Source organism: Anopheles ziemanni, chromosome 2 (genome assembly GCF_943734765.1).
Source record: "Anopheles ziemanni chromosome 2, idAnoZiCoDA_A2_x.2, whole genome shotgun sequence".
NCBI lineage: Eukaryota > Metazoa > Arthropoda > Insecta > Diptera > Culicidae > Anopheles > Anopheles ziemanni.
In genome coordinates, this window is record NC_080705.1 from 90,822,958 (window position 1) to 90,962,395 (window position 139,438).

Consider the following 139,438-nt stretch of genomic DNA (forward strand, 5'->3'; position numbering starts at 1 on the left):
TGTTATATTTTATTATATGCGCCATATAGATGTCCTTTTAGCCTTAGCAATATTTCGGTTCATGCGGTTTTTCTTCGCAACTACGAGCACAAAAGTAACCATTCCAAGCGTATCCTTCAGGGCATTCCTCCACCTCTACATCAACGCAGCTGGGCTCCGTGGTAGTCGGCTCGCATTCGTGGTACTCCGGCACTTCATGATAGTTGCAGGGCGGTTCGGTCGTTGTTGGTACACATTTTCGGCACTTGGGCTCTGGCGGACAAGGCTCCTCCTTGACACAACTAGGCTTGGGAGTGGTAGTCGCACATTTCTTGCACGATGGAACTCCACAATTCCTCGGACATGCTCCAAGGGTAGCTGAAACCAAGGAAGGAACTGTTATTTTCCGACGAGCTGCACACTTTATATTAGAATACTACCTGTTGTAATCGCAGCAATAAGCAGGAAACAGAAGACGTATTTCATCTTGAGGGAAGTATCGTCCTTGGCAGATTGAACTCTATGATTGAGTTAGGGATCGCCGATCGTCGTTTATATACAGCATCCTCTTGTCCATGATTCATTGTTAACCACCATAGAACATTCATTCACTGCGATACACGTGATTGTATCTTGACATCATTAAAGAACACTTGAGGTCACCAAGATATACAATAACGCTCGCAGTATATGTCGGCATCTTTAATCCTCCTTCATTGTTTACATGTAAATTTAGCTACAAGATTTAACTCAACAATGCGTTCATCTTAATTTGTAACACACTTTAATAGACACCTCCACGAGTCTCCGCGCTTCGCTTGATCGGAAATCAGGTTGTTTAGAAACTTCGTGGCTATGGTTAACTGTTGAAGACGTAGGCTTCATTGATCCGTACGTGCTTCTGATGCGTTTATGTTGCATAAAGAGTATATGAGGTATATAAGTCTTACTGGATTCTACCCAGATTCAGTCCTTGCTTCGATAACATACCGATAGTCAATCAACCCTCTCAAACTCATTCAACATGAAATACTTCTTCGGAATTCTTCTGCTGGTGGTCGCCGTGGCTCAGCTTTCCTCAGGTTAGCAGTTGGTAGCTGTTTTATGGGTTGTGTTCTTGATTAACCATAACCTTTTCTCTCCATTACATATACAGGAGCGTGCTATCCAATGACCTCGCCTTGCTCGTCCTGCGCAAGGCCAGTTCTGCTGCGCCATGTTCAATACTCCGCTCCAGTGAGATGCAGCTCGTGCGTTAGCTGTCCTATGGGCTACAAGTACGATGGATGCAAGGGATGCGTTCCAGATTGCGCTTGCAATGTTGAGCTCGTCGCTCGTTACTGATAACCATGCAGAAGTTGATTCAAGAAAGCAAAAAATGAATAAATGACAATTTGCTAATCATGGAAATTCTTATTTTTATCAGTTTTTAAGAATGACTCCTATTCCGATTAATATGATATTATTATTTACCTATTTTCCTTTTATCCCGGTTGATTGTATATATTTCAAATGCTTTTTCTTTGCACGAAAAAGGTTCAATACCACTTGTAAAACTATATGTACAATCGAGGCAGAGGTTGAAAACAAAAAGAAATGCATTGAACAGTGAGTTCTGTGCATAAATGATCACAATTTCTTTCAATTCATTTTGGTTTTTGATGAGAAAATCCCGGTAGTATAAAACAAAAATGAAATAGGAATGATTCCATATGGGTAAAGTTGTGTACGCCTTTAGATAAAATCATCAGTATTTTATAACATGGCTCATCATCTAGGCTAATAAAAATCTAGAGCATAACGGTAACAAGTAGTAAAATAGAAAAAGGTTGGTTATAAACAGTTATGCCATCGACAAATTTGAATCGACATGACGATATATCATCAAAAATAATCGCTCTGCTAAGCTTTTTTTCAAAACGATTTATAGGCATACGACGTAGGTAAAATACACGTGAATAAGTGTATCGATGGAATATAAAAATATAGACGACTTGCCTTGCAAGACATTAAACAATGACCTCTATGTTATTGACAATATACAACTTAGTGTTACAAAATTTCTAGCAAAAAAGGTCGTTTGTAAAAAACATTTATCTTAACGCTGAACGTGACCACACACATAGTAATCAGAATATGTTTTGCACACGTCAATCGATAGAACATAATGCGGACCGATCTGATGGAACGAAATCTTCTTTCTTGGTATAAATACAGTCGAGAAACATATCCAACTTCATTCAACAACGTTCCAAGCTTGATCAAAGATCACATCAATCGATCCTCTGCACAACCATGAAGTCGATCATTGCTTTCGCTCTTCTCGCAGTGTGTCTCGCCCAAATTGCACACTGTAAGTACCACAGAAGAATCCTTTCGAAATATTGTCAAGCTCTATTTAAATGTTTCTCTTTAGCGGCCTATTCGCCTTGCGCCAAGAAGTTCTTCTACACCAGCGACTACCCGGTGCGCCATGAGGGATACCCTGTCGACGTGGTGAACCACGTAGGATATTATCCATATCCTTATGCTGGGCATCAAAGCTGCAAGTGCTCAAAGTGCTATCCCTCTCTCTATACTCAACAGTACAGGGATTGCAAATCATACTTCTGAATGAGTGAACGCTCGATGTGAAAGTGCAATTACAATAAAATGGAAAAATCTCAAATAATACGATTTGTGTTGTAATAATGACCGTTTTGGGTCATAACTGCCTATCAAGAGATCAGGGTCCGTTCTCAAGTTGGGTCCGAACCAAAATTGTGCCTTGCGAATACTTTGGCGAAATTCATTTAAAAGAATCTTTCAATCCTTATAGATTTGACACTCAAAACAGTAATGAATCTTTCTATGATGCATCTTAGTGAATCTTAACAATTTTCCATCCGGAGTATCCACTTGACTGTTGGTGTACATGGGAGTTTATGTAAAGAACATGTTAACTTTTTATGATTAAAATTAAATGGACCAAGTTTTGGAGCATGATCAATATGTCACTAACTGAAAAGAATTCCTAAATTAACTACATAAATTTATCGATTTGAGTTATCAAACATTTCTAACAAACGTATTTGTATCAGACGAGAAATTTTAAATCAGAAACGTTCTTACCATTGACTTTTTTTTCAGGGAGCACCCTCTATTATTCTAAATAACATTTACAAGTGCAAATTAGCTGATCGTTACGAACGTTGTACAAGTTCGTAGTTATACCGTGGAAGCTGGTTTTGTATGCTGTTTCATTTCAAAAGTAATTGTTGTGTGTTAAAATTAATTATATGTATATCAAATGACGAAAAATGTTTCTGTTTCGTGGCAATTCGATTCTTGACTTCACCAAATCAAAATAATGAAATATGATCAATTGAACAAGTTTTTATAATGCAAATGCATACGAGCTGCTGCTTGATGATTTTATTTCATTTCATTGTTCGATATTTCCACGGTTCCAACACCTTCAGCGTTTCAATAACGAGCGACGAGCTCAACATTGCAAGCGCAATCTGGAACGCATCCCTTGCATCCATCGTACTTGTAGCCCATAGGACAGCTAACGCACGAGCTGCATCTCACCGGAGCGGAGTATTGAACATGGCGCAGCAAAACTGGCCTCGCGCAGGACGAGCAAGGCGAGGTCATTGGATAGCACGCTCCTGTGAACGAAATGAAGGGAAAATGGGTTACGGTTAATCAAGAACTCAAACCATAAAACAGCTACCAACTGCTAACCTGAGGAAAGCTGAGCCACGGCGACCACCAGCAGAAGAATTCCGAAGAAGTATTTCATGTTGAATGAGCTTGAGAGGGTTGATTGACTATCGGTATGTTATCGAAGCAAGGACTGAATCTGGGTAGAATCCAGTAAGACTTATATACCTCATATACTCTTTATGCAACATAAACGCATCAGAAGCACGTACGGATCAATGAAGCCTACGTCTTCAACAATTATCCATAGCCACGAAGTTTCTAAACAACCTGATTTCCGATCAAGCGAAGCGCGGAGACACGTGGAGGTGTCTATTAAAGTGTGTTACAAATTAAGATGAACGCATTGTTGAGTTAAATCTTGTAGCTAAATTTACATGTAAACAATGAAGGAGGATTAAAGATGCCGACATATACTGCGAGCGTTATTGTATATCTTGGTGACCTCAAGTGTTCTTTAATGATGTCAAGATACAATCACGTGTATCGCAGTGAATGAATGTTCTATGGTGGTTAACAATGAATCATGGACAGGAGGATGCTGTATATAAACGACGATCGGCGATCCCTAACTCAATCATAGAGTTCAATCTGCCAAGGACGATACTTCCTTCAAGATGAAATACGTCTTCTGTTTCCTGCTTATTGCTGCGATTACAACAGGTAGTATTCTAATATAAAGTGTGCAGTTTGTCGGAAAATAACAGTTCCTTTCATGGTTTCAGCTACCCTTGGAGCATGTCCGAGGAATTGTGGAGTTCCATCGTGCAAGAAATGTGCGACTACTACTCCCAAGCCTAGCTGTGTCAAGGAGGAGCCTTGTCCGCCCGAGCCCAAGTGCCGGAAGTGTGTACCAACAACGACCGAACCGCCCTGCAACTATCATGAAGTTCCGGAGTACCACGAATGCGAGCCGACTACCACGGAGCCCAGCTGCGTTGATGTAGAGGTGGAGGAATGCCCTGAAGGATACGCTTGGAATGGTTACTTCTGTGCTCGTAGTTGTGAAGAAAAACCGCATGAACCGAAATATTGCTAAGGCTAAAAGGACATCTATATGGCGCATATAATAAAATATAACAAGAATGGTTTACAGAACATCAAACAGAGACGTTTTGTTTCCTATTCTGTAATTTGTGACAAAATCATATTTGAATCACAAGGTTTTGGTACGGTTTGAATCTTGGGTTTGATTAGAATGCGTTGAAAAAATCCACGTGCTGTCTCCACGTGTTGTCGAATGAAATCATGATGTTTGAAAACTCGCATGATACTCTATGATAATCTAAAAGATGTAAACATAATCGATCGAAACGTGCTTCTAAAGCATTTTCGCAAGAGTTGGAAGGTAGTATAAAAGCATGATCGGCTTCTTCCAGAATCATTCTCAGGTGTAGTTTCACTCTGATATCAAAACCACCCCAAATTTAGTGAAAATGAAATCCCTCTTCGTTTCTTTACTGCTGATTATTACCGTAGCCCATCTTTCCTCTGGTAAGCAATATGTCGTTTGAGGCGTCGAATATATGTAAAAACATATGTCCTTCTTTGCAGGAGCTTGTTGTCCTAAGATGATGTCTTGCTCGTCCTGCTTGAAGCCGGTCCTGGTGTATCGAGTCCGATATGCGACTCCTATTCGTTGTACCTCGTGTGTTAGCTGTCCGATCGGTTTCAAGTACGATTCATGCAAAGGATGCGTTCCAGACTGTGGTTGCAAATTTAAATGCATTCATCATTATTAACTATGGAAGCAGCATCAAGTGTCTTGAATAAATGATTGATTCATGAAATTAACGATTTAAGGCATCTGTACCATTTCATTTTATTAGTCTCAAATTTGTTTTCCGCTCGTCGATAATTTACTCATTCAGAAGTATGATTTGCAATCCCTGTACTGTTGAGTGTAGAGAGAAGGATAGCACTTTGAGCACTTGCAGCTTTGATGCCCAGCATAAGGATACGGATAATATCCTACGTGGTTCACCACGTCGACAGGATATCCCTCATGGCGCACCGGGTAGTCGCTGGTGTAGAAGAACTTCTTGGCGCAAGGCGAATAGGTCGCTAAAGAGAAACATTTAAATAGAGCTTGACAATATTTCGAAAGGATTCTTCTGTGGTACTTACAGTGTGCAATCTGGGCGAGACACACTACGAGAAGAGCGAAAGCAATGATCGACTTCATGGTTGTGCAGAGGATCGATTGATGTGGTTTGATGTTTTATCAAGCTTGGGTCGTTGTTGACTGATGTTGGACTGATGTTTCTCGACTGTATTTATACCAAGAAAGAAGATTTCGTTCCATCAGATCGGTCCGCATTATGTTCTACCGATTCACGTTTGCAAAACATATTCTGATTACTATGTGTGGTCACGTTCAGTGCTAAGATAAATGTTTTTTACAAACGATCTGTCTTGCTAGTAAATTTGTAATACTAAGTTGTACATTAACAATAACATAGAGGTCATTGTTTCATGTCTTGCAAGACAAGTCGTCTATGTTTTTCTATTCTATCGATACACTTATTCACGTGTATTTTACCTACGTCGTGTGCCTATAAATCGTTTTGAAAAAAAGCTTAGAAGAGCGAATATTTTTGAGAATTTATCGTCATGTCGATTCAAATTTGTCGATGGCATAACTGTTTATAATCAACCTTTTTCTATTTTATTACTAGTTACCGTTATGCTCTAGATTTTTATTAGCCTAGAAGATGAGCCATGTTATAGAATACTGCTGATTTTATCTAAAGGCGTATACAACTTTACCCATATGGAATCATTCCTATTTCAGTTTTGTTTTATACTACCGGGATTTTCTCATCAAAAACCAAAATGAGTTGAAAGAAATTGTGATCGTTTATGCACAGAACTCACTGTTCAATGCATTTCTTTTTGTTTAGAACCTCTGCCTCGATTGTACATATAATTTTACAAATAGTGATGTTGAACCTTTTTCGTGCAAAGAAAAAGCATTTGAAATATATACAATCAACTGGGATAAAAGGAAAATAGGTAAATGATAATATCATATTAATCGGAATTGGAGTCATTCTTCAAAATTGATAAAAACAAGGATTTCCATGATTAGCAAATTGTCATTTATTCATTTTTTGCTTTCTTGAATCAACTTCTGCATGGTTATCAGTAACGAGCGACGAGCTCAACATTGCAAGCGCAATCTGGAACGCATCCCTTGCATCCATCGTACTTGTAGCCCATAGGACAGCTAACGCACGAGCTGCATCTCACTGGAGCGGAGTATTGAACATGGCGCAGCAGAACTGGCCTCGCGCAGGACGAGCAAGGCGAGGTCATTGGATAGCACGCTCCTGTGAACGAAATGAAGGGAAAATGGGTTACGGTTAATCAAGAACTCAAACCATAAAATAATTACAAACTAACCTGAGGAAAGCTGAGCCACGGCGACCACCAGCAGAAGAATTCCGAAGAAGTATTTCATGTTGAATGAGTTTGAGAGGGTTGATTGACTATCGGTATGTTATCGAAGCAAGGACTGAATCTGGGTAGAATCCAGTAAGACTTATATACCTCCTATACTCTTTGTGCAACAAGTTCTTGCATAATGGCATCGAAAGCACGTATCGATCGATTATGTTTGCAGACATTAGCCCACAAGAAATCCATGTACGCAATCCAATGAGCCTCATGTCATAATCATTCTTTCTGGTTTGACACGTGCTCTTGCCGTACACGCGAAGCACTGAAAACTACAAATCAGTAATCCTCTGAAACAAATGTGTCTGATAATAGACTTTTTAGCTAAGGTTTAAAATGGTTATTAATAATAATAATTAATGGAAATATTAGGGATACTTTTGTTACCTATGAAACTTTTCAGCTTCGAATAAACTAAAAATTTAAACAATAAGACTAAAAAAAAAAATTGTTGCCCCAAGTTTTGCCTCCAATTTTTCCAACAAATCAAAATTTACAAAATTTTGTTTATTTTAAACAATTTAATTTTTTATTTCAATTAACTTACGGAATGACATAAACTGAAATTTTATTATTTAGAGATTGGAGTATTTTTAAACTAGATTGACTGTGTGACGAAAAACACTATATTTTCATTAGGTTGACTTCATAAACTTCATTTTATTGATACCATCTACGTTAGGCGCAACAGCATGGCAGATCAACTTTAATCTGAGTCGCGTAGTCTTGCAGGCAGACCGCTCCGTTCCATGTGAATCCTTGCGGGCACTGAAACTCCTTACGAGGCAGCACACAAGGACAAGATGGCTTAAGGTCACAGGACACCGTTTTACATTTTGTCTGGCACACGACGCACGGACAAGTACCTCCCTCGTTGCTAGAAGCACCACTCAACATAACGATGAGAAGGATCACTCCAAAACCGATGGCGAGCTTCATTACAATTTTCCTGCTGTTTACTCTTGATTGGATTACTCGAAGGTTTAGTTCTTACTGCGGTATCCAGCGGTGTTCCACCTATATAACTACTGACGAGGGTGAATTGGAAAACTTCCCGCCGGTCTTTGAAATGAAACGAACAGTTGGTCGAAGACGTGCCTCACGCATAAATAAGTTAGTAATATTCTTATCTATAACGCCCAAATGGTTAAAGTGTGCAACGTTTCAGATACATTCGGCCAAGCTACATGTTTTCGAAGGCCTTAACAAAGGGAATTACAAGAAATACATTATTATGAAGGATTTTTCTTTATTGTTTTAGCTTGATTCGTCTTTAATGTCCACCACATCCACACTCAGGAACACATTTTTCGCCGTCCCATTTGTGTCCCGGAGCACAAGTGTGCTCACGTGGTTTCCTGCAAGAATCGTCCCCTTCACTGCAACTTCCACCTTCAGTATAATGGAAAGCTGTAGAGGAAATCAAAGTTAACAAAAATTTTTAACTACAAAACGGCTGTGTTTCTCACCCATAGTCATCTGCGCCAGTGCAGCCAACACCACAACTACCAACCAGATCAGCTTCATTTTATTGATGGTATCTGCTTTGCGTTCAACAGTAAATTGTGCAACCTGTAGATGGTCTGTTGCCTTATATATGATGCTACATAAAGGATAATCATTCGTTGGGCATTTGCACCACGTCACGTAGATTGTCTCTAAAAACGTGTCTGAGATTCAATTTAAAAAAAAAACCTATAAGATATACAAAGTACGAGTAACCAGAGGCATGTGGCTATGCATTGAGCAATGTTGATGATAACACCAGAATGTATAGACCAGTCATATGTTTGCTGGAAGGTATTTTTATTTACAGATCATCTTTTTGTTTTTTTTTTGTCATATTGTATGTAAAAAGCGTTTTAATTCTCAAAGCGAGACACAATGCGCTTCGTATCAACTGCAAGTTTAATTTGAATTGAACGAGCATGCAGCGCCATCTATTAACATAATTTCTAATCTCCTTATGTGCTTTAAATTAAACTGTTAAAAGGAAAATCTGTCTATGTTCTAGATCTATAGCCTTTATGATCTCCTATACTCGTTAATTAAACTATCATCGTTCTGTTTCTCATGTAAACTAAGTCTTTCCTGTTCCTTTCCCACTCTGTGTATAAATATGTCCTTTATACATTTATTCCAAAACTTCAATTCCAAAGCTACTAATGAATTTCAAACCCTGATTTTGAGGCTGAATCAACAAACAAAACAAACGCTTATAATCTTCGTCAGTTAGCATAGCAACAATCTGCTTGAGGAAAGGAATATCTTGATAGAACTTTTTTTACACCTGATTACTGCAACGCAAATCGTGACCGGCCGATCAGGTGCGTGGCGCATGTTAAAGGACACACCTCTCATGCTCGCCAACAGACCAGCTGTAGTTCAGACGGAGTACTGATAGTGGCGGTATGTCCTTACTGAATCATGGCGGTGTTTCGTGTCGCACTGATGGTTGCTAGCATGACCTCCAAAATTGATTAGCAATGTCGAAAGCGCTCCCTGATAACGGACATTAAAGTCAGTGAAGTGTTGCATTTGTGCCCAAGAGCATCACTTTACGGCCACCATATCAGCGCTAGGTGATACGGAGTAAGCATGGAAGAGGGTGGGCGGCGCTACTGCCGTAGCTACGTTCCATGTGACGTCATCGTTACGTCACAGGGGCTCGTTTCATCCGGCCAATGCAAGCAATCTGCCTCGCAAGTCTGACGAAATTCGCGGGAAAACACGCGGAATGAGCCAGACATCGTTTGGTTTTTCGTTCTTTCTTTCTCTCCACCGAATCACACTCGATCGCCCATTGGTGTAGCGAGGATCGAACGATGCTGTCACGCCGCGTACATTCTCCGCCGGTCGGCAGAGCACGCTGTCGGCGCGATCGTTAGAAGCAAACGAGGGACTTCTTTTCCCTTATGTGGCGCGTCTTTGGAGAGCAACGAGCTCCTCGGAGGGATTGTTCCAAGCATACAGCAGCGTTTGCGTCCCATGCTGTGCGATTAAAGTTCAGCCGTTGGGCGTGTGGTGCTTCGGAAAAGATTACGCGAATGCACTTCGATCGACCATCGAATGTCAAGGGTGTCTGGCCGGCCGGCATATGATCTGAGGGCTACCTTTAGACATCTGCTGATCCATTACACATTTTCGTTCGAATTTACGATGCCAAAAAGGTACTCCAAATTGGATCATGAAATCTATGAAAAATATCAAACACTTTGTTCCCATTACTACTGACTTTCTGATAATGTTAAGATTCTTATGGTCCAACAGAAATTATATGTTAATATCTTTAATTAAATGGGGTTAAATTGTACGTGATTCTAGTCACACGCCGCTGCAACTACGCAATGGGCTGTGCTGTGGTTAGAACGCATACAAGATTGTCAACAGCTCAAAGTTCAACGTGAAAGATGACGAAAACCTTAAGGCGATGCACTTCCCATCATTTCCAAATATACAATTTCTTATCAACCCTCGCGACTCTACCCTTTTGAGTGATGAAACCACCAAATAGGACAATAGGTGTTTCACTTTGGAGTAATCATCGCTGCCGCGAACTTTATCGCACGATCAACGGTCAACGGGGTGAGACTTTCAAGGTAAAATATTGCACCAAATATGCTGCTTGCTGACAACAGGCCCACTTTCGCGTTCGTAAATTAAGCAAAAACGCGACAACATCGACAAAGGCACACTTCCGCAAGCGTGTTGTGGAAAGTTGAGGTCAGGTGTGCGATACCACCGACACACCGGCGACGATGCAACTTGACCGAATTTTGACGAAATCGGAGTCCGTGGACATAGGGTTTAGTGTGACCGAAGGCCGTTGCCCCACAGAGTTATCAGGACGGATGAGTAATGGGTAGGCTTTGGTTGTGATACTGACACAAGAAGAAAATACCAGTAAAAACGCTATCTTACAATGTTTAGAGAAATGAGAATGTTTCCCCAAAAATATGACTGTAATGATTCACAAATTGCGTGAGTTTAAAAAACATATGTTCAGCTGATACAAAGCTCTAGTTGGGTCACTGTCGATTGGTTTCCAAACTACCAAAAATTATAATTTAAATCAAAACGAATCCTTGAAGAAATCTAAACAAATCTTTGCAAATAAGGACATCTCACCTGTTGCATGCGATAACATGGTTCTTGTTTTTGCTTCTTCTCTAACTAATTCACTACTGCATTAACTATAATTAGCGTTCTTGTTCCCTGCCAAAATTATGCTATGAAAAATATTAAAAAAAAAAATCACGAGTCCTTTCTTAAGAAAAGAGAGAGAGAGAGAGAGAGAGAGAGAGAGAGAGAGAGAAAGAGAGCGAGAACATTGCATACATGAGAGAAACAATGAAGAAAAGTGAGAGAGCATGCCTGGTACGTTTTTGCTATCAGACGCAAAGACTGGCGCAAGAAGAAACCGAGGAGGATGGGTCGCGCCACGCGGACGTTCGAAGAACACGCGATAGTCGATTTTTAGGAAGAAACGGCACCGAAGTGCGTGCGGAAGTGCAGAGGCCAGACGCGCGCGGTTGCCATCCGCCGTATAACGACTTGCGCTCGGTGCTGGGGAATACTCAGTCGTACGATACAGCCCGAGCGATTAGGTTCGAATTGCGGTCGAAAATCCTGAAACGGAACCGGACGGAAATAAAAGGTTAATACCGTGGTGACTAAAACCGTCCACCGGTCTTTCAAGTGCTTGGTGGCGTGTTGTAAAATTGTAATTGTTTGACTCACTTTTGCGTGTGCGCGCGGAGGGGTATCGTGCGGGGTGAAGTAGCACGCGGCACTTCTGCGTAACAAGCGAGCGAGAAAGAGAGCCAGAGAGCTAGGTCGGCGCTAGTAGTAAAAAAGGAACAAGTGTGTACGATACTCGTACAAAACAACAACAACTCGGCCAGTGACAGATATCATATGCGCGTTACGGTGCTCGGTTCACCAACCAAACACCGCAAGCAAGAGTAGGCGCGGAGTGTTTGTTGTGCTTTTTCGCGGAACCCGCGAGCGCAAGAGGTGGAAAATTCTCTTCAAGCAAACGTTCGCGATTTTGCAATAGCGCCCGTCTCAGTGCCGATCGATCGCTTGACGAGTGAGAAGGTTGCCTTCCAGGACACGCGAAACCCCAGTGCACTTATGAGTGAACCAACAACGAAAACAACCCATCAACATCGTTTTCATCCAGCGTCCGAGCGAGCGTTGAACAGTGGAGAAAATTGGTAGTGACAAGAGTGGCAATCCGTTTTCCCAGTGGAGAAAAAAAAAACAAACCCCATTGACACAGAACACCTAACGCATATCAGTAGTGATAAGTAGTGAACGCAAACGGTGTCCAGAATGCCCTCGGAACAGCAGGTTTTCAATCCGCATCCGGATGTCGCCAGCAAGGCGTACATCAACAGCGTGCAGCAGTACCGAGACTTCTACCAGCAGTCGCTGGACAATCCCGCCCAGTTCTGGGCGAACGTGGCCAAGCAGTTCCACTGGGAGACGCCGTACGATCCGAAGAACTTCTTCTCGTACAACTTCGACATCTCCGAGGGGCCCATCTTCGTCAAGTGGATGGAGGGTGCATCGACGAACATTTGCTACAATCTGCTCGATCGAAACGTGAAGAATGGCCTCGGCGATACAGTGGCCTACTACTGGTAAGCATGGCGGCATTCCCCGAATTTTCATTCTTTCCCGTAGGTCCTTGCTTTAGCAGCAGCCTTCTATCGGGAATATTATGTAACGCAAAATAACTTCCGTAGTCCTGCAAACACGATTTACATCGAGAGCGAGAAGGCCAACGAGTAAGGGGATTTTTTATGAAAGAGAGCGCATACGCAAGGAGCATCCTGCTTTGTTTCGCCTGGCACCTCTGATGGAGAAGCCTGGTGGCAGGATGCGCCGTTTGGAACGGTGCACAGTACCAGCTGAGAGCGCGGAACTTTATGGAAGGTCGCAGAAGGGCTTCGGCGGGAATTGCGGTAGGCCAAACGCAGTTCAGGGCGAGGGCTTACGTCAATTTGATTCATTGATTTTTTCCTTCGTTCCTCCTGGCTCTGTTTTTAGGGGGTAATCTATACAAACACACACACTGCGGCTTACGTAGTTTCTAAGCTCATTCAGCAGCTTTTTTTGGACGCAATAGGTGGTCCAAACAAATCGTCCGAGTCATGCAATACTCCGAGGGGTACTTGCGTAGGTTTCGGATTTGGGGTTTCCACCCTCCTCGCAGCTACCATCCGCCAATACCTGCGCAATCTTTGCTTCCGTTGTAAGGAACCTGAGGGTAGTCTTCGGTTGTGGACCCACTTACAGGAAAATTCAACCACCAGCTATCGGTGCTGCACCTTTTATGTGTGTGTAAGCAAATGAATAATTGAAGGTGCGAGGTGTTAATTCAGGTCGATTTAATTCGCTCTCCTCCACACCACCGCTCCCGGTGGGGGTTAAGTCTCCATTGCCGCGGTCCACCGAACTCCAGCGGAGGTTGGCATTCGCAACCCCCAGGACGCACAACGAAAGGTTCAACCAAGAGTCTTACTTTCAGCGGCTGGTGACCGTTGAAGTTTCTGTCGACCAAACAGCGGACAGCTAGTTGTGTTCACGACCGATGGTCCGATTATTCTGGAACAGTAACAAGCGGTTGTGTATCATATGGCAATGGATCAAATTTCGGCACGAGACCAAAGAAAAGGAAATCAGAAGAGAATGTATCCAGAGCTGCAGGGGGAATTGTTGAAGGTCGTGGTTTAAAATAGAACGTACCCCACAATTTTTCGCCATGAGTTTCGCAAGGCGTGGAGGTCGTTCGACACAGGGGGAACACCTGCATCTTACGGGACATACAACAATCGAATGTAGTGCTTCACTTCCGGCTGCATGTGAAGTCGAAGCTTGGAAAAAAAGGAATGTCCGTAAAGCCGCGATTCCACGGGGCGGCCAATGCCGAGCGTGCAAATGTTAAACGGAATCATTCTAGCGAGAACATGTGCGAAACATATCAACAGGTTGACGGTACAAGGTTGCTTAACATTGACCCTTACCGGCGGCACGACTGGCAGTGGCTGATTTATTCATTTCGATAATCAACTAATAGGAAGGTTCCTTTTATAAGGGATCACCGGCAACTCTAGTTAATTGGAATGCAATGTGCGCACGGTCAATCGCTCCCTGGTCCCAGCCTGAAACGCAGCTATGAGAATATCCAACGGTTGTAGAGGAAATATTTTCACGTTAATCGATATTTTCAATTGCGTCTTGCTCAAACGTGAGGGTAAAATCTGCAAATGTCTTATCAGCGTTAGCAGTTAGTACCATCTGCCATTCGAAATTCTCCATCCCATCCTCAGTTCGCTCAACCCCTAGCGCCTTATTGTTCGGTCATTAATGGGGTGTTTTTCGCCCCGTCGCAAGCAACCGATCGACATTGAAGTGTGTATTTGTTTACATTTCGTCATCGAATGGCTTTCGCGTGTTCCGGACTTTTGCGAAGATAAAAAAAATGAATTCGTGCCTCTGCTGAAGGAAAAAAATCGATCGTTTTACGTCATCAATCGCTGGTGCGAAGTGCTTCGGGATGGTTGGTAAATATATCGTGTGTCGCAAATCTGTTTAGAATACACCGGATGATTGAATTAGGCAAGAAACGGGTTTTTTTTTCTGTTGGAAACTTATTGTTTCAGCATTGTCACTTCAGCAGCACCTGGCCGTTTCCAGTCGGCTGAGAGCATTACTTGAGAGAACTTTGGAAGAAAAAAAACTCAAGGCCAAGACCGCATTGAAGCATCTTTCCGTGCCTGAGTAGCATTTCGTAGTGGCTCCGAAGTGGCCTATCATACGCCACCCCCTCCTAGGAAGCGACGCCACTGTCCGCTGTGAACTTAGAGGCACAAAGTCTCAGAACACGAAAAACAAGTGACCGACCACACGTGACGGGAAATGTTGCTGCAATGATAATGGCCGTTCTTTGATGGCGCCGGGCACTCAAACCAAGATGCATATGCCACATCTTCCGGTTAATGGAGTGGCAAGTAACTAACTTGGAACCCTTAGTTTTCAGTCTTACTTTATTTTATACTGCATTTAGTATGAAAAGGAACATAAAAGTACCGAAGGAAAATAGCATAAGGTTATTTTGAGCAACGCAACGTTTCGTTTAAGTGGTTTATTCTTTGCTAATTACTATTCAGGAAGAATTACACTAGCGCTGTTAAACATTTTGCTTCGTTTACGATGTATAAAACGTGTTTTTGTTATTTGTGAGAGAAGGAAGGTATCTAAACACAAACGCTAAAAAAATCATCCTCCAGCCGGCGGAATTAGCACGCGGGTGGACAAAATGGTTTGTTTTAATGGAGACTTCGTCAAATCCAAAGCGTGTCCAACGTGCCTACCTTGGCTTCGCATGAGCGATGAAACGTGATTACGTGATACTGGCCAATTTGTGCGATGTTTGTATCATTTTCTTTCTTTTTTTTGCGGGACTTCTCTATGTTATCTGTCTATTATCTTTTAATTGTAAAATCATACGACATGAAATCAGGGCTTCCGCAGCCAATTGGCTTCCACACTGAGTGCAAGAGAACTTACAAAACCTTTGTATTTCAGATCGAACACAAGATTAGAGTTAAAAGCGATGGCGTTTCGAAGATAATTTCAAAACACTGTTCAAGAATTTAAAATGTACCACGAGCGGGTCGCGAATTATTTATTTTTTTTTTTACGTCATAAATTTGTCCCTGTTTGGTTGCGTCAGTGTGTTGTATCATTCATGAATTTTATATCAACCTGTAAAACTTTCGCGTTGACGTCAAACCCTGCCAAACAACCCCGACAGTTCTTCAGAAATGACAGAAAATTACATCACGAGATGGAGCTCCATCAGCAAACCTCAAAGACAGCTCTGATTGATTGTTTGACGTTTAAAGTCTAACTAACTTTTAAACAACGGTCGAGTGAAAGTTATCACACTCCGACACTCCACGGCCAAGGTTAAAACCGTGGCATAAAAACCGGGTGACTTTCGGGACGCGTCCTGTTCCGTCAGCCCGATGGATTATAGAAACCACAAGGAGCGAGATAAGGATAAGGTGGGGTGTAAGGACCGGTTCAACCAGGTTCAAGGAAGCCACAACACCCGATCGGGATTTACGCGGTGGTTGATTAACCTTTTTTTTTATTCCTTTCTTCTACGTCACCCAGGGAAGGCAATCACCCGGACGACTACAGTCGGCTGACCTACCGAAAGCTACTGGAGGAGGTATGCCGCTTTTCGAACGTGCTGAAGGCGCACGGTGTGCAGAAGGGCGACCGGGTTTCGATCTACATGCCGATGACCATGGAACTCCCGGTTGCAATGCTGGCGTGTGCAAGAATCGGAGCCGTCCATTCGATTGTGGTAAGAATGGACACAACACCACTCGGTTAATGTATTCTGAACTGAGCTCGACGAAAGAATACCACCGTGTGTTTGTGTGGCCACTGCTTTCGTCATCCAACTGCCAACATACTAAATGGTCGTACCAATTTTTTTCTTTTCTTTGCTCCCTCACTTGTAGTTCGCCGGTTTTTCGTCCGATTCGCTGGCGGAACGTATGCACGACTGTCAGGCGAAGGTGCTGATCACCGCCGATGGGGCCTGGCGTGGTGAGAAAATTTTGCATTTAAAAGAAATCTGTGATACGGCGATGGACAAGGCGGAGGAGCTGGGCCACCACGTGGAGACCTGCATCGTGGTGTCACATATCAACCGCGTCACACCGGGCAACGTCGGTTGGGATGGTTCGTTCGATGTACGTAGAACGCTGGATCTTTTGTTTTTTCATTCGCATATCTTACTGACCTCGGATTTGTTCCTTCGCTTCTTTACAGACTCCTTGGAGGGATGGCCGCGATTTCTGGTGGCACCAGGAGATGGAGGAAGCCGAACCGTCCTGCTATCCGGAGTGGATGGCGGCCGAGGACCCCCTGTTCATGCTGTACACCAGTGGTTCGACGGGAAAACCGAAGGGAGTGCTGCACACGACCGCCGGCTACCTGCTGTACGCCGCCACCACGTTCAAGATCGTGTTCGACTACAAGCCGCACGATATCTACTGGTGCACGGCCGATATCGGTTGGATCACCGGCCATACGTACGTTTTGTACGGACCGCTAGCGAACGGTGCCACGTCGGTAATGTTCGAGGGCACCCCGTTCTTCCCGGAGAACGATCGCTACTGGGAGATCATCGATAAGTACAAGGTATCGCAGTTCTACACCGCACCGACGGCCATCCGTTCGTTGATGAAGTTTGGCGATGAACCCGTACTGAAGCATGATCTTTCAACACTGAGGTAGGCAACTGATCATGACAATTGACGTAAGAATATGTTTTGAATTTGAATATGCTTTGTCCTCTGTTAGGGTACTCGGTAGCGTAGGAGAACCCATCAACCCCGAAGCATGGCTCTGGTATTACCGTGTGATCGGTAAAGAGCGTTGTTCGATTGTGGATACCTTCTGGCAGACGGAGACTGGTGGCCATGTGATCACTCCGCTTCCGGGAGCAACACCAATGAAACCAGGCTCAGCAGTATGTACAATGACGTTGGGTTGTGCCAAAATCGAAACGCATATAGCTCATAACATTTTCGCATATAACTCATCTTTTCGGTACAGTCATTCCCCTTCTTCGGCGTGAAACCAACACTGCTCGATGAAAGCGGCACCGAGATTAAAGGCGAGGGCGAAGGCTACTTGGTGTTCTCCCAGCCATGGCCAGGAATGATGCGTACGTTGTTTAACAACCATCCTCGCTACGAATCTACCTATTTCTCGAAGTTTAACGGCTACTACTGCACAGGCGATGGTGAGTTGTTGGCCATCCATGTAGGAGAATATTGTACTAATCGTTTACGCCTTTCAATACACAGGTGCTCGCCGTGATGCCGATGGATATTACTGGGTGACCGGACGTGTGGACGATATGTTGAACGTATCGGGCCATCTGATGTCCACCTCGGAGGTGGAATCGGTTCTCACCGAACACTCGCGCGTTTCGGAGGCGGCCGTCGTCTCCCGGCCACACCCGGTCAAGGGTGAATGTTTGTACTGCTTCATCACGCCAAACCAAAACGAAACATTCGACAAGACGCTGATCAACGAGCTGAAGGTGCTGGTCCGGGAGCGTATCGGGCCATTCGCGCAACCGGATGTCATCCAGCACGCCCCAGGTCTGCCGAAGACACGCTCGGGAAAAATCATGCGACGAGTGTTGCGCAAGGTTGCAATCAATGACCGGGATGTGGGCGATACATCGACGCTGGCGGATGAAAACATTATCGAGCAACTGTTTGCCAACCGACCCGTCAACTAAAGACTTTCGCCAAGGCAAGCTTGACCCAAGCAAATTGCTGCAAATGTCTATAGGTTGATTTCCATTTCCACTGATACGCACGGTAGAAGATCGTGCGCGCCGCGCTTGAGGTACAATTGAGTAATGATTATATTTCAGCGGCCCGTCTCATTAAGGATACCATCTAAATGAAACCATTAAAAAAAATACCCTACACTAATGCTGGACATCGGGGAACAGACGCAGGCGCTATTGTTTGCTTCAGTACGCTGGACATTCATTGTTGTAAGAACGATCGATTTGCTAGGACACCACCGGTACGCGAACAACATCATGGCTTGCCAGGGAATGGTATCCAAAAGTGGATACTGGATCCAGGTACTAGATTTAGTAAGGCCACAGGAAGAAGGGCACAGGCAATGCGTTCGCTAAAATGAGAAGAAGCAGGGCAGCTTATATGAATATTACCACTCCCGGGAAAAAAGTTAATCTGAATGGATGAATGATACTATAAGTAGATGTTATTGCATTCTAAGAAATTTAAGGCTAATTGTTTTAGTATTAAACAATACAATGCTAGTGCAGGAGCAAGGGAATGCGGGATGCGTTCTTCGTCCTCCCGAGTGTTTGAAATCTCAAGGGCTTAAGAGAAATCTACAAACTGATTCCATGCGTGTGATGCAAGTGATAGGGCCGTGTGTGGAAGGAATCAGGTCAACCTTGGACTCACAGACACACCAGGGACTTCGCATGGCGAAAGGACAAATGTTTAGTGAAATTGAACGATCGAAAACACACTCACATCGCACATACCCACATACATTATCAGAGGGTTCTGCTGTAGCGTTTGCTTTATCCTCTCCATCTCTCCTTCTCTCTCGGTGAGAAACATCCTTTTATTTTATCACAGTGATAACGCACGCACAGTCCCTACAAACACAAACTACTAGTGAATGCAGTGAAACACCGATATTTTACGTTTTATTTGTTACTACACTTTAATCCTCTCTTTATAAGTTTTATCACAAATAAACTCTCACAAAGCTTAAAACTAGGCACCATAATACACCAATCGTTATCCATTACTCATTTCACACTCCACCAAACTAAGCCGCAGATCGATGACACCAGTCCACAAAACAAGAGAACTTCTCACTTAAGTTGCCGAAAAGATCGAACGCAACATGCTGGGGATTCCCACTTTTAGCGCCTAGCTCTCAGTAAAAACCGCCCAAATTGAAAACATATCATTTTCTGCCGATGTTGGGAGCATATTTGTAGGAATAATCAATTCGATATGCTATACTTATTATCGATTAGCGTTTATCAAATGTTACAATCCTAGTGCAAATGTTTCGGGGGTTTGCAAACCTCACACTCTGTGTTGTTATTTGGCCGAGGTGGGAAGCGAAAATGAGGGGTTTTCTAGCGCGGGAAACCTTCGGACCGATGGTTTCCAATTTGCACATTCTGTTAGCCCTTGCCTTTGTGGCAATTTGCTATCATTTTCCTATCATTACCCGAACGAAACATATCATGTAGCGTGCCTGCAGAAAAAAAAACAAGCGAATCGGTGGAAGAGTGCGTGCGCCAAACACACGCACATTCCCACTGTCCCCCGGTTGCGGTTACTATTTTTAATCGTTTATATTTGACAAAGTTTTGCGGCAGGATCGTGGATGTTGGAGTGACACATATGTTTAAAGCATCATTTCCGGCGCCTCCCGGTCCTCCATCATTTTAACCGTTTGTAAAACTGTGTCGGTACGCATGTATCTATTCACTGTTGTTCGTTTCGTGAGTCTATACACAACTTGGAAAAGTAGAGCTTAATCCAAGTAAAGCATGATTGGAAAAGTAAAACGTAAAAACCATGTACTGATGAAATGATACTGGAAAACATAAACTAAACTACTGAAATATATACATCCATATGCAATGAAAATGGTTACTTCATATTGTTTGTTATTGGGACTTTAAAATGTAATCTATTGGACCAACAAATTATAGGAATCATAGACCGTGAGGTGGTTCCACTTGCTCAAATCGACCAAAAGTTTCTTATTTAAATTTGAATATGTTGAATGCACGTGGTCGCTTTGTTCGTTATCAAAATGATGTTGTCCTAATGGTGTACAATGGGAACGCATTTCATTATATGGTTTAAGTTGTATTTTCACGTAAAAAATCTTTTGTCCTTCTTGTTTTCTCTATAACTTCATTAAATTTAAACGAGACGAAAATATTAACGAATAAATACCAAGTTTCGAATGCAGGGCTGCCTTTCAGGTTGTCAAATCCCACAAATTTTAATACAGACTCAACCTACTTGCAATGCCTTGGTTTCAACCATAGGTTATTTAGTACGGTTATCTCAAAAGGGATTTGGCGGCATTTTACTTAAGAAAGTCTGTTGTAATCAATAAGGATCATCAGTTGTATTACTTATATGTTGTATTAACTTGGGAACAGACCTTCTTTACCATTCAAAATTATACATCTCAACGACTGTTCGTGAAGTTTAAACGACGGTAACTGTACTGTCAAATTTGTTTGGACGATGAGACCAGAGTTTAGATAAACTATGGTTTCACTCGGTGTTGTTATTTGTAATCGCGAAGAACAGAAACAGTATCAATTTATGTTTTGAAGCGTAAACACTGAAGTACTTGGTAGAATTGTTCAAATTAGATCGTGAATTACGCATATAGTACTAAACATTTTGTAAAACCCACATTCATCATAAGCATGAATCTCGACGAGTGCTTCGAACATGTTTTGGCACTGGTTGAAAGTGCCGGGCAAGTAAGTTTTTACAAAACATTAAAATGTACAGATTACAAGTCACGCTTAGGGAATAGTTTTCCCTCCGACGGTTAAGCAACACGTATCGATTTTCACTTAAACGTGTCTTCCATTGTAGGTGATTGCCGCCAGAAACTCCCAGCGGAAAACGGTGGTGCAAAAATCAAGCAACATCGATTTATTGACGGAAACCGACCAGCAAGTGGAGCGCATGTTGATGGACGGTATCTCCTCCAAATACCCTGATCATAGGTAAAGAAAACGTGGTGTCTTATCATTGCGTTAGCATTCACCTTACGTTCCCCCAATACTACCAGGTTTATTGGGGAGGAAGAGACAAGCGAGGGCAAGAAAGCCGAGCTAACCGAAGCCCCAACCTGGATCATAGATCCCGTGGACGGCACGATGAACTTTGTGCACAGTTTCCCCCATTCTTGCATTTCCATCGCGTTGCTTGTCGACCGTGTGGCCGAGATTGCCATAATTTATAATCCCATCCTTAACCAGAAGTTTACGGCACGCCGTGGTAAGGGTGCGTTTTTGAACGGAAACCGGATTAGCGTGTCGGGAGAAACGTCCCTCGAGGGTGCCCTTGTTACGACGGAGTTCGGAACGAGCCGGGACGAAGAAAAAACTAAGGTCGTGTTGGAAAACATCGGCAAATTGGTGCGAAAAGTTCATGGGTAAGTTTGCTCTGCCGTGGTCTGGGTCCACTTTTGAGCCTTATTATGATCACCTTTGTTCGTTTAGAATGCGTAGCCTCGGTTCAGCCGCTCTCAACATGGCCATGGTGGCGCTAGGTGGAGCCGATTTCAATTACGAATTTGGAATTCACGCCTGGGACATTGCGGCTGGCGACTTGCTGGTCCGTGAGGCAGGTGGAGTGTGCCTCGATCCGGCCGGTGGTCCGTTGGATTTAATGTCCCGTCGGGTGCTGTGTGCTAGTTCGCAAGCACTAGCCGACCAGGTGGTCCTCGAGCTGACGCAGTTCTATCCAGAACCAAGGGATTAAAACATAACTAAGGCTATCGGAGAACGCTGTTTGAATCGTCGATGGAGCAGACGGTTTAATGTACTTACCCCATATATGTACCCCTGACAAATTATTGGCTCTAAAGTCCAAGAGTTTGTCAAAAACTATATACCGAAAGTAATAAACGTTGTTGAATGTTGTGTTATTATCATAAAGTAAAAACCACAGCTGCGTTTAACTTTCTTATGTCTAAAACATATCCGTTTTTTTGTTTATTTTACCAGACAGCATACCCTGTATGAAGTGTATCAATCGTGCTTCGTACTGTTACTCAAAGAATGGCCATCGATAATTCCTTCCCCACTGCTTTCTTTCGTTTCCGCTGTTTTCAGAAAGTTGGTTTGGTGTTATCCAACCAAAATTAATTCCTAAGGCGAATAGACAAACGAAAAACGAAAACTAACAAAAACAAAAGTCGCCTACAATCGCCCTTACCATTCATTTCCAAAGCACAGAGGCCGGTAGAATTTCGTTTTATACTCGCACACACAGTCGAATTGGCTAGTTAAGGTATCTCTAAATCGCTAATCAAAGGCAGCAACAAGTGGCATAACAAAATATATTAATTTATGTATTCAAGAGCTAATATAGAGTCTATGTCGTAGTCTCATTTCGTTTTCCCACGGGGAGTCTCTTTAGCTGCGGGTGCGTATATATTAGCTTCCCAAGACCTAGCGCCAGTCCACTTCCTGCATTCCAGAGAGTACCGGAAGAAATAACAATATCGATAAATAGAGCTGGAACATTCCGTTCCGTCCGTGCGATGCAATATAAAATATATATAGATGTATAAAAAAATCTATCTCTTTAAAATATCCTTTACAACCTAGGCTACTCAATAACACGCATTGAATGCGGTATGTTTGTGTAATCGTTTTCCTGCTAAATTAAAATAAAACTCGCCTGCTAAGACATGCTCGCCTGCTAAGACGAGGCTGCCCGTGGCTAAACGGTAAAAATCGATATGCTCGAAAAACGGATGCGTTAATCGTCGGAGCCGTGGAGCTCTGGTTTCATCACATAAACGCGCCTTGTTACAGGTTGTTTTCCAACTTCGGCCTTCGGCTAGCACAATTAAAATTATCAATATACCCCGCGCGGAATGGCGAAAACTTTGCACCCCATTTTTTTTCCCCCGTTTTCCCACCGGTCGTCTGCGGTAAAGGCCAGATTCTCGGCTCTCGAACGATAGAAGAAGTAGAGATGCGCTTAAAATTAATCATCGTAAAAGTTACAGCACCAGTTTGTTCACTTAAGTTTAAAAGTCTCAATTTGCCTAGTATCTCAAAATCCGCCTCCCGCCCCCTACTCTGGTTTTGCTTCATTGCTAAGGTATTTGTAATTAATGATTGTAAGATTTCTCTACATCGGCCCCCTCATGGAGGAAGGGCCGACACATTGCTCTAGGTTGGTTGATGTATATATATCTATATATATATATAAGTTGTATTGGGATTTGACTAACTTCTAATGCAAATAACACGACACGATCCTGGTGTTCTACAACTACTTTTGCTGGTTCATCTAAGGTCCATCTAAAGTGGGTCGCTCCTAGCGCTAGCTCATAACCACATCGAGATGATAAGACGAAAAAACACGTGGATACGTTAGAAAAAGCAGCACAGTGTTCAGCATCAAGAGATGTACTCAATTCTTGGCTACATTAAGTCTTCACGGTTCTGGTGTGTATGTTATTATTTGTCGCGTTTGTGGTGGCGCTTGACATTGACTTATCAAAGACCAAATCACAGGCACACAGCCTCCTCCTGCTCTACCGAATTGAACCGGGTCTGCTTCCCGTACCACACGAAACAGATATTGCTCTTCTCGTTACTGATAAGCCGAATGGCGCTGGGAATGGCCGTTATCTAGCCGGAACCGTCGGCTTATGTGGGGTTAGTGGTGAAACAACTCGCATGGATAGTCATGATATGTCAATAGTGTATAGCTGATGTGTATGATTTAATAGTCAATATGTTCCGTTCCGCTCACTTGCGGCCACGGCCGATTGCTTCCGTTCGATACTAACGATATATCTAAGATGTAATATGCCTCTTTAAGGCTATCCACACACACACACACACACCGTCGGGTTAAAATTTCACTCGTTTCCACTGGGATTGTACCACGTCCGGATTGGTTAAGCGCGTTCACTAACAAGCGGTATCTGCGGGGTTACGCATCGAATGAATTTGGCAAATTCCGGGACTCTACTGCAAATCCTCCTCGCACTTCGGCACGTCGAATATTTCCGCAAACAGTGGCGGCAACCGGATGGTGCTCCAGTTCTTGCGGAACCACTCCAGGTGGGCCGAATGCTTCTCGCCGAGCATACGCAGCTCGTGCACCTTAGCCTCGAGGGCGGGCATAATCTGCAGCGCACCGATGCCGATGCTGTTGGCCCGCGATCGCGTGATTTGTACTCGTAGTGCCTCCGCGATGCACTCGCGCGTCTTCAGGATCACCTTCGTCTCGACCAGGCCGGGCCGGTCGGAGAGCAGGATGAGGGCCGAGTAGAGCCCGATCTCGGTGTCGCTCAGGCAGCAGCTGTTGAGGCCGCTGGTAAAGTTGAACAGCGCGTTGGTGTATTCCGGCTGGATTGGTAAGAGAAAGTAGTATGATCATCTTCATTAATCCTTTTTTTTTAAGGTGTAAACTGATTATTTATACTCATTGGTTAATGCAAGAACTGATTTGTAATTGTAAATTAATCAGGATTTTTCAAAAATACCTTATCAAAATTTAACTGTTATCGATATGAGATATTTTAAACTATTTATTGATTATGTTAAATGATATTACTTTAGCAAAACAAGTGTTCAAAACTGTTACCAAAGGAGATAAAACAGGGAACATTTTAAGCCTACTTGGTTCTCTACGGTACAAAATAATACATCACAGTAGGCTAATCTTCCACACAGTTACTCACATCATAGATCACTTCCAGCTGCTGGCGTGTGATGTAGACACCGTCGTCGAACGTCAGCGTGGACTCGTTGGTGGAGCGGGCCACGTGCGCCAGCCAGACCTCGAAGAAGCCCAGCTTGATCAGTATCAGCTGGTCGTCCTGCAGGAACTCGCCGAACCCGGGCACCCGCTTGGCGAACTCGACGATCCGCTGCACGGCCGGCGTCATCCGCATCGCGTACTGCTGCCACAGCCAGGTGCGCTGGTCCTCGAGGGTCTCGAGGGGCTGCAGCAGGAACTGCTGCGGAAGGAAGAGTACAAGGAAGCGGAGAATCGCGAAGTGAGCGGTAGTACTTTCTTCTTCTCAAACCTAAAAAAAACCACTGACGGCGACTTACGTTGTGCTTTTCGCTGTAGTTCAGCAGCGATATTCGGCTGAGCTCCTTCACCAGGTCGCTCGTGTAGGTGCAGTGGCCTCGGTGCGCTTGCGCAATGCACTGGATGATGTCGTACACGGACAGTTCTGGCGGGGTGAAAGTCAGCGAGTCGGGCAGGATCGTCGGTCCGGCCGGGTTCGTGGGGTTGCCGGCGGTGGTCGTGCTGATCTCGGTGCAGTTTGTCATGGACATGGCATTTGGTGTACTGTGGTGGTTATGGTTGATAGTTGCGTTGCTGTTGTTGTTGTTGGTGCTGCTGGTGGAAGAGGAGGTGGTGGTGGTGGCGATGTTGACTCCGATCGCCGTTCCACTCGCGCCCGTCGCACTCCCATGCAGCTGCAGCGCCACCGAAGGCGACGTGGTCGAGTTGACGCACACGTTCATGCTTTCCTCGTTGCAGCTTCCGGCTTCACGGGACTTTTTCGGCACTCGTCCATACCGTACGGCTGTGAAAAGGATAGAAACAATGCATTTAAAAAGAGTTTGATTTAAGAAAATTGTTCTTCGAATCGAAAGGATCAAAAGAAACAGTATTTTTTCTTATTTCTTCCTTATGTAATATATGAAAAACGCTGCCCTTTTTCCCAAGCAACAGTACCTTAACGTTAACAAATCGTCGGGACGTATCGTAACACCCGCACCGGAAGGGTGCATAAACATAAGTGCATATGCACTCCGGTCCGTGCCCAATCGATTATGCACCTCTCCGATGGCTTGCAGTGTTTTTCCTCTCTCGGTTCGGAGGGAAACGCGACGGAGGGAAACTCAATTTCACTTCTTTCGGCCCTCTAGAAGGTGTTTAGCGAGCGGGGTTTTTTTTTCGTAGAAAAGGCTCGCGATAGGAAAGTAAGCAAATGTCAAAATGCTGTAGAAAATGCAGATAACTGCAAGGAACTGGCGCGGTGTGTTGGAGATGCAAAAAGGCCATTTCCGCATCTATTCGACCGTTCGTTGCTTCGAGTGGCTGGAAACGGTGGATCCATCGATCGTGTGTTTGAACTTTTCCTTTTCGGTGTAGGAAAAAAGGGAGGACTAGCTAGGAGAGAGGGTTTATTTGGAAAAAAGGAGTGTGCATATATGAAGTGGTTGCGCTTTCGGAGTGAATAATGCAAACTCAAACGGACGGACGAGTTCGCAAATCGGAACGCAGATGCTGGGCCACGCCTAGGTTTTCTATAAAAAATAAAAGGTTTGGTGATTGCAAATTTAAGACTCCAACGCTTTTTGCAGTGCTTTTCAAACGAGTTTAGACAACTCTCAAGTTCATATTGTACAAAACTTCAACAATAAATGAATTGGGATCTATCAGAATATGATATATGAAGTTAAATAGTCGCGCATCAAATAGAAACGGCTTTGTTTTGTTATATAAATGCTGACAATTATTAATGCGGTTTCTACGTCTTCAAAACCACACGGAAAAATACGAAACAATGATTCATGAATCCTTTCCTTCGCAAAACAAAGTGGAACGATACTGTGGAGACGTGTTTTGCCAAACTCGTTGGGGAACTTTTAAAGTTCAGTTGACCTTTTGACAGTTCGATGCCCTGCTGGGTATGCCCTAGGAAAAGCTTGGGCCCTACAGGGCGCCATAAGGAAAGGGTTTTTGGCGAGGCACTATTGGGGGGTTGTTTTTTCTTTGTTTTACCCCATTCTGTCGTCCCACAACGTCCAACGGGGAAATGTGTCACAACAGTGCAGGTGAGTTCAAAGAACTCCCCAGCAAAAAGAAAAAGGGAGCGGAAGAATAGTGTGGTACAGGGGAATGACATAAATTGCGGAAAGAAATGGCAAACATACGTCGCGGTGCTAACGAACTTCGGTGCAACTCGCGGGAGTTGGTTGAGCATAACCACCACCCGTGAGGCTTTATGAAAATTATGCTGCGATAAATTGTCCACCCGTCCCCCATTCCCCTGCCCCCCGCCAACCGACGGGGTTCTTTATCACGTGCTTACTTTTTTCGTGTTTAGCTTTTCTTTTCGCTTTCTTGTTGGCCCAACATACACGGATACATTACGCGTTTGGAAATGTGAGCTAGTCGTTCTTTTGGTCACCCCGAGCACGTGGTTAAGGAAAACGCAACAAACGAGAGCTAGCGACGGTTGCACACGTCCAGCTCCTGGTTACGTTAGGGAAATGACGATTTTCCTTTATACTTGCTCTGCTTGCCATTTTGTTGATTGATTGTTATGCTCACGCGATCCGGTTATCGTTACAAAACACCTGGGTAGTAGATTGTGTTCCATTTTAAGTTACAAATCCACGCTCTTTTGTTTTGCAATTAATTGGCCATACTATCAGTTTCATTAACGATTTAAATTTAATTTTCCCCAATTGTTTTTAGTTTAAAAATAGTTTTCCCCATTGTTCAAAAATGGGTACTTTAATTTATTAAGTCTAAGAATAATTCATAATTCATTATGCTTAATAAAATCACTAAACATTCGGAAAAGAGGATTTGGAACAACGATACACATTTTAAAATGTCACATATTCAAATGATTGTTTTCATAGATGGAACGGAATCGTTATTACTCGTTAAACTTTGCTGCACATCACACTGCATCTTGAGCACATAACAAATCTTTGATACAATTTTAGGCACTAAACAGTTATTGTTTAAGTTTTTATTCAACTAGTACAACACTTCACTTTCACTGTTAAAATTTAGCAAACATCGATTGCACTGGAAAACTCCCGAAAATAAACTCAACCTTGCGCAACCATCGGGCTGCAACTGTTCAATGCAAATTGCACGCTTGCCTCGCCACGACTGAAGCGCCGATCGTGGGCCGGCTGGCATCGGTCCGGGCTGGATTTTTCCACGCCACGCCACGCTTTTCCCCGACCGATCCCGACGATCGCGTTGTTGACGACCGCACGCCTCCGGATCGGTGGTCCGACACGCCAAAAAACCTGCCCGCGTTCCAGCGCGGGGGGAACCATAAGAACATGCACCAGCCTTCCGTTCCCAACTCCCCACCTCCCCCCTCCTCGCCAACCGTTTTCACCATTTCGCTATCAAAACTGCAAGTGCGCAAGTGGGAATGTGGTGAAACAGAAAACCCACCGAAACCGGTGAGCAAAAATACAATCCGGAAAAGCGCACGTTTCCCTTTCCAATGTGCAAACCGCGCTATCACGACACTATCACTTTCCTTCCGCCTTTCGTCGGCTTTATGCGCACACACACAAACACACACATGCAACTAAATGCAGTTGCATTTACACCGCCCCGGTAGGAAGGGAGGAGAAGGCTTGATGCACTTGAATGCACCATTCCCCTTCCACGCGACGGTTGCTTGGGGGGGGCGGGGGGACCGAGGTAAAGACCGTGCGGAATCATGTCCTACAGTTGCGGAAGACACTTCCGGAAGCGATTATGTGCGGCACCGAAAACGGAACTGCAACGGTTTCCATCTCTCTCTCTCTCTCGCTTGCTTTCTTCGCTCATTACTCTTTCCCCTTGGCTACTATGTTTGTGTATGTGGTTGCATGTTTTCTCTGTGATGCAGCTGATGCAGCTTCCGAAGGGCCACGCCGGTTTCACCTACCCCCTTGGCTTGGAAAAGCTCCTCCCGAGTGTATGAACGACTTCTTGGGCGAGTGAATGGTAACTGTTTGGCGGTGGAATCGCAATCGCACGACAATGCATTCGAACGAAGGTGCCGGCTGCACCCTCGGGGAGGGAGCAGGGGGAGGAAGGTGCGAGGGAAAAACTTTCTCTCTCCCCGATTACGGAAATTCGAACTCGGGCAAAATATGACCGGTAAACAAAACAGGCATTGCAAGGGGGAGTGCGAAAGAGCGAAGATAAACAGAACAACTAGCTTGCATCGGTGCAATTGCAAGGGACATAAAGGAAAGAAAAGGTAAGCGGATTTTCTCCCCCTTCATCCATTGCACTTCCCCGCCATCCATTTTGTCCTCCCGGCTTTGAAGCGCCGAGTGCAGTTTTTCCCTTTGGAGCAGCACCCCAAAAGCCACGCTGCCGCCGCCGGGAAGGGAAGAAAATCCCACAAGAGTTCGCGCTCACACACAGACACACACACGCGCGTGTACCTCTTCCACGAGCCTGTATGACGACACCTCGTTGGTCACGGGTGGAAAAGTGTGCAATTGCACTTCGTGTGGCAGTGAAATCTTTCGCTCTCGCAATGAGCTGCGAGATCCGGATGATGCAGCAGCTGCACAGCAAAAGTGCATCACTGCCGGGGTTTTGGACCGCCATCTCCTTCTTGCAGACACTTTCATTCACGAGGGCCCTGTTGCTTTTACCACTCCAACCGACAACGGTAACGGTAAATTAACAAAAAGAAAGAAAAAATACTTCTTGAACCCGTGGCCCTTAAAGCCCTCCGTTCGATGCTTCCTGTTTCTGTCTCGCTTCTTTTTTCTCTTTCTCCTGAGCGGGTGGATGCAATGGAAAAGCTCCGGTGCATAAGGGCATTTTGCACGCCACTCCCAGGAACCGGTCCACGCCACCTCCCCCCGGGAAGGGGGGGGGGGGGGGTGTGGAAGTGTAAACTCTCGTTTAACCGTTTGTAATGAGTTGTTTGATATTTGTTTGGGTGGTGTTTTGCACCATTCCGTTTTCGCCCACCCCCGGGTATCGTTCGCCGTCTCCAGTGGAGGGTGGCAAAGATGATGAAAAAAAAACAAACTACCCCCCCCTCACCCCATCGCAGTGTTGGATAGTTAGTCACGTGTAGTGAGCTTTGCGTATCACCTGGCTAAGGGTAAAGGGTTTATTTGTATGTTGCACATTTTATCAATCTGCATAATGACAAACGTTTTCAACTTTTACGCTCTACGGCCCTCCGGTGGGGACATTCATTACCAAGATGTGTCACGCAAATAGGCAAGAGAAAGCCATCATGTCCTGGTTGGCTGGCACAGGAGAACTATTGTATTTCTGTCCGTTACTTAGATTGGATATGGGGAATTGGACATTATTTTCGATTCATTTTTATGTTCCGTGACATTAAATAAAATATTTTAATTTACGAAACGAACGTTAGAAGATTAAAAGGAAATTATTTTCATTTAAAAATAAAAAAGATTTTTCATGGAGATTAAGTTGTAAAATATTCCTTTGTGTTTCGATGTTTGTATATTTTTGTTTTACATGAAACAGTTTTGAAAGGAATGAAGGAGATGCCTTGAAGAAAAATCTTAAAAATTTTGGTAAGAAAAATTACTTAGAAAAACACTATGTTTGTTACACAATTGATCTGGCTTTTGATTTGTTCCGAAAAAGAAAAAAAATAGATTAATTCCATAAAAATGGATTCATAAAACACTGACATAAGGCATGGGAAAAAAACAAAAATCCTACGAGCCATAATAACCTTAGAACCTCCAAACAGAACTGGTCCAAATCGTGCTCGACATGCAAACCAATAAGAGGTACATAGTTGCTTTTCGTTTATCTGGCAGGAAACCCGGAACCCGGAAATCGGTATGATTCACAAAGGGCTCAAAAAACCGAGCCCCTTCATTATGGAGCTCCAGGTCGAAGCACCAAACGCGAAAAGTTCGCGAAAAAGGTAACGGGCTGATGAAAAACGTATAACAAACTCGACCTGGTGCAGCTTGCAGTTAAGTTGCATCGTAATGATACTCCGCCTTGTTGTGGGTTTTCTTCTTGTGGCTCCACAAGACGTGCCTCCTCCCACCGCACGGAAGCAGAAGGAAATGGGAAAAACGTAACGGCACTCGACGGCAGTCCTAAGCCGCCGTCCGTCTCGAAAAGATTATCTTAAGCTTCCCCCCCGAGAGGAGAGAGGGCATTCGCCTTTTGGGGCAGAAAAAGTGCCGCTGCATGCGATGCCTACCGTCCGGATGCAGCATTGCACCGAACCGAACTGCAGTTTTGCATTCCCTCACTCCTTTCCTTTCAGGTTCCAGGTTCGCCCATAACCACCTTCGACATCTTTGGCGGCTTAGGGTTAGTAAGCATGGCATAAGAAGCAGCTCGACTGGACAAGAGGGAAACTTTTCCTTCGATCGGTTGTCAGCCGTCGGTGGGTGGGTGGGTTGAGGAAAGAAAAGCCTCCTTCGCAAGGGGCGTGAAAATGGAAAGTTCCCTAACTCGAGGGAGGATTTGTAAACAGGCTCCAGCCGATGGCGCACCAATGGTTTCCGGTTTTTCGGGTTGTCTTTTGCCGGATTGTGAGCGTTCCACCGCTCAGTCTACAACGTTGCATAATAAAATGCCCGGTTTTATTCGAGCCGCCAGCTGTGGATTTAATCACCGACCGCTCGGGAGAACGTGACTGAGACGGAGCTGGAACTAATGAAACACTGGCGGGGAAGAACACTTACAGTCCCGGCTCATGCCCACCGAGAGACACTTCTTGAAGCGGCAGTACTGGCACCGGTTCCGATTGAGCCGGATCACCAGACACTTGCCGTCGCGCAGACACCGGTACTCGATCTGCTTCTGGATGCTGCGCCGGAAGAAGCCCTTGCAGCCCTCGCACGAGGTGACGCCGTAATGGTAGCCGGACGCCTTGTCGCCGCACACCTTGCAGGCGACGAACGTTTTGGTGGTGCTGGTCGTCGTCGAGCTGGCGTCCGAACCGGCGCACTGTTGATCTGCAAAAAAAGGTGGATAAGTTGAATCTGTTGAACTATCGATTATAACTTCAACAATCTAGTAGTCTGTAGTTATCTAGTAGACTGTGATGAAGATGCAGCAAGGATTATTTTTAATCGGTCTGTTGGTCTCGTCTGTAGTCTGTTAGTCTAGTTAGTCTAGTCTATGGTCTGTTCTGTACGTGGAATAAAAGAGGAGTGTAATAAGCGACCTATATAACCAATAGAATCTGAAGTTTGTATACTTGAATTTACGCTTAAGCTGGCTGTAGACGTCACATATTAATCTGTGCAGATCTTTGACGTCTACAGATTTCCTTTGTTCTCTCGTACCCATCGTCTGTCAAACATCCCTCCAGATATCCCGAATATCTCGAGGGATGTTGGAAATAGCTAAGGAAAGGCTGTAGACGTCAATCATCTGTGCAGATTAATATGTAACGTCTACGGCTTGCTTAACGCATGTTATTTTGAAATAGCTCATCAATTGTTGTCTCTAAAGCATGTGGTATTGACATAGCTCATCGACTGTTTTCTCTAACTCATCTCATTTCGTCCCAAGTAACATTTCCAAGACCTATTAGACTTCAACAAGTTTTATCAATGTTTTAACATGGGTGTACCAAGTCCAATTGGTTTTATAGAGGTTTCTCAGCAAGCAAAATAGTTTTAATAATTTTGACATCCTTAAAACCTTTTAAGGATAGCTATAAAACCGCTCATTAAGTCTAAAATATTAGTAGACTTGAAGAGTCTGTAAATACGCTGTTAAGTCCTTCTTAAAACCTTCTCTTAAAACCAATCAGTGATTTTAGGTCTAGAAAAGGTTTTAAGGGATGGTTTTGACAACGTTCTGTAGAGTGGGCCCTCTTACACTTAAAACGGGTTTATGAAGGTTTTATCACAGCCTTTAAGACAAAGTGTCTTTGTATTTTTTTAATACACTTTGATATTCAAGGGAATGCTCCCACTTCAAGCTTTGATGTAAATTCAAATCGAATTACGTTACGCTTCGGTCGAACCATCCAAGCCCTAGGCAACATCCGAAGGACTTGCCCGAGTCCTTTCGGTGTCCTGCAGTACCTTTCCGACGACTACGAATTCAGAAAACTTGTTTGTTTAGAATGCAATTGCATATTCATCCGCAAACCCCGCGGACAGATGAAAATTTCATGCCGGCGAACGCCATTTTCACTCCCTAACGCATCTCGGAACTACGCTTCGCCGAGGAGAGGATGCACGGCACGGTTTGAATAAATTGCCTCCAGAAATTCGGTGCGTAACGCCGCTGGCTCGGCTGCGGGAGCGAGGGTATGTGTCCATCTAACGAGCAGCGAGGGATAGGTTAGTGATGCATACGGTTTGTGCATCTTCATCATAGGTCAATGTTACGTGAACGCGCTTTGCATATGCAGAGTGGAGCGCGCCTTTTCTGCGGTCACGATCGTCTCGATCAGGCCAGCAGCAATGCCAATGCGGACGAGTTCCAGCGCTTCCGATTCTAAAAATGGTTGACATAAAGTGGATCCAAGAGAGGAATTTTTCTTAAACGGAATCGTGTACGATTTGAATAAATCTTTCCGCGCGATAGGATTTAAAAACCATTTGCATTACCTCTTTTAAATAACTTTCCGTGGTTCGATGGCACATTCTTTGTTGCAAATTGTTTACTAAAATTTTATTTTTCAACTGTGTACTAACTCCATTGTAAAATAGTTCCAAAGCAGGTCAAACCACGAAAAGTTGTTTATGATTGCCTTGTTGCATCATGCACAATGACAAAGTTATGCAACGCCAACAAACAAACAGTGCAGCGCGAGAGAAGAAAGAAAGAAAGGAAGGGAAAAAAACAAACGATCACAGCAAGCAGTGCGATTGCTTCCTTCAACTTCCTCGGAGCTTTTACCTTTTCCCAACGGTAGATTTGAAATTGAACGTAGCATGAATAACGCCATCGGCGGAACGTGCGTTCGGTGCGCGCATAGTCCGTGCGCTGTTTATGTGACCGTTGACCACCCGTTTCCTTGTGTTCCTTTTTTCTCTCCCACTCTACCTCAGCCCCCTCCCCCATAGCCCCACCGATTACAATTGCAAATATTTCGATTTAAAAAACCATTGATCCACACACGATACGCGATGGAGGATGGCCGTTAGCGAGGTGATACTATGCTGCCACCAAACGGGTGAAGGGGGGGAAGGTTTACGCGCGTTCCTAACTTCTTGTTGTTCCCTTCCTGATTCACACACACACACACACACACACACATGCCCATACTTTGCGGTGATGATTTTAGCCCCAACGGTCGGCGGGGCGCAAGCAAAGAATTGGCGAATTCGAGCACCATAAACGGGCCGAAAACGGTGGAACGGAAGGGTGGACTCAAGACGCTGCGCCCCCGATAAGGGGGGATGGTGGAGGAAAGTTCGTTGAACTTGATCTGCCCGTTTTTTGTTTTGCTACACGTTCGCGAACCATTTACGTGCATCGGCTTTAGGGCTTGGGTGGGAACGGGTGGGGTGGTGAGGGTTCGCGTGCGGCCTGATTCTTTCTTCTTTCGCGTTCTTTTCGCGAGGACGGAAAAAGGTGGAGGGGGGAAAATCGTCGAAGGGAAAAAGTTCTCTATGCCACTGCACGCTGCTGGCTCGGCGCGACGTCTTTCGTGTTTCTTTGCAGCGAATCCAGCTTTCCTGCACGCCGCTTTCCGTCCGAATCGGGTCCATTTTATACTGCGTACCGACGCGTCCAAAGCACTCGATGCTGCTCCTCATCGATCGTTCTCGTACGACATACACCGACACACACACACACACATTTAACAGCGATGGAAATCTCTTTCTTCCTTCTGGAGCTTGGCTTTGGGGGGAAAAAGGAGTGGCGGGGTTGGCCAAGGAAAATGCTCGTGTAACTGTACCGTACAACCGAAGGCTCCACCGAAACACTCGACAAATTTGCTCCGTTGCCTCATTGGGGGGGGAGCTTAAGCCGTGGTTCGAATTCGATTCGAAAGGAGACCGAAACTCCTTAACCTGCATCGGTGCATCGGATGCAGCGTTGTTGCATTGCTGGGCCTGGGGTTGTGTAACACGCAAGCAAGTTGCACTTGCCTGTGGACTCGTTAGTGTTGAAGTTCGGAAGACAGATGAAAGCTACCAACAGAGTGTTTTTCTTTTGCCTCAAAATCTTCAATTATTTCTGAGGGAAATAAAATTGGAAAAATGTTCCTCAAAAGTTTTGCTCGCTTAAATATATATAATGTATTCGTAGATAATTTAAAAGAAGTCAATCCCAAACCATCTTCAGCATAATTCGGCACACGTCTGCCCCTTCGACAGGCGACCTCTCCACGAGGAAACGGAGGCACCGGAATGAGGTGTTAGATTACACTTATTAATAAACTCATAAATTTATAACGGTACCTCGTTCTCCTAAATGTAGCAATCGGCGGGCAGCTCCGAGCTAAAAAGGAAGAAAATCGATTTGAAAAATAAAAAAACAACTCGAAATCGAGCGATCTTCTTCCATCCACGTCCAGAAATGGCCGGTTGTGCAAAGAAAACATGGACGAGCTCCTAGATATTCATCATCATCATCATCCGCACGATCTCCTCCACCAGAAGAAGAAGCAGAACTTTGCGCCCTCCACCCTTCGACACGCGAGAAGACGCTCCAAATCCCCCACCGCCACACGATCCGCCCGAAAAGGCTAATGACGGAGCGTCGCGCGGAAGAACGCAATCGTTGTGCGGATGAGCAGAGACGGCATGAAATGGGCATGAAATAAAATCAAACACAGCACACAGCCCCCGGGGGCCCTGAAAGCTCCCTCGGGCCACGTTAGATTTGGCACAACTCTAACGGCTCGCCCAACAATCGGGAGGAAGATGTGCGACCCCTCGGGGTGTATGTTTACGCCACACACGGGCGAAGGTGAAACATTGTTTGCTGAAGTAGTCCTGTCCTCCATCCAGCCAGCTTTCGCCAACGCGCGCGCGCCAAAGATCCGTCTAAGATAACGCACCGCTTGTCTTTTAATTGCACTCGTTGAAGTCGTCGCTTCGATGGCGTCTATCGAGAATCAAATCGATTGTTATTGCTTCCTTCGCTAACGAAACATACAAAAGCTGAACGCCAACAGGCTCGTCGTGTTCGAGCAACCCGCAATCCTCCCAGGATCGCGGGATGATGAATCGGTCTCCTTCGCATTCGTTCACGGAACGATGGTTGTGTCTTTGCAAAATAATGAAAGAAAGGAAACCCGAGGCAACAACATCAGCACCCGCGGATCTAACCAATCTTCCACGCGCTCCATGTCCCCCCCTAAGGGTTTAAAAACATAGGCTTCTTGAGGGGAATAGAGCGTATCTATTCCTCCTTCCTTCCTGCCAAGACCACACTCACGCTTGGAATTGGGCTCACCGAAAGCTCACTGACTCCCAGGTCCTCCAGGGGTCCTATCCCGTTACGTTAGATCGCGATCGCGAGCACATCGATCAGCGAAGCCCCCGCGTTGGTGTGCGACCATACGTGTGTGTGTGTGTGTGTGTGTATTTTTGTAACTGATGGATCCAATCGCGCGATATCATCGTGTTCCAATCAGCACAAGTCATAATTAATGAGCTATGCTCATGTACGAATTCTGTGCCAGTGGAAAGCGGAGGATCCCATCGGCAGTTCCTCCCGCCCTTGGAGTCCCGTCCCGTCCCGTCGTTTGCAGTAGTCTGCTTTGGTCTTCTATTCCTCGTTCGCTTCCATTTTTCTACTGCGCCCCCCCTTTCTTGTCACTATCTTGGGCTGTTGGCCCTGAATCGGGTAGCTGCTCCCAGCTACAGCTTCGAAAAGCACTTCGAATTATTGCCATTTGAGCAACCCAGATTACCTAATGGCGTACGCCTGGTAACGCTGCGAACCTTAAAACACACGCTCGACACGATCGAAAGAAGAAAACCAAACCCCCCGGGAGAGAGCAAGAGTGTCAGGAAACCGTTTGAAACCCCCCTGATGAACTCCGGGGCAATCCGGTTGGGAGGAAGTGGTCAACAACTCTAGGCATCGAAGAACACCAAACTCAGGAGTAAAACGACTGCACAATTTCGTGACTCTGACCGCCAAATTTCGTATGCACCACACCGATGCTGCACGTGAATTAGCATCGGTTAGTAGCGAATGTCGAGGGCAACATTACCTCAGCCTGGCCCTCGGAACATGGAACATTCCCCCCCGCCCCATTCTGGTGACGAATGCACCCCAAATTGAGTGTGCAAATCTGGGATCCGAATTTCATTACGAGGTTCCTCCCGGCCGGATGGGGGGTTTGTATACTGGGCTTGTGTAGTCCCACTCCTACCACTCCTATCCGGTCGTGGTCAAAGTACCATAAACCATTCTTGCGGGATAAATTTCGGGAGCAGCATACGCGATTGGGTATGTGCATAAATTTTCCCGACGCTCGATTCTCCGAGTTCCGAATTTCAATTCCGAGCCGGTGGTCGAAATTGGTCGCTCCCACTATTCCCAAATTCTTGAACTTTTCCGTTCGATTCCGTGGTGCAACGGGGGAGGAAGGTGGTGGAAAGAGAATGTGGATCAAGAGGCGAGAAAGAGGCGAAGTTCAACCGTTCGGTTTTGCGACGTGCCCTTACGACGTCCGATCGGCTTCCGGTGGTCAGGATTTAAAGTTCAACGGATTCATCTTGAGTACGTTTTGGTGCTAGGAGATTAACCTGGTTCTTGTCTGCTTATGGAAATATTACAACATTTTCCGGCTTTTTATTCCAAAGTCCCATCAAAACACTAACAAGTACCATGTTTTATCTGACAAGTTGCGCACTGTAATGGCAAAAACGCGTCATTGATGGCATTTCGCTTGACGATTTGACAGCTCTCAAACCTTGATTTTGGTCTTCGCCGCCTACTGGACGCAAATCGACAGCGAGACGAAAAATGCTAGATATTGAAATTGGCTTTGTGGAACGGTAATGTTACCATGCCAAAGATGATGCGTTGTTGCCATTATACAACGCAACTTGTCAGATGAAACCTGGTACTTGTTAGTGTTTTGATGGGACTTTGGAATAAAAAGCCGGGAAATGCTGTATAGTTGAGGCAAACAATTCATCAAGCACTAACGATAGGAGAAGAAATGAGCAATTAATGCCCGTTACCTAATTCCTATTTTCTATCTTTGTTCAATGAAAGATTAGAAATCTCCTTCGGAAAATAGCGGATATAAACCTCATGTAGCCTAAGAGCATTCTTTATCGCTAGATATCTTCTGAAAAGACCTTACCTCCTCGTCCTCCCGTGCAGGACCTTGCCACACCAGCGTCGTAATTCGTGGACGTTACACTCGCCTTCTCCAGGTTCGCCTGAGCCGTGGAAGAGATCAGCATGGAACAACTCGCGGAACCGACGGAGGAATTGCTTCCATTCACCAATCGCTGACTTGTGGACACCATAGTCGCCCCGGGCCGCGGACTTGGCGGAGTGTCCCGGGCGGTCGACTCACTCGACTCGTGATCACTGAATCCGCTCTGCGTGTTCGAGTCTTCGGGCGTATCGAAAAAGTGCAAATTAAACTCGGACCCCGTATCGAAGCTGACCTCCGCGAGGTCCTCGTCGATCTTGGCCAGACTCGGGCTCAGCCCGGTAGTACCGGACGCATCGAGCGCGTAGATATCCATCCCGGCCGCTCACTGTCGACCCCGGGAACCACCAACCGCCAAACGCCGTCCCGAGGGCTCGCGGGACTGCGCGGTTGCCAAATAATAAACTAACGGCGTAACTAGTAAACTTGGGGCACTTGGAATCATGGCACTTGGGTTTGCTTATGAGGGGGGGGGGCCTTCCTTGATCTTCCTACCACAATATCAACAACAACAACAGAAACCTAAAGCATGGCATGGTGAAATCACTCGAACGGCACACACGGCACACAGGACCATAGACCAACGGCGGAAAAGCGTCCTCCTACTACCAAACACGGAAACGCGACACCGCGAAGCACCCGTACTCGGCCAGAGAGAACTACGCTGCCTCGACGTCGTCGGCGCACCGCCTATCCATTCTGGCGAGAATCTTAACGCAAACTGAAACGGTGGAAGGAAAGTAAACACCGCTTAATCCAGTCGCGAGCCCCGCGGACCCGCCTGGGTTGCCGGGTTGGCCGCCGCTACGTTTACTACCGTTCGTTCGTTTCTTCGCGCGCACGGACTTGAACCTTTCCCTCCACGGGGCAAACACATACGCGCGCGCGCGCGCGGGGAAGGCGTCTTAGACGGGGGTACCTTGCGAGGTTAAGAACGTAAAAAAACAGGCAACCACCGAAGCACCGGTCGAAAGAACGAGAGACGAATAAAAAAGGTGAATCGAGGGAAAGAAAGAAAGACTTCAGCCCGGACGCGTGTGTGTGTGGTTGGGTCTTGTGGTGGACCTAACAACCGAGCCAACCGACTCTGGCCACCGTCACATCCAACGGGAATCTGCACAGCGCACGGAAGCGGCGCGATCTTGGGCCTGTCCAGAATGGATGCAAAGTTCTTCTCGGGAACGTTCCCATCATCTTGAGAGAAATGTCCCTCCCCTCTCCCTCCCTCCCTCCCACGTCTCCAGAAAGTCCTGTTACGAAAATGTGCATAAATATGCAAAATTTGGATAGCAAGGAAGAAAGATCGAGGCAGCTACCGCACGGTAAACAGTTTCTTGAATACTAGATCTGTGGATCGTTTATGGTCAATATCTAGGAAATTTTTACAAAAAATTTTAAAACTTCATTTTAATTTTGTTTTTAATCTAGGGTACTTCAATTACCAAAAATATTATTAAGAATTGCTTGTTGGGACAAAATTACTTGGGCTGAAAACGTAACGTAAATAAACGCTTTTCTAAAAGTAGTACAAAAGCAACACAAAATGAAACACCTAGCCCTTCATACGAACAGGAATAAGAATAGCAAACCTGAGCAGAAAAGGCCCGTAAGGTCAATTGTCGAATGTTGCGGATTTGGTCGGGAAAGTAGATCAGTTACGGTACCGCCGGTTTGCCGTGGCGCGGAGTTCTCACGAGCCGTGTTGAACTGTGCCGGTCGGCGGCGTTCAAGTTCAATGTTGCACCGCGGGGAGGAGGATGCAATCGGATGCACATCGCAAAAACCGAGCCGCCGGAGAGCCACCAGCATCCGAAAAGCTTCGCAACTGCACGCACTAAGAACGAATCGTAAAGAAGGGAAGATAAACGGAACGGAACGAAACGAAATGAAGGAGCGTTTGCATGGGGGGCATGTGCATTGTGTTCCGTCCTTTTTCTTTCTGCTTAAAGTTCTTCGGAGGAACGGGATCGGGTTGGACAGGTTGGTGGAGACGGTGGAAGGTGCATTCACTTCTGCATTGCTTCTCCTGGTTGGTTTCCCGCTCGCACAGCTGTGATCGCGGTCATCGAACGTGCGGATTTGCGCGGATAAGAAGAAGCTTAAGGAAGGCTAGGTTTAAGGGGAGGGACGAACGGAACCCCCACCCCCCCCGGGGTTGGTGGAGCGAATTCCGCGAATGTGTATCGCCCCCGGGGTGAGCATAAAATAAAATCCTGGAAAAACGATTTCGGAGCCCGACTTCGGAGGCCGAAGGCGTAGGGGGCATCTTGGGGGTGGTGTCTTGGGTGTTTTTTTTTCGCGATCTCTGCCTGCCAGCTTGCGTAACGCCTCAGGTCGGTGGTGCTTAAAGTCCAACGCGGGGTGATGCTGATAAAAGCGTGTACGCGCGTTACGACCGCAAAACAGAGGGCTTTCTTCTTAATCTTCTCGCGATCTGCTGGATGCTGGGGAGATCACTCCGCAGGAGTGGAAGGAGAGCGAGAGGGAGGAAAAGCAGATAAACGAGAATGACGACGATGACAAAACGACCCGTTGGGATGATGGGGCCAAAACTAGGAATGGGCACGGAATGGAACAACATAAACGCCGATGCTTACAAATGGGTACGCAAACAGACGGAGGAGAGGAGAAAAAGAAAGCAACAAAAACATAACGCATTCGATGCGAGCATTAAAAAAAAGGCCCAGGGAAGAACATGCTCATGTTTGGTGCGATAGAAAGAGATTGGGAAAAATAGGGAACGACAGAACAAGAGGGAAACAACAACAACAACAGCATCAACAGCAAACACAACGGAGGGACCTGGTACACCCTGTGCAGCCCCCTCCCGGAGAGGTCACTGACCAGGTTGGTGCGTGTGTGTGTGTTTGAGAATGATTTGGTTTTTCTCCTCCACCGAATGGTTTGGTTGTGTGTTGTTTTGGTGTGTTTTGTTGTTGTTATGCTTCCTCGATGGAAAAAGTGCATCCTTTTTTTTGCGTGCAATTAAGCTTCAACTTCTCTTGTGCAGAGAATGTCAGAATTCGGTTGGCAAAAACGGTAAGGTCATTTATGATGTGATTTTAATTCGTCATCGTACTTCTCAAATGGCTAATAAAAAATTTGCTTTCCACGCACGAATTGCTTAAACTATTTGAAAATAGGCCACTTTTATGCCTATCACGACGAACATCTTGTTCCCTTGTTTTTCATATCCCTCCCGAGCGTGAAGAATATCGTTGAACCTGCAAATGGTCTTGTCATGCCAAATATCTAAGCTTACATTTTTTCTAGCTTAAGGTTCTCTGTGACGGAACTGTTTTTCTACCTTTTCCTTCACCCATTTGCAGAACGATCATTCCAATGATCAGCCTCCCGAAAGACGTCAATTTTACCGAGTCGAAGCCAAATTTCGCCATTAATTTCCTCCCCCCGTCATCATGCCCCCACCCCAAGGCGTTCCGCTAGTTTCGAACCCGAGGGGGCAGAAAAAGCTCGCAAACATTGTTACATAATCATTTTCATCTTTCGCATAAATAGAATCAACAAACGAGCTCCGTTGCCTGCTTCGTTCGATTGTTGTAGACTACTTTGTTTTCCTCCTTTGTTGCCAATAATGAAAAGAGCTTTTCATAAAAGGGTTGAACGTGTAGAAAATCGTTCTTGGATGATCTTTACTTCCTTTCCGTTCGGTCTTTTACCCGCTCCCCACCACCACCAAAAGGCAATTCTTCAGCTTTCGTTCAAATTATTCTCCTTCATTGACCGGCGGCACGCGCAAGGAAAATGGGAGAAGGAATTTTCCAAGATATTAATCACTTAATTTTATTTATTCCCTCTCCATCGCTTGCGCTATCTTTTTTCCCCCTTTTTTTCTTCTCCATTTGATACACTTATTCGGTGTTAATTATCGTGAGATGATCGTTTAAAAACGGTGGCTCTTTAATGTTCCTCGTAACATGCCCTATTTGTAGAGCTTTTCCGTAAACAAGCTTAGTCATATAAAATTAGACACGGTAAGGTACGCGCTGCGTATGCTGATAAGAATGCACATATCAAATTGCGTGCGAAACTCGTGGGAAAACCGACCGTCGGCCATTGACCCCGCGCAATCGCACCAACCACCCCCCAGCACCCTTTCTGTTAAGAACGTCTTAGAACGTTGCGTTCCGTCCTATGCGTGAGTACACGCGAACGCGAAGGTTTAGGTGCGGGGTGTACGGGGACGTGGCTGGGGTAAGGTGCCAAAGGTGGCGTAGGGCTGTATAACGATCGCCTTCTTCTGCTCCGTGTGCCCGTGCGTAATGAGGCTTAACGCGCCGAGGGTGAATGAACTGCGTGTTCTTCGAAGACGTCGTCGTCGTCGTCGTCGTCGTCGTCGCTGTCCTCCTTCTTTCCACCCGCGTCTGTGCTCTTGGTGCTTTCTTTCTGAACCTCTTTCTTTCGGGGGGGCCTGTGTTATCTTCGTTACCCCTTTGGGGGATTGTTCTGCTTTTTGCCTCCCTTTCTTTTGGGTCGTTTTTTGGCGGACGAGGTTTTTCGCCGTTTTCCCCCCGGGCGCCGTTCTGCGGCCCTTTGCGCTTCGTTTCGATACGTGCTGTTTCCCGCTTTTTGTTCGTTTTGTTTTGTTTTGCTCGATCTTTCTTTATTTATTGTTCTCCACCGTTTAATCGCTTCTTTGCACCTTTCTCCACGCGCTGCAGGCGAGTTTGGTTGTGGAGTGTTTTTTTTCTCGATCACGATCACCCGTTTGGGGGAAGAGTGTGCAGAAGGCGGGTGTATTTAAAATTTGAAAAAGGGCATTTTCGACATCTTGATAACGCACTCGTTGGTCGATCTTCGGAAATCGAGAACGCGATTAAGCAATGACACGGAGTGGGTGGAGAATGATGGAGGGATTGGAGTATTTGATGTGTTGAAGATCAAGACACTGAATTGTTTTTATTTTCATTTTGCCTACACACAAAGCAAAGCAGAAAAAGAAAAACAGCCCCGGTAAAGCGGTAAAGAGAACACGGTGACGACGACAAAATGAGGCGCAGAATGAGGGCACCAGCAGCAAACGACGCTTAAGTGGTGGATAAGGTGTCTTTAATTATGCAATGCTGATTCTATTATGGGGTGAATTTATGTTTATCTCCTGCTAGCCTCTTTTTCGTTTTCTTTGGCACGATTCAAAGCACGTAAATAAACGGTATATTAGTGTGCTGGGTGTGTAAATGTTTTTCGTCCTGTAGTTGAGCCACCGTCAAGTTTTAACTATTTGTCTACTATTTAACGATAAGCCTCCGAATTTTTGCATTATATATTTGCATCAGAGGGTGGAAAACGACGCAATATCAACAAAATATAATTCTTTTGAAAGAATTTAAGAAAGAGTAAAAGTAAATTTAGCACCTCTCGTACCAAAAATGAAAATGTCCCAGTTTTAGTATACGCTTACCATCATTTTTGAGATCATCCAGACTCGACAGCGACGACTCGGTGGTGGTGTGCACACACATCGGAGACGGAACCGTGTCCTCCGGTGAACCGAGGCTGCATGTTGAGGACACTTCGCCGATTCGCACGATGCCGGAGCTGCTGCACTCGCCGGCAGTAGGCCCAACACCCGAGTTAAAGGCGCCTCCACCGGAACCGGTTACATGCGGCGTCGTTGTCGACGAAGCAACTGGCGAGCTGCGGCGGTGGGCGAGAGGACAGGCATAGGGCAATTAGTGCGGTGTGCTAATTTGGACCTGAAAGGAATGGCCGGAAAAGTTCACCGGCCAACAAAGCCTACAACCGCCGAGTGTCAAAAGTGAGAACAGAACGGAGGTCCCTGTTTCGCCGATCCTTTTTCCTGCTGCATCGAAGTAAACCTGTCGTGCTCTTGGACTTTTTCTCTCCAAGAGCATTTTCTTCGCCGTCTCTCTTTTCCTTCCGCTTTTTCACGCCTTCCTTTCCCTATCCCATGCCTTTTCTCCCTCTAACACACACTCTCGCACCCCACTCGCTCTCGGGCGGCTGGGAACAGAAACAAAGAAATCGTTGACCTATTTTCCGCTGATCAAAACCAGTGCAAACGGGAAATGACTTTTAACTCGTGGAAAATGGGGTCAGCAGTGGCGTGCAGGCGTGGGGTGGTGCACCAGCCCGGGGGCAGCTAAAATTATCAGCCAACGTACTTCCGTACCTTTCCGAGCTGTTTGAGTTGCTGGAGTATGGCGAAGGCTCCATGTAGATCGACCCGGCGCGAACGTGCGGCTGCGGCGTTAGTAGAATCCAAAATCAACCCTTAGAACGATCGTGACACCCGGCACAGCTCTCACATTTTCACACACTATCGAACCGCTGGTCACGGGATGCACTTCCGGGTCTCGCGGGTCAGAGTTGCTCCCACGCGAGGCTTTACTGGCCAACGTGGACGCCTACGAAACTTTACTACACTATTATCTAATCACATCGAAATCTGGAATCATACACCGTGCCAGGGAAGTTCACTGGCATCTCTCCCGCAACGCTTCGGTGATTCAGAGAAGCCTTACGAATGCAAGTTACTTGCAGTAAGCTCCGGGTGCAACAGAACACGACAGTTCGCGAGCATCGCCTCTGCTCGGCCAGGACTGCTTACTGAGCTGGCCATCACTTGACATCCTTTTCCGCGACGCCACAGCACCGCGAAACACACACACTAACGTAGCACCAAGAGTCCCCCCCTTTCCCCACTACACACACACATACTCACGTAGAGGTGCGTGCGAAAAAGGCTTACCGGCGAGCTAAAGACCCAGACTGCACCTTCTGCACGCGAGCGCCCCGTGTGAACTGTGAACTTGTTGTGCTATGCTATTCCCTTTCCGCATCGAAGTGAACATAGCGTGCATCCTAGCAGGCCGGGTACGAATTTCCCGTTCTCCTATGCTTTACGTGGTGCATCTCACCAGCCGGCTGGCCCGGTCCAGGCGATTGGGCTGCTTCACCTCTTTCGCCCAGCGAGGCCCAAAAGGAAGTGCATCGAAATGGCACGATGCTCGATCTCAATCTCTCTCTGCACACCAACATGCAACCCCCCAATCCCCGTGTGCGTGTTTTGTTTTGCTTCCATTCGTACACCGACAGCAGATGTTCGTCCTTATTTGATGTCTCTCCACCTCAGTGCTCTATCTCGTAACATTGTATCCTGGTTGGATCGGTTGCTCCTTCAGCATATAAGGCTCGCTCACGAGGGCATGCAGTGAAAGCGGTGAGAAATCGACGCGAAAATGAAACGGAAACAGAACACGACAGAGAAGGAAGGATCAACAGCGCGGCGTGAGTTGACTGCAGTTCGGTGCACCTAGCAGGAAGTGCACAGCGAATGTTACTGCAGGTCATGGACACACTGCCTTACTTTGCACACACACACACACATTGGTGCCTGTATTGGGATAGAAGAGAGCGAGAAAAGTAGAGATAGAGTGAGATGAGAAAGAAAATTGGGACTATTTGGGAAAGAAAAATACAATCACAATTATTTTGGACTTACATGAAGACCCGCACTGTGAAAATAGAAATAAAATAAAAATATTTCGGACTCCAAGCATTTAAAAACAACCCAAACCGAAAGTTCGTTAATAAGATTGATTGTATTATTCGAATACATAAACTATGCTAAATAACTACAACAGACAGTTACGGTTTTAGTTTGAGAGGTTTAACGCGTCGACAAAAAGGTAGGATTTAAAATAAACAGGACATTATGGTTTGAAAATATTTTGCTAGTTTCAACGAACACTTTGTTGCAAATAAGTGATTATCGGTTTTGTCAATTGTTTAATGTAATACTTTTCCACGGAGTCTACCACTAGTTTCGTATATAAAAAAAGATAATTAACATTGAAAACGAAACGACACAAACAGTTAAAAAACACAAATTGATCGATGGATACCAGTGGGTTTAGTACTTAAGTGTTGGTCGCATATTGCATGCACGGAAAGTGGTCAGTATAGAAATAAATAATTTTCGGAAGCTGGTTCTGCGTTCGCTTCCGGTAAGGCACTGCTCAGAAATCCGCATACAACGACAGATAAGGCACCATTATTGGCAATCGAGAAGGCATTGTACTAGCGTTTCATCTTGTCCAAGATCGGGATGATCATATCGAACGTCGGACGTTTTCCAGGATCTTCGTTCATGCAAATTTTGATAAGCTTCGATAGATGAGGCGACGTGCCCGGCGGGATCGTGACCCGAAGACCCTCCAGTGCAATACGCATGCCCGCCTCCATCGGTGTGAGGTCGGCGAACGGGACCTCGCGCGTTGCCAGCTCCCAGATGCAAATGGCGAAGCTCCACATGTCGCAGGCTTCCCAGTTGCGATCGCTTCGCTTCTTCAGCAACGTCTCCGGGCTCATCCATGCAGGTTGATACACTCGTCCACGCTCCTGGAAGGAGAACTTAGCGTCTGCCATGTTGATGCGGGCCGTCAAATCGTCGTCAATCTGCAAATGGTAAGAAGTTATTACTAATCGCAGCGAAGGAAAAGTCGCATTCTAGCTCACCATCACGTGGAAACTGCTCAAGTGATACTCCGGGATAATCCGTTCCAGTGAGTGTAAGTACGCCATACCGCGGGCAATGTCCAGTGCGAAGCGAACGGCCTGGGCCGTATCGACCACAATTCCCGCCGTCCCGTGCAGTAGATCGTACAGTGAACCTCGTGGCATATATTGGCTGATGACGATTAGATTCGAAGGAGCATTGCATGCACCCAGCACGGGTAGAATGTTCGGATGGGAAAAGATGCGTAGTTTCGGAAACTCTTCGTTAAAATCACGTGCCACACGCGCGGTACACTCGCGAATGTTCAGTATCTTCGCGATGATTTCGTTGTTCTGCCAACGGCCTCGCCAGGTTTCGCCACCGGGTGTTATTGCTACCTTGTTGTGCAGCGTCAGCTCCTGGATGTTGATACCTTTGAAGCGTGACAGGGTGGCATCACGCGAACGTGTCTTCATTCCGGACCAGCTCTGATCCTTGAAGCTGATCTTCTTAAGCTCCTGTCCACTTTCCACCGCAAGATTGTGTAAGCTGTCGGATGAAATGAAATTGAAAAAGAATTAGATTCGCATATTCATGCTGAATAAGGCTACTTTTTTTGATCGTTACCGCGTTGCTAGTACCGCCTTAGCCTTATCCAGCGGCGTATCTCCATCCTTGTTGGCCAACGAAATCAAGGCACCATTATTGACCAGTTCCTCGGCGATGGCCTGATATCCCCAAAAGCACGCATAATGCAACGGCGTGTTTCCATGTTCGTTCGCTGCATTTACATCCGAGCGGTGACGAACGAGCTAAGGATACAATTACACCAGGTAACTTTTCAACTACTTATTAACGTTATTTAGTTTCGCTCACCATCTGCACGATGTCCACATGTCCGTGGGCAGCCGCCAAATGCAGCGGTATATCGTCTCCCATGTTCGTAGCGTTGACACGTGCACCACGATGCAGCAACATTTCAACCAGCTTCGTGTGCCCTTCTTTGGCACACCAATGCAACGGACTGAAGCCATGATCATCACTGGAAAAAAATGGAAAAGTTGGTCAGTTTGGAGCTAACGAATTAAAGATAGAAATAGATTTTTTTTATTTCATTTTTTGGTGGTTTAAATCGATCGATGCACTTTTGAGGTGTGTACATTCATTTCCCTGGATGAACATAAACAGTTTGTGCAGCAGATGTTCATTTCATTCATACATCCAATGTAAACATTGCATGACGTCACGTTCGGTGCAGCATCGGAACAGTAGTTATTTAACATGTGTTTTTAATTCCATGTTTTTGGCCTTGTTTTTGCACAATACACCGCTCAAACTTCGACCAGTTCAAGTTGAAATGAGATTTTGTATCGATTTTCTTCTTCTGGGAATTTCTTCCGTTTATGGTCGTGCAAACGAATGACAGCTGGTCCAAGTATGGGGTCTTTTCTTTTCTCGATGCTTACCCAAGATTCATATCATGTTCCGTGTCGTCCAGCCACAGGCGAACCTGGATGGAGTTTCCCTCTCGGCACCAGTGGAATATATCCTCCATCGTTTGCGGTCGTTGAATCAGGAAAACCTTGGTTCAAAAGGGTACGCGATATCGTTGGGCGATCCACTCCCACACAACAGTGCTTAGCTGAGGGCAGTCTTATTTTCCGATATATTCTACTGAGAACTGCACAAACCCACTGAACTACAACGTTGTTTCAATCTTTGCACTGCCCGAAAGGATTAGGAAGTTTTAAATGAAAGCAAATTTTGTTTTATTGGCACATAATTTACGATTTAAATCTCACTTGTGTGGAGAAACCTATCGCGCGATCGTTTTATTTTTGACAAATGACTCAAGTGTAGAATGAACACCGTTTTTCAAAGACGTAGAGTTCATTCTTGGAATTCATTCGCAAGGGATTTTGCAATAATTTTCGAAAACACTCGCTTGGATGACAAATGCGTAATGTAAATGAAGAAAGTATTTTTTTTTACAAAGTTGTTTTTATTACAAAGACCTTTCATTTAAGGGGCTAATCGTGGAAATCGGTTGAAAGAATAAAAAATTATTAACAAATTTGCAAATTTTTGCTCTCCAGACATGACGTCATCGATGGAAACTGTCAAAACAACAGCCTTCGTCGGGATTCCTCAAAAAGCCTTCACGTCATTCGTGAAAAAGATGTCGGAGCAAGTAGAACTGGCGGGTTTACCTCCCGGGTGGGATTGCAAATATGATTCCAGAACGGGACGCTAGTAAGTATATTTAGTGTTTTTTGAGGAATGCGCATGTGACTTGAACGAAATATCTAACGTGCTTGGGTGGGCAAACGTTTTCGGGACGTAAATATGAGGGCAAAAGTCGTGAAAATTCCGTATCCTTTAATCCTTGTGCGTGAGCGTGTGCGTGTGTGTTAGTGTGTGGGGCGTATTGCATAACCTAGCGCGTATATCCTTGCCTTATCTGTGCCATTTCCGCCAGCTTCTACGTGAATCTCTTCACCAAAACAACGCAATGGGAAGATCCACGCGCCAGGATTCGCCAGTTGCAAACTGGAGCACCCACGCACCTGTCCAACGACAGCATTGCCATGCAGGTGAGTGGAGAATGTGTGTCACATCGCTCAACAATCCTTGACGAAGCCGAAGTAATGCTCGAGGCGTAGAAGGACACTTGTTTGTGTGTTCCACCCCTCGTGCTCAAGTGCACCGGGCGCGGTGTGTCGTTTGGTTAATGAGGCAAACGGCCTGAACACTTGTTTGTTGTAGATATCATGTTACAACTTTCATCGTCCTTCTTTCCAGTCGGTTTATCCTTCTTCTCTATGTAATCGATCCTTGAACTTATTCTAAGCCTTTCTCTCTGTTTCTTTCTACCGCTATGTTCGATACCTGTGTATGTGCAAACCTGTGTACCCGTATCTTCATGTAAAAATTGTAAACCCACAACCTCTTATCATCGCTCGGAAATGGGAAAATTGGTCAAACCACTCGTATTGGCGGTGTTGCAAAAACAAACTGTTGTCGTGTAGCCTGTGCATGGTTCTCCCTATCATGTCTACCCTACAAGTAACTCGTTCTATCCAGCCCAGGCCGCTTTCCAGAATCCACCCTCCGGTGTACCTAGCCTTAATGCTAGCCCCAACCTAGCCCAAAGATTGCAACAACAACACCAGCAGCAGCAACAACAGATCGTAAGTACTGTGCGTTTCCATACATCCTTTCACATCCTTTCGAGCAACCCCTCTTGCCGCTACCAATATACCAACGTACACTTTAAAAATAATCCAACGCACACTTTGTCCCATCGTCTACCCACCGCGCGGTCGGCGGATGTGGGTTTTAGCGGGTTAATTAAATTAACTCTTACCCTGTGTATTTGATTTCCGCGCAGGAAATGGCTCCGATAGTGCGATCCAGCCCCCGGATGGGACTCGGGCGTCAGGGCATGGTGGAAACGACGTTCTCAACGAACGTGCCCGCAGCGGAGACGGATCTGACGGTGGCTAAAATAAACTCCATGTTTCCCACCGTCCCGGAAGTTCACATCCGGATGCTGCTGAAAAAGTGAGTATCCTTCCTCGGGCGAATGATAGGCGTTTTCTGTTGATACACACATCGCTTAATGAAAGACTCAACTGGCCTTGGCAAACTATTTTAGGGCGCCGTATTCCAAACAAGGTCAAAGGATTGCAAAATTACGATCCAGGTTTTATTGTTTGTTTTTGTTGGACTAATTTATGATACAAAAACATTAGGATATGTTATTCTGGCTTTAGTAAACAAATATTTTCTTACTTAATGTATTAACAAACACATTTGCTTAACGCTTCATTCAATGAAACACGTACTCACGCTTTACTTGTGATGTAAAACGAAGAAATGCACACCACACTTATGCAAGTGTGCCGTAGGCAAAGTACAATTTTCTCAACACTCTATTTCATGTTCGCAATGCGCTGTCGTATCTCCTTTTCTTTTTTGTTTGCCTACTGTTGACACAAACATAAAAATCTATGCCACCTTTGATAACGAAAAGGTTACATACTTCAGCGCTATCAACTTTGACTCCTGGGGGGGCTAAAAAACAACATGGGCCGTGTTTTGATCTGCTGTATGATGCTTTGCTGCTTCGCGCAGATGACACCGCTTGTTTGGCTTCTCTTTATCCTTTTCATCTGCGTCCCATGGTCGGTATCCTCAATGCCTATGGCAAGCTTCTTGTGTGTCGCAATTTGCTATCCTCACTTCCATGGAATGACCGGAGGAAACACGTGGACGGTCGATAGGAGGTAAAAATAGATACTTTCCGTTACCGACGTGAGACTTGGTGACAGAAGAATCTTTCATCCGTTGGAAAAAGTGAAAGATTGAATACTTTTGACCCAGTAAAGGAAGGTCCTTGCATCTAAATTCAATGGATGTTTTATTAGACTAAAAACATTGAACGCACTCCGCACTTCTTATGGCGCAATAACGGCACCTGTTAGTGTTTGTAGTCGAACTTTTTCCTGTTTTTTGTTTGACCCAATGTCATCGTTTGACCACACGAAAAACGGTTCGTTTTAATTTGCACGCTCTCTAACTCTTCTTCTATCGTTGGAATCGTTTTCTATCCTTTAACGTCCGTTCGCAACAACCCTTCCTTCGTGTGCCGGCTTCGTGTTTCTATGTTTTTCGAAAACAAAAAAAAAATACCAAACCATCACTCGGACTGACCAGGTACTACAATCGGGAAGCGGTCGTAATTAGTGCGCTTCAGGTTGAGAAGCATCCCCTGACGACGCCCGGGCCGTACTCAACACCACCGCTCGGTCACCGACCGTTCCACAACACGGCCATGGGTGTGGTGTCCGCCTTCCAAATGACGCCGGTCCTCAGTGGACGCAGCGAAATGTCCAGCTCACGCACAGGCAGCCCGGTACCACGACCGGCCAGTGGAGCCAGCGGAAGCTACTACGGAGGCTACGGGTCGCCCCGGAACGGGCCGATGGATGGGACCGGTTATCGCAGCTCGCCGAAGCCACACTCCTCGCCGAAGATGAAGCTGAGGTTTCGAAGCTTTAAAATCACGCTAGATGTTTTTCCCCCCGTTTCACTGTTTGTTTTGTGTTTTAGGTAGTTTTTAGAGAATCTTTGTGTTGGCTTCGAATTAAAGCACTTTTAAATGTTATGCTTTCTAGAGGATTATATTTCTGTTTCGCTCATGCTAATGTGTTGCGTTTTGAATTATTATGTTCCATATACATACGTTGTTCTAATGGTTGCATTTACTTTCCTTACTGAGGAAGCAACACATTTTCTTTGTTTTGCAAAATTTTCAGCGGCTCCAAATTCCGTTCCTAGGTGCATGAAACATTTTTTTTGAATAGAAACAATTGTTACACATTTATTTCTTCCATTTACAACCCCACGTTTCCAGTAGAACCCGGAAGAATGTATCGTCCCAGGATACATCTTCCGGGATACATCTTGTTAATGCGCCCAATATTCTAATCTTCTCTCGTACGCTTCCAGGTACATGAAGAGCATTTTCCCGAAGGCGGAGGAAACACTCATCCTGGATGTGCTGGCCAATGCGGACAACAACGTACAGTCCGCTTCGCAGGCGCTGCTGAAGATGGGCTACGACAAACGCGAGCAGCCCGTTCCACAGCGCAATGCATCTCGTAAGGGTACAGGCGGATCGCAGGGTGCCGACGATGGCATACCGGAGGAACCGAAAACACCAACCCCGAAGTTGAAGTCTCCGGAGGAGAAGAAGAAAAGTAATTTGCTGCGGTTGGCTTTAACAAAGGAAGTGTTTGATTAACCTTACCTTTCCTTGTCCACACATTTTTAGTTAAAACTCGCCTGCAGGTGAAGTACAAGGACACACCGGAGAAAGTGATCATGATGGCGCTGGAGAGCGTCGACTATTCGGAGGAACGGGCCAAGAAGATACTGAACATCGTCATCCAAGAGGATCGGGACAAGAAAAAGAGCGTCAAGATCGAGGCCCCGCACAAGTCGGACGAGGACAAGGAGAACGCCCGTACGGGAAGTGCCGGGCCGAGGTAGGTTGAGATAGAAAAAACGACAAACGCAATCTTTCTCTCGAAGGCCATGCAAGGAACCCCCAAGGAAGCATAGAGAATCGTTTTAATTGTTTGTAGCTGTGACCGGAAGTAGCGATAATCGCTGATGCTATCAAGTAGACTCCTCTAACTTCCCTTTGAAGATTCAACCCCATCAGGACGCAGTGGAAAACCCCATCTAGGGTGTGTGTGTGTCTGTGTGAATGTTTGCGTGCGTCACCATAGCGCTGTAAACAGCTATCTCTATCCTAGCTCCTCTTTGCCCCGCTTCCAAGGCACTTGCGTACTCTTGTATCGTGCTGTATTATCGTTTATCGTTTGCCTAATCGATAGATTTTCATGTACATGACGTCGATGTGAGCCGTTCCTCCCTTTGCCATGCCCATCTGCATTTGCATGAATCTCATGTGCTTTCATGCGACGCGGTAGTGTCCCATGCTACCCATGTTTCTTGGAAATTGGAGCAAAAATTGGTTTCCTCACGAAGGTGGAAAATATTGTTTTAATAATAGCGGAACAGCAGGAAACAAAAAAATCAAATGTTACATAGTTAATCATACATCCGGCTATTGGATTCGATGCCAAACAAGATATTCTCTTTATCTATTTCTCTTTCTCTATCTTTCTCTCTTCATTCTCGTTCTCGTATTTTCCTTTTCTTTTCATTCATCTTGAAAACAATTGGCATACGAACAAAAAAATGTGCCTTTGAAAAATGAAAACCATCAACAACAAATCTTGATCTCTCGTTGTCTCGGTGGAACACGTTTGCATTTAATTTCTAATTTGGTTTTTCTGATCTTTTAATTTACTTTCTTCGTGGTAATCCACCACGGATTCTTGGTTCCCTTATGTGTGATGGCCGCACTTTCACACAAAATGGCTTTACACCATGCCGTGTTTGTCGTGTGTGTGCGTGTGTGTTTGTATGTTCGGTATTTGCGGTACTTAGTCGAAGCAATAGCACCACATCATCACAACCCCGCACGCCACTGGTAAAGCGTGCGCCGACCGGTGCCCTGGCCGAAGATGGTATCACTTCCCCACCGGTGACAACGTCCGGCGGCATCCAGTCGCCATCCGGTGCAGCTGCTACAGTGGTCGATGGGAAGACCACCGAGCCGGAATTCAGCAGCAGCAGCAGTGGCAACGAGAGCAGCCTCGCTGTGGGCGATTCGTCCCCCGAGTCGCCGCCGGAGCGACAACACCACGATGCGGCGTTCCGGGCGTGCGGTCGCGCCCCAAACGTGACCGGCGCCAAGCAGAGCTTCCGTCCGAAAGCCAAAACCGATCACGCAAAGTATGACCACTTTCTTCTTTCGATTGTGTGTGGGTTTCGAACGCACGATGTTTGTGTTTTGTTCTCCTTTTCTCTTGTCTTTTAACTAATTCCACCCAAAAGTTTTTCTCTCCGATCAACCGCTGTGTGACCTTTCTATGTGTGTATTAACGTTGCTATATGGTTGTTTAGTTTGTTGTTGATTGTTTCCTGATCCGATGGCGGCGGCCGACCTATTCCCGTGGGGGAGAGGATGTTGATTGATTGATGTTAACCAATTACTTACACACGTTGCCCCTTCTTTTTATTATACCTGCTATCCATCCTAATTGATTGGAATTACTTTTTTTTAAATCAAACTTTTAACAACAGTTCATTTCATTTCACATTCCAATCACATCAATCGATGGGGCCTAAAATCACCAGGGGATAACGTCCCTTATCGCAGGTCCCCCTCCTTTTGGTCGATAAGCCAAGTAATCACTAACTCCCTTTTATCACAACTGTCCATCTTAACCACTCACAATGCATGTGTTTCTCTAGGTGTTAACGTCGCCTTGCCCTGTGTCTGAGCACTGGCTATTTATTTTGATTATTTTGAGTGAGTCAATGTGTAGTGTGAGAAAAATACCTTTTTTTTTGTAAGAGCACTATTAATTAATAATCACATCAATTTATCGTTGAGATTTTTTTGCACAGTTCACGTCACCGCATCCAGTTTACGTCGAAAGGGACGGACCCTATTTGCTCTCTAGTAGAACACGGTTCCTGCTTGCATTGTGTGTATGAACTTCTTTGCCACGCAGGCCTATAGATCGGTTGCATGGAAAGGACATTCACCAGGGTTGTAGTAAGGAATGCTTGCATAATGTTGTACTAACTTTCGCAGAGGAATCATAATTCATCCAATGCTCGTTTGATTCCGTCCGTACTACCGTGCCGCCTCATGTACCATTCCATGCTTCATCACATGTCTCTCTCTCTCTTCTCTCTCCCTCTATCTCTCTCTCTCTCTATATTTGATTTTACTTTCGCTATCCTTGCATTACATTTTTTGGTGTTCGTCCCATGCGGTGTAATGTTTAGGTATTCTATTTTTAGAAGTTCCTCCTCGGAAGACGAATCCTGCGAGCAGGCGGCGGCAGCCAAAATGGACGGAAAGTCGTCCCAGCTAGCGACCCGCATTCCGACGAAGGGTCCTAACGTAAAGCTCTTCAAAGGACCGAACGACGATTTGCTTCTGTGAGTGCATGCACCGAGGGAAGCACAGGTTACACGTGTTAAATAACACATGCTGTTTTCCACTCAAATTTTTGCAGTGCCGACTATGTCACATGGAACGGTGCGAATCCGGATCTGGCGAAGGGTAGCCAGAAGGTATCCGGAGGTCCCGACCGCTCCATTCGCATCGAGCGCGCGTACCAGGCGCACGGACCGAATGGCGATCTTTGCAAGGGTCCGGTCGGATCGCTCGCGAAGGGCAGCATGTACGGCCAGATGATGAAGGATGTAAAGTGTAACTAGTCGTCAGAATCGTAAGATGTCCTCGCGAGTACATCCATACGTTTTGTGTGTGTATCTGTGTGTGTGACTAAGTGAAACCGGTGCCAGCGAGGATATCTTTGCGTAAAATTGATATTCCCCCTTAAAATCCATCCAAATTTCGTGATGTTTTCGAAGATTGTAGGACGTGACGATGAAGTCTATACGTGTGTTTATGAAAAAATTAGGGATTGTGCCATCTAAATTAAAATCCTTTTTGTCTGAAATTGCGATTGCCAATGTATTAACCTGAATCTCGTTTGATGATTTTAGTTCAATTCATCACGTGCCATTTTGGTTTTGTTTATGTGACTAATCAAGTTTTTATCTACATCACAATGATATTGATTTCTCAGTAAAGTTTTATAAAAATTCACACTACTTTGAAATGGTTTTCTATACAATAATTCGTTATTACTGCTATGACCTACGATCTGATATTAGGAGAGAGTTTGCCGTACAAACGTTGTTTAAAAACACGACATTCGCATGACACTATGTTTCTGTCAATGATAAATGATACAAAATGCAACACATTCAATCTCGAGACGGAACGTGGATGCTGCCAGTCAGCGGACACATCAAACAATAGTTTTCTAAGAAAAAGGCTTCACATTCCCTCCCGCACGTGCTGTAATGAAAACTTAAATTCAATTACACTACACATCTAAATACATATAATATAGCTATATAGCCAAACTGGAGCCAAAAAAAACCGGTCTACACTACCGTAGTTGCACTATAAAGAAGGAGACAAGAAATTACTCGCACTTGTTATTGCAAAGTATAATCTATCGATGCTGGTAGCGTTACAATATTTTTCTAGCAGTTTAACACAAACAGAACATAAGATAAGACAACAGAGCCGTGCAAAATCAAACAGTAAAATAGTTAAATCATATGTATCTGGTTGAAAGTCGTTCTATAGTTGATAGATGTTCGTACTCAATTTTTCAACTCCTTCATCAAAACTATTCCACAGATGGACAATCGAGTCGTTGTCCAAGCGTAAAAGCAGTTACAGTCACCCGCATCTTTCACTTTCGTACGGTCCTGCGGTAGTACGTTACTTGTGCCTACAATTGCCTATCATATTTATGACACACTAAAAACACAAAAGATAAATTAGCATCCACAGTCCAGGTGTCACGTGTAGGCATGGCAAGTGTAGGCATGGCGTTCAAAAGATGTAAAGGTATTTATCGTTGAAAACATTTGTAACAGGTTCAAATACTTATGAATAGTGATGCGTTCGCTAGCCTTGCAGGCGTGATTATTATGGGGTTGCCCTTTTTGTACTAACCTTAGCCCGGCGGAGCATCATTGGAGCTAGATTTCGAATGTTTTATACCAAAGAATCGGTACAAAGACATTCTGTAGCACTTACGTTTACATCGAGAGCATCTTCATTTTGCTATTAGGACTACGGAATAGTGGTGGTGGATAGGTTCGCAACATTTAAGTTCGATCTATATTTTGATACATATGCAGTCTTATAGCGAGCAGATGATTACGAGATGCAGTAAAGAATACCTTTCCTTTTCATATGCCAACATATAAAAATAATACGGTCGAAGTTTGAAAAACAAGATGTACCTTACGATGAAGCAACTGCAAATCATACGTCCTTTTCAATGCATTCCGCATGACCATGATTGATAAAATGATAAAAACTGTTCAATTTACTCTTCTTCCCGTGTTTGATGTGTATATTCTGTAGAAATCGTGAAGACCCACATGACCCCAGGGTTTGGATATACTTAACGGTGAACAATAAACTAACACTTTACGACCATCTCGAGTATTACTATTTTTCCTTTGATTTTTACATTTATTCTTAAACACAACATACAGCGCGGGAACCACCTTAAACTTCGTTCTCGTTTAGCAGCATATTTGGAATTCCGTTGATGATCGGAAAAACTCGCCCAGTCTCCGGACATTCGAGGCTACCTTCAATGACATCAACCTCGAGCAGTACGTGGTGTAGCTTTTGCAAGGTTTCGGCATCGTTCTGGATGTCTGCCGGCATGGTCTGAGGGATTTCGGAACCAATCTGGAAAGGATAATCACTATCATGATCTATGCTTTGCAAAAACCCTTTGGGGATATCTTACATTGGTCGCTGCAGCACATATAGCATTCCATTCCAATCGGGGCAACATTCGGGTGATGAATTCCGAATTAAAATCCGTGTGTACGACTTTTGTCTCCACAATCTGCAAGTGGATAACAGGCTTGTTGTCTTAAGTGTCGTGTGTTGTTTGCTATCGGTTCTATTTCCTTAAAACTTACGCTCAGCTTCAATGGATAACCCACTTGAACACCGCGAATACACTTTGAAGTGAGGAAATTGTACGTTAATAGTTTCATTTTGTAGCTTTTAGAAGAGTGCCGGAATGAAGAAAATGTGCATCTATTGAAAACTGACAAACATGCGATCGAGGAATGTTTGTAAACATTTGTAGACAGAACGAAACTGACAGCAGGGTTGCCAGAAAGATAGAAACATTTAACGTATTTTTATAAAATAATAACTAAAAATAAGTTAATAATTTTTAATTTTTTTTATAACTTGAACAAAAGGTATTTTAAATACACACAACTTCGTTCAACAAATATTCCTTGTTTTGGTAAAAGAGTAAATGAATCTATGCCCGGGCCTCATTTCCCCATATTTTCGCTATTAATTATATTAAATGTGATATCTTTTGAAATCGGCATGGATCGGTTATTCTTGTTTACTTTATTTTAGAATTGCTTTTGTAGAACGATTTGATTATTTCTATCTAAAATGCATTGAATGAAGGGCAACGTGAACCAAAAATCGGCCGTATAACAAAATTGATATGTTTGGAGAGAAAAGGTGGTCTCGACAGATATAAATGCCACGTGGTTTAGACAACCACGATCGGTTTCACTCCCAGGCGTTCGGAAAGCTCGGTACAAGTCTTGATTTGGTTTACATGGTAAGCGAGACCGCCCTCACTGTCGACCATTTTCATATGGTTGCGCTCCGGATCACCAGCGACTAGGACGGGATGGCTCGGATCAGTCTGTAACGGAGGGGTCAGATTAGGGAAAATACCTAACACGTATGAACACAGCACGGACTCACCATCGGCATATTGCGAAGGATGCCATTCATATCGGACAGCCGGTCCTCGAAGCCTGGCGCAAAACAGCCAGGATTGATGGCAACAAAGCACTGGCCCAAGTCGGCCTCCGAGTCGGCACCGGCATGCGTCCACTTGCGAATTTTCGTTGCATAGTTTGCACCGGCCAGCACGCCGCAGAACATCTCCACCATGGCGCCGAGTCCGTAGCCCTTGTATCCGGATGTGAGTTCGGTGCCACCAAGAGGCATCAGGCAGGCGGTATCGAAAGCAACGCTGGCATCCGTGGTAGGATGACCGTCCGGACCTTGAGCCCAGCCGACTGGAATCGGTTCGTTCTTGCGACGTTGCATCTCAATCTGTTAAACCATTGGAAAAGTTAACTTTAATTTAATCAGTTTCGATTGTTGTACGGAATGTTTGTTCATACCTTTCCCACAGCCACTGCAGTAGTGGCCATATCCAACACGAAACCATCACCATCCTTTCCTGGAGCCCCGACCGAAATCGGGTTGGTGCCGAGGGCGGCCTCCTTGCTTCTAGTTGGGCTCGCCAGTGGAGAGGTATTCGTCATCGACATTCCAATGCAACCAGCATTCATGGCACGCATAGTGTACCATCCAGCAATACCATAATGATTTGAACCTACCATGATAGATAAATAAATTTAATAAAAGTTAATTGTCCCTTACGGACACGATTGAATTCGATATACTTACGCTTCGCGCAAACCCATCCCACACCGACTTCCTTCGCTTTCTTGATCGCCAGATCCATGCAGAAGTTTCCGACTACCGCCCCAAGCCCATTGTTACCGTCGACCCAGGCAGTGGCGGGTGTCTCCTTGAGGATCGTTGGTTCCGCTGCACCATCGCACGCGTTTTTGGCCAGATCATTGATGTACATCTCCAGCCGGTTCATACCGTGACTGAAGTGACCACGATAATCGGCCTCCGTCAGAAGATCCGCCTGCTGCTTAGCGTGGGCCAATGGGGTCTTGGCTTTGACTAGACAGTCTACCATGAAGCGTCTGGCTTCTTCCACTGCAACCAGACCTTGCTTGGCCGCTGTGGAACTCATCGTACGTTGTTGTGTGTGGTAGAGGGAACCTTAAAGAAAAAGGTGATATGTTTCTTAGCATTTTAACTTGTTTCTGGGAAAGATTTTTCTTCGTCGTGCTATCTGATACAGTTTTAAAGGTCTCAAAGTCTCGCCAAATCAATTACTTCAACATTTCGGACTCCTCAAAAATCGAAATTCTTCACGATTGTTACCAACCGCTTCAAACCGATAAGAATGAACAGTGCAATAACCTTTTTTTAGGTGTCTTGGGTATTTGTTTGGGCCATTGGCGGATTTATGTCCCTGTTTGGTTATCTCCTGAAAAGGTGGAGTCATGCTTCGCTTGTCTCTTCGTCGTCTACAGAGACATATTTTAGTAACGATGTCGGTAAAATAATAGCAAGATTTTTCGAATGCACTTCCAATGCTCAGAAGCACTTCTGTTATCAGCTGTTTCGATATCTCCTGATTCGCCGTTGACACACATTTGTTTGCGCGCGATTAAAGTGGCGGTCCACAAACATGAAATGCTCACACGTGTTCTGGGCGTCGACGACAGCTTATTATCACTTCTGAAAATGTTGGTTTTGGCTTAGTGAAAGGGTATTTCGTATATTTCCAAAACCGGTCGTTGACCTTGCGATCACTTTTCCTCCAGCTTGCCGTTAGACCCAGCGATGTATGAATTCTTGGATTCCACTTATTTCTTCAATAACTAACAAATCAAACAAATAGCAGCATCCGGTTACCCGCATTAACTTACCAACGTTTGCTGATCTCCGATGGCGATTGTTCTCTTCAAGGGCACGTTCCAATGGCCGGACTACGATGTTACTCGACTGACGACCACCGTGAATCTGCGCCAAGAGCACGCATCGCGCCCTAGCCATCGTTTGCGTCGTTATCGTTGCCGCGCCTTCGTACATGGATGTGGAAGTTCGGACACCCGATGCTCTTGGTGTAGGTACCAGAGCCAGCCGTACGCTTTTGGCGGTTCCGCGCAAGAAGCTCACGATGGACGCGCTCATCTTAGGGCCACAAAGGGTCCAATGAATGTGAATGTATTACGCTTCCGAAAAAAAAGAGTATGATGAGCAACGCGTAGAGAGTACTGGAAAAGAGAGAAGCGAATTCTTCAAGGGCTAAGGGGTTTTATGATCACGAAGGAAACTGGTTAATACTTCAAGGTTACCCTGACGAGGGAACCGTCTTCAGGAATGGGAAGAAAATTCAAGGCGTTAAAGTAATACCAAAAATATTAAAACAACGAGATATGCGCTTCATCAATATGTATTTTAAAGAAACTGAATAAACTTATACCGTACAAGCGAAAATTAAAATTATTCGAAAAGAAGCAAATTCTTTATAGTTCAGATTTGATACATTCAAATTATTGTAATAATATAATTAAAAAAATAGTAAAAATGTCGAAAGTGTTGTTTTGATTCCGTTGCCTTACAAATTTCCTCAAAGGTTAGTAATAAAGTACATTCGGGAAATATTCCCTGCGTAAACGAATACAACGTTAGGTAAAAAATCCATTATAGAGCATTGATAGAGAATCTCATGGGCGGATTGTTTTGTTTTGAATTCGATTCCTGCCCATATGCAGATGCAACAGTGCCAATACACAATTGCATCGTTCACAACGACATCCGTCGCTTCCCATAGTAACCACCACTGCCGAAGATGCAATTGCACATTGCACACACGGTGAATGCATTCGTTTACTCCAATTCCCCTCCCCTGTGTCTGCACATCAAACGAACGAGTTTCTACACTAATGAAAGGCCTGTCGTCGTCCACTAATGACACCAGCGATAACAAGCTTTACGTAATGGTTGCTGCCACCTCCTTCCACTAACCTTCCTAGTATGCGTGGCGCCACAGCCGCGATATATGATTTTTGTTGGCACGCCACGAGGCCACACCGGACAGAAAGACACGACCGAGCGTATCTTCCGCTGGGAACCGACTGGTTTACGAACGCCAGACACGACCTGAACTTGCTCTGGCTGTCACCGCAAGGTTATCCGAATAAGTTTTTAGTAGCTTACTAAATATAACTTTTATATCGCTCGTTCTGCATCCGATACAAGCGCTTGGGTGTATGTGATGTGGATGCTTTCTCAAAACAACGCGATTCGCTTTCACCACACCCGTGATGGTTTGTTGATTGTTCTAGCCTGGCGCATGAACCGTTGAATCCACTACTTGGTCGAACTATGAATGAAATTTTACTACGTCTACTAGTGCGCCGGCGCCGCACAGTGTGTGTCTAATGGCAAAAGAACAGTTGGTACGCTACCAAGTAACAGTACTGAATTACTGAACACTCGCATTTATCTTTCTATGCTGAAGAATAGGTTTTCGGTGACTTTCGGAAGTGGAGCAATTACATGTGAAGATTTTATAACATGGGTTGCATTTGGTCTAATAAACTACCTAACTCATTTCGAAGGTGCTCGGGTATACAGGTTGGGAAAATGACTGGCAAAGAAAAATCAAGAAAAAGAAAATCAATCGGTGATGGCACTAATAGTGTTTCATTACTTTTTCACACTTACCCTGAATTTGAACGACCATATTTCCGCGACGGTTGGTGTTGGGGATTGGCATGCCTTGACCTTTAATCAGCACAGCATTATACTGCTGGCCGGGCACTAAGGTGTTGTCCGCTATCGGTTTCATGATTATGACCAACGTTTTTCCGTCAATGGTTTGAATAGGTAACGGGCCGCCAAGAAGTGCCAGTTTCAACGAAACTGACCGTGAGATAATTAAATCATGGCCAGATGTACGAAAAGTGAAATGCGGCAGCTGGAAGACCACGAACAAGCTGTCTCTAGCCGTGTCGTCCACGATGTCACCCACGCCGGTCTTTATCAGATGGGTCCCGTGAAGCGTACCCGGTGGGATATTCACCTCAGTACACCAATCCTTAACGCACGAGATGATGGAACCGTTCTGAACGATGTTTCGGTTGTAGTGGACTATTTTTTTCGTACCATAGAACAGTTCTTCCAGCGTCACCATCACGGTATGCAAAACGTGAGGTGGCTCATAGTTGTTCATTGTCTCAATTGGTTCAGTTTTGGGAATGATTGTCTTTGATAAAAGCGACTCTTTGTTCGCAAGAAAGTTCCTGTAAAACATAAATATAAAGTTGGTGTCGAATTTGTACATTGTACAGCGAATACTCACGAGTAAATCTTCATGCAGTCCCCGGAGAAAGTGTAAGCCGATGTTTGCCATCCTGACAGACAAACACCGGTTTGCAAACCATGCATACCATACAAGTCGAAAATGTAACGCAACGTGGAGTCAGCTGCAAATAACATAGAGATATGATCAGAAATGGTTGGTTTATGCAACACGCTGATCTGGCAAACTTACACAGCACCTCGTACGCTTCGTTCAGCGCCTGCCAGTATTCGGATTGCGACAGCGTTTTGATCGGCAGCTCGTTTGGATCATAGCTGCCTTGCTCCGGATGACACTTTTTTGATAAGAAGTCATAACTGCAACGAAACGTGGATAATGGCTCGATGTTTGACTTCATACATGTTTCATTTCCCACAAAATCTTAGGTTCGCCATATACTTACGCATTGTGTACCTCGGATGGAATCGCTTGTCGCTCAATGCCCATGATAGCATACAAATTTATATCCTTTGAATCTAGTTCTTGGCGAATGGAATCCATTTTCACTTTATAAATTTTCACTGTTACAAAACAGGAAACACAAATATGTTAACTGTGTTTACTTCGATTGCCGATCACAACACGCAATAAACTAATGTTCTCCGCAAGTAAAGGCACACTTCGTGGTTAGGTGCTATAATGTTTTCTTGGAAAACGGTTAGAGACGAAATTTTTATGGTTCACAGTGGGTAGGATCGTTCAAGATCGAGGAGAAATTTGTATGTTTCTAGAAACATTTGAAAAATAACAAGGCCGTTTAAATCAGTTGTCAAAAATTTATTTATTGAACTTGTCAATTAACTAGATTTTGATTGAATATTTGTTGTTAAGATTCTGTTAACCCCCATACCCTACACATTTTGGAATTTTGGTTGATTTGAACTTGTTTCATGTTTTATCAGTGGTGGTATTGTTTGTCTGTTCGTAACTTGCGTTTGTGGATTTCACATTATATTCCTTTTTTCTGCTTCATTTTCCAGCATTATGTTTCACTGAAAAGATCGTACCAAAGATCTCTGATTTTCATTCAGTATTTCCTTTCCTGCTAACAAATTCAACAAACCTCTTAAGACGATCCACTTTCCGTTCGTTTGCTTGACTACAGTTTGTGAGACGTTAAAAAGTAAACAGTAAAATGAACCATATTTTTCACGACATTCCTTTCAGGCGTTCGTATCGCAATTATCCTAAGGAGACGTACGGGTACCACCGGGAAGGTTGAACGTTGAGTGTTTAGCATGTATCACATAGAAAAATGTTTTTATTTATGTCTCTGAATTGGAATGCCTGTTCTTCTAATGAATCTGGATGTTCCTTTGTTCGATACCCTTTTGCACACAACATTACACTATCAATTTACAAAGATTTAAAATTTGTTTTATAAATGTAGCATTATCGGATACGGTTTCCGTTTTGTTGGTTTAAATTTGTTTTATAGTATTGATCGTAAATTCATCGTTTAGACAAATGTTGGCCATCAGTTTCCTTCGTTTCCGTTGTCTACGCTAATGTTTTTAATGTTTTAAATTTTTGTTAATGTATTTTTTTGTTTCTTTTTAGGTATTCGTATATGCTCATTGATCGTACTCAAACAGTGGGGTTTTTTCGGGTTCAGCATTTTGATTTTTATCCCCGTTTTTCACCGTTTGTGTGTATCTATAAAATAGCTAATACCTTTTACCTATGTAAGAATGCTACAGATCACTTCCTTTTCAGAATTCTAAATAACTCTTTCACTCGACCGAAACCTTTACAACACTAGATGCATCCATTCCGTATCATTTCTTGTTCATACCTAGCTTCTTTCGTCTTCGAATGAGATTCCTTAACGCTCAGTACAGGTAAACTTCTGTCGGCCAAATTTACTCCAAATATGGTTTTTTGGTTGTGTGTTGAAATTTTTTCATCGATATTGAAACGTGTTAAAATCAGTTTATGTAGACAAACCAGTCTCGATAATGTTGTAGATTTTGTTTGCCCACACCTGAACAAACCACTGAACGGAAGAACGTTCCAATGAACGGAAGTGAACGGTTTTTTTTGTGGAAAAAATGGAACTTTCTGTCAAGAAGATGGAATACTCTACTCAGTGTATAAAACACTACTCAACTAAACTTAATTGTCCTACCAACTAAAACTATGCCTGCACCACTTTGATTTGATTTTACTTTATTTTTGTAGACGTAAGTTGACTTGTCGTTAAGGCACCATTTAGTTTTTCATTTGTCGTGAATTCGGTTGGGTGTTTGAAATTGGTTTTTCCTGCTCATGCCCAGCTACTTTTTTTTGCTTTATTCTTATGTCGTGTTTAGCTTCTCACCATCGAGGCTCAGCCGAGATGCAGGAATTATTAATTAAAACCGTTTCCTTGCGTTTTCCTTCCATGTGTCATACATCCTTTGCACCACCGATCATCGAAGACATTTAAATAACCTATCGACAAAGGGGGGCGTTTGAGTGGACACAGCTATGAACAGCACTAATGTAATTGGCAAATGGGTCATGTTTAGATTTCCTCTCCGAATGACGCGCAAGTATAGCCTTGATCGATCGTTGTGCTTTTTAAAAGAAGGAAAATATGATTCAGTGGTGGTGGATCAAAACTGCCGTCACCTGATTGGTGTTGGTAATGAACCATAGATTCGATACATTGAGAGGACTCCAATTGGTAATGATACTATTTTTATAGCTACAGCTGGTTGAGATTCGCTTATTAGCTCGGATATTGTTTCATTGGACACTGGATATTTTTCAACTGGAATTTTACTGTCTCCATATTAAAATACCTCTTCCCTTGCGCGTGGTTTCGTATTTACAAACGATAAACGATGTCTTATAGTAATTGTTTCACGTATGATTTAACTAACTTTGGCTTTCATCATTTCACTCTGTAGTTTCATTTTAAAAATTGTGTTTAATCATCCATACTTTTAACTTGTTAATAATTAACCCATTCTTCTCTTGAACCTGTTCAGCCACCTTTCCACGGTTGCCTTTGGCAATGTGTGTGTGCTTGATTAGGTCTGGTTTCGGGAGGAAATGGAAATGTTTTCCGTGGTGGCCTGGAACCGATCGTGTTCGTTCAGTTCACAAACTCGCTACACGTCATCTCGCTAAAGTAGTTGCCCAAAGGCGAGTCTACGGCATGGTCGGAGTAGGACGATGACTCGTAGAATGCCGGATGGAAGGAGGTCCCGATCTGCAGATTGTATCCGGTACCGGGCCCCTCGTACGGCTCGCCCGGTCCCCTCGGGCCCGCACGTGTCGGATCCCAAGGCTGTGGACTGAGCGTATCAACGTCGGATTCGTACGCACTGAGGGCCTCCATAGCAAGAAGCTGCTGCTGCTGTCGATGCCTTCCGAGGCCGTGCTGGGTCGGATGTGGACTCTGCTGGTCCTGGTGGTGCTCCTCCTCTTGATGGTGCATAGGATGATGCTGCGAGGGGCTGTGGTCTGCTGGCGACGGGCTGCTGTTGAAGAACACCTCGGAAAACTTTCCAATCTCTGTCGAGCCGAACGCTTGCTGGAAGCCGGGAAGTGGCGTAACATTCTGTAAAGTAAAGTTTCTTCGTATTAAAACCCGTTGATTTGAAATCGCTGGAAGTGTTGGCCACTCCATACCTTATTTTCCACCGGAGGCGTCGATGTAATAGCTCCGTTCGGTGTCGGTTTATCTTTACCTTCCGACGCCGCTCTCGTTTCCTTGGCTGACTGTTTGCCGTTGGCCGTTTGCTTTTTCGTGCGCCTACCGGAACTGACGGCTCCCCGAGGGCTGGTGGATGCCGTGGACGAGGGGGAGTCTAGTTCGTTGTTTTCCTGCAAGACATGTCGATTTTAAACACAATTTTTAAAACACCATTTAGCGCGTTGATTATCAATATTTTTGAAATATTATTTCTACAAACCTTTTTTCCGTTGTTAGGATCTTTTGTCCTAGAGCCGTTTGCGCTAGATTGCTTGCGCATTCGCGTTGGAAACTGATCACCTTCCGGCCAACAGAGATTCTAAAATGAAGGAAAAAGTGTGTGACATCAAAAATTAAAATTTTCAAAACATATAAAAATAATTCAACAATGTAAAAAATGTAAACCCTTCTACGAGCAAGAAGCAACCCAGTATGTTTTCCAAGATAATTTTTCCACACACTCATACAAGCTCTCAGCTTAGCCTGCGAGGACCAACACAGGCAAGCAGAGCAACAAGTGTTTTTTCTGAAACGCACAGCCAATGCAAACTTGCCACAGGGTTTTGTATACAAACAAAACAGATGGGTGCCAGGAAAGGAAAACTGTATGGGGCAGGAAAATGTATCATTCGAGAGAGCAATGCAAACGCCATGGAAAGTGATCACCATCGGGTGCCTGTCGTTTTTTTCGGTCGAGGTCGGAAAATGAGCATAATCTTTGTTACGCTCTCTCGCATGTTTGCCTTTCTCTTCGTGACGCTCGTTTTCCATATTCCTATTTCAGTTTATTTATTTTTCTGCCATTTCCGCGAACTCTCCCACCTTGCGCTCCTCTCTCCACCATCTTTCAGCTGGTTATGTTCCTTCTCCGGTCAGTAACGTGTCCTTAGCATAGTTTTCGTTGCGTTTAAAATATTTCATTGATAACGTTATTTTAAGTTGTAGTAGCCTTAATATTTGTTTTACATCAAACAACGTTTCATCCAAAAATGAGATAAAAGAAAGTTAATGGTACTGAACTGGTACTGGTATCAGACAATTCTAGGCTTTGTTTGGAAAATAATGAATATTGGAATGTAGGTGGAACATAATTAAATCGTAAACATACCCTTCAAATAGTAAAACAAGTCTTTTCCAAAACTTAATTCCAGATCAATACAACAGTTCTTTGAAGCATTCACTCGTATTTGGTGCGTCTCCGGGAATATGCTCTTTGCCAGTAGCAACGAACAATCGTCCGCCCACGAGCACCAGCGATCGATCGAAGCCCTTCCAAACAAATGTAGAGATGACATTTCACATCTCCACCCAGCGAGCCACACTTGGAGGACTCATAAGATCCTGGTTCGCAGGCGTTTCGCGAAATACAGTCGCTAGAATGTCGGCGAAGCGGCCAATGCACTGCACGGATGCGAAAGGCGCGAGTGTTCGTGTTCGCTGGGCTAGCGTTGGGTGGTGATGGAGCCAGGTCGGACCATTTCGGAAAACCGACGCCCGCAGTCTGCTCAATCGATCGAGCCGTGGTGCAGCGAAAGGCCGCATCGAACGGGATCGGCGGATCCCGCGGCGCTGGTCGAGCTGGAAAGTGTGCCGGATTGGAAGGTGCTTACTGTCACCGACGTGGGGGGGTGCTGCCCTGTTTTTTTTCCATTCACTCCCCTTTGCTCCAGCCCCTGCGATCCGGGCTTGCACGCCTTGAAAAATGGAAAAGTCAAAAAAAGAAATACAAAAACGGCTCACATAGGCCAGGCGTTTCGCGATGGATTCGCACGGTCCAGTCTTTGGTCCGCAGTCGGGGATGGTCGCACACTCTCCACTCGAACGGCGTCAGCGTTCCGCCAACCCACGGAATGTCCTTTTTCCCGAGCGCGCGGGAGGCATGGTTGGCCCATTTTTACTGCGCAGGATCGATACATGATTCGGATCCTGCTGGCGATACCGTGTGCTTGTGTCTGTGTGCTTCGGTGGAGAGTGGGCGAGTGGCGGTGGTTCACTTCACTTTTCCTCGAAAGGCGGGAAACATGGTAAAGGATTTGTTCGCTTTCTTCCACCGGCGGCGGCGGCGGCGGCGGCAATGTGCGTCTATGTAAAGCACATTGTAGTGTTCGTGCCAACGACGTAGCCCCCGCGTTGTCATGGAAGCTTCGGCCGGCATTGTTTTAACATTGAAACCGTCTTTCAACGCGCTCCCTCCACCTCAAAAGACTGTGGAAGGGTGGACCACCGGCCCCAAATGGTTGCGGTACATAAGGAATGCACTTCCGGCCACTCCATGTGGGGCTGGTGGGATGGCACATACCTGCACATCGACATCGAATCGAGTATAAACCACATACAGTGATAGAAACTGTCCACGCTTCTTTCCTCCCAAACTCCATTGCTCTGTTTAAAGTAGCGATGGAAGGAGTCGTTCCGTCGCGAAACGAGTTCGTGTTCTCCGCGCGCCTTCAACGCCAATGTTGTGCGAATTCCACTGTGGCTCGATTGTCGGTATGGGTGTGCACATAGGTTTTCTTTTTTTTCCGTCATACGATTCGTCCCGTTTCCCCTTTCTTCCCGCCCTTGACGGCTCATTTATTCGGCGGAAATCCTTGAGGTAAAGTTTAGGGAGCGTTTAATCGATCATATGCTGCTGTTGGCGACTATCGATGAACGACAACTCCGGGCGCAACATTAATCGACCCGAGCGGCGGGCCGGTAGACGATGTCTGGGATGGGCTGGAACTGGCGTCGATCGACAAGCATGCGAAATTTGATTGATTTAGCATTTTGGTTTTTGGGAGCGCTTCAGTATCACAAGTGTTTGAGAAACTGTGTCGAAACTGAATTTTGTTCTTTTGCTTTTTAATTAAGTACATTCTTAACTTTTTGAATCAATTTGGACGTTCTTATATAGTTTGTTTTTAATTCCTCTGTACAAGCAGTTCAACTTACCCAAACAAAGATTGTAAGGAAAAAGTGAACTACTGTATCTCACTTCCATGTGAAAAAATGGTTCACTTTATATTTCTTGTAGTAAATTTCAAATTATCTGGCAATCTCTCTTTCAATGCAATACACTCTGGACTCGAAATGATGGAAATATATCGATATTTGGCCGGGACACCGACCTTCTCTAGAGCATTTATTTTACAAAAGAAGAACGTGCCACCGGGCAGAACGTTGTAGGAAAAGAACAAAAAAAAAAAAATGGTAAAAACTCTAGAGAAAATGCAGAAAAATTGCATCCCTTCTTATTTACGTACGTCGCATATACTTACCGTAAGTGCATCCAGTGATTTTATCCTCTCCGACGCTGGACCACTCCGGCTCACCCCGTTCGAGGCGCTCGGGCTACTGTTTCGGCTTGGGCGGCCACTTCCCCCACCACCGTCGCCACTGCCTGGTGCTCCTCCTGCTCCGTACGTCCGTTGCAACTTGCGTTCCTTGGGCTTTCGCATCCGGGTGTCCTTTGGGTCGAGCGGAAACTCTCCTGCGATTGCCGGCATTTCGTGTGTGATGCGTGAGAGAAAAAAAGCAAGGGAGCAAAAAGAGTTACATTAGCAATAGGGAAAAGAAAACAAAGGGGTGGCGTATGGCGAGCCTTTTGGGAACGGGCAAGGCCGGGACTGTGGGGCGAGTACGGCGTTGGTGTGTTTAGTCAGTACATAAGGCAACCTTCACTCATTCCTTTTTTGCGTTCTCTGTGAACTCCAAGGAGATCTTCAGCCTCAGATCGGATACGCGTCCTTTCTGTATTTTAGGTACATAAAATGTGTCTTTTCATGGTTAAAAATCATGCTACCAAACCTTATCCAGTTTAGCGTCAACAAGAAATAAAGTATAGCTATAGCTAAAAGATCAGCGAACATGACCGCTTTACTAGAAGATCACTACCTAACTCCAGAAGTCTAGGTTACATGTCAAAAATCAATATGTGTTGCAAACGCGAAATCGATCAGGACTCCTGGCAGTAGTAAAAACCCCTTGCCCGGGAAGCGACTGCCAGGTAAATCATAATCTAATTGTCCATGTCCGGCTAACATTGTACCGTGCCGTACGGCTTCATACCCCATACGCTTTAGAGTCGGCGAGTGTTTTGGGAAAAAAGGCGAAAAACAAATTGAATAATACCTCAAATTCTAGCACAAACATATCCGACTTTTCATCGGTACCGCCTGGCGTTTTTGGTTTCACTGTGTTGGCGTTGCTGTGTTGCCTATTGATTTTTTCCGGAAAATGAACCTCCCTCAGCGGTACCTAGCTGCTCGCTGGCCAACACAAAGTAGGTGCTTCCTCGCTGCAGCAGGTACAGAAGGCACTGTCATTACCGCCGCTGGCTGTCAGTGGCGTAGAATGGAACTGCAAAACAAAAACAGGCCCCCATCCTGCCGGGGGAAGGACATCCGCGAAGTTGGGGATCCCATGGTACGCCCGGGGTTCGCTTCGCCTGGTGCGGATCCTGGTGCAATGGTAGTGTGAGTTCCGTTGTAAGTATGGATTGGATTCGCGTGTTGGAATGTGGGCGAGCAGGGCCTGTTCTCTATGCACGCGTTAGTTTGTTTTCCTGTTTTTTTTTTGGCCCACCCAACCCATGCGTTCCCCAAAAGGTGCCCACATCCAGCGGAAACTACTACATAGACCTGCCGCCTTGTCAAGCCTCTCTTACACAGGGGATCATTTATTCACGCGCCTTCTCATAGTCACACATAGTCGCACATTCGATCGCCACCCGTTGTTCCAGCGGTGCTGTGTGCTTATTTACTACCCTTCGCATTGTTTTCTTTTTTTTTCGGCGGAATGGGAGTAATGCTATCGATTTTGTGATAGCACACCATATCCAACACAGCCGTATTCACCTCCCAAGCGGCCCCAACATGGATGGCGTCTCGTGGGGGGGTGAAGCTGTCAAACGAGCGAAATGTTTCTCGCTCACCCCATTTCGAAGGCACATTGGTTTCGCTTCCCTCACGAATACATGCAGCACAAGGAGAAAAAGCACTTCACATAACGGAATGGCAAAGTTCCTGTCGAGTTGATCCTAGTAGTCGCGCCGGTTGTCAACGGTTACCATGATAACGCACGGTAAACTGTTCAGCTCCTCTCCCTTTCTACCAGGATGAGACTGTGGCGTTGTGGTCTATATACTTATGTTTCGTCTAGGTATGTGTGTGAGAGAATGAGGTTTTCCACGCGCGCGCTCGGCTGTAATAAAAAGTTCTCGAAACGAGAACCGAACTCCCGGGTTCGGCTGTCGCTGTGGTGTGTACACATACCTGTTGCGTTGCTGAGCATGGGCGGCTGAGATGGTGGTGCGGGCGTCCCAGAGGATGGACGATGCTCACCGCTACCGTCGTCCGTGCATGGTGCTCCACCATCCGAGGACGGCCCGAGAGGATGCTGTGAAGGACTGTCTTCCGAGGCAGAGTAGGACGATGGTAGCGTGTAATCCGTAGGACTCGGTGAGTACCCGTTGGGAGCATTAAACACCGAAGCGGAGGATGGACTGTCACCACTTTGACTGGTCGATACACCATTGGTGCTCTCGACTCCAGCAATTCCTCGTTCGTGCTGGCTCCCGGGGAAGTTCTGATGGACCGGATAAGGTTGCTGCTGATGGTGCTGAGATTTCGCTCCGATGGAGGGATGTTCCGGAGTAGCCCCGTTACGATGGTACGGTGGCAGGCTGCCGTAGCTAGCGAAGCTCGAATACTGAGGCTGATGGTGAAGCGGATCCCGGCTATGCTGGGCGTGATAGTACGACTCCCGCCCGAAAGGATGCCCCAGCGGGGATGAAGAAGGATAGTGGCGGGCACCGTACGGCAGGTATCCGGATCCGGATGATGTTCCGCCACCGTAAGCCGAGGGTCCACCGGATCGAGCGTATGGTGACTGTGACTGGTGGTAATAGTGTCCACCACCATACCCTCCATACTCCCGGTAGGCCGGTGACGGATAGTTACCGTAGTAACCGGACGGATAGGCCGACGCCGCTGGATGGTGATACCCACCACCGCCACCGCCACCACCTCCTCCACCGCCATAGTATTTGTCGTACCCATCGTAGCCTCCCGATGCGCCACCGTATCCCAACGCCATCGACCGATAGTCCCCTGAGGCACCGTACCGGGCGGAACCGGGCATACCGGGGCCGGCCAAAGGGTACGAGGACGCACTGCGCAGCATGTTCGGCGAGTACGGGTAGCAGAAGTTACTGTTCATCGAGTGGTGCCTGTAGTCCATGTAGCTGCTGCTGCTACAGCAATCCATGATCTTCCCGACGACGATCGAACAACAATGTCACAGCCGGTGGCGCAATTTCACCCCACCCCCTACTCGCGTTGACACTGACGATGACGTAGGTTGCTTTCCTCCACCACCGAGTGGAGGCTATTCTTATACGCTTCCACTAAACCAATTATGAACTATTTTTGGAATCGATGACAGCTTGGAACGTACGCGAAACATGGCGCCTTCTGGGGTTGGGATCGTTCTTTCTAAGGGTGCAGGATGGCCGATAGTGCGCCGTGATAATGGAATACCATCTTTCGGTATCCGATGTCCCGAAGAGGAAGCGCAGGATGCGCGTGCGGTTCTACTTTTTCAATCACATCGCCACACTATTTGAAACCCTTTTGCTCATCGCACGGCATTTTCTTCACAACACACCCTTTTTTTTATTGCGTTTTCATAATTTCTTAAAAGTTACTCAAACACTCACTTTCACTTTTCTATTTTACTTTTTCCTTATTAACACACTATGAAACTTTGCTGCATTCCTTTACTTGTCAACTTGTGTGAAACTAATGCATTTAACTGTTGGATTATTGTTATGTGATAAAAAGTTATTTAACGTAGCAAACAATATGTAATCTCTGTTTTCATTGTTCAGTGATTACAGTTTTCATAAAGTTTCACCGAACATGAGAAAAAAGGGGCACCTTTGGTAAGCCCATACAAGCTTCGTTTCGTCCTTATCAAGGACAATGTATGAACTGAACGGATTTAGATATGCATTGACAATTTTATTTGGTATGAACTGACACTTTTCTAGGTTTTTCACTTTATACTAACTTGTAAGATTACATGCCAAAAACTTCATTATAAACACATTTTCAATTTTTAACCTGCACTCACGACCCCTGTTACTGACAGAACTGGCACAAAAAGGGATGCTCGCTGGGAAACCGATTTGAACCTCCGATTTTCCTTGCGTCGTGTCGAGCTTCGTGGTCGCAAACGCGAACACCGAACTGACCTTCCCATCGATGGAGACGCCTAGTTTCGTGTTCGGCTGCCGAAAACTTTTCCCGTACGCCGGAGCTGCACCCACACTTAGGCACACTTACATGTAAGCGCCAGGCTCTCCGATCGGATGTTATGGCATGCTGCTCACGCAAACCACATCGGCACGTTTTCCCGATGATGGGGGAAAAAAATGGAAACAAAGGTGAGTTGCGAGCGGGATGCAAAAAAAGGGTTTCCGGCTCAATCCCGTTGACGACGACGCCTCCCTTTTGCAGGACGGCTCTCCACCCCGGGAGCAACAACCCCCTTCCCTGGGAGAGTTTCACCCCTCTAAAGGGGAAAAGTTTATCGATTATGGGAAAGTTATTATGTGCAGCGCTTACTCACACACGGCTGCCTATGCGTTTTTTTCCCCATTCATAATTTGCGAACTAATTCGATGTCAAAGCAATGAGCAGGACAAACAAGGAAGGTCGGATTTGTTGAAGGAGTTGTGTTGTTTCTTTTTAAAGTGCCATCGAGCCCAAGTGTGTGACGCATATGGCTTGATTTTGAGGGATTTCTTGTGAATATCAGTGACAGAATACTTCAAATTCTAAACGAGTATGTTTCACAAAGGAATAGTGGAACTTTTCTCACCCCTTGGGTGTCGAAATTTGATAGAAGCTCTGTATTATTTTTTCCTATTTTGATAATAGAATCAGTGAAGCTTGTAATAAGAGAAAGCGCGCTCGCGAGAGAACGCTATGCGAGCAAGGGAGACCGAAGCTCATAAGAGCGAGTGCGAGCACATCCGGACTTTCCCACTGGCGGACGCTGATAAGGCTAAAAATCAATTTTCTTCCAAAAGATTTTCCACGCTTCCGCCCAGGTTTCGGTTGCTTGTCCTGGGCCGCGGTGGCGGCGGCGCGCTCGCGCCTGTGTGAGTGTGTGTCTGCCTTCGCTTGGTCGGAAAATGCTTGCCTGGCGGAGGAAAAATGCGCACCACGAATCGATGTGAAAGCCTTCCTTAGCGTGGTTACTTGCCCTGTTTTTCCGCCTAGTGCAAATGGATTCGCCAGTTGCATTTTTCTCCCCCTTTAGCGAATGTGTGCTTTTTTCTTTTGGCCGGGTTTAGTTCGACCATACTCTACCAACTAACACTTGATCAATACTTTGGGGAGTTAGTACTTTCAACGGAACGGTAGGATTTTCCCGCCGTTGTATGAAGGACTATTTTCGAAAGGTAATACGATGTTTCGTAGGTTAGGTTGTTCCATTTATCGAAGAGCTCTTCGAAGATCATATTTTAACACAGGAATATCGTTCACCTTTCTTTGGGGCACAGTTCACCGTAATATTTTACTTTTTAGTTTCAAACTTGTGTCGTGTATGGCTTTTACCAAAATTCGTCTATGATTCGAACCTCGCTTCCGACGCATTCGCGTATTCTAGCTTCCACTTTGGTTGTTACCACCGTTGGTGGACACACATTCGCGTCGGTTATCGCGCAAGAACCAGAACTGACTGACTGGCTGTCGGCCGCCTTTTGCCGTGCGAACTGCACGAAAACAACGGCAGCCTCGTCTCGGAAGTACGCTTTCGGGCGGAAATGGCAACGTGTGCCTGTGTACGTTCGACTCGATGACTCGAGTCTTGTGAGCGCGAGAGCGTTCGACCAACCAGGGATTTTCGCGTTGGCGCGCGGTTTTGCTCGCGCAGAAGAAGTGTGCGTTTCGTATGGGGAAAACCCCGACGTCCGAGTGTCGAGAACTTCTCCCCGTGAGGTGTTGCGGGGTGCATCGCAGCCGGCCGTCTGCCTAGCATCGTAGGCGGTTAGAAGCGCACTTTCGGAGTTCAAGTCCTTCCTGTATCGCTATGTCTGTATGCGTAGGAGAGTGCAGTGAGATGTGATCGAGATAGAAATGGGATTTGAATCTGGGCTGATCGGATGCGAAATGATTAAACTCTTTTGAAAGTTTCACAACTCGTCCGGATGGACATTAAAATGATAACTTTATGGTGGTTGGAAAGAGAAGCAGTAAACATAAGATAGAAGAACATATTATGAGTTGGCTCTCTACAGATTAATGGTCGAAATAATCCAGTTTCTTGATCGAATCATATGATCGTATAAATACAATAAAACAAGACATAAAATTTCAGAAAATGAATCAACGAGTAGCTGTGAATCTTCTAGAAAAGTTAGACACTTAAATAAAAGTTTTTACTAACTCCTTAAATGCTGCCAAAAACCCTGTTAAATGATTTTTACTATCAGGCTTAATTCCTTTGCTTTATCTCCACAATTTTATTTGAAAACTCCAATTGTCCTTTAGCATCATTTACTTCGTGGTTAGGTTTTGATCTCCCGTCTATTCCTTCATCCCTTGCTGTCTCTGCTGAACTGTATATCGCATTACATTAGCTTACAGCCACCGGAAAAACAGCAATCTGTCACCGCCGCTTCGCGGTGTAAGGTTTCTCTGGCTCCACGTTGCGGCCCCCGGTTTGCCACATTGCGGTCAAATCGCTATCAATCGATTGCAATATGTGTGTGTGTTGTTATTTTGTTTTTCTGACAAAGGGTGCGCCAAGGGGACGGAAATCAGTTTCCAATCAACTCATCCCTCGAGCAATGAAAGTAAATTAATCAATGTCCTATCCACCAGGGACACATGGTCCCCGGGAAAGTGACCGGGAAATCCCTAGCCCCCCTGTATATCTTTTTCCCTTTCTGTGTGTTTTTGTTTTCTGTACGATGTTGCCCTTTCTTGGGCTAAGCTAGCCCAAATCGAAAAGAAAATGCGCCGGAATCTAATGGACGGAGTCCGGTAGGTTTTTTTTAAATGGTGCCGGATCTTTGTTAGCTTGTGTGAACAATGTTTCCTTCCTCGCTTCTGCTCGGACATGGAAGCCCACTTTGGCAAGCAATGCTCTTTTCGTCAGATTCTGTTCAAACACACAAACGCACGCGCTTATATTCCGCACGCCCCGGGATATTCCGATGTACCGATTCTCCATACACACAGTGTTGGCGCCTTTTCAACGAGGAAAATAGTCTGATGGGAGTGGGAAACAGTCATGTTACGATCCTCGCGTGCCGCATTTTCGTTCACCGAAGGCGTTTGCAATGGCGCCGACTTGGAGAGTTTGCTTAGTGCTTGAAACAAAATGGATGTTTTATTTGTTCTTTAAGCATAAACTGTTGTTTCTTCTGATTCGATATATTTAGTAGACACATTAGAAAGTATTATTTAATTAAAATATCAAAATTATTATCTCAGTCTTATTTATGTTATTGTTTACCCCAGAGTTGATTTGAAGTTCTGGTTCTCAAACGTTACTGGATTTTGGTTGGTGTGTAATGCTCGTAGTAATTTGTAAAAGAATAAACTGCAGGAAAACTTTAAGTTTTGTGCACAATTCAAACATGTCAGCGTAGATTAAATCGATACAGGGTTTTTTGAGATCAATTATTGCTTCAATTGTGATCATAGGTGATTGTGGCGCACATCAGTCTCGTCAGTTTGTGTCCTTACGGTGCAATTAATTATTTTCTCCATCCGTTGCTGCTGGCGGTTGGTGTCCCGGGGGATGCGTCCTCGCGGAAAAGCCATATTTTTGAATGTTTTTTTTTGCTTTATACTTCCATTGGGAGTTTGGGTGAGGTATGTACTATTTTGAGTAAGGAAAATTCAAATAAAAGAAAATGTCAACCACATACTGCTCTGTAGGAGAGTTTGGATGGGCTAAAATAGAAAGTGTGTAAGAGATAGGGACACATAAATGGAAGGAAAAATCGTGCGGGGAAAAATATCGTGAAACCATCCAACACATAATCATGTGCGTACACATTTGATGTGCCGTTCACATTGCCCTGTGTGAGCCTTTCTACCACTGCCCAGGGAAGCTCGTTCATCGATCGTTTTCTGCCACTTTTCCGATGGCCGGAAAACGACATGACATCGGGCAAGGAGGAGATGTTTGTGTGTATGTATGAGTGTGCGAGGCATTCCATCACTCTGCGGTCGGATATTGCACACAGGTGGCGAACAACGACGGCAGACTCGACCACGACCACGTCGGGTGCGAAGTTGGGCGTCTCTGCCGAAATTTTCCTCCCCCTGGCGGCCAGCCAGCAACCAGTTGCGAAGCGTCGAGCCGTGGAAACGGGGAACATTCGGAAGGAAAATGCCAAACAGGAGCGTGTTTGTGGCGGGGACAGCGATTCGCGGCGATGATGACGGTGGCTGTTGTCGATCCGATGGTGCCAAATACATTAACTATCAGCGTACTCTCCTCGTCGAGGTCCTATACTGTGGTCCGGAATAGAGAGAGAATGACAAGAAAGATAGCGTGAGAGTCCTTTATGACTGTGGGCATACATTACGGTCGCCGTGGAGGATTGGGTGTAGCGAAAGTATATCGATTTATTATGGCACACCATGTCCTACCGTCGGCCCAGTACTGTTTCCTACGGCGGGAAAGTTGTTACAGTATTGCACAGAGAGGCATGTAAGGAGAGTGGTGGTAGTATACGATTTCTACAGACACGTGGGACGCAACAAAAAAGACTGCCGTTGTCGTCGGTTCAGTATACAAGGATAAAAAAAACTGCCCAAAGCAGTCGGTTGGGGTTTGAGGTAGAGTTGTTGGGAATTGCTGGATGATAGCTATGATAGCGGTAGATTCAACATGAACGGGTTAAACATTCATTCATACCAATTCCACGTTGCGATAAGGCAAATTACAGTTTTTCATAGAGGCATCTAAGAGCATCAAGAGATTTTACACGAATAATTGTAAATATAACATCATATTTTAGGAATGTAATAGTGGCTTTGTTTTGAGTCATAATATATAAATCCATAAGAAATCGTGTTTCTTTTCAACAATGTTTCTTTTACTTGTGGTGAAATTTGCACCTACAATTCATTTTTTTTCATACTAAAAAAATGATTATATTCCTGATGTAATTTTCAATACAATACAATGAGCCTGTGTTTACTTCATAGTTTACCTATTTCACAATTATAAAACCATAGTAACATTAAGAAGTACTCAATAAGTTTAACGGCAATTGTTTGAAAATTACCGGAAAGGATCTTTGTTTTTCAACTCTGTCATTTTGACATTTCATTCGATCAGCTGTTTGCTCGGCGGTTGACAGATTCCATTGCGCCGACAAAACAATAACAAACCAACTTGACCCAAGTGTTTTGCGATTACTATCAGTTCTTTGTGCTTGCAACGCAATTTTCTGCTTCAATTGTCCCTCGGGACGATTGGTGGCTAGTGATGTTCGATTTGTTTGGCTTCATACGGGAACTTATCAGCAGCATGTTAGCGATCTTTTCGTTCGGTAGGAAGAAAATTTCCAACTCGCTCAGCGTGTACGTGAAGACTAACACGGGGAACACTCTGGCTGTCGACTTGGAGCCGCATATGGACATCAAAGATGTAAAGGAAATGGTGGCACCGAAGCTTGGTCTCGAACCGCAAGAGCTAAAGATAATTTTTGCTGGCCGCGAATTGTCTGATTCAACGACCATCAGTGTGAGTGAATGATGTACAGTGTCGCATTACGTCACGTATTTTCATTTGTTTCTATTTATCTACCACCTGTAGGAATGCGACCTCGGTCAGCAATCAATAATACATGTTGTTAAAACAAGGCAACAGCAACCGCAGAAGAAAACGTCGAAACAAGCCTTTAACGAGACGATTTCGGAAGATGCAGCAGCTGAAGAACATGCTTCCAAACCGCTGTCGGAGACGATGGTCGAGCTTACGGAGGTGGATGAACGGAACACCGGATCACCGCGGCCTAGTGATGACCCTACCATGCGTAGAAAGGCTCACTTTTTCGTTTACTGTTCGCAGTGTGAGAAGGTTTGCACGGGAAAGCTGAGGGTACGTTGCGGAATTTGCAGTAGCGGGGCGTTTACTGTCCACCGGGATCCAACCTGTTGGGATGATGTGCTGAAACGGAAGCGTATTACCGGACATTGTGAAAATTTCGAAGTTCCCTGTGTGGTAAGTGTTTATAAACAGTTTTACGTTTCGTTTTTAGCGATCTTTAACTAAACTGGCTTCTTTCCGTCTGCAGGAAAACAACGAAGGTGAGCCTCCATTTACGGAATTTTACTTCAAATGTGCGGAACATTCTTCCGGGGGAGAGAAAGACTTCGCTGCGCCATTAAACCTCATAAAAACCAATCACAAAAACATCCCCTGTATCGCGTGTACCGATGTGAGGTAAAACTCGGAGCAATCCAAAGTGGTGTACATTTTAAAAGGATTTATCATTTACACTATACCCTACAGTGAAACCATTCTAGTCTTCCCGTGTGAAGCTGGCCACGTAACTTGCCTGGATTGCTTCCGCCAGTACTGTGTGACGCGTTTGCTCGAACGGCAATTCGTTGAACATCCGACCGGAGGGTACACGCTTCGCTGTCCGGCTGGTTGCGAGAATTCCTTCATCGAGGACGTGCATCACTTCAAGCTGCTTAGCAAAGATCAGTACGATCGCTATCAACGCTTTGCAACCGAAGAGTTTGTGCTGAAGAACGGGGGAGTTTTGTGCCCGCAGCCCGGATGCGGTATGGGGCTGCTGGTTGATCCCGAATGCCGTCGGATTCAGTGCCAGAGTGGTTGTGGTGTAAGTATTACGTACAATTGGAAAAAAGCTTTTTGTTAGATAACCAAATGTGGTTCTTCGTTTTCCGTTTTAGTACGTGTTCTGTCGAAGTTGCTTGCAAGGGTACCACCTGGGAGAGTGTTTGGAAACGCCAACGCAGCTCAACGCCGGTGGTGAGCATGGATATGCGATCGATCTGGCCCGCGCCTCGGAAGCTCGCTGGGACGAGGCGACGAAGATTGCGATCAAGGTAACGACCAAACCGTGCCCCCAGTGTCGCACGGCAACGGAACGAGATGGGGGCTGCATGCACATGGTATGCACTCGTTCGGGCTGTGGTTTCGAGTGGTGCTGGGTCTGTCAGACGCCCTGGACAAGAGATTGCATGGCGGCCCATTGGTTCGGTTGATTGCATTCGCTAACTCCGTACGTTAATAGCAATTTAGCTTCGATGATCTTTTTACAGAAACTGAAGTGATTACAGGTGTTTTCCTTGTTGATAGGAATATACCATACTTGTTATAAAAAAAAACCGTTAATAGTAGTTCAACATGGTTTCATTCCCTTTATTTATCACCATATGTGAATACAATTATGTATAGGATTTACCATTTCCATTTCATAGCACGGGAATTTCAGGACACATTGTCGTTCATATCACTTCCCATGAACGCATTGCCACTTCGGAATGCAGGCACCCTGTGGTTTTTCGCGAATGTATCCCGGTAAGCAAAAACAACCCGGAATGCACTCTAGTGTGCAGGCCTCGAATGGGTAACTATTGCAGTCGGCTTCGCAGGCGGTACCACAGTTGAAGTATTGCTCGTTAGGACCACACGAAGCTGGAGCTATGACCGAGTCAAAAGAAACTCAATTCTATAGATATCCTATGGAAGGGTAGTTTCTTTCATAGATTGTGGGCCAGCTTACCACTGAAAACAGACTTTACGTTCACTGTTAGAACGATTGTTGAGATTAGTGCTATGACGATTTTCATCGCTATTTTATTTTTCACAGAAAGTTATTCAAGTGGTTCCTGGTTCGACACTTGATTGCAACTAACTGATATGGTAAGTAGGTAAAACAATCGTAAAAGTGTATTCTTACAAACCCCCTAAGTAATTTGGCTCGCCAGGTGTTGGTAATTGTACGGTCGATTAAGGATTTGTAAACACGCGTTTTTAAGGTTCTGCGTTGGCATTGTAACTAATGGAAATATTTTGAAATAAGCAAAACTGGAACTTTGTTCCATACTCTCCTGTAACATATGTTCTCTGTAACTGTAACTGTAACTGTACCCTGCAGATAAATAATCGGTGTGGGGAATTTAACATATTATTACACAATACCAATGACGAAAGTATGCTAATGATGAAAACTCGTTCATACTTCATGCTAATATTGCCATTTTTGATCGATTCCATTTGGAATTTGTAAGTGGTGACATTATTTTTAAAATATAAATTTCATACATCGATTGGTAAATGATAGTCTCAGTGTAATTGAATGAAGCGCTGATTTCTTTATTCAACGAGGAACATTTACCTCCGACCCAAAGTGATTGAAGTCTTCTGTATCGTGTTGTGCTATCCAAGCAGATTCGTTGCAAAACTATCGTAATGGTTGATTTGAGACATTTTAATCACCATTTTAGTTATGCACTTTATTAGCACATTGATTCCAGGACACATGGACCATGTTCGTCTGTGCGAATGTAACCTGGCAAACAGTAGCATCCTGTACAACACTCCTCCATTGTGCAAACTGTATCCCTCGGAGCCTTCGAACAGGTTGCTTCACAGCCTGTGCCACAGGTGGAGAATTCTTCATGCGGTCCGCACATTTCTGGCGTTATGGGGACCGTAGGACACACTGGAAAAGTAAGTCACCCCAGTTGTAGGTATTATAAGACTTAGTATTTTCGGCGCTTGGGTGTACATACCAGAGAAAACTGATGGAACAATCATCGCCAGGACGATGGTTGCTACTAGCGCGGACACGATTTTCATTCCGGTGAACTTTTGTCGAACGTTGAATGGATTGCTGTTGTTGATTCGGCTGATCGCTTCTAACTGAGTTTAACGTATTTTCCACGAGTTTATTTAAAGCTTCGCAGTTAATTCGACACATTTTCACGGTTGTTTCAATATTTAGATACAATTTGTTTCAAACGTAAACCATGTTCAAGATGTTGTTATTGTTTCCCTCCGGGCATGAAATATTCTTTACATTGAAATATTCAATTCAAATGAAATTCATTCTCAAGCACACAGTCATTGGATAATCTTTCGGCCTAACGAACTAACAATAGCAGTAGATTGCAAAATACTCAAACAACTTGCAAATTGAGTTAGTCATTGATCAACGGTAAAGAAAATGCTTAGTTTAAACTATAATATTGGAATAATTATACGTGGGGGGACCCAAAAGTAACGGGAATCGGGCTGTAGGGAGACGAGGGGGAAAAGGGGATCGGGTTCAATATTTTTTTTTAAAAGCTTAACATGTTCTTGATCAGTATGCAAAGTTTAGTTTCTGTAAGTGCATCCGCTAGTCTTTGAGAATTTTTTCAGTATAACGGTTTTAGTGTTTTCGGCGATTTTGTGAGATGGCCAAGTGAAACCTCGTTCTGGGCTCCCCACAGCTTCAAAAGCGGACGAAAATGTTTTAAAAATCAACAATCTTGTTCAGCATTTGTTTATCCAGGATGGAGGATAAACTAAAAAATCCACCAGGCAGATTTGAAGATTTTGAGGGAAAACAGCTGGACGAAAACGACGAATCCGTGGCGAGACTGGTTCTTCCACGGAACTGAGACCACGACAACGCACCTGCCCACAAAGCGCTGTCCGTGAGGCAGTTTTTGACCGAAAATGGCATGATGCCGATTTTTCCATCCTGGAAGAACACATTCTGAACAAGGTTGTTCATTCTTGAAACATTTTTGTCCGGTTTTGAAGCTGTGGGGAGCCCAGAACGAGGTTTCACTTGGCCATCTCACAAAATCGCCGAAAACACTAAAACCGTTATACTGAAAAAATTCTCAAAGACTAGCGGATGCACTTACAGAAACTAAACTTTGCATACTGATCAAGAACATGTTAAGCTTTAAAACAAAAATATTGAACCCGATCCCCTTTTCCCCCTCGTCTCCCTACAACCCGATTCCCGTTACTTTTGGGTCCTCCCACGTAATAATCTTTTATTTAATTCTTTATCAAACGCACGTTATCAGTAACTCAGCACTGGGATTTCGGGATGCAGGCACCTTTGTCCTGTTCTCGAACGTATCCCGGTTTGCAAAAGCATCCAAAAACGCATTGCATCGTGCAGGGTTGGAATGGTGGAGTCGAACAGGTGTCTTCACAGGCCGTACCGCAATAGGAGTACTCCTCGTTGGGATCGCACTCATTTGGGGGTGGTTGGACGTAAGGAGAAGCTATAGATAGAATCATTTTATAACCATCTATAGAACAGGTTTGTTCTATCCATGCTACTTACCACCGAAAACGGTCTTCATAACCATCATTAGCAAAAAGGTAGAGATGAGAACTTGCACGATCTTCATCTCTGGTGGGATTATCAGCTTCTCAAGAAATGATCGAATACTTGTTATGTTTGATGCGATTGTTGTAGCTGTGGCCGTTCACCGCTTACAGACAAAGTGATACTAACGCGGGCACAATTTCTATTCTAGTGATTTTTAGTCGGACGTTGATGGATTGCGGTTGTTGATTCGGTTGATTGCTTCTAACTGAGTTTAACGTATTTTCCAATAGTTTGTTCATTTAAAGCCTCGTAGTTAATTCGAAACAATTTCATGGCCGTTTCAATATTGAAAACATACAATTTGTTTCAAACGTAAGCCATGTTCAAGATGTTGTTGTTACACCCCGGGCATGGAGTCTTTACATTGAAATATTTAATTCAAATGAAATTCATTCTCAAGTACACAGTCATTGGATAATATTTAGCCTAACGATCTAACGATAGCAGTAGATTGCAAAATTTAGATCAAATCAAGAATTAACAAAAGGCTTAGTTTAAACAATACTATTGTATTGATTATAATAATCTTTTATTTATTTCTTCATCAAACCGATATTCCAATTTATATGTATCGGCTAGAGCTCTTGCTCAGTAACAAGGAGGGCACTTGCATTTCGGGATGCAGGCACCTTTTTCGTGTTCTCGAACGTATCCCGGTTTGCAGAAGCACCCCTGAACGCATTGCAACGTGCAGGCTTGGGTTGGTGGAGTCGAACAGGTCTCCTCACAGGCCGTACCGCATTCGGAGTACTCCTCGTTGGGACCGCACACATTTGGGGGTGGTAGAACGTATGGACAAGCTAGAAATAGAATCATTTTATAACTATCCACAATTCAGTTAGTTGTTCGCTCCATTCATGCAACTTACCACCGAAAACGGTCTTCATCACCATCATCAGCACGATGGTAGAGATGAGAACTTGCACGATCTTCATCTTCGGTAGGATTGTCAGCTTCTCAAGAAATGATAAAGTTCTTGTTATGTTTGATGCGTTTGTTGTAGCTGTGGCCGTTCACCGCTTACTGATAAAGTGATGTTAGAAATCAGTCATTTTATAAGAGCACGGCGTTGGTGTCTATTCTTTGTTTATCCAACTATAAGATATTTCACACGTTCATTGTTGCGTTGAGCATTTCTTTGGCGTTGAGTCACCTTGATTGTCTTTATTTATGAGAGACATAAATGAAAAAAGCAACGCTTTACTACATGTTTTATAAGAAAGGTCATGCAAATTCCTGTGAAGTGGATGTAACCTTATGTGGTTTGCACATTGTAATTGTAATGAATAACTATTTAGAAATGTGGAAGCTTAAGATCTCTCATCCCTACAATATGAAGTGATCGAAACTTTGGTCCATCCTACCGTCTTAAAAAGGAAGGAAATAAATTGTTGCAAAAAGTTATATTGTTAAAAGTACTTTAGGAACTTGATAAATTAAATCTTCTTTGCAGAAGTGTCGTAACGAACGACTTCGGTCATGCCTGTCCGCTAAGGGTTTACTAGACTTTTCCCTTTGTGTAGGTGGATAGTCAAGCCCCCACAAGGAAGGATTTACTAGGTTGTGGTGGACTCTCTTATAAGGTTTTGGTAAATTAAATATCGATTATGAATCCATATGCATGGTCTGTTTATGTAAATGATGAAACTGGTAAAGTTAAAAAAAATCGTAGGGCCTGGGTCAATAATTTAGGCGAGACTGTTATGTTACATGTTTAAGTCAGCAGATTTGTTGTATATGTACTGAAAGAAGTGGAATTGTGATACGTGTAGTAACATAATTCTATTAGCATTGCAAAATGAACAACAAATTGATTGAAATTGATTGTTATAAAATCGATCGCAATTCAGTTCTTATGTGATATTTGGAGATCATAATCTCAGTTAACAAGAATTCATTTTGTAATTAACTATTTTCATTATTATTTCATTTATGAGCGTTTATTTATTATTATCATCATTTTGCGCGGGTGTACAAAAAATCCGGGTGTTTAAAAACACTTATGCGGCAGTTGCAAACTGGCATCAATAGGAGCAAGGCTTTGGACAGTTACATTTGAGAATGCATTCACCTTCGTGCAGCACATATCCTTCTTTGCAAAAGCATCCGACCACGCACTGCTTAGTGCAAGCTCTATTCTGAGTAGTGCAAGTGTCAGGGCAGGCAGTTCCACAGGTTTTGAATTCTTCATTCACTCCGCAAACTGGCGGTTCCGGCGGAGGACAAGCTGTGAATTCAAACGGAATTGTTAAACGTGCAGTTTGGAAATCATACAAAAGATATCTAAGCAAACCTGCAAAGATGTACGACGTAGCCATCAATAATACAAGCATAGCCGCCATAGTGATTTCCCGGATGTTCTTCATCTTTGTTCAAAGGCTGGCAAAGGTGACCTATGGAGTACGAGCTAGTTAATCGGTCTCAAAACGCAAGTTTCGCATCTTATATATGAGTCGAAAGCGGCTCGTCGCTTTGTTTTGCTAACATACGCTCAGGGAGGCCATCGTTATACGCATGCTGCAAGAATGTCTGCTTCGTTGCCGTACACGTGATTTCTGTGCGTAACGTAACGATGCAACTTTGTCATAGGGTGACTAATTGCAAACACACATTCAGTAACGTTGATAGTGCATTCACTCTGCTTTAAACTTTTTACAAAACTTACCGCTTATAGAAGCACTATAGTGCTATCCGTTTTCTTTCATTCTCCGAGCGAGATTTTTCTTTCCTTCAATGAAAACCCACTTAGACAGGTATGTTTTCTTAACGACTTCAGAACATGTTTTTTGTGTGAGTGTTGTTTTCAATATTCTGCTGTTGGTTTTACGTTTTCTTGCTTTGTTGATTTTTCTTGTTAGGTTCTGTTTCAACTTCGTGATCTAGTTGTCACTCGTTAGTTGCAGCATTTTTAGGCTGATGCTGCCGCTTTCACAAGTGTGTGTGTGTGTATGCATTTGGGTGTGTGTGTGTGTATGTTGTGTGTACAATATCTTTATTTGAATACTTAGACATTTCCAAAGGAGTACAAAAACCAACTGAAGAACCTTAAGAAACTGTTCGTGCGAGCAGCGATTGCAGCTTCTCATTGGATGCCGTTCATCCTTCTGTCCTTCTATTTTCAACTAGAACTTCGGCTTATTCTGCCCTCTTCGGCCCTAGCCTTCAAACCAGCTCAGAGGTGTCCAGTTTCTGGATTTCCGTTTCCTCCATTGGGTCGTTTGAGTTTCGTAATGCTTCGATTGTTTCTATTTCCCACCTTCTCCTGTTTGAATCATTTTCTTTTTCCTTTGGCTGACTAACTACGAACCCGACGTTGATCGTTCGCCGTGGGTCCGACGCTTAATGTTAATGTGTGTGTGTGTGTGTGTGTTTGTGTTTGGGGGTAAAATGAGTACTAGTTAGTTTTAAGTATATTAACGTTAATGTCGTCAACAAAAGTTCGGACAGAAAAAGGAAGTATACAAAGAACGCTCACGGATTTCACTTTTCTCACTTGCTAGGTGCATTTACTATAGCTTTTTTTTTTGTATCTGTCCTCGTCTTTTTGCTTCTTAATTTGTTGTCTTTTGCACGTCTTAGGAATCGCTTGTATTCCTCCATCGTAACGATTACTCTGGGCTGCAGTGTAGGTGCAGTTTGGCGATGTGAGGATAGGGTTCTATCTGCCCTCGTCACTGGGACAGAGTCATTTGATTTTCTAACTTCTCTTATCAATAATTGGCACAGGGTTCAATATTTGTTTTGTAGGTCGTTTTGTTTCTATTTTTCTGTTTAAATTTTACTCAATAAAGAATCGGATTAGGCGTGTGTGTGTGTGTGGTAAGTAAGAGAAAGATAACGTGGAAGATAGAGAGAGAGAGAGAGAGCGAGATAGATAGATAGATTAGGATAGTTTGTCCCAGGGACCCAACAAATGATCGTCTGATCTGCATTTCATTTTGCTTTTTCATTTTCAATTTCTGATAAGTTGCATCATTCGGTAGGGAGTAAAAAGCAACCATTGCTTAAATCTCCAAGCAACCATTGCTTAAAGAGCATCTGTTGCTCTGCTTCTTTCGATTTCGATCGATTAGTTGGGATTGACATGGTGTTTTGTTTTTATCTTTTAATTAGGGGCAATAAAGGATAAGGGGAAAAACTGAACAACAAACATTCGTGCGATTGCCGATTGGGTTATGATTGACGCACATGGGGCAAGCAGCCCCTAAATCCATACCATAACGCTATCCTTGAAATGGATTGTGGAATTCCGGTTCCGAACCGCACAATAAAACATGTGCTGCCACGTGCTCTCTTAGGGGGTAATTGTATTTCTTTATTTGTGTAGTTCTTGGCCTGCCTCGTTGATTGATTATTAACTAATATATTTCTATATAAACTGTCAACATTTTTATTTGTTGGTTGTTGCTCGGGGTTTCTTCTTGCATTGTGGTATGCGTATGTGTGTGCTTTTTGGTGTAACTGATGTAGTTCCGAATGTGTTGCGTAGGTTCTTGTTGAAGAATGTACTAATTGATAAAAATAACTATTCGATCTTGTTGGGTAAATTCTTACCCAAATTTTTCCCCAGTGTCTCATGAATCGGATCAACTATCAACGATGAACCTATGAAATCATTATCAACATATTGAAAGTGAGAAGTGGTTGCCCTATGGAAGGAGTATGAATAGCACTCATTGATCTCACGAATTGATTGTTGAACATAGAAAAATATATCATAATTTCGCACAGTGGAAGTGGATCGAATCTATTCGTTATGCTCTGCCTTAAACGTACCAGTGCGTGTTTATTTATTTACTTTTTGTTCACTAACGTGTCAATGTTTGTGTTTAATAACTCGTTCTACTCTTTTTGCCGTTACGTGTACGATGGTTGTGTGATTTTGGAATGTGTAGTAATCATAATAATCGTTAGTATTTAGTAGTTTAGTAGTGTTAGTAATTTTGTATAGATTTTCTTATATTTGCTGTATGCTGCTGCATGCGGGTTTTCCTTGTCGTTATCCGTGCGCGTCTTCGGCGTAATGTCTCCTCGCGCGCGCGCTTGCTTGTTGTTCCGGCCCATGCACGGTTTGCAGTAGTGGTTGTTGTGTTCATTTTCCTCTTAAACGGTAATTTTTTGCGCTATTTTTTATTAGTTTTTGTTTGTTATAAAATTCAATTCCCTTTTCCATCGTAAATGTAGATTTTGTGAGTGAGCTTATTAACTTCTACTATAACGTTTGCATTGCACGTGTGTTTGCGTGTGTTTTTGTCTTTTTCTGCAACCTTTTCTACAAGTTTCCTCCCCCGCTTGTGGGATGTGGTTATTTTGTCGTTTTAATTTTTTTTTGTTTTTTTCTTTTTCCTGTTCAGTTCGTTTGTTTTATGTCCTGTGGATGTTCTAATGCGGTTTACGAATGCTCTCCCTATCGTAGTCTCCAGTTGACTGTCGAGTGTTAGAAATGAAACACCAGTGCAAGAACAGCGACAGTAACAATCTGTTTGGTTAGGATTGTTTCTTCTTACCAGGACGAAGAAGGCCGTCCTGAACGACAAAAAAAAAACATGTTAAAAACGTGTGCCTTCTATTCGTGTATGCTGCTGCCTGGGGAAGTGAAGGAGGGCGAGAGGGATCCATTCTTGCAATCCAGGGTGAAGGTTGTGACCTGAATATGAGTATAGCGTGTATAAGAATCGATTTTCTAGGTTCTTCGGCCCTTGTAAATTGCATTATCCGGAGATCCGCTCTCTGCGCAGTAGTCTTAAGTATCTTACTTGGTTAGGTCTCGATTTTCTCTCTTTTCGCTTCAAACCGACACCCACATTGCATTCGTTCGATTATACAGTTTGATATTTAAACGCTATGCATTGGTTAGGATTAAAAATGATCAAAAATGTAAAACAAACTCTAAACAATCTCGTCATACCTTCAACACCATTTTTTTCTCGTTCTCCTTATTCGTTAGTTTAAATCTCTGCCCATCATTCGCCCGGTACTTGGAGCGTTGACTCAAAAAGTTATACTTTGGGCTTGCTAGAGCATCGAATTAATGGGTTTTATATTGGAAGTTTTCTGCCTTCGAAACTTACTGTCTGTTCATTGTGATGATTTTCATTTGCGTTCTTCATTTTCCGTTCGAGTGGATTCATCCCACTTGCCGTGATCTACGTCTTTTTCACCTCCTAGGGTCTTACGTACGTCCATCATATTGAATTCTTTTTCTATGGTTCTAGGTTAAACACGTTTCGAAGACGTTTCATTCAATTGCCACTAATACAAACATCGTTACATTTTTCTTTTCACTTATTCTTAAATTGTTTCTACCTTCGCCACATTACGCGGGTTTTGTTTGCACCCGGCATGGCTGCACTCTGAGCCGCGCTGCTGTTCTATTCTGTTTATACCAGTCAAAACAGTTTAGCGATTTCTTGTCCTTTTTTTGTCAATACTTTTATTATTTTTAACTGTGAAAATCGATTAATTCTCCTAATGTTTTCTTTATCTGATATCGCTTGAACAGTGAAATCAATATCATTCGATAACTTCGACGACGCACGGCCCATGACCGACGTCTAGAGAAGGTGTAGAGCTTGTGGAAACGGGATGTACTACGAGCGGGATCCGGATGCCTGATGGGAGCGTGTTTAAGTTTGTGAGTCTGTCTGTCTATGGTCGGGAAAAACTATGAGTGAGGGCTATAGCTGAGAAGATGAGATACGCAAAGGACACGAGTTTGCTTGGGGGAAACAACAACGGGTGACGTATTTGTTACAGTTGTGAGTGATGCCTACTTTGTTTCTCGACCTTATTAGACCTTCAGTTTCTCATTCTCAGCTGCCTTGCATATAGTGGAATTATTAGAAAAATCCTGTACCAATTGTATGATTCCGTTTGTTTTCCCTCTGTTTTTTTTTTCATAGAATAACTGTCTGCACGTAGTTTGGGGCTAATAACTATCGCCTTCGTAACCTTAAGAGTTTGTATTCGGGGTTTTGTTAAATAATTATCTACCGTTAGGCAAACCTTGATTTGTTTCCTGTGCAGCATCGAGACCTGAACAACCCCACGGTGCGTAACGGTGATTCCGTGTCATTCAGAGCGCGCATTATCCACGGTAGTGCAGGGAGACTAGAGTTTTCTTCTAATTTCATGCTACATGTATGACACCTGCAACGTGGAGTACTTAAAAATGCCTACGTGCTTGTAGTAAGGTGTATCCTTCACAAATCCTACCATGTGTTAGGCATTGTTCTGTGTACATGGCAACACTTCATCTCGATGTGTCCCGTGCCCACTCTCTATTGCTCTAGCTAACACCGTTCGAACCGCGACTGCCTCCTCAGTGCCTCAGGGGACTCGGAATAATTGAGTCGATTGTGCCCGAAACGGGCAGTAATAGTTGAAATATTATTGGTTTGGATTGTTTGTTCGTTTGTTGTTTGCTTGCTTGCTTGCTTTTTTGCTCTACGGTATCGGGTTTCAGAAAGGTTTTAGGATGATAACGAGAAAAGTTATTTACTTTCATCTTTACGCGATGTCGACGGGGCGTCACTTAAACTAATCATGTCTCTAGGCTTCCACACCGGGGATCCTACAATTAAAAAAGAAAAACAAATGGCCAGATTTAATGAAATTGTTCGAATGGTAGTGTTTTATTAGTTTTTGGTTTATTAGTTTTGGTTATCAAATCATTTTGGCTTTCGCTTCTTTTGATACACTTTGGTTTTTGGTTTGATTTAGTGTTTTGAAATTTGAATGCATCCAATTTCAGCTAACTTAACTTAAAACCTAGAGAAGAATAGTTTGGGAAGGGGAAGGAAGACCGGATTTAAAGGGAATATATTGGGAATCGTATTGGTTTTTTTTTCTCTCTCTAAAGTTATGAATTGCAAAAGAAAAACAACTGGGATCGAGGATCATAGTTAAATGAGTGTAGAATAGAAAATATTCAACAAAATTGGTTAAGGTAGGTAAGAAAGAAGGAAAAACTTAAAATAATCTTACATTCAGTCATGTAAAATACTAATACTGATGAAGACAGAGCTAGAGTGAGAGAAAGAGAAAGTTGATAGAGGTAGATTGAGAGAAGTAAGAACAGTGGGAAAATTGTCACTAAAAAAACAACGGACAACAAACATAGGCTACTAGACGACCGGAGTGGTACGGTGGGCAACAAAGTTGAAGAAACAATTTCTCACCTTCAGCAGCTTTGGTATTGCTTTGGCTTTGCTCGGTGGCTTGCTAAACAGTGACTTTTGTACACAGTTTTGCTGCTGGGGGAAGTTTTGATACATGTGGTCTATTTGCTAAGCTTGGTGTGAAATTTCAAAAGATGTACTTTACTCGTTTCAACAAGAACTTTTACGTTTACGCTACACTATTTACTAAGTGGGTCATATTTGGTAGGGGACTATGGGGGGATGGTCCGTAGGCAGTGCACGAATTTCGGAGCCACTACTCTAGTACGCTAAGGCCGCATAATCGAAATTGGGATTGTTCGACACTTTACGGTTATTAAACTAGGTGCTGCATTTGGTTTGAAACGAGCTCAACAACGAACATCGTTGATGAAAGACACATCAAAACGAGATAGAAATTAAATTCTTGTATCTAGATCTAGAAGGGAATAATAAAAAATTTACCACGGATTAAAATTGCATTAAAAACAAGAAACAACATCAATGTAAATCGGATAACAAAAGTGATCGAGTAAGTGGGGAAGGATGCAGGAAATGGATAACGTTAGGCAATTACAACGTCGCAAATGGAAGGTCGGAAAAGGATGTAAGCAACAACAGCAGATACTCAAATAGTTTTGGTGGTGTGTTAACCATCGGACACTTTCGTCATCGTGCGAGAATCCTCGTGCTCGTTGTCCCGTCTGTATCCTTAATTTCGGGCAGGTTTTCATCTACTATCGTTTCGACTAACATTGGGGTAGCACATATACCAACACAGCGCAGGGGTTGAGTAGTTGAAAAGAGTGTAACTAAAGGTGTGTCTGTGTTAGCTGTAGCAACAAATTCTACAATGTTGTTTGGGCGCTATTGCTTTCAGTTTCAGCCACGTTCAGTTCTACTGACACCACCTTCACCAAGCTGTCGGAAGGGAGCTGCATTCCTGTAAAATGCTACTGCTAAACCTAAGCTAACACGAGGATTGTGGCGGCAGGCAGGCGGGCGATCGGGGGTGTATTCTACGGCAAATACAGTCGTTCGGTTTCACGGCAGCATGAGATTCGCTCAAAGCTGCGTAAGGCTGGACATCATCGTCAGGTTGTCGTGAGTTTCGCTATTCAGTTGTTGCAGTCTCTGGTTTGCGGTTCTTCTAACGCGGCGTTTATGTGTGTACGAGTGTGTATACGTCTAACCGGAGGTTGTAGCTGGGAATGTTTGGAGTGGTTTTATGACTTTCATACCCGACCGTGTCTTTTGTCAATTTTTCGCTTGTGTGTGGATGAGTGTGTACATTTTAAAGTGATGTAAAAGCAGTTTACGTACATCATAATAATTATCCTTTAAAACCGAGCGATCAATTTAAAACATACTGAAGTTGACATTAGTTTAATTTCCCTAAGCCTTAGTGCAGTCCATTCCACTAAAACAATCCCAACGGACAATAATTAACAACCCTTTCCATTATTTGACTACTGAAAGAGCGCAAAAATAGTGCTGCGGAAATATGAAAATCTGTTTCGCCTCTAAATAAATATCTCCCGAGCCTGTGCCCCAGCAGAGCAAGGGCCCGGTTCATCCTTTTTCTTACACAACTTAATTCGTTTCGTGCCTTAGTAGTCCCTTCGCTTGGGCAACGAATAAGAAATAAAATTCCTTCTTTTGCTAGTTAATTCCTTTACTTTGAACTTTTGTTCACATTGCCTTGTAAAACTCTAACTAACGTTGCATTGCTTGTGCCAACCTATGTTTCTCACATCCCCTCCCATTTTCTCCTCCTCCTCCCGAACAAGCGATAAAAGATGCATCTGTAGAAAAATAGTACTCTCGTGAGCTACATTTTGATTAGAGAAGAGGTTCTTTTTTCGTTAAAATCGTCAAACGAGTTCGTGTTCGTGTGCGTGTGTGGATGTGTGGGTGAGTGAATATATATATTTTTTTCAATAGTAAAATCTTTGCGTAAAGTACAATGCGAAAGAGTGTTTTTTTCCACTGATAACAGCAAACGTAGCATAGATCAATGAAAACGTTATTCTATCTAAAGTGATTTATCCCGAACCGTGTCGTTCGTACGTAATTTTATAAAAAGTTTCCGCTCCGAGATTACTCATAATATCATTGGGTATCCGGCTACAACTGACCGAAAACAAAAGTGTATTAAGTATATCAAAACATGCTCCGTTTTGTTTCGTAAGGTACAGTACTCAAGAGATAGATATAGACGGCCGGTTTTTGGCGTGTTTTGGGCATACTAAAACGTATTATAACCGATTTGCGGCACGATGGTTTGCAATAAGTAACGAGCCATTAGAACAAGACTCCACTTTCCGTGTGGGCGAGCAACGAAATGCAGCCCTTTGGTAAAGAATGGAACGAGTTCTCTGGCACTGAGCAGCAATAACAAGTGTCCTGTACTCGATTGTCGATTCAACAACAACCTGTCGGCCCGCTTTCGCGTCGCGGGTAACATCAATAACGTTGGCTAAATGTATTAATGATTATTTTGTGTGGTATAAAGTAAAACGTATTCGTGCGAAATCGCAACGCACCGGCGAATTGACTAAACTAAATACAATCCCTTCGTACCGTAAGTTTTGGATAACGTTTCTCCGAAAAAACGTCCGAAAGTCGTCGTGTATTGGCGAGAGTAGGAATACGTTGGATTTAATGTATGTTTACACCTTTACCTCGATTCGATTGGACTATATTAAAATCGTTTATCATATCAATACCGGTAATCAATATGTGAATGGTATCTCCGCCCTGACTTATAAGATAATTGGCACAAAATCACAACTTTTGCATATACACATTCTCGCCTCGATCAAAAAACACTCGGCGCCATTGCGGGGAGGTTCGTTCGTGGGAGGGGCGGGCGCGAAGGTGCGTTTTTTGGGTATTGTTTTTCGTTAAGTATATGCCTGCCCTAGTGTAATTATGCTGCATGGTTATTGGTCTAAATTGAAGTACCTTTTCCCATTACCTTTGTTTATAATTTCCTAGCTTTAATTATTTCTAAATGTATCGATGCTTGACCCAAAAACCGGGCTCTCGAAGGATTTATATGGGCGCCTAGGCGAGTCGTGAATGGGGGGTGGATATGAGCTGAAGAGGAAAAGGGAAGGACAGGACAGGAGATCGTAATGCACCTCACGTAATCACTTAAGGTTGCGAAGGTATAAACGCACCTGTACGTCAACGATTACTTCGATTAGTATATTCAATTCTGTTGGCTAATATTGTTCCTAAATTGTTTGGTTTTTTTTTTCTAATCCTAATTCTGCTATTCTTTTCTTCCTACGTTTTAATGCACGCTCACACACACACACAAACTCACAGATGCTGTGTGAATGTACTAAGGGTAATGTTTGTAATGGTTCATCTATTTAGTTATCCTGTATATACTGCCTGGTGTCTAGCTGTCCTTGATTATTACTTTGGTTAACACGGGTTTGCTTTGTATTTTGTTGTTTGCGAGTATGATGTATGTTAATACGTATACGTCGTTTATATTTGTATAAATGTATTACTTTTTATTTATTTATTTTTATCATTACTGTACGTTATGGCTCCCTTATGTTGATGCTATGTTTTGTTAAGAGTGTAACGTTTGTGTGTCTAAACGGTAAACGGTAGTTCACTGTGGCCTCGAGGGACTGGAAGGTGTTGGATTAGGTGATGGAAAATAAAAATAAAAAAACAAAACAAAAACATAGGAAAAGCACATGCTTTGCTTGCACCTGCAAAAAGCACAGCCACCAATGTATGGAAAACTGGACGCTAGTTGGAAAACCAATGCGGTGACGGTGCAACCATAATTGAATTCCGGCGCCCGAGCAATTTTGCACGCCGTAATACGGCAAGCCCAGTGCAACAAGACATCCCATTTCCATTCCAAGGTCTCGGGCACCGAACAGGGCGATCCCCGTTGCGGCCTGCTGGTAATTTAATTTCGAAAACGTATTACCCGCTCTTGGGGATTGTGGTTTTTCTAGCGTGTCTCGGTTGTGTTTGGCAGTGGCAGAACTCGGTCAGGTGCAGGGAAACTGTATAACAAATTGTCCCTTAGCACGAAACGCGCGCTGACGAGGTTCAAGGAATTTACTTGTTGCACGTCTCCGCACAACCAATGCCAACCATCGTCAGTTTTGCGTTGGGTATCCGGAATATCTTAATTTTGGTGCAGGAAAGCAACAAGCGGAAGGGCGATTTAGCAAGTTTGACTATTTCCGGAAGTGCTAGTGTCGATTAACTAACAAAAAACTTCCATTGTATACTTTAAATAAGGATTTGGGGAGGGAAAATGTGAAGAAAAGCGCTGCTTCTTCGCTGAAATCAGACCGAATCCGTGTTCCGAAATGTTCGCCTTTATGATATCCACTGTGACTGAGGAACGAAGAACTGTGTTGTGTGCTTGTTTGTGGTAGGAGTAGTTGGATCTAGGTTTTGTCTCACTCTACATATGCCGTCCGCGAGGATGGCCAGCTTTGGCTATATAGTTATGTATGTCCCAGGCTATCATTAACATGTAGTTGATTATTGTAGTATAGTATCTCTCCTATAGTGGTTTGATTTGCTGCTGCTACAGGTAAGCGCCTTTTGATTCGGGGTTTTCGCTCACTCGTCCTGTTTGCTGTTTTGATTAGATTTAGTTTTGATTTTACTGCTACGAAGCCATCCGTCGGGCGGAAGTGGGTATTAGAGGGAGGGGGGTTTTCCCCGCAGTTGATAAGGATTTCTGCTGTGTTTCCTGTGTTTTCCATTTTTTTTTTGTGGTTTTGCGGATCTGTGTGACTTTGCGTGCGTGGTGTGCTGCTGTCATCTACTCATTATAGGAATGTATCGAAAATGTCGAACGTATACGGCAGTTGCATAGTGGTTAGTGTAGTGATCATCGTAAGTTTATCGTCTTCCCTCCCGTTATGTCTTGTATATCATCTTTGGTTCTAGCAGGTTGTGGTGCGATCTGTTCAGCTTATACGTGGATTTCGTCGTGATCGAAGGATGGCGACTTATCGAAGCTCGCCTGATGGAACAGCTTGGCCCGGGACGACTTTTTCCGTGCACGACTTTGCCGTGCGCGGGCCTTTTGCGATGGAGGCTTCATGTCCTGCATGATGCACTCCATGCAAGAGGCGTGCGTCTGGGACTGATATTGGTGTTGCTGTTGCTGATGGAGGTGATGTTGCTGTTGCTGCTGCTGTTGCTGTTGTTGCTGCTGTTGCTGGTAGGCCCGTCGGTCGTGCTCGATGCGAGCGTAGTGTAGGTTCGGGTTTTGGTCGTAGTCCAGGAACGAGGAGCTGTCGATGGAGCGAGATGAAGTGAGCCGATACTGACGCTGGGGTGAGGCGCCACGGCTGTAACTCTTCGGTATCGGAATGGGACCACGGGGACGCTCATAGTGCCGTTCGGGGGAGGGAGCCCGGCTGTAGAAGCGTTGCGGGGATACGCCTCCACCTCGCTGTTGATAATGAGGATGGTGGTGGGGGTGATCTTTGGGCGGCGAATAGTGGCGACTACCGCGACGCTGCGGTGAGAGGCCGCGAGGGTAGTTGGATCGGGTTGGTGAAGCACCTCGACTACTGTAGCTAGGCTGGGGGGATAGTCCGCGGCCATAGCTGTGCGGGGAACTTCCCCGGTAGTATCCGCCACCGCCTCGGCCGTCACGCATCGGTGAGGGTCCACGACTCGGGTGAGCGGATCGTTGCGGGGAAGGACCCCGGCTAGTGTAGGGTCCCCGCTGAGGGGATGGCCCGCGACTGAACGAACTCTGCGGGGAGATGCCCTTAAAGGAGGACTGGGGCGAAAGGGAAAGGCCGCGGGTTAGGGAGGTCTGTGGAGAAAGGCCGCGTGCATAGCAGCGGCTTGGTGACACATCCCGGCTGTATGCGTTGAGCGTTGGCGAACTTGAGCGGCTATACGACTTACGATACTCGCTTGGAGACCTCTCTGAAGAGATGCTATAGCGCTTTCGACCGTTGCTTCCCTCCACCGACGATGCATCGAAGCTTGTGTTTGGTGAGTAGCCGCAGGACGACTCATAGCCTTCGACCGAGCGCATCCGTTCGGCACTGCCAACCGAGGCACTTCTTTTAGCACGCCGAACCTTCTCCTCCCTGGTTGTGTTCTGATAGATGTGCGGGTAGTCCTTCTCCACGCCGAGGTACTCGCTCGATAGCGATAGATAGCAGCGGTTACTACCGGTCGCCGCCTGATACTGTTCGTAATCTGACGATAGATTCGCATCCGTCCGCGAGGCCGTGCTATCAGAGCTCTCGGAAGGTTTGCTACCGGTTACCATGGCCGGGCTGGAGGATCGCTTCAGAATACCCCCAACAACGCCTCCTCCGTTGGAAAGTTTCTTCTTCAGGATGCCACCTTCGGTGGCTTTTTTGATTCCTGCTGTAGTCGCGTTAGCATTGGCGCTTGGGCTCGAGGCACGTCTCGCCCTATCCGGACTCTTTTCGATGCGCACGTGCCGCTCAATGTCGATGCTGTTCCGTGGCGACTTGATCTTGATGATCCGAATCGGGCTTTTTTCTCTCTCCACCGATTTGGTGCGCTTGGGAGATTTGGATTTTTCGATCTTCGGACTAAGCGTGCCCTCGGGCGAGGAAGTCGCTGAGGAAGCGCTGAGCCGCGACGGGCCACCGTCTGCCACCACCGTCGAGGACGCTCCCATCGCCGTGGAAGACTTTTCCACCGGCGGTTCCGACGAGCAGCTATCATCACTCTTGCCGGACCCAGAACTGGAAGACTGCTCGAAGCCGGACGCTTGGCCGGGCGACATTTCGGCGGATTCGGTAGATGATTTCATGGACTCGGGAACATGCGCTTGAGACACCTTACGGGGGGACTGGGAATGGGTAGCTTGGGGAGCTGAGATCGGAAGTGAATTCTGCGTTTGAGTATGTGACTGACTGAGGGTGTGATCGGAGGTGTTAGCGGGAGGTGAACGTGTCAGTGGCGGTGAGGTGACTATCGGTGTGACACTGCCAGCGAGGGACGCTACTACCACGGTACTACCGGTGCCCTGCTGTACGGTCTGCTCGCTCTCTAGGTGCTTCTCCTTCAGGTTCTCCATGTACTCTACTATGTCGGTCTCTATTAGACTGTCGAGATTGAGATTCTTCAGGTGCTTGTCCATCGCGCTGTCCCCTGCACTATCGCCTGCTTGCTTCGGTCGCTGTTGTTGCTCGGGAGTCACGCCCTTGCTCGCGTCAAACATCTCTACTACACTCTTATCGCTACTAGGAGAAACTCGCTTACCTAGATCTTTCATCAGCACCGGATGGTAGGTGGCCGGCGGATGGGACGACTGTATCAAACGTGCCTGGCTACCGGTGCTGCCCACGGAGAGTGTAGAAGTGGTGCTATAGTGGTCGTGATAACCGAGTGAAAAGAAAGCGAAAACAGAATGCAAGTGGTGTGTTAGATTAACGTAACATATTTACGCTAGTTGTCATTGAACACTTGGTGCACTTGGTGCCGGAGACTAAGCCTGGCGTAGCTTACCTCAGCGTTAGATGGTTCGGCGTTTTGCCCAGAGATGACTTTGGCTTCACAGTGCCCTGTTGGGAATCATCCTCCCCCTCGGACTTGGTACCCGGGTCCGGTTTTTCCTGTTCGCGTTCACTCATGTTCCGTCGGCAAGCGGCAACTTGCTCTGTAGGTCATAGGAGTAAGGAAGAGTTTCGCATAAGTTGAATAGTACAATTTTCTGCACGGTCAAAAAGGGGTCCTACCTCCAACGTCGCCAACTGTCTTGCTGCGCATCCGGAACTGGCCACTGTACTGCGGAACCGGTGGGTCGTCCGCTTCCTGACTGCCCGAGGTCGTGTTATCGTAGTCGATGTTACCGGACGAGTGGCGCTGGTTGATCTTCGATTTCTTCGGCTTTCCGAGAGTCTGAGAACCTTGCATAATTTGTGGCTGCGGCAATCAAAAGGAAGGAAGGAAAAATAAACCCCAAACCGGGCGGAAGGGAAACAACAACACAATGCGGATGTTAGCGATAAAAACTTCATCTTCACAGCGGGCGTGTGCTTCAACATCTACGAACCTGCTGCTTCGGTCGTTCGAGAGTTTGCGAATTTCCGGACGAATTTCCGACGCCCGTCATCGAGTTCGTGCTGCCACCCATGCTCTTCAGCGACGGTATCGACATGTTGCGAACGCTTTCACGTATGATCTGCCGGATTGTCTTGAGGAACGCATTGCGGAACTCGGCGGTGCTGCGAAGGAAGCGGGTCAGGAAGTGGAAAGTGTAAGCGAAAGGGTTCGACAGAGCATAAATGAATTCCGCAGCAATGGCGAAAGTCAAACAAAGCGTCGAAGCGTAAGCATGTTCATCTTCGTTCCCGGAAGTTTACGTAGTGACAGTTACAAGCTTTCCCTGTTCCGGGCGAAGGATGCATTTTTATTTCCTCTCAATCCGGTTTCCAACTTGTGGGAAAACATACCATCCAAGAAAAACAGTGCACTGGCGCAGAACCAGTGTGTTCCAATTTAATTTTCCATCCAGTTCCCAGAGCAATCGAGTAAGTTCGAGCGCTTTCTTTCGGCGTCCTTCTCTTTTATCAATTCATTGAACGGAACATTTTCTCAACAACCTTGCACACGAAACACAACTTGTTTTCTTCAGTCACCGAATCGATGGCTGTAATGTGAACTTTCGTAAGCATTCCTACCATCCACCCAACCGCTCAATAATCCTCTGGCTTAGCGCAAATGCAATAAGACCGAGTTTGGCGAGGTTCAATCCGGAAAATAGTGATTGCTCGTGATGCGGTTCGTGTTTTCGATAAAGACCTTTGTTGGTCGGGGGACTGGGAGTGGGTAAATGTGCAGGAAGTAAGATAGTGTTTTTTCCATAAAGAAACTACCAGCGAAAGTACGCCGGAAGACTGGGGCGGAGATTTCTGTTTTCTTTCGAAATCTGTTCGAGAGCCCGGGAAGGATGCATACGAAAAACATGTTCTTTTATCTCGCCGCGCTGCAACGTAATCCGATTTAAATTAATAGATTTCTGTTATTCGCTACGGTTGGTTCGTTCCGGACACAGTTTGTGGAACACATGTATAACATGCTTATCGGCAAGGAAACGGAAACTCTCTCCTGCTGGGATATGCAGTGTTACCTTGTATCCCCCATCATAACTGGGACAGTTTGTGCAAAACTGTTCTGACGACTATAGCTTAAGTGGTTGATCCACCGGATGGAAAACATTGGAAATTGGATTTTACCTCCCAGCAGCAGTATGATGGTATACGAAACTTACCTGTTCGACAGTACGTACACCTTCTCCGATCTTCGTTGTAGTTGCGACCTGAGGTGGATAAGCTCCCAGAGGAAGTGCGAGTCCATGTCCTTGGCGGAGGAAGCCCTTACTTGTACTTCGGTGACCGGAATCAGCACCTGATAGCGGATAATCTCCACCTCGTTGGTGGCGTTCTTGCTCGAGACACCCTGTGGAAAGAACGCGAGGAAAGGAAAACAGGTTCACGTACAAGGAAACAGAGGTGAAACAGTGAAAGGAAGGGAAATTGTATTTTTTGGCGCCACCACTCACCATCAGCTTCTTCTTTTGACGCAAACGCTCCTTGCACAGGAAAACGACGGCCGATTTGAACACGAAGCACATGGCGTGGAGCTCCAAGCCCTTCTTGATCTTGCCGAGGAAGTCGGAAATGTTGAGCCACTCAACGCCACCATAGTACAGCAGATCACCTAGGTCGTTTGGTGGGTAAGAGAGGGCACAATTGTAGATCCGTTATAGCGTTACAGGAAGTAGTGTTCGGAACGAGAGGAAGTAATTGAACCGAGGGTAAACAAAAAACAAAACGGCTAGGAAAACGGGGGACTGTTGGCGTCCATACTACCAGGGCTGAGGTCGATCGGTTGCTTGCAGGACTTCTGGTGCTGGCGGAAGAGATGATCGAAGATCGCCCCGTACTCTTCGTGGATGCGCTGCATCTCGTTGATGTGCTCGGCCACCTTCTCCATGCCCTTGAGCGCCTCGACCAGGTGCAGATGTTCGGCCGCATTCGGGTCGGTGAGATTGCGCAACTGCTGCAGCAGCAACGGGTACTTCAGGATGCGCTGGATCGGTTTGATGAGGAACGACTCCAGGGTGCTGCTGTGCTGCTGCTTTGGATTCCGAGCGGCCAGGAACTCCTGCAACGCTTGATTGCCTTCATCTGTGTGCAAAGAAATTGTGGATGAGCGCCACTGTGGAAAGCTGTCAGAATAAGACGTTTGGTGGGACCGATGCTTACTTGGATGAAGCACTTTCTGTGCCTTGCTGTGGCTGGCGCAGAAGGACGAGTACAGTTTGAAGTGGTTGACGTAGTACAAAAATGCAGACCCGATGGCAAAAAGAACGTTCTGGAAGAATTTCAAATCGAACGCTGGTAAGTTCAAGTTCAGCGAATTAGTGCACCAAAATCCGTACCTTGAACTGGCTAGGATGCTCCAACTGATGGAAGTCCGGTTCCAGATCGAGCGCCTCCTCGAGGTTGTTCAAGAACTGACGCTGGAAAGTGACGATCTCCTGTATGTTGCCGAACAGGGCGGTGATTTCGGCGTTTGAGAGGAACGTTTCTCGCTTCAGGGGCTCCAGGTAGTACTCGAGAAGATTGTTCAAGTGCTGCCGGGAAGGATACCGTGAGGCAGTTGATGGACGAGAAGAACTACAAGAATTTTCAATCCACACTTACCTTCACGTACGACTTCTCCGTGTCGACCAGCTCGAGGATGACCTTGCGTAGCTTTTCGGCGTCGGTCAGCTGACGCGACGGGGTCAGCATAACGTTCGACATCGACGACGCGACCGAACCGGTCGGACTCGACTTGCGCGTCTCCTGCGGCGAGCGACAGAAGCCGGTGACCTGCTCGGCGGACTTGAGTAGATTCTCGATCTCGAAGCTGCTCGTGCGCGACGACGGCTTCGAGCGGTCCATCGCGGACAGGTGCGGATCGTTGGAGGACGGGGCCGGCGAGCTCTCGACTTCCGGCGAGTACACCTCCTTGCCTGCAATACACGAACGTCCTTCATTTGACCGAAGAACAGCGAGTGGGTAGGTGATTCGGGTGAAAATGCCATAGCACTACGTTGCACAACAACTACAGATAAGCAAAACAACCACTCGACCCGACACGCACGTTTTCCTGTGGCCCCAGCCAAGCGGAAAACCCCCCACCAGCCCCTCTCCCATTAGGGAAAGAAAGAAGCCATTTGCAGGGTTCGCAAAGGGAAACTATCGACCTAGTGATACTTACGCCAGCCCGGTGCAGGAACGATTAGGCCCGAGATCATCTCCTCGCTGATAACTGGTGGGTCCGACGGTGGTGGCGGACACACGAGTGACTCGATGATGTCGTCGGTGGAGCGCATAATGCCAACGAGATCCGGTGGCTCCGTGCGGGAGGATCTGCAGGGAGGCGTGGAAGGGATGGTCCGGAATGAATACCAGCACGCAACGCTTGTGGACAACGTTCGCAACTTACCTCATCATCATGCATAAGGCTTGCTCTTCCTGAAGCACACTTTCCAAGTACATCATGTCCAGGTCGGAAACGATTGCACCGTTTATCACAATTATTTCATCACCTTTAATGACACCTACGAAACCGATGGGTGAGATAAGACAGGGTGATCCACTTCCAGCCGACCGATTCTTACCGTTTTGCATGGCGACGCTCTTGTCCTCGACGCGGCTCACGTAGCAGCACAGCTCGTCCTGCCGGTCGGCGTTTTCGATGAGTTCCGCCTCGACCGAGAAGCCCCACATCTGCTCGAGCGTCGTTCGTTGTAGTTCTACTTGATATAAAATTTTCGCGCACACTTCGACCACCTCGTGGGTGTGTAGCTGCATGGGGGGGAAAAAACAAACAAGCACACGATGAAGCCAGTTGTCACGTGCTGTCCACACCCCCCCCCCCCCTCCCTCCCCTCGCGCTACTTACATATGTCTCAATCAAATCGTTTCTGTGAGGAACAAAGTAGTTGTGGTCTTCCATGTCGCGGCGCTTCTTCACCCGCACGAAGTGCTCCATCGGGTTCAGGTTCTTGCGGCTGCAGGCGCTGGCCAGGAACTCCTCGACCGACATGCCCTCGCGCAGGTACACCGTGGCGAACGTGTTCTCCGGCAGTGCGACCTTGTAGCTCTTCTCCGGCTCGTCGCGCGAGTTGATCTGCATCGAGCGCCGGCTGGAGCCGCTGTTCGAGCGCGACAGGATGGGCGGACGGCGCTTGGTCGCGCCCCGGCCCGCCAGCAGGTTATTCAGCAGCGACGGCGAGCGGGCGCAGATGAACGCGTGGAACGAGGAAACCGTAAAGACGCCGAGCTTGTTCAGCGTGTTCTTGGTGGGGCGCGACACGTGCGTCAGTAGGGACTGGTTGGAAGAGACGAAGAATGGAATGTCCAATCCAGTCCGCATTACGGGTGCAGCACCTAGGTACTTACCTTCGGATTCGGAAGCTCTCCGTTCTGCAGCGAGGCCATGTAGCAGCGCAAGCGGAACTGCTCGCAGTGCAGCCGCTCCAGGTTCTCTTCCCACTGCAAGATCTGCTGTTGGATCTGGTGGCGCGTGTCTCCGTCAGTGACGACACTCTGCTGCAGATCGGCCATGTGCTTCAGCTTGTGATCCTGTATCAAATGCGCAGAAAAATCGACACCAGTTTAATGCAATGACGTAGAGTGGCTTGTTAGGTTCTTAGGTCTTCTAGTAGTTAGGTTCCAATTACGGGATTGCTTTGTAATTCGGAACCTAAAACAGGAAGATAGTCTAGTCTTTTGGGGTCATTGAAAGGACAAAATAATTGATGAGGGAAACCATACCGATTCTATTGCTTTCTCCAGCCGAAAGATTTCCTCCTGCAGCAGGTGCAGCGTGCCGGTCTTGCCACGATGGCGGGCGAACGCGGCCGCGCACGCACTGTGTATGCTGTTGACCCAGTTCTCCAGCTCGACCTGGCACGGCGCCTGGAACAGGTACGCGTCACCGAACGCCGTGCTGAGGCAGAAGATGTAGTCGCGCTTCGGGTGCTCCGGGATCGGCTGCATGATCGCACCGTCGACGATGATCAGATGCTTCGGGGCGGCCTCGACCGAGCGGCCCTCGCGCGAGTCGCACGGATAGAACAGCAGGGTCGTCCCCTTCAGGCAGACCCAGTAGCCCTTCCAGCCGCGCTTGCGGGCCAGCTCGATCTGGTGCTTCTTGCGCAGCAGCCACTTCTTCACCGACAGGAAGCTGCAAAACCACCGGGGCGGAAAACCGGGTTCGGTTCAGAAAACGAAAAAGTCCTCGTTGGAAAGGAAAGGCGTCCCGGCCTCGAGGTACTTACCCGGCCTTCCGGACGGCTCCGGTGCAGTTGAAGGACGCCGCCGCCGTACCTGTTGCTTTCGCTTTGTACGGTGACGCCATCACACTCTCCCCGTCGTCCTCATCCGAGACGGCCGTCGTCAGGCTCATGCGATCATCATCGGATATCTGGAAGAAGAATGCAAATCCGGAAGCGGCAAGCGTTAGTAATGTCAGTCAGAGAGGCAACATATAACATAATCAACTGTTCCAAAACTGTACATTCGAAAAGCAACCTTCTTTCCAACGATTTTCGAACCACGAAGTATACGACCAATTGTTGCCACAATTCCTGGGACACTCCTTTGAAATGTCAACCAGGGTGAGAGTAAACATTAGCATAAACGCTTCGCCTCCCGGGCGTCGGGTTGACCTTTTGATTAGCGTACGGTGTCGCGATACGGCCCCACATTCTGTTATGCAACAAAGTGTCCACAGTTGAACTGTGTCCAGTCAACGGTGCTAAATATGGGTGGAGTCCTTCGTGGCGTGGCTTGTGAAATCGCACGGAAACCATGTAACATGCGAGAACCTGGGAAAGCGCATCCAACCGGTTGCATTTCGAGGCGGATAATTCGATGCGTTTGTGTGTGTGTGTGTGCAGCAAACGCGCTGTAGAAAATGATTACCAGTTTTGTCGACTGATTAAGCACGTAACTCCCAGCCCAGGATGTGAACGTTTAATTAAAAGCCATAGCCAAGTTTTTTGCTCCTCCCGAGAGGGGGGCTTCTTGCGGATGAGTTAGTTTTAAATTAAATGGCAAACTAATTTGCGTCCACCACTGCGTTACAATTCCTACAACGTAACCATGCGCTAGCCGGGTGGGGTAACTCAATATTGTGCGTTTTGCAATGGTGAGTTATTAATGTGAACATGGTGATTGCTTTACTGTTGCACCTCCCCAATTTTTTTTTTCGATTGGGAACAATTAAGCGTTGTTTGGTTAAAATTGAAGCGAGGATATTATGTTGATGAATATTTTTCCCTGTAGTTTTTTAGGTATTTTATTTGTATTTCAATTGACCTAGAAGTAAGCTTACAATACTGAAATTTTAATAATATTTCAACCCTAAATTAAGTTGATGTCCTCACAAGACATGAAAGCTCCAATAGTTTCATCGCTGAAAGGAAAACATTAGCACTATTCGATTAATTATTATTTTTTTTTTTTCAGAAGGGGCGGCCTGGCCGTATTGCTTTAATTAGTTGTGAAAAGATCTTTTTTGCATCGATCGTGATTCCGGATTAACATGAAATTGCCATCAATCTGGCAACAGATGAAACACGAATGTGGCAAAAGGTCAAGTTGCATATTATTGCATTGAACCATCCGGATCCCGTGTGATGAAAACTACATCGAGTGGAAACAAAACGCAGAGAGTGGACGCTTACGAAAAATCTCATAAAGCACAAGTATATTTCAGTTTCGATCGCATGTTTCCCGGAGTCTATATGCGGGTACGGGAACGAGTTTTTTTTCGATTGAGAAGTAATATAGAGCGATTATGATAAAGTGTCAGTTGTCCCCCAGCCACCTTGCAAAACATTCTTCTTGTAGCATAATGCTACACGTGTTGTTTGTTTCTTGGCGACGACGACGATGACAACGGGTGGACAGGTTTGGTTTTGGCAAATACTGGTCCGGGATTGCATCTGCTCCCGTGATGTGATTTATGACGCGATTTGCGTTCACGTGGTGCATGTCCGCACGGCCGGAAAACTCATCACATTGCGCCAGCTCGGTTGGCTCGTCGTCCGACCGGTTGTGTCAGCAAGAGCTCGGAGCTTTCCCATCGGTAAACATACCGTCCAGAAACCGGGCCCTGCCCGTCGAGCCCACGCCCAACCGACTCGATGATCCGATGCAATGTGAAATGCATCCCCCGCTTGGTAATGGATCAGGAAAAAGGAGACGCGATTTGTAGAGTGTTGCGAAGCTGTGTAAACAAGATAATAGTTCACCATCTTTTGCACGGTTGCCTTCGCCGTCGTCGCTGTCGTCGTCGGAAGGCACGATGCATGACGATGCTAGCAAAATCCTTTCACCTGTGCCGCACGTCGTCCTGCTTGTTTCGATGACAACTATGATGATGATGTTAATGACGATTGCTGCGAGCAAAGCAAAGCTCGGGAGCGAGCAAGAGCGAAGCGGCGGAGGAAAGAGATTGCGAGTGGATTGTTGTTGACAACCCGATGGCCACAATGGTGAGGGTACCGTGTCGTTGCGAAGGAAAAACCAACTCCCCCCATTCCTCCAATCTTTCCCCCGGCATCTCAACGGCGGGACGGGGGCTCAGCAGCATAGGCGTTCGGCCATGCGTGCCCGAGACCGTTGTTTTCCCGACCGACTAGCAACGGTCGCATTAGTTTTCTGCCCTCGTCATCAGCATCCCCTTGTCGAGGGTGCTTTCTGCGACGAGCGAAAAACGCAAGCAAGGAAAAACAAACCTGAAAACTGCACAGCCGGTGTTATGCAAGTGGTAGAATTTCCCGTCATAAATTTTCACTTCACGTTGACGCTGTGGATGCTGGCACGGTAGGCAGAAGTAACTTTCCCGGAACCGAAATGCTTCGTTGGTTGGGAGCAAAGTTTCACTGCAAGCGTCATCGCTTTTCCCGGGGACCATTAAGTGGCACGAGCAAAACGTACGAATGGGATGAATCTTCTGCATGAACCCCGAATGGAAAACTCGTTCGATTTGGGTGTTTATTTTTCTTCCGAAAATATTTGGAAAAACTCAATCAGGTTTCAATGAGTAAAAGTATTAAGTTTTCAAAATAGTTCCGAAAAAACATACATCGTAAATGAACCTTTGATTGGATTGTTTTTCGGGTTTACAAATTCACACATTCAAGAACGACCTACTGAGCTTAGAAAAACACAAAAGGAAAATTGGTTTCAAGGAGAAAACTATTCTCCTAAAGGGCAACAGGGTTGTGGGTTTTATATGAACATATTTTCCAGTGTCGAATAGAAAATAGAACTCTTCTGCGGTGAAAAAAATGTATTGTTCTTGAGCATTTCCCGGAAGTAGGGTCTTCTGGAAGTTGTTTCCCACTCTGGTAAGGTTCGACAATATAGTAGTATAGGCGGATAGAAAGGGCTGGAATAACGTACGAAAGGTATGATATACACTTTTAAAACATATAAAGAAAAACTGGGAGAGGCATAAAAAAATCCTTGCTGTAAAGTGAAACAGTGAAACGAACATCTCGTTAGGGTTGCATTTTTCTCCGTTTCTGTTCGAGCATGGTTGTGCAACATTCTTACGATTTTTTTACGGGATTTTTCTTTAATTAGCATCGTGGCACCGAGTGCTCCAACCGGTACGGTCGTTCTGCACCGGAAGTGGTAGCAATTGCACCGACCTACACTGTTCCAGTTTCGATTCGCCCCTAGAATGAGGGGGACGCTTCCGACAAACATTAGCATAACTGCGAGTGTTGAGGCGCGCAGCGGTTGTTTGAACGATAAACACAATAATGGATGGTGTTTGTCGTACGGTGCAGATTCAGCTCGTATTGTTTGGCGAGGTTTGCACATTGCTACCCTGCTTGCCCGGCATTCAGATATGCACGCTGCACACTTTTATTTATGTTATGCAACCGATCATTTGGCTACATTTCCTCCAACGGTCATCAATTTATATTTTCCTTGTCATGTAATCGTTCTTATGATACGAAACCAGACTTAGAGCAGACAAACTCTGGTTTGGCAGCACGAACGGGAGGTTGTCCTTTGGTGTACAGAACTGTGGGGATTATTTCTTATAACTCCACTTATTTCTAAATCTTGTGGTAGTAGGTCAACTTCTTAGTAATCATTGCCAGCATGAGAGCTTTTCGTTTAGGAGCAGAAATCTTCCTATATTTATATTTTCTATGGCACTGGAACATCGGTTGTTCAGTTCGGTTTCATGTTTAACACACGGTTCTCAGAACCTCTGTATGCAAACTCTTAATTCCAGCATGTTGTGTGTGAAATACGTGTATCCAGCATTTTGAAATAAGAAATTCTTTTCTCTTCTTTGTTTTTTCTATGACAGAACAACTTTTTTCTATGATAGAACAACCTATTCGATAACAACTATATTCCTGTAACAAGGAATTTACAGCAATCTGAACCCAAGGAGTCATGAAGCAACGATGCAGATTCTTGAAAACAGCACAGACTAGCATAGCCAAATTCAGAAATAGGCTGAAGAAATTTGTTTCTCGAATTCCGCTATCAATCAGATGAAACAAATGAGTGAAGTAGTCCTATCCTAGAATTATGATTTGTTTTTTCTGTTGTTGAACTTTTTCAAACTATTGAACCAAATATCGTTATCAATCTCCTTGAGAAACAGGTTGAAGAGGTTTGCTTCCCGAAATTCGCAATCAATCAGATTAAACAAATGAGTCAAGTAGTTCTATTCTGGAATTTTGCATTGTATTTTTCTGCTGTTGAACTTTCTCGAACTATTGAGCCAAATATCTTCTTCAATCTCCTTGAGCTCATAGAGCAGCTTGGAGTCCCAAATCACAGATACGGGGTTATAGCTGACAATGAGTGACAGATCGTATGGCTGAACTGATGATGCACCCATTTTTTTTCCTATGACTCATTTGCTACGAGCGTTATAACTGTTGCTTCCTATTCATTCCAGTTTATATGGAGGGTGAAAAACGGCGCAAGAAAACGGAATCCGCTCAAATGGTGACACTTTAGCTGAATCACATAACGGCCATCATTTATGGTTCGTTTTTGGCGGGAATCCTGAGGCGGGGGAATGCTCGATGACAGGAACGCTCGTCTACGTACTATGACCAAACACACACCGGAGCGGAAGGTGAGAACGATCATCAATCTACATTTTTCTGACATTACCCTATTTGCAGACCATGTTTTCCCCCGGTGAGCTTTCGTTTCTTTACTTTGTATTTTACTCTGGCGGTTTGATTTCACGCTCGTTTGAATGCACATCACCGGTGACTTGTTCTTCGCTTAGTGGATTTGATTCGAGATTGATGGAACATTTCAGCTTTACGGCAGCACAATATCGCAGGCTGCCGAGTACGAGTGGATTTTACTCCTTAAACTTTCCCCGGGCGGAGTTAGCGAAGTGCTTGCAAACGGAAGCGCTAGAAAACGTAGTGGATTGTGTTTCGTGCTCGCAGTTCACTGCAAGTCGGGCCAGGAAGCCAATAGGAGTATACGTCCTTCGCGGAACCATCGCGGAGGGCATCGCCAACCGGTGGCAGAATGTTCCGAGTGGGGAAAAATGTACCAATTTCATTTTTCGCCCATTATTTTTATCCCCCCAAACCGATCGCTTGCTCATGAAGTGTGCACACTTCACGCTGGATGATGTCATATCGAGCGCGCGCGCTGGCGTTCAATTTTTATTATCTCCGTCTGTTGCCATTCTGTGCGCATTCGAGCGAAATGGTTCCCGGGAAAAGCCACCCTTTTTGGCGGGATGAGGAGGAGGAGGGTGCGAGCAAGTGGAATGGAAACGTCGTTACTCATTCTCTGACGTATTTGGAGCCGAATGATTGGTGCCCTCCGGAGTATCGCCGCCCCATCCGGTACCCCCCCCCCCCCCCCCCCCCTATTTTCCCACTCGTGTTTCACTCCCGAGCACCTTATCGCCACGGACATGTGTCGGAAAATGGGCGGGCGAGCTGGGGCAAGAAAATATGTGTCCCGTCACAACCGTTCTTCCAGGAATGATACTTCTCGCTTCTTCTGCTATCTATCTGTCTTTTGTGGATTCAGTTCAGAGTCCGTGCTTTTTTTTTTTTTTTGCAACACGACACGAGTCCATACGGGTTTGTGCATCGCATCATCCGTATCCCGCTTTTCCGTCAGGTTTCTCGTTCCCGGGAGGGAGCGAACCATTTCCGTTCGACCGGGTAATTCGTCGCGCAAAGGAAAAGACCGGACTAGCCAGCCAGAGCGGACTCGGCGAACGTCCTGCCGGGTGATAGAAATGTCGGGAACAATCCATGCCATTGCAAATTGCAACTATTGGCAACCTGGATTGGAAACCCCTTTCCCGGGTTGCGAAAAATGCGCACAAGTTTGGAGAATTCGGCAAGTGGAAGAAGGGGCTTTCTGAACGGGTAGACACTGTGAAAGGTGGAGTCATCCACACACACACACAACCGCCCGGGATACGGGCGAAGATGCCTGGGAATCCTGGTCGCCACGGTGCGCGGGTAAGGAAGGAGACCGAATTAATTCCACGTGTTTGAGTTTTTCCGGCTCACCTGGCGCGATGATTGTAAATTGTGTTATTGATGCGCCTCGACAACGATGGCGTGCAGCGTCTTTGAGGGTGGCATTCCTGGACCTTCGCCAAAGTCGGGCGCTGTCCGTCCGGTTTAAAATTAGCTCAATACGTCCATTTGCCGCCGGTGGAAACGGACCTTCCGGGAAAAGCAAGGGTTACGTAATGGAGCCCTGGAATACAGCGTTGGGAGTACGGTTTCCGTCTCGGCCCTTCAAACTCACTGCTAATTATAGTAGTGAAATGTAAGTGCAACTTGAGCTCGATGCGAGCACATTTTCCGCCCAGTTTTCTCATAGGGTGAAACGCAATCCTGGGGATGGGAGAAGGAGTATTATATTTATTTGCCACACGATGCAAAACCCGAACCTCCAAGCAAGAACAACTTTGTTACTTCACTTTTTCCCTTTAGAGCTTCCTTTCTAAAAAAATACACCCACAATTTTCATCAAACCAACGCACGGTGGAGATTTCCGATTTTCCTTGTGCAAATAAAATTGCATGTAACGGTAAACTATCCCCTTCCTCACGTGTTGTCACCACTCTTAGAAAAAAACGCATCAAACATAGTAAACTTTCCGTCGGGAAATTAAAACATGCTCGCAATGAGTTGCAGACTCGGCGATTGGCGCAAGAAATGCAAATAACGACAGCAATACAAGGTTCAGATGAAACATGGTATCCGAAAACCGGCCCCGGACACCTGTCTGGCATCCGCCGCTTGCACCGTCAGGCCGTTCATTATTAAAACATCAAAGGTTCATGCTCCGTTTTCCGCCGTTGGTTTTTTGTTTTTTAGGTTCAGCTTTTTTTTGTAGTTGCAAAACTGAAATGAGACATATTTGAACCCCCAAGTGTGGGAGATGGGAGTTTCGAGGGGAGGGGGACTCCAGCCAAAGTGAAGCGAAAGCGAGAGTACTAGAGCGAGCCGCGTTCCGCGCGGCGGCGTACAGGAAACGGAAAAACGGGTCCGGAGGATGTTGGTGTGTACCATTTCTGTGCCTTTCTCGAGTACCGACTTCCGGGTCCGGGGCGAAACTCTTTGCCTACCCGTTTGCGAACACAACGAAAAGAGCAGAGCAGGGGTTCGACAACAGGTCTTCGTTTTATTTTTGCACCGATGCACGAACGTCACACACCGGACCGGGCGCTGACTCCTTGGCATCCCATCCTCCCGTGGGCTGGATGTGCTGGAGTGGTGCGATGTGTGTCAAGTAAGACAAATATTTATAGCCTGAGAGCACACGGTTCGGCTGGCGAAAGGATCTCTTAAACAGGAATTGAATATAATATGATGTTTGTGTCATCCTTCCGAGCCGTCCTTTTCCTCCCTTTTTTGTACCACGCCCATAGGCCGTGTATGCAAATGTACCAACACATTAATGCTCGTACATCTCGTGTATCTCCGGAGCGGAAATTTCATCCGCCTTCTGGTGCGGTTCCTTCATCCTTCACGAAGATAAGGTCGATTCGTTTCAACGGTGGCAGAAGAAAAAAAACCAGGTGACTTTCCAACACTAACGAAGCGTTGCGTTTCTATAATTTCCCCCACCCACCCTGCTTCCTAGACCAGTTCACATCACGAAGGGGCGCGTGGGGTTTACTTGCTGACATCTTCGGATGGACGCACACAAGGTGGCACGGTTCTCCCAGGGATCACCTTTTTCTAACCCTCCCCCGACTGAGATGACATTGCCGCCCGGATATGTCCGGGCTGGTGTGCAAACAGGTCGCCCCAAACAAGCAGGACGGTTCACAGCCTGGGAACTGCGTGGGAGGAGGAAGTTGTTGTAATAATAAACGGATGGCAAAAAGAAGAAGTGAAACTAACGTCACGTCATTCCTTCGCATCGCAATCGGTGTCTGTTTCGGTGTCTCGGGAAGCTGTCGAGCCTTTTGAAGCTCGTATCGAGAACCGGACCAGGAGCTTCCCGGGGCTGAGGTGGTGGTAGAGCACTAGTTTTGTCAATCACAGCTCTATGCTTGGTCCGCCTCAATGAAGCATGATTGTAGTGCCGAAGCCCAGAGTCGACAAACATATGAACACGCACCCTCCAGAGACGATTACATTTTGTGTAATATTTCTCGGAGGGAATATGGATTCCGGATAGTACGCATCTGTGTTTGATCGTTCCGAAGTGTTTGCACAGTGTTTCCAGTGTTGTGGAATATTATTGTGTGCACACGCCTCGAAAGGAAAACCCAACGGACTGGTTCGGGGGGCGAGTGCGAGACGTTCTTCCAGGAAAGAAAGCGATGAAATCGTTCCAAAGGTGATTGATATTCATTCTCCCGCATGCAAATGGATTAACATGTTGGTGTGCGCTTGTGGGTTTTGTTGGCTGGAAAAAGGATAAATATTTACCATCGATTGCTATGCGCTTGAATGATAGCACAGCATGTTAGCAACATCCTTTAGCAAAACGGCTCACTAAGCTAAGCTTCTGAATCTTGTTTCATACATTTTTAGTAGGTACATTGGATATGCTATGCTATTATTTGATATACTATGCAAACATGCTCGATAGTTAAATCTTCCCAAACAATATTTAACATAGTTACAGGGTTTCGATCCGTATAATGCAATGTTACAATAGGTAGGGAGAACATTTTAAACGCACGAGGAGTTATTTTGAACCGGTTGACAGAACTTTGCAATCATATAGGGGAATGTGTCAGACAGCTAGGGGAATCGTGCAAACCCACCGGGGAGCTTTGCAACCGGTTAGGGGAGCAAGCTGTCAACATCACACAAGTCCTCGTTTGTTGTAATTTGTTTGTTTACTTTGATCCACCCCTGTACGTTCGTCTATTAATTTAGTTAAAATTTTTGCATCAACTAGTTTACATTCGTTGGTTAAGCAACGAATTTAGTACGATAAACGTGGAGAACCCCACATCGAATATCACACTTTGGCTTGCCACTTTGCGTTTAATTATCTAAAGTTATATAATTTCTTTGGCATAAAAACGATTAGTTTTGTGAAGTTAGCAGCTCGCTTCCCCAACCGGTTGCAAAGTTCCCCGGTGGATTTGCACGATTCCCTAGCTGTCTGACACATTCCCCTATATGATTGCAAAGTTCTCTCAACCGATTGAAAATATCCCCTATGCTTTTGAAATATTCTCTCTACCTATTGACACATTCCATTATATGGATCAAAACCCTGTAAACATTTCAAAACAAGACATTAAGCAGGTAATATAACATTCATTATTGTTAGCCTGTTCTCTAATTTTAATCCAGTGACGTAAAGAGTCAAATTCATATAAAAATAAGATAAGATAAGGGGGTATGAATATGTTTGCTACATTTGGTACGACACTCCCTTCCAAACCAAACACGAGTTTGCTTTAATCAAAAAACAATTTTGGAAATTTTTGAAACACGTTTAATCCCCAAATAATCCACTTGTTAGGGACTCAAAATAAGATATGAATGTAAAATACAAATCCAAGCATAAGTTACTTGCTAGGTGTGTGTATAGGACAACACCTACGACGAGAAATGTTTTCGAACTTCGACCCCGGTCCAGTCGCCTTCGGGCGGTTGGGCATCCCATTCGCCGGATTAAAATGCATTACCAGTAGATTATCCTTGCAAATCACCACTTTCTGTGGGTGCACGCCCTTATTACTTCTCCCCCCCCCCCCCCCTCCCCCCTCTCCTACAGGAACGGGGCTGGCCGTTGAGTCTGATTTAGTGCATTTGGCGATTGTGTCGAATCGATGCAGCACACTAGAATGGATCCCTCGAGTGATGATTTTCCTCAGCTAGGACGCTTCCCAACGGTAGGGCTTCACCGGGCCAAGGGAAGCAGTACCAAAGTGTGAGGGGGTGTGGGTAAATGGTACCCAAAACGATCAGCTTTTCCTTGGTTTGACTTCGGGTTCGGGCCAAAGTTTCCGATATGTACGTAGTTGCGGGGCCCGGAAAAATGCTCCCGTCGAACGTTCGGGCCAGGCCGCAGGTGTCGAGTTTCGGGTGCCATGAAGCAAAGTTTCATTAACGCTCAATCGACTATGGACTTCTGCCTCACCCACCTTCGGCAACTCACCCCCAAGCGAAGCGATGTGTGGGCGAAACTTTTCCAAACCGTAAATCATGTGCCAAGCCTCGGAGCTCGCACGTTCACGGTGTGAAGGTTTTTGCAGAGGGCGGACCCGATCCACCCGATGATCAACTTCGATCGATCACGACCGAATGACTTGCGCCGGCACCCATTCGAACTGTCAGCACGTTCTGCTCACACATTTGGCCCATTTTCTTTCCACTATGTAACACACACACGCTTCGATGCTCATTTCGGGCCAGGAGTTTCGTTGCACGGAACGAGCAACTTTGCTGGTCGCTTCGGGGGGAAAACTCCATGGCCAACGGTTTCAATGATTATGGATAATGTTGGAGCAGTGTTGGAGCAAATTACCATTAAATATCTATTAACCGGACGTTAACTTCTGCTGGAAGGGCGTCGGTGCTGCTTTTGTGTGGCCCCAAAATGGTTCCTCAAAAAAAAACTTTATTTCTCGACGTTTGAACCCCATTTTCCTCGCCAGGCTCCGAAAGGTGTGAAATGTTATGGTGGGTTTGGCTTCGAAGCGGAGAAAGTAAACAGGTCTGAGTCTGGGGTGAAGAAAAAGTAACATAAAAGATGATGACATCCTCGCAACGCTGGGTAGGATAAAGGAGGTGAGCAGACAGATCCTTGGCTTTCGAGGGTAAAGTTTGGGAAAGGCTGCACGTTTTTTTTGGCTTCTGTGGTTTTTTTTGACACCTTCACCACCACCACCACCACCCAGTCGGTGGTTTATCATCCGGATTAGGATCCACGGCGTTGGCCGAAGAAGAAAAACAACCCTTTCAGCTCGCAAAACGAACTTTCTTCTGCGTGTGTACCTTTCAAACCTTGCAAGAAGCCCCAGCGTCTAGCCGCAGGGTGTGTGTATATGTATGCTGCCCGGTGTTGGCTGCTGGCTTTCCACGAAACGTTCTAATTACTTAGTCAAAGCTTTGGGGCTCACCTCGTCTGGGGGCATGATTTAATTACACCCGGAGAGCCCGGGCTTTTCCCGAAATGGCAGCCAAAGGGCGGCGGCCTCGTCGGCCTCCTTCGGGTGTTGAAGCGTATAGTGTTACAGTGTGTTTCGCCGTGTAGCTCACACCATTACTGCTGGCATTACAGCTTCCTACTTCCATAGTGGAGGTCCCGCTTTTTCCGGTTCACCCCCGGAAGAAAGGTTCGCTTCCGTTGATGCTATCTCGTTCCACTGATGAAGAAATGCTGAAAGTGCTGATGGTGATGTGATGGGACGAGGTTTTTCCTACTTCCGCACATACCCCCATACAAACGCACACACCTTTATGTGGCCTCGTGCTCGTGGGGTAAATCCCACACAGGAACGTACCCGAACGATTTGTAGCAGACGATCCAAGCGCTCGACAAAAATGGAAATGAAGGAGCGTTTTGTTTTATTTAGATGTGTATGAGTGAGTGTGTGTGTGTGCGCTAAACTTTCCCGCCAGATGAGACCTTTTGCGTGCGGCTCCTTTGGGATGGTTTTCTATACAGGTTGCCGCTTTTTTCGCTGAGGTACATCCCAACAAGAGTTTTTTTTTCTCCCCCGTTTGGGACTTTTTCCCCCCACGCCCTCCGCCCATCCGCCAACGACGAGATAATGGGCAGAGGGACGATAATTTATCCACGAGCGCATGGGCGAAAAATAACTCAAACGAGCTGATTTTCACGCTAATATAATATTTCATGAATATTTATCCGCTTACCGGGGAGTGATTCGTTTTTGTTTCCATCAGGTTAAGCATGGGACAGGGGGGTAGAAATGTCCTGCCGAGGGGTATGGAATCTAGGATCCCAAAACAAAAAAAATGCGGCCACTTAGTAGAAGAAGATTAGAAAGAAAAAAGTATGCAAACTCGCCACGACGGAGTGAAGGATTTATAGCACCGAAAGAGTGAAAGTAAAAAAAACCAAATCGCTCACACAAAACACATCGAGACAAAAAAAGGCAATGCGCACACACGTACGCAATCGTGTCACATGACTGAGAATCAAAAAGCTAGCACGCTGGTGGTGGGTGAATACAATCGGACCGTGGAAAAGCGTCACGATAGGGTTGAAATCCGATCCTGGCAACGCCATCTTGGCTCTATTCCGTGCATGTTGCGGTAAGGGGGCATTAGAGAGTCAGTGAGGTTTTGCTTTTTCGTTTTTTTTCCTCGCTTTGGTTTGCTCCACTTTCACCTCACAAACCAGTTGAAAACCCCCTCGGCGGAAACTGTGGGTGGGTGGCGAATTGTACCGGGGTTTTCGTGACACACCTTGGTTGACAAAGGCGACTGGCAACATCCGGCAGGTCCACCCTTTAGATGCGCCCGGCAATGGCGTGACAAACTCTTCCACACCTAAAGGACACGCTGTTTCTCTTCGCTTCTGGTGGGCCACAGAAAAGCACAAAGCACGCAAAAAAAAAGAAAAACACGAAGGAGTAATAATAAAGGAAAAACAAGCGACGAACCCTTGGGTTGCAATCTGGATGGTAGCGGCGCGGCCAACCTCAGCGAGGGAAAACAAATGCTGACCGACAGAGAGGGGGGGCAGCGAACAACCCGAGCGAGGAACAGGTCAAGCAAGGATGGAAACAACTCGACCGAAGGAGTTGGGTTGCAGCAGATGGCTGAAGGCGGCGGAACAAATGGCCACGAGATGGCCCGGGGATGCGGGATGGTAATTTCATCCCTCTCTTCATCGCCGTCGTTCTCCGCCGGCGCCCTTACCCAACAACAAAAACGCAGCAACGAACAAGGTGGAAAACTGTGTGAACGTATCCTTGTGCCGCCGACAAGTGTTCTTTAAAGGTACTTGCTCTTGTTTCTCGATTACTTCCCTCCGCATTGCTTTACCCACCTCATGCTGTTCTTTTCTTTTGGTTTCGCCTTTGCTTTTTTTCTTTTTTGCTGCCCTGAGTGTGCATTTCGAGTGCGTCCGTCCAGCCCCTGGCACAACTTTTTTTGCGCCCTCTTGTTTTCCACACAGTTTTTTGGGTTTTTCCACTGTGCACACCATCTTTGCGCTGTTGCTATTTGCGTTGTTGCGATCCCGAGACCCCGGCGGGAGGACGTTGCTTGTGAACCTCCGGTTGGTACTCTATGCCACTACCTCCACCACCACCAACACTCCACCCCCCGGGGGCCAGCCCTGGCCGTTTCTTTCCGGTGTATAATGATATTGTTGTCTTCCTGTGCCACGTTCTGCGCCCTTATCTGCGTCTGCGCCCCGCGTAATCATCATTATCGTGAGCGGAATTTTAATTTTCCCCCACCCCCCCCAGCCGTCGCGCGGTAGGGAAGGGGGTAGGGCGCAAATGGGGTCAAAGAACAAAAGACGATGGTGTGAACTTTGTGTGCGAACGCGACGGACGTTCTTCTCCTTTCATATTTCGTATGGCTCAATTATACCTGATTATGGGGTCACGGTGGCGTTTAGTTTCCCTCCCCCCCCGCCGGGAAAAGGGGTTTTCTGGATGATCGAGCTTCATCCGCAGCAAAAACCTCCGTTTGGGGGCGTACTGTGTCATAGTTTGCGAATCATAACGGGCACCTTATCTTCAAACCGCCGATAAATCTCTTCATCGTTCGTACGACTTGAAGAACGCTGTTGAGGTGATTGTTGTGCGGAAAATCTGTTACATTACTGCATCCTCCCTTCGAACGCAGGTTGCACGTGACGTTTTCCTCGGCTTCAATGGCAATTGAAATAGCGATTTTTTTTTGTATCACTTCAACAATGGCTCGTTAATTCTCTCGAGAGTGAAAATCGCTTTCAATCGACTAACGAGAAGACAATGAGAAACATTTAAGAGTGTGAGTATACTTTTCAAAATAAAAATACAAATACGCACTATTGCAGTAGAGTGGAACTGGGAGTTTTCCAAACATTTTACCAAGCAGTTGAATGATGGCTTCCAGATTATCAATATTTAATTAATTCTTTAGGCGAGTTGATGATGACCTTACGTTCTCCAAACCGACACCGTACGGAAGGTTGTTTAAATATATCCACATGTAAACCCGAAATGATATCCTATCATGCCATTTAAAGCTTCTTAAAGTTATTTGCCTGTCGTTGGCCATCTTAAAGTCCTTCTTCCCTACCTTCGCCACAATTGCAATTTGTTGAAGTGGCGTTGCAAAACCCAGTAAGAATCGCTTGCCACACGCACAAAGTGTTCACGATTCGTTGCGCACGAGGGGCAAATAATTATAACCCAATTACTCTCGACTGATTACTAAGTGGCCGGGGGGGGGAACAAGTGAACGGTGTCCGGCCGGCTCGGTCAGGTTGCAGAATCAACGTATCTAAGTACCGGTTGGAAAATGATGCACGCAAACAGGAGCACGAAAGAGTGAGAGAGAGAATGTGTGTGTGAAAAAAACGACTCATTCTGGACAGCACCGTTCTGGAGGGGCATTTATAAACATTGTTCCCTCGGTTGCTCGGAAAACTCCATCGGTTTCGGAAGCTGGGCAAGTGTTCAACCGCTTGTGCGAGACGCACGGCTCAAGCAAGAAGCGGGAGCATAATTAAATGCTGTTTGAAAATCAGTCGTCAACGGCGCTTGCAAATCAAACATTGTACGGAATGTCAGGCAAGCAGGACGGACCCCCGATGGCCGGCGGTTTCCGTACTCAATTAGGAGCTCGGGCCCGTGTCTGGGCCGCAACACTCTTCGAAACATGCGCAAATGTCAAAGGTATCATTACGAGATCAAGTTATGTGTCTGCCTCTACCGGCAGCGTTTCAGAGCGAAATCTGGGGCCTCATTTGACCCGGCAGGGGGCGGGGGTGAAGGATGATCGATGGTACGGGCCACTGTGCTTGGACGGTGCTATAATCAAGCAACAAATATCCGAGTGATATGATACTGAAGCATCAAACGGCTCACTTCTCGCACGAGCCGAAGCCCTGAAGGAGTCGAATGCGCCGTAGCTTCGTTCTTTTGAAGTCCGTCCGGAATCGGGTGGACTAACTTCCTCTGACAGCGGTGCTCGAAAAAACAGCACTACTATGTCCTACGTCCTACGGAGTATGCAATGCCTCATAGGCAATATGATACCGGTATTCCTTCACATCGCCAAGGGCTTCCCGATTGTGTTTCCACCTGTATTTTTCATTGTTTGTGGAACTCCTTCATAAAAGCAGTGGCCATGCCACACGTAGTTAACATGTGGTAATTTTACTCCTGATGACTATAAAGTGCGAAATTATGAAAACATGAATGATGGTCTCAACGAAAATAAAAGGGAGAGTTGTCGGCTTTAATTTGTTTCGACATATAACCCTACAGCTAAAATACTAGATGCTAAAATTGTGAACATATCTGTAGGACAAACAGGACCCATAAACAGTAGCTAGGCACCGGCTTTGTGCTACGATATTGCTGATGATTGACCATTGATTAGAATGAAACTTAACGAACGTTTGATTGCACACAGTATCGAAGGGTTGTCTCCCTTCGCCGGGGGCCGTTGCCTTCCTCCGTCGGGTAATTAATCGCACCATCCTTGTTTGTTGCTACTGAAGGCTTGGCTTAGCTACGTTCGGAGCTGACGGCGAGAGCAATAATCATGGCGATAAGGACATTGATAACGACCCCCCAGTCGAGTATGTCCGGCATTTCTGTCAGGAGGATATCGTTTGAAGTTTACGCATCGCGTAGGAAACGGCTCGGCTCATCAATCTCCCGGTTAAATCCCGGGACCGGGCAATTGTTGCCCGTTCAAATCCTGGTACACGAGTACTGATCCCCGCCGAGGTTTGAAGGAAGGATGGGATTGCTTTTGATTTACTTTCAAAGCGGTGCGCGGATTTTCCGAGGAAGTTGTCGTGAAATAATCATCGCAATAAATGTGCCCATCAACTGAGCCATCACACGAAGACGAAGGGACGGATGGCGCAGGATTCGGAATGGCCAATAAATGCCACCCCGATAAGGGCTTATCCGGGGGATCACTCGGAGTGTTGGCCACATCAAGCCCCCGGCGGGCCGGTTTGCGGCAAGGGAAGACAACATAATACAGATAAATAAAATAAAACGGGCCCGGGATTAAGAATGGCAAGGAATAAAAGTAAAGTAGACTCAGCAAAAGTGCCCACTTTCGGCCGCAGTGTAAGGGGTTTTTGCCGCGGCTAAACCGATTTCATAAATAATTTCAATTCCCACTCTCCGGGAGCCAGCTCCAAGATGGCGGCCGCTCCCGGGAAAGTCTTCCGAAAGGTCCCTAGAAAGGGTGCCGCGGGCGAAAAGGTGCAATGCGAAAAGTCCATCGCTAAGCACATTTTGCGGTTGCTTGGCCAACAAATAGGAAAAAAAAGCAACCGGTTTCGGTACGGTGTTCCGTACGGTTGGAAAACGGTAAAGGGAGGAGGTGGAAATGTGTCTCGTCGGGGGGAGGGGGGGCGATTTGTATGCGACGCACGACGACGGGAAAAGGGGGAGGCAAAAATCCAACGGAACCCATTCGGGTGGAATAAATGGTGCGCGCTACCGTGTAATAATTTTGCACCAACGAGCAGCCCCCCCCCACTGATGAAGCTGGCATTTTCAGGACGCATTTTCCTCGCTCGATTTGTTCACCGACTGTTTTTTTTTTCTTTCGCCCATTTTCGATCAAAACCCTCCAACGTCCGAGCAGCCGCGCTAGCTGGCGAGCGTAAATTTTCGCCAAAGAATGGTGCTTTGGTGCGTTCCATGGAAATATCATTTTCCCCCCAGCTGAAGGGGGTGGTAAGGTTGGTGGGTGGCCTATTGAGCTTTCCACCAGCCCATCATATACCGGGTCGGAAAATTGCCGCTCGTTGTCGGTTCGGCGCAGGGCACTTTGAAGCCGTGTCCAATTTTGGACACATTTTAATACAAACCACGCCATCGGTTTCGATTGAAAAAAGATGAAAGAAAAATTATAAATTAACATCGGATGTCGTTAATGCAGCATGGAGCGCGTACTTTAGGGCCGGTTTTCACCACCACCCATCCGGTCGGGCGTCTGCTAGGGAAAAATTATCAAACGGATATGGAATCATGTCGCCGAACAATTCAATGGAAATCGTATTACTATTTTCTCTGTGGGCCCTTTGGCAACGGTCGCTTCCCGTTCTATCACTTCCCCCCTCCCTCTCACTATTGTGTAAAAATTTCAATTTTCAACCAACAGTCCAAGGGAAGACGACGCGCGTGAACCCACGTGTCCACGTTGGAAAGGTCTTCGAAGGTGGGGAAGGCAAAGAAAACGGGATGGCGGCTGGGTCACCGAGAGAGGGTGTTTCGAGTGGCGGGGTGAAAGTGTCTTCTTCAGTCGTCCCTCGGATCCCCCACCCCCTCCTAGACCGAAGCGGAAGTAAGTGCCCTCTTCCCCCCTTTTTTTGCGCAACATAAAAGAGATCAAGTGGCCTTCAAAGCCGTCGCGAGAGCCGAGTGCGATAAGCAAATGAGATCTTTGCTCTAGGCGGTGGTACAGAAAAAAATCGTTCGAAATTGTCGCGCCCGACGAACTAAATGAGAATGAGAACTTCCTCCTCGTCGGAAGGGGCTCGGTGGAAATCGAAATAAATTGATATTTGCTAGCGAGAAGCGGTTCCCGGGTGCTTTTTGAACCACTTCACGCGCGCCGCCGGTGGGGAAGGGCGATGTAGCGGGGCGTGAAGTTAAGCGTTTTCGCCAGGAAAAGTTCATCCCACTGTTACAGCGGCAGCAGCCACTCGAGAGCCGCGGCGTTTGTAACAACCGGGAAAAAGTTGCTGATTTTCATTCCGGTTTTTTTGGAAAGCTTCTTCTTAAGTTTCGTGTTTCGTTCGCGTTCGCGTTGTGAAAAAGTCAGCCCACGCTTCATGGTGGTGACGACAAGTAACTCATCGCCATCGGTGCGGGGGAGGCAGGGCGGAAAATTCGGCGGAAATTGTGGCCCCCGCCGTGTTAAGCAACAATCAGCCAATGTTGGCCTCCTTTACGGGCGCAAAACTTGAACTAGGAGCCGCCACCATAAATCGTAAATTTCATTCCCATTAAAACCGCACCGCCACACGCATGCATGCACTCACACATACACACCCACACACACGTGGATGTACAAGTGGTAACAAGTCAAGTAGAAGTCAATGGCAGAAGCTGCCTGTTTCGCAACGCGAAAATGAGTCTGAGGTTTTCGATGTGCGCCGAAATGATTTTCGGGAAAGTTTTAACGATGCGTAAAATCAAAAATAGCACTCACAAAACCCCACCTCGAAGCAGTGGCGGGGGGTTGGGACGGTGCTGCGGAAGGTGCCGAAAGTCGCCGCCCTTCCGTGTACCATAAAGGGCGCAACCCGCATTCCCGGATGTGTTCGGTTCGGTGCCATTATTGGATTTAATGTGTGAAGAGCATCTATAAAGCTTTACAACTTCCGTCGGGGCGCGTCTTGATCAAAGATGATGGCGCGGCCGCACGCACGTGTGTGTGTGTGTGTGTGTGTGTGTGTGTGTGTGTGTGTGTGTGTGTGTGTACTGGCGTGTGGGTTGATTTTCCGGCTCGGGAAAGTAATAATGTGAAACGTGAACTGGATGCGCGGTGCGGGATTATCAATTACATCGTCGAGGGTTTTGCTTGCGGGTGGTTCCCGTTTTTCCGACGGCCCTTCGTGTCATGTCGTTCGAGCTCGAATCGTTAAAATGAGTTTGGGCGCACATAAAAGCTCTCGGCAATGCGTCAAATTGAATTCGAATGATTTGAACAAAAGCAGCTTGATGAAAATAAAAAAAAACAGAAGCAAACGGGCAACCCTTAGCGCGCCCACCCTTAGCGTTGGGCACGTGTTGCACGTGTCCGGGGGGGTTTATGGACGTTTGCTTTATTCACACGACAACAAAAAGACGCAAACACCCAGCAATCCCTTGCTTTGTCGGAGCACAAAGTTTCGCATATAATTCTCTCCGGCGAACTTTGGGAAAAATTACCCTTGTGCGTTAGAGAAACAAACGAAGCGCACGCGAGGAACGGGCATAATTGCAAAGGGACATGAAACAATCCGGTAGCGAGTTGATAAGCACTCGACGTTTGCTGCGTCGGACGAAAATTCGTCAAATTAAAACTTTCCCTCCATTCACGGCGGGGTGCTTTAACTTTTTTTCCTACGATCCTAGAAAGCGAAAGCTTTGTTGTTAGAGTGTAGAACTTTTTTTTTTATTTAGTCGCCCCACTTGACTTCTTTTTCCCGCTATCGTTCGTGCAGGCACGCGGGGGTTTATCACGGTGGGAAAGTCTGCAGGTTCAAAGGAAATGTGTTCGTTCTTTATCGTTTCCGTTTGGGGTTTCGAAATAAGTTTCAGCGCCATCTCATCATCGAAGAGGGCCGCCGAAGTTTCTAACTGCCCCGAGGGGGTGGGCAAGATGGCGTCGTCTAAGGGCAGCCGTTCGGTTGAATCGACTTAATGGAAAACATCCTCCCAAACATTGACGCTGCTTTCGTTCGTAGGCAACGTCTTATTTGGGCCTTTCCGAAGGAAAGTGTTTAGGGCTCAAACATTAAGTCAAAACATAGGAAAGCATCACCACCCTGATTGGACCTTGGTGGGTGGGTGGGCGGCAGGGATCTCTCACATTTCCTTTCCGTCGGCTGTGTGTGTGTGTGTTTTGTTTCGGACGCATCAGTGTGGTATAAAAGAAAGGAAAAATTGGCTCATCGTGAAATCGAACCCGCCCGGGAAAGACCGTTGGTGTCGTTGTTGTTCTTGCGGCTTACCGAATCCGACCTCAGTCCGACGGTGTCCTTCCGGAGCGCTTTCCTAATTATACAGAAGACGAAGAAGCCAACACTCTCCAGGCTCACACGCATCTCGAAGGTTGCGCTAGGATGGGTTATAGAAAGAAACGACCCAATGCCAACCGAATGGATTCGCTGGAGATCATGCGGGACCACAATCTGCCGAGATTTGGCAACAATACTGACGTTGGGGTTTTGAGAATGGAATAGCTTTTTGTAAATAATATGTATGGAAGGAGAATGCTAATTCACATACATTGTTAGTTTTCCTCCAAACAAGCCCATCTGCTTTGATGTTATGCTTAACACCTTTATGAACACGTTGACTGCCAAGCGTTTTTAGCACACTGTTTTAGTACCATCTTTTTTAATAAAATTGGCTGATAACATTTATTAAACCGGCGGTTTTTGAAGGCTTTACAAAGACTTAGGTTTCCAAAGAATTGATACTAAATATTACTTTAATTTTTTATGTTGCATGTTCAATTATTTATGGGCCAAAAACTATTTAGAACTAATGACAGCTGGCTATCAAAAATGATACCCATGGCATGCAACGTGTTAAGTTGTTTTCCATCGATCGAAGATGGATCAATACATTATCAAATTTGATGTAAAAATCAAATTCCAACAATATCGTAAACGTTTGTAACGAAGGGTTTTGTTAAAAATGCAAAGATTAAACCTTGCTGATACGTTTTCTTTTCTGGTTTCATTTTTAAAAGGCCTTTTTTCGCTATCAACGGTAGAAAAATCTGATGCCAATAGCAATCAATGGTAAACCCTGCTACCCCCATTGGCCGCTCGTGCGACTCTTTGAAGAGTAGAGAAAAAAAAAAAACTCCCGAATCCATCACTTGCAGACACGCTGGGAATGAAAGGTGACGAAGTTTGGCTGAAGTTGATGCTCGCTGCTTCCGCGGGCTGACAGTGACGTACTGCCAGTGACATAACCGCAATGGGACAAGCTTTTCCCACCAAGACCTTCCTGGTTCCCGGATTCGATGTATCATTTAGGAAGCGAAGGGAGTCGAACCAGGGAAATAGAAAAAAGGATCTACCGAAGGCCAGTCGGAAAAATGCGATTAAGGAGCGTTAACACGATATATTTCCTAGCCTTCATTCACCATCTCTCTACTTTCGAGTTGCGGATCCCCGGTTTCCCCGATATCGGGAAAAGGGGGAAAGCGTAGGTAAGATATCCCCCCCCCCCCCCCCCCCCCGGACCCGTGTCACTCAAAACCGAGTTCACTTTTCGCCCGTTCAGGGTGCCGAAGTTCGTTTGAAAGTATTCCTTCGGGTCGGGACGAAAGGAACACACGCAAGCTAAATCCGTCTCGGAAGGAAGGATTTATACTCCGAGTTGCTGAGCTGTTATTGAGCACGGTCTGACAGCGGTTGTGGGTAAAAAAAGAATGTCATTTAGGAGTAAGTGAAATGATCCCCACGACCACCACCACCGACGACGACAGTTGATGGCATATCGATATGCGAACCAGGTTACCCCAGGTTCGCCGCCTCCAGCGGGGCTCCAGCGAGATTGCAGATGGCAATCAAATTGAACTGACGAAAACCATCAGCTCACCAGGTCGCCACATTCCTGCACGGTGCGACCACCGGCGCTGAAAGCTCCCCTTCCGGGTGTGATTATTACGATGCTGGAATCAAATTTCGATCGCCATTTGGGCGCTCCCACGAAAAACCGACGGCGTCGTTCGAATCGAATCCGCAGAGCCAACTTTGCTGGCTGGTGGACGCCTTTCCACCATTTTTTCCCAGGCTCCAGTGGACTGCGCCGCCCGGCGTAATTGTATTACGGGGGGGTTTTTAGGATACACTCGGGATGGAAGGTAGGCTACGTTACCTTATCGAATCTGTAAATCTAATTATCAAGTGTACCGAGGGTGGTACCGTTTTGTGCCAACACATACCTGCCGAACGAGAAGGAAAAGAGAAAGAAAGGGAAAGAGAAAAGAGAAGATGTAATTAGAAAGTGGTCGCAATCACATTTAGGCGAATGGGCGATAATTTGCGAGAAATGATGTTCGAAACCGTTCAATAGTAACGAAACCGTTGCCGGTAACAGATAAATAGAGAGAAAGAGAGTGAAATAACCAAATAGACATGAACAGCATTGAATTGGCAAAGGTCTCGGACAGTTCCAGAAAGAAGTTACGGCAATCAATTGATGTTTAAAACCGATGAAGGGACGAGTCTCAGATGATTGTGTAGTAAAACATTTGATTACAGCTCATCTGAGCTTCAGATAGGACGATGCTTGATTAAGATTTTCATTTATAATGCAATAAAATGAATTCCGCAAAAATCCGGTTGAAACTCTTCAATCATGCACTCCACTTTCCCTTTGATGGTGCATTCGAGATAAATTGTTTCAGCAAAGCTTTGTAAGCAAAGGCTCCGAACAAAACTGTACCGTTCCGAACAAGCCGTGCGCCGCTCATTAGAAATTACTCTAACATGTTCGACAGATGTTTGATCGTAAAGACCATCAAAATTCCAATCGGAAATGTAATCAGCTACCATTTCGGGGCTACAGGGCCTCCATAATTTTTACGATTGCCTCCCGAGCAGCTGCACGACCTCTCTCCCTCTCTTTCTCTCTCGGCACTCGGCAACGCTTTTCGCTCGAGATGGAAAATACATCGCATCCGTGTCGCAAATAGCTTTTGCGCTTTCCGAGCCCTATGGTAAGCGAGGGTGGTTGCGGGCTGGCAGAAATCAACATATCAACCCTACCACGCCGTCCTACAACCTACGTGGGGATGGGTGCGCAGTGTGCCACACCAATCCCGAAACTCATTTGAATTTCGAATTACAATTAGACACCGAACCGAACGGGGCGTTTTTGGTGGATCTCAAAGGGGACGGAAGAGGGAGGAGTGCCAGCCCAAAGTGAAAGCCAAACGAATGAAACGAAGCGTACGCCCGTACCTGAGGCCCGGCTCGGCTGCCTATCTCGCTCCGGAAGTTGCTACATTTGTTGGCAAATCGTTGTAAAATCGTTCCACCCGTCAGGAGGCGAAAGACAAGTCAGCAAGTTCTGTTTGGGCACGTGGTGGAGGAGCGGGCTGTGCGGATCGTCGTTGTGGTGCACACCGGACAAATGCAAATGATGGTACAACTGCACCATCTACTGGAGGAGTGAGAGGCGCCGTCGGTGGGACAGTGTCCGAAAGATATGCGGGAAAACGATGGCACACGGAAAAGTCAGCATCCAAACGCATCCACTGCAACAAGAGTTTTCCCTCCTGCTGGGATCGAAAACAGTTTGTCCAAAAAAGTGAAGAGAGAGAGGGAGAGCGGGGGGACGGACACGGGTAGGGTGAGAAAAAGTGTCGAGAATAATGTGTACACTATGTGAACACGGCGCGGCTCGTATACAATGTTCGCTCGCTTCGCCAGTGACCCCCTGCAAGGGTGCAGTGATGCAACTCTTATCGCTGCACTGGCAGGTGGGCAGGACGGGAGGTGGGTACGGGACCTACGTCATCCCGATGACGATGATTCGCAGTGCGCGCGCGCCAGCGCTTTCCACGTACAGCTTCGGAGCACGTTCGGAGCCGTGCGAGATGACGTCATGCTGGCAACCGGGCGTCACGTTGCTCACGACTATTAACGCGTGCTCCAAGCAACCACAACGACACCTAGGGGGTTGTTTGGACGTACACTGTCGAGCCCACCCGAGGGGGGGGTGAGAACAGGATGTCGCAATTTTGGAAACGATTTGGCATCGCAACCATAACCTGCTGACCACTTCTGTGTACCTTGCGGGCGGTGATTTGCAGGTGATGTCTGTGGTGAGGCCGTTCAACGACAGCACACCTCCGGCGCGAGGTCATTTCAAACCAATTGACGCATTTATGTTTCACGCAATGTGTGCGGGGTTTGATGTAGTGGAAGAATAATCGTCCAGCTCCAACCGGTTAGTCAAATGGGAGCAATTTACTAGAACTTAAAATACTGCCTGATGGTACAACATTAGTTGAAATGAATATGGTGAGAACAACGACTTCAGAAGATCGAATACAAATCCTCAATATAGTCCTGTTGACATTCATCGATCTAAGTAGACCATGCAAATAAGGACTAACAGCAAAGTGAATCTTTAAAGTGACACCATCGAAGTAACCTTATTTTTCCACACAAGAGTCGTACCATTTCGAGGTGTGTGTAAGTAGATCGCATTTATACAACAAAGAAAAACCCCAGCACTTGAACGGGATTCAAAACTGGATCAGTCTTGAGATCCGGTCCTAGGTCGGTTCGCCAGGCGCGCATAAAGACGACGAATATCACGGCGTTCACAAACACAGCCGAGAGTTGCTTCGGGCAACGGTTGGATGAGTGGTTTCAGTGTACACCGCTCGACACATGCACGTACAACACCACACATCCTTCAAGCGAATGAAGCTGCTGGCTCCCAGCAGAACACCGATCCCAGCGGAAGTTCAAGGAAAAGTGGAAGGAAAGACTCGAAAAACATAACCCATCCTGGCGGGGCAACAGGGAGAGGAGAAAAAGTAAGAGAGAGAGCAAGGGTTTTTCCAGGTCGCCGGAGCGTAATTAGCTTCCGGCAAAGTGGAAATGAAAGCTGGAACAGGAGGAGAGGGCAGAACGCTACATCGTCTACCGCCAGCGCGCGCGAGGGTGACATTGGCGTGGAGGATTGGCGTACGTTACACCAAGGTCAACCGGGATACAACGGGAAGTGGGTAATTTTCGTGCGATTAGGGCAAATTAGGCTATTTTTAAACCCATCCCCGATGCGGCATCCTTTAGCGTCAGCGGGAAGAAAATGAGACATTTCGTATGGAAAACCCAGCGGGGGGGTGGTGGATGCCGTAGGATGTAATCATGTCTCGTTTGGTGAATCGAACGGCTTTCCCTGAAGCTGGGAGGTAAACATCTATCCATTGCAGGATAGGATATATGCACCATAGTCGAGCTGTATTCTAATGTTCCTGGAAGAAACCCTCGGGACATATCCCGGACATGTTTTGCGAATCGATCGAAAGCAATACAAAAATAACATCTCAACCTCAGAGATTGATCAAAGGATGGTAGTTCTCGTATTTCTACTCCTTCCAGCAAACGGATACACATCATCAAGTAACATAATAGTTCCACCGGGTGGATTCAGTTACGGCGGAAGTACTCCAGGCTAGTCCCAACCCCGACATCAGCTGTGTGACCTCCGATGAAGTGAGAACATATCATATAGACTACCTTTCGGAGGAACCGCTCGTTGCAATCCTTGGCGGTCCCACGCCAGTGTCGGTGGCGGTACCGGGAGTTGCCCAGCTTCGACGAACCCTTCAGCTCGGCCGCCTCGTTCACGATGCGTCGGATGGTTTGGAAGCGCGCTCGGTTACAGCGATGCATCGGCTTGAGGATGGCACCGCGCTCCGGTTCCGACTCGGGGCCGGATTTGTTCGGATCATCCTCGTCGTCGACCCAGGCACTCAGCACACCCTCGACGAAGTTGTACAGCATCTGAATGTTCGGCTGGAGCGGCGCCGACCCGGAAGGTGTCTCCTGCAGCGGTTGTATCAGCTTGCGGTTCTGACACACCTCGCGCAGCAGATTCTCGCCGAAGTGCACGGTCTTGTGGCGTCGGCGGCGCGAGTTGAGTGACGCGGCGGACTGGGACTTGGTCAGCTTGGAGCCCCCGTTCGAGCCGGACCCGGAAGCCGACGCCGACCGCTTCTTGGACGATTTGAACGACGAGCGATGGGGGAGCGATCCGCGTCCTTCGTCGCGTGACATTCGCGACCCGGCGCTGCGTCCCTGGCGGTGCGTGTAGCTCTCGGCGTTCCGTGGCAGTGAGTTGCTCTTGGCCTGGAGCGTCGTCGGGGGACCTCCGGAGGCCTGACAGCGCGCGTCCGTGCAGCGTGGCAGCGAGTTGCACTTGTTGTTGCACTCGTAGCACATCGGACCGCACTTGGGAGTGGCGCGCGGTAGCACGCGGGGCAATGAGGCACACCGGGGTGTGTCGTAGTACCCGACGGTGGTGCCGGCGATGGCGTTGGCGTTGACGTTGACGTTGGCGGTGACTGTGGATGGCGCCGTGGTCGTCACCGCTCCGAACAGGTAGCAATTGGGGTCGTCACACAACGACATCACCGAGCAGCTCGGATCGGCACAGCGCGTCAGCGAGGCACTTCGTTCGGCCGAGCGGGACTGTGTCCCGGCTCTGGACCCATGGCCATGACCCGGAGCGTGGCCCTTCGCTCCACTTGCGCCGCCCGCCGTGTGCGGATAGCCAGCGGTGGACTTCTGGAACTGGTTGATGTCACCGACCGTGGCCGAACGCTGCGTTCGGTGGCGTCGGGAGCGCTCTTTCCGCGTGGCGGCGGGCTTGACGGCAGGCACCTGAGGCACGAAAGTCGATGTCGACGGTTGCTGTCCCAGCAGCTGCTGGGGCGGGGGATACTGGAAGTGCTGCATTGGCGGCGGCAGTCCCGACTGCTGCTGTTGCTGCAGCTGCTGGAAAGGGATCTGTGGCAGTGAGTGCTGTCGGCCGGTGGACACCGCCGGCGGAGGAGCTGGCGGCATGTGGGACTGATCCCGGTCGCGGGAGTGATAGCGGAAGGTGCGTTCCGGCTTCTGAGGCGCAAGACTGCGGGACTGCGAGTGTACGGGCAGGTCGGACTGTGACGACGTAACCACCTCGCTGGCCGAGTGACGCAGCTTGCGCTCTCTATGACTATGTCCACTGTGCTCGCCCGTGCGCCCGGAGTGCTCCTTCCGCCGGATGTCGGTACAGCTCGACTGGGTGGGATCGAACGTGTGCTTCTTCAGCTGTCGCAGCGGATACTGGATCCAGTCGGTTGGCGCGGTCGGTTGCTTGCGGAAAAACTCCTCGTTCGGCCCGAGGGAGTGGCGCTTGAGAAGCTTCGCCACCGTCGTGGACGTCGTACCTCGGGATGCGACGGCCGCTCCCGGATCGTACTGATGAAGCGTGATTTCCTCCTTGTCCTTGCACTTTTTCGTCGGTGCGGCCGTTTCCTCGTTCACCTTGCTGAAGATCTGCTGCTTCTTCAACCACTCCAGGATGTCGTCGCGTGTGAGAGCGATCTCAGGCGGTGGAGCTCCCGCCTGTTGTTGTTTTTGTTGCTGCTGCTGTTGCTGTTGTTGTTGTTGCCGACTGACTGGGATTTCCGAAGCCAGTCCTCCCGAAAACTGGCGCTGCAGCTGCGGTTTCTGTACGAGCTGCTGAAGTAGCTGTAGTTCCTGCTCCTTTTCGTAGCGAAGCTGGGCGTCTTTGGCCTTCTGCAGGAACTCGACGCTCTTCATCAGTGGCAGGTTCAGTAGCCATTCGGAGATATCTGACTTCAGCAGCTGCAGGTCGCTCGGTCCAGACGAATGCCTCTGATGGCCAGCGCCACCTTCCTTCCCGTACTCCTCCTCATCGCGTCGGGCCGTACTGGCGTCCACCGAGCGAGAAGAGTGTCGCTGCTTGAGGTTCCTATCGAAGAACTCCGTCTTCGCGATGGTACCGGTAGCGGTGGAGTTGGGATAGGTGGTGTTGGCCACCCCTGCACCCACCGCAGATGGTAGCATCGGTTCCGACTTTGGTTTCGAGCCGAGGTGTCCATTGGCCAGCAGGGGCTGATGCGGCCGATTGATGTTCCGTGCGTTCGTCTTGTCGGTCGAGGTGGACTTCTCGATCTCGTACTTGTACTGCTTCAGCTGCTCGATCCACTTGATGTCGGCATTGATCTGCTGCAGAAAGCGTATCAGCTCCTCGTTCGTGAGCTCCTGGCCTTGGCGTGGAGGTCCGGAGCCAGTGGCCGGGTGACCGGACGACGTCGACGCTCCGGTTCCGAACGCGAGCGATTGGGAGGAATGCTGCTGTTGGAGAGGTTGGTGTTGCCGGTGGGTAGCGGACGTCTTCAGTATGCCCTGAGCCGGCGCGCCAGTTCCTACCGCATTAAGCGCACTGGTCGAGGACGACTGAGCGTTCGAGTGGGCGAGGGACTGCTTTTGCTGCGAAGCGGCGAGTGCCTTAAGGTCCTGCAGCTTGTACTGCGTGTTGCAGCGGCAGACCGGGGTGCGCCCTGTTCCACCGGCTCCACTGCCTCCTCCCCCTCCTCCTCCTCCGGCTCCGCCTCCTCCATCGTCACCTATGGCGGACTTCTTGGCCGAAGCCGTCGTCGTCACGTGACTCCGGCCGGGCGCTACGGGGGTAATCTGTACGATCACGCAGCAACAGTGTAGTAGGAGGGTGTTGGGCGACTTGCCAGGGGTTTGTGGTTGCTGTTGCTGCTGCTGCTGATGCTGATGCGGCTGGACACTATCGACCGTCGGCACGCCACCGCCACCACCGTTGCAAACGGTGGTCGTATCCTGTGCGGAAGATACCGGCTGCTGTTGCTGCTGATCCGTGGAGGAGTATTGCTGTAACGCTGCCAGAATGAGCAACGGTTCGGTGCGTACGGGGGTGTGATAGCTTTGAGCAACGTGCCACGAAGGTGCGGTCCGTGCGGCCCTAGACGAGGTGTTGCAGGCGCGCCTGGTACGGGGAACTCGGCCGCCCGGGTGCGTTTGGGATGACGCAAGTGTACGAGCTGAGGGTGATGCGAGCGTTCGGGAGTTGGCAGCGTTGCACTACTGCCGCTCATGTCATAGCACACTTTTGTTAACTGGTTCGAACAACTTCCGTTTGCACTACGAACGATCGCGTCGTACCGTACCGTACCAACTCCACTGCAACGCGAACGTGCATCAACTGTAAACCATCACTCGACAACAAAGACCACGAACTTTAACATACACCTTATGAACGCTCTTCAGTATCTTCTGCGACAGACTCTGGCCAAGAATTCTTCCACAGAGAGGCCTAAATTTTAAAAACACACACACTCACTATCAGAACCAGGTGTCTTGGATGCAGGAGGCATAAGTCAAGACAATAGAAGGGATACTCCTCACTCAAGGTTCGTGAAGACAGGTTGGTCATAGGCGACCATGATCAAACACTGACGTTGTTGGAATATCATGATAACCATGTGCAGTGTTGTTTCCCGCGTTTCTACTGTAGTTTGTGTGAGTTCCCGCGTTGTCCACAATCGTTAGCAGGCTGCGCAGGTATGTTTCGTATGCTAAATGGTGTTATCTGGTGCGTTTCGATTTACGCCTAGCCTTCAGGCACTTGAGGCCGTTTCACTTCCGCCGACTTGGGCAAGAAGCAAGGCCACTCTCCTAGAGGTGGTTCATTCGATGCGAATGATACTGCAACACCTTGTTTGTCTTATCCTTCCAACTACGGACTTCGCATACGTTTACGTTGCTGGTGACGTTGTCGACGTCATCGCACACGGCGCTCCGAACGTACCCCCTGGAGTGGATCAGCACAGGAAAATGGCAGCAGGAGCAGCAGCACTCGTCTAGGTGCTACTAGCAACCGCAGCATCATCAGAACGCTAACCGCGAACAGCCATCCTGTGCTGTCATTTTTCACACAAACACACACACAAGTACCCAAACCTTGGCTCGTCCGCGTCCAGTCAAGGTGTCATCGTCGTCGGGGAAAGCGACACCTTTGCCCCGGAAGTTATCCTACTAATTGGTGTCGCACTGAGCGTACAATTATGTAAACCGATTACGGCACGCCTAAGATGCAAACAACCGCGTGCCACTTTTGAACGCAGTGATAGGGCTGGAGGAAAAAAAAACCCCGCACACATACATACACACACACACACACAGTCGCACAGTCACTCACACAAACGCGACATGGAGAGGGCTTGGCAGATTTGAAAACACGGAGCGCGCGGGCCGTGGCCGTGTGACGTGCAGATCGGATCGGGTTTCGGAAGTCTTGTTGTCGAATGGCCCACCGTACAGGCGTTCCCGGTCTCTGCGTCCTTTTGGGATAAGTGTCCAGGGGACCGTGCGGAGTGCGAAACGATTGAAAACACCCTACGTGGGCACGGGGACAGATCGATTTCGTAGCTGAGGTGGTTCCCGCGTTGCAGAATTGAGCTTCGACGCGCAAAAACGAGACACGTCGTCGTACTATAAAGCTTCGGTGTTAACTAAGTCCACACGGCCTTTCGTTTCGGTCGTATGCACGAGGAGTTTCACAACACGTCTAACGGAAAGCAGGACATTCGCTCTACCTTCAAGGACTCGCGTGCGACCACAGCAGCTTTGCCAAAACAGGGCAATCAACGTACATTCCGAGCACCGTTTCACCTTTGCACGCGCACTCGGCACAACGTCGCACGGCCGACTGACGGCTCGGTGACGGAAAGGAAAGCACACGGTGCACGGAGAGCAAAGAGGCTGCCCAAGCTAAGGAGCGCCAGCAGCAGCAGCAGCAGCAGGCACACGTCTGTCCTTCCGCTCGCCAGGTTGTGCCGTGCCCGACTCCTGCCCACCCGTGGATCCTTCTCCTCGCACCAGGCACAGCGTTTTTCTTTCACCTTGTGCAAAACGCACGATGGAAAACCATCGAATGGGATGGTGACTTGCAAGAACGGTTAGTCACAGCCACGGTTTTCACCCAACAATCACTCTTGTGTGCCTGTGGGTGCGTGTGTGTGCGCACGGTCGTTTTTTTTTTCAAATGTGTTTCCGTCAGGTTCCTTTCCACACGCGCACGGGAACCGTGGAACCTGTATCCGCGCACGGGCTCGTATAGTTACCGCAGGAGGACCGCGAATCAACTAAACTTTTGAAAAAGGTGGTTTTTGGAGAAGTCGACTCATGGTTATGATGACATGACGCCCTTATTCACTGGAAAAAGGGGCGCTCTCCGGTTTTCTCCCGCCTGCTCACTGTATCTCTCTTGCTCTTGCACTCTCTTTTCTTTATAGGACAGCTGTCCACTTGTACTCTCCGCAGGCAGCCAGGTTGGTCGTTTTGTTTACCACAAGAGCGTTACACACGTTATCTGTCTCTCGTGCGGTGGTTTCAAATTGAAAGCTGTGTCTCTCCTCTCCGGGAGCTTTTCCTTGCGGTGAGAGATTCCCGAGCCTAACAAGGATCGCTACGAAACATTTAAGGTCCGCCCCAAACCACTTCTTTGTGGACCTTCCAGATCGGGTTTCCATCGTCATACGCGCGCGAAACATTCCGAATGATGCTGCACTCTCGCATGCTCTCGACTCTCCAAGCCGTTCAAGGTTGCCAGCTCGGAGAGAGCGGCTCCCTGCAGGAGTGGACAATGCCTGTCTTGCCCTCCCTTCCTGGAGGGAAAACTGCCGTCAGCAGTCCTTGACATCACTCTTTCACGTTTGAGAGGATGTACAATTTTTCCTAGATCTCGAACTTTGCCCATGTAGAGTGTGAGAGTAATGGCCTCGGCCAAACGGTGGGCCAAAGAGCGCCATCGGAGAGCGAATAGGGATGCGAAAGTAATAAGGGAAAAGGGCTCGATGGAAAACATATTGTAATCGTTCGATCTTATCTCGCGGGCCGTCTCTACATACATCTTGAACCGACCAGACCCGAGATCTGCGACAAGATGTGATGAGGGGTCAAAGCCCCATCCTCCGGGGAGGGGTAGGAGGTGATGATTTAAAGATTGTTTGAAAATAGCAAGTAGCAGCTATTTTTATCATATCAAGTTTACTTGCAACCGATTCTCAGAAGCGGACAACCGGAAGGTGTATCCGGGGAAATAGTTTCGGCAAAGGAAAACATAACAATGAAGACGGTCGCTACTGCGCAAAAGCTCACCTTTTGCACAAACGGTCAATTTCAACATCGCTTCTCATCGCTGGGGGTGAGTATGCTCATCTTCGTTTTACTTTTCCCTTTTTAATTTGTTTGCCTTCCGTTCGGAGAGCCTCGGATGCAGCAGCAAACCGATTCAAGGGAGAAATCACAGATTTTACTCCTGAAATTACGCGACCGGAAAAGAATAAGAACACACAAAAAACCCTTCAGTGTCCTTCGAAGAGAATGTTCGGATGGAGTCGTTAGCCGACGTTTCTTATTCACTCCTATAAAAAGGAAAAGCATTGCAATATGTTTGGTGTTAATGTTTTGTTTTTGTTTCCAATGGCACATCAAAAAACAAAATCACCCATAACTCAATCATGGTATCATAGTGCATAGAGCACATCATACAAATACATACATAAATAGAGTATGTAAAACGTATAGAAAAGGCTCTTTTTCATTTCAAATTTTTTTCGGCGCGTTTTTGGATTTCTTCTATTGAAAGACTGGGCGCCTCCATTGTAAGATGCTTTTAATTGCATATCATATAAAACCTCGGTTAGCTATTTTAAATCAATATTAACACTCTTAACAGTTAGCAAATGGTTCAATTTTGTCATCTGTCGCGTATTTTCATGTTGGTAGAATATCTATTTCAACTAATCCTTATTTTCGTTCACCCCTTATAAACGACCAGGCGTCTCCATCGCTTTAAAGTAAAAATGGGTCTGAATAATAAACGTTGTAAATGGTGTTTTTTTGTATGAAAATTTAACATTTTAACACACAACTTTGTTTCATCACTTTTTAAATGATAAATAACATGCATATCACTCATGGATTTCAAACGCTTTGAAAGCCGCGTATGACATTGGAAATGATTGCAAACTAATTTATTTCTCACACAGTTTGATATGTACCTTTCCGAAACTACGTATCCCAACGTATACTTGCTATGCAAGAAACGTTTTCCCCATTTTATAAATAACAAAGCCACCTCCAATTTGATGGATTTGAACGGCACGTACGTCCCATTGCTTCGCATGCTGGCGCATGTGGTGTCGTTGACTTCGGGCAACGTTTAACCGTGATGGGGCCAACGCATTCCAGCAGAGGCCACACTGAGATTCATCTCGAATCCGCTCACGTGCCTGTGCAGGTGTGCGTTGGCCGGATACGGTGTGCTAAAAGGGAGAGCGGGAGAGTAAGAAAGGGAAAGTGTGTGTGTGTGTGTGTATGTGCGCCTGTGTGAAGTTGAATCATTATGCCACAAACAAAGCACACATATCGCAAGAGAGCTTCCCGATAAACACAGGGCAAGATGCAACATGGCTTCGGCGGTGAGTTTGATCGGTAGAAAAATCACGTGGTCCACGTGTGTATTGGTCATTGGTGACTGGATGGGCATTGAGTTAGTGCTTGTGTGTGCGTGCTTGTGTCGATATCTGTGTGTCCGTTTGCGTGGGAAACCGATTCGGGTAATCGTGCGGGATCCCTTGTGTCAAAGCTTTATTTCATCTCGATTTCCCCTCGAGTGATTTTCTCTGTACCCGTCCCCATTGCCGCGCACTTTCCACGAACGTGAGTGGCTTGCAAAAGACATCGTTTTACCTCAGTGTTATGAGCGAACACAAATTATTTTCCCAATAATGAAACTACTTATGAC

At 46.1% G+C, this 139,438-nt stretch overlaps 11 protein-coding genes across 15 annotated transcripts in view; 4 read left to right on the forward strand and 7 right to left on the reverse strand.

Moving 5' to 3' along the window:
* The first annotated feature begins 12,369 nt into the window (after nt 1–12,369).
* Nucleotides 12,370–19,723, forward strand: LOC131282311 (acetyl-coenzyme A synthetase). The gene is made up of 7 exons (XM_058311731.1): nt 12,370–12,794; nt 16,339–16,534; nt 16,695–16,914; nt 17,006–17,471; nt 17,542–17,710; nt 17,797–17,986; nt 18,051–19,723. The coding sequence occupies exons 1-7, from the start codon at nt 12,484–12,486 to the stop codon at nt 18,491–18,493; spliced, it is 1,995 nt and encodes a 664-aa protein (XP_058167714.1). The 5' UTR covers nt 12,370–12,483; the 3' UTR covers nt 18,494–19,723.
* LOC131294719 (inositol monophosphatase 1-like) lies at nt 18,806–22,378 on the forward strand. The gene is made up of 5 exons (XM_058322763.1): nt 18,806–18,850; nt 21,164–21,277; nt 21,396–21,529; nt 21,595–21,960; nt 22,028–22,378. The coding sequence occupies exons 1-5, from the start codon at nt 18,806–18,808 to the stop codon at nt 22,287–22,289; spliced, it is 921 nt and encodes a 306-aa protein (XP_058178746.1). The 3' UTR covers nt 22,290–22,378.
* Nucleotides 22,379–24,520: 2,142 nt separating this feature from the next.
* LOC131282076 (ecdysone-induced protein 78C) lies at nt 24,521–38,941 on the reverse strand. Its single transcript, XM_058311465.1, has 5 exons — nt 38,548–38,941; nt 31,988–32,260; nt 25,616–26,100; nt 25,240–25,515; nt 24,521–24,904 (listed from the first exon to the last, which is right to left on the reverse strand). The coding sequence occupies exons 1-5, from the start codon at nt 38,939–38,941 to the stop codon at nt 24,521–24,523; spliced, it is 1,812 nt and encodes a 603-aa protein (XP_058167448.1).
* A 7,321-nt stretch (nt 38,942–46,262) lies between these two features.
* Nucleotides 46,263–48,704, reverse strand: LOC131282064 (integrin-linked protein kinase). The gene is made up of 5 exons (XM_058311456.1): nt 48,574–48,704; nt 47,984–48,149; nt 47,735–47,919; nt 47,128–47,656; nt 46,263–47,067 (listed from the first exon to the last, which is right to left on the reverse strand). Exons 1-5 carry the CDS (start codon nt 48,660–48,662, stop codon nt 46,690–46,692), a joined length of 1,347 nt encoding a protein of 448 aa, XP_058167439.1. The 5' UTR covers nt 48,663–48,704; the 3' UTR covers nt 46,263–46,689.
* A 577-nt stretch (nt 48,705–49,281) lies between these two features.
* LOC131285545 (muscle M-line assembly protein unc-89) lies at nt 49,282–56,294 on the forward strand. Of its 5 annotated transcripts, XM_058314406.1 has the most exons (10): nt 49,287–49,360; nt 49,587–49,701; nt 50,137–50,298; nt 50,499–50,671; nt 51,827–52,156; nt 52,622–52,872; nt 52,947–53,160; nt 54,134–54,481; nt 55,547–55,702; nt 55,780–56,294. In XM_058314406.1, exons 1-10 carry the CDS (start codon nt 49,287–49,289, stop codon nt 55,982–55,984), a joined length of 2,028 nt encoding a protein of 675 aa, XP_058170389.1. In that variant the 3' UTR covers nt 55,985–56,294. The 5 variants fall into 5 exon arrangements, with proteins under 5 accessions (XP_058170396.1, XP_058170402.1, XP_058170389.1 ...); XM_058314413.1 differs by lacking the exon at nt 51,827–52,156 and having other exon boundaries at nt 49,282–49,360; nt 50,192–50,298; XM_058314427.1 differs by lacking the exon at nt 51,827–52,156 and having other exon boundaries at nt 49,351–49,360; nt 50,197–50,298.
* A 1,488-nt stretch (nt 56,295–57,782) lies between these two features.
* LOC131292335 (multifunctional methyltransferase subunit TRM112-like protein) lies at nt 57,783–58,434 on the reverse strand. Its single transcript, XM_058320803.1, has 3 exons — nt 58,298–58,434; nt 58,120–58,221; nt 57,783–58,058 (listed from the first exon to the last, which is right to left on the reverse strand). The coding sequence occupies exons 1-3, from the start codon at nt 58,373–58,375 to the stop codon at nt 57,870–57,872; spliced, it is 369 nt and encodes a 122-aa protein (XP_058176786.1). The 5' UTR covers nt 58,376–58,434; the 3' UTR covers nt 57,783–57,869.
* A 465-nt stretch (nt 58,435–58,899) lies between these two features.
* Nucleotides 58,900–60,210, reverse strand: LOC131294959 (uncharacterized oxidoreductase YjmC). Its single transcript, XM_058323013.1, has 4 exons — nt 59,838–60,210; nt 59,549–59,763; nt 59,121–59,477; nt 58,900–59,058 (listed from the first exon to the last, which is right to left on the reverse strand). The coding sequence occupies exons 1-4, from the start codon at nt 60,196–60,198 to the stop codon at nt 58,900–58,902; spliced, it is 1,092 nt and encodes a 363-aa protein (XP_058178996.1). The 5' UTR covers nt 60,199–60,210.
* An 852-nt stretch (nt 60,211–61,062) lies between these two features.
* On the reverse strand, nt 61,063–63,831 carry LOC131294720 (dnaJ homolog subfamily B member 5). The gene is made up of 5 exons (XM_058322765.1): nt 63,788–63,831; nt 63,577–63,701; nt 63,385–63,508; nt 62,748–63,325; nt 61,063–61,208 (listed from the first exon to the last, which is right to left on the reverse strand). Exons 1-5 carry the CDS (start codon nt 63,829–63,831, stop codon nt 61,063–61,065), a joined length of 1,017 nt encoding a protein of 338 aa, XP_058178748.1.
* A 2,635-nt stretch (nt 63,832–66,466) lies between these two features.
* Nucleotides 66,467–73,318, reverse strand: LOC131294721 (AT-rich interactive domain-containing protein 1A-like). The gene is made up of 5 exons (XM_058322766.1): nt 72,325–73,318; nt 70,330–70,541; nt 67,290–67,388; nt 67,006–67,200; nt 66,467–66,934 (listed from the first exon to the last, which is right to left on the reverse strand). The coding sequence occupies exons 1-5, from the start codon at nt 73,316–73,318 to the stop codon at nt 66,467–66,469; spliced, it is 1,968 nt and encodes a 655-aa protein (XP_058178749.1).
* Nucleotides 73,319–79,496: 6,178 nt separating this feature from the next.
* On the forward strand, nt 79,497–81,444 carry LOC131288345 (E3 ubiquitin-protein ligase parkin). The gene is made up of 5 exons (XM_058317472.1): nt 79,497–79,834; nt 79,907–80,314; nt 80,388–80,536; nt 80,606–80,942; nt 81,016–81,444. The coding sequence occupies exons 1-5, from the start codon at nt 79,577–79,579 to the stop codon at nt 81,328–81,330; spliced, it is 1,467 nt and encodes a 488-aa protein (XP_058173455.1). The 5' UTR covers nt 79,497–79,576; the 3' UTR covers nt 81,331–81,444.
* A 10,519-nt stretch (nt 81,445–91,963) lies between these two features.
* Nucleotides 91,964–139,438, reverse strand: part of LOC131281437 (protein still life, isoform SIF type 1) — a 70,561-nt gene continuing 23,086 nt past the window's right edge. Inside the window, exons 14-31 of the mRNA XM_058310769.1 lie at nt 105,975–106,120; nt 105,469–105,880; nt 105,094–105,276; nt 104,594–105,022; nt 104,310–104,496; nt 104,135–104,249; nt 103,907–104,058; nt 103,345–103,658; nt 103,080–103,274; nt 102,904–103,012; nt 102,508–102,825; nt 102,198–102,355; nt 101,907–102,094; nt 100,689–100,860; nt 100,372–100,558; nt 100,142–100,292; nt 99,896–99,999; nt 91,964–92,043 (exon numbers count right to left, since the gene is read on the reverse strand). Of these exons, the coding sequence (XP_058166752.1) occupies nt 91,964–92,043; nt 99,896–99,999; nt 100,142–100,292; nt 100,372–100,558; nt 100,689–100,860; nt 101,907–102,094; nt 102,198–102,355; nt 102,508–102,825; nt 102,904–103,012; nt 103,080–103,274; nt 103,345–103,658; nt 103,907–104,058; nt 104,135–104,249; nt 104,310–104,496; nt 104,594–105,022; nt 105,094–105,276; nt 105,469–105,880; nt 105,975–106,120 (3,600 nt within the window). The remainder of the gene's footprint in view (nt 92,044–99,895; nt 100,000–100,141; nt 100,293–100,371; nt 100,559–100,688; nt 100,861–101,906; nt 102,095–102,197; nt 102,356–102,507; nt 102,826–102,903; nt 103,013–103,079; nt 103,275–103,344; nt 103,659–103,906; nt 104,059–104,134; nt 104,250–104,309; nt 104,497–104,593; nt 105,023–105,093; nt 105,277–105,468; nt 105,881–105,974; nt 106,121–139,438) is intronic.

Excerpts from the sequence above, each read along its gene's own strand:
- LOC131285545 (XM_058314406.1), top strand. The coding sequence starts at position 49,287 with ATGTCGGAGCAAGTAGAACTGGCGGGTTTACCTCCCGGGTGGGATTGC. Across the intron at positions 54,482-55,546 it reads GCCAAAACCGATCACGCAAA|GTATTCTATTTTTAGAAGTT; the intron begins GTATGACCACTT and ends TGTAATGTTTAG. Across the intron at positions 55,703-55,779 it reads CCGAACGACGATTTGCTTCT|TGCCGACTATGTCACATGGA; the intron begins GTGAGTGCATGC and ends AAATTTTTGCAG.
- LOC131294719 (XM_058322763.1), top strand. The coding sequence starts at position 18,806 with ATGGCTTGCCAGGGAATGGTATCCAAAAGTGGATACTGGATCCAG. Across the intron at positions 18,851-21,163 it reads AAAGTGGATACTGGATCCAG|ATCGTGAATTACGCATATAG; the intron begins GTACTAGATTTA and ends TGTTCAAATTAG. Across the intron at positions 21,961-22,027 it reads TTGGTGCGAAAAGTTCATGG|AATGCGTAGCCTCGGTTCAG; the intron begins GTAAGTTTGCTC and ends TTGTTCGTTTAG.
- LOC131294959 (XM_058323013.1), bottom strand. The coding sequence starts at position 60,198 with ATGAGTTCCACAGCGGCCAAGCAAGGTCTGGTTGCAGTGGAAGAAGCC. Across the intron at positions 59,764-59,837 it reads GGGATGGGTTTGCGCGAAGC|GTTCAAATCATTATGGTATT; the intron begins GTAAGTATATCG and ends CTATCATGGTAG. Across the intron at positions 59,478-59,548 it reads CTGCAGTGGCTGTGGGAAAG|ATTGAGATGCAACGTCGCAA; the intron begins GTATGAACAAAC and ends ATGGTTTAACAG.
- LOC131282076 (XM_058311465.1), bottom strand. The coding sequence starts at position 38,941 with ATGGATATCTACGCGCTCGATGCGTCCGGTACTACCGGGCTGAGCCCG. Across the intron at positions 32,261-38,547 it reads CTGCACGGGAGGACGAGGAG|ATCAACAGTGCGCCGGTTCG; the intron begins GTAAGGTCTTTT and ends CTTTTTTTGCAG. Across the intron at positions 26,101-31,987 it reads GGTGGGCATGAGCCGGGACT|CCGTACGGTATGGACGAGTG; the intron begins GTAAGTGTTCTT and ends TCCTTTTCACAG.
- LOC131292335 (XM_058320803.1), bottom strand. The coding sequence starts at position 58,375 with ATGAAACTATTAACGTACAATTTCCTCACTTCAAAGTGTATTCGCGGT. Across the intron at positions 58,222-58,297 it reads GTTATCCATTGAAGCTGAGC|ATTGTGGAGACAAAAGTCGT; the intron begins GTAAGTTTTAAG and ends ATCCACTTGCAG. Across the intron at positions 58,059-58,119 it reads TATGTGCTGCAGCGACCAAT|ATTGGTTCCGAAATCCCTCA; the intron begins GTAAGATATCCC and ends TATCCTTTCCAG.
- LOC131294720 (XM_058322765.1), bottom strand. The coding sequence starts at position 63,831 with ATGGGCATTGAGCGACAAGCGATTCCATCCGAGGTACACAATGC. Across the intron at positions 63,702-63,787 it reads CCATCCGAGGTACACAATGC|TTATGACTTCTTATCAAAAA; the intron begins GTAAGTATATGG and ends GTTTCGTTGCAG. Across the intron at positions 61,209-62,747 it reads TATGGTCGTTCAAATTCAGG|ATGAGCGCGTCCATCGTGAG; the intron begins GTAAGTGTGAAA and ends TGTGGCCCTAAG.
- LOC131282311 (XM_058311731.1), top strand. The coding sequence starts at position 12,484 with ATGCCCTCGGAACAGCAGGTTTTCAATCCGCATCCGGATGTCGCCAGC. Across the intron at positions 16,535-16,694 it reads GAGCCGTCCATTCGATTGTG|TTCGCCGGTTTTTCGTCCGA; the intron begins GTAAGAATGGAC and ends CCTCACTTGTAG. Across the intron at positions 17,987-18,050 it reads CTACTACTGCACAGGCGATG|GTGCTCGCCGTGATGCCGAT; the intron begins GTGAGTTGTTGG and ends TTCAATACACAG.
- LOC131282064 (XM_058311456.1), bottom strand. The coding sequence starts at position 48,662 with ATGGAGGATATATTCCACTGGTGCCGAGAGGGAAACTCCATCCAGGTT. Across the intron at positions 47,920-47,983 it reads ATGTGGACATCGTGCAGATG|CTCGTTCGTCACCGCTCGGA; the intron begins GTGAGCGAAACT and ends TTGTATCCTTAG. Across the intron at positions 47,068-47,127 it reads TGAGCAGTTTCCACGTGATG|ATTGACGACGATTTGACGGC; the intron begins GTGAGCTAGAAT and ends TACCATTTGCAG.
- LOC131294721 (XM_058322766.1), bottom strand. The coding sequence starts at position 73,318 with ATGGATTGCTGTAGCAGCAGCAGCTACATGGACTACAGGCACCACTCG. Across the intron at positions 70,542-72,324 it reads CATGCTCAGCAACGCAACAG|GAGAGTTTCCGCTCGACCCA; the intron begins GTATGTGTACAC and ends CGGCAATCGCAG. Across the intron at positions 67,201-67,289 it reads ATCCTAACAACGGAAAAAAG|GAAAACAACGAACTAGACTC; the intron begins GTTTGTAGAAAT and ends CATGTCTTGCAG.
- LOC131288345 (XM_058317472.1), top strand. The coding sequence starts at position 79,577 with ATGTTCGATTTGTTTGGCTTCATACGGGAACTTATCAGCAGCATGTTA. Across the intron at positions 80,315-80,387 it reads ATTTCGAAGTTCCCTGTGTG|GAAAACAACGAAGGTGAGCC; the intron begins GTAAGTGTTTAT and ends TTCCGTCTGCAG. Across the intron at positions 80,537-80,605 it reads ATCGCGTGTACCGATGTGAG|TGAAACCATTCTAGTCTTCC; the intron begins GTAAAACTCGGA and ends TATACCCTACAG.